Genomic DNA, 142,362 nt, shown 5'->3' with positions numbered 1-142,362 from the left:
GCTGAACAGCACCTGGCTTCTCGTATAAAACTTCCGGGTCACACACAGATGTGCAAGCCGTTTCCTGATGCGGCCTGCTGACTGTGGCCCTCTGTTACATACTGTGAAAACAAAGTTATGTATCTTTCTCACTGAACTGTGAGCCTCTGGGTCAGGAGTATGGTTGGAAGAATAACGTACGCCCAGCCCTCGTCCATACCCGGTTATGTCCCTGTGAGTTTGAGGTACCACAAGGCAAAAGGCAATTAATTGGCTTGCAGATGGAATTAAGGCTGCCTATCCACTGACCTTAAAATAGGCAAAGTGGGTTATCCAGTGTCGCCACCACATGAATCCTGAAAAGGTGAACAGGAGCGTCAAAGGGAAGTGTGACTATGGAGGAAGGCCCAAGTGATGTATGGGAAAAAACTCTGGCTTGCCATTACTGGATTTAGAGATGGAGGAAGGAGGCCATAAGCCGAGGAATACTAGAAACTGGAAAAGGCAAGGAAACAACTGATTCTCTCTTAGAACATTCAGAAGAAACACGGACCTGTCAATCTCTTGATTTTAGTCCAGTGAGAACCTTCCACACATCCAACCTACAAAACTGTCGAGGTAATCCGCGTATGTTGTTCAAACCACTAAATCGGAAGTCTTTTGTTTTGGTGGTGCTTGGGGATAGGAATCCAAGATACTGTGCGTCCATGTTGGGAAGTGCTCTACCACTGGGCTACCTCCCCAGCTCTAAAGGCAACTTGTTTACAAGAGCAGTCGGAGGGTAACATTGTCGTATAGGTCTCAGATGTATTTACAGCCAGGTGTAACCCGCTTCTGGCTATTGAAGGGCTGGCTCAGTCCACGCTTACTTCACGAAATTATACGTAGTCTCAACAGTCCTGCCAACAAACAAAAACCAAAGTCTAACATCAGCCCCTTGCTTGCAGCCCGGCACGCTCCAAGCTGCTTTGTTCCTGACAGCCTTTGCTCTGCTATATAAATAAAGCCAGAGGACGTGCCTCCCTTCTGCGCTTCAAGCAACTTGCTTATGCAAGTGGGATTCCTGGGTCAAGGATGCTGCGTGCTTTTTTACGGTTCTTCACTCACTTAGCCCAACTCACTTTGCATAGAGTCTGAGCCCATTTAATATGCTCACTCGTGATGCACGCAAGCAAGTCTCACCCCCTGACACGACTGGACCCATCCCTCAGGCACGGCCCCTCCCTGAGCCCTGAGCTTGTTCCTACTCCAGATAAATTCTGAAATTCTAACCCCTCCGCTTGAGGGAGGCATCCCTCCACGAGTAGAGGACCTGAGCCCCATGCTGGTGGGGCGAGACTAACTTCATGGCCACAAGGAAGATTCCTTAGGGATAATATGGCGGCAGAGGGAGGAACCTGACACACACACACACCCTAGTTAATTTTATCAGTGACTGCAGTAAGGGATTTTTTTTTAAGAGAGGCAAGAGATGGTTGGCCTGTGCTGAAGAAGGGCAGTGATTTTCCAGTGTTCCTAAGTAGCCTGGGAATTGCTGTGAGTGACCCGGAGGGGAAAGCAGACTTATTTAAAGAACTGATTTTCCCCCTTTCCTTTACAGCTGGAGCTTCTTTTTGTTTCTTTCTTTCTTTTTTAGTTGGAGTTTGGGTTTTTTGTTTGTTTTGGGGTTTTTTTTTTTTTGTTTTTAATGAGTCCCTTGTTGGCTGGGCTAATAAGAGCATTCCAGAAGTGAGAACAAGATGGCTGATTTTTTTTTTTTTCTTCACCTGCTTCTAATCCGCAGAGAAGAAACCAACGGAAGGCTTCACCCTCCCTGAGGACTGTCTTCCCAGTTCCAGGGAAAAATGAAACATATCCGTGTGACAACTCGGCTCCCTCTTTGTCTGTCAGGAGCCTCACCGTGCTGGGTGCTGGGAGGCAGTGTTCAAAAGCAGAGGGGTGGGTCAGTGGGAGCAGGAGAGCAGGGTCTGGAAGGGTCTGGAAGGGTCTGGAAGGGTCTGGAAGCAAAGGCGTCAGGGAGATTGGCCATCCCTGTGCCAGGATCTATCATGCATGAACTCTAATGACCTCCCCTGGATTTCTTCCTTCCTTCCTTCCTTCCTTCCTTCCTTCCTTCCTTCCTTCCTTCCTTCCTTCCTTCCTTCCTTCCTTCCTTCCCTTTCTACCCCTTCTCAGTTTGACCATATAAAACAGAGCTGAAGAAACAGCACTGTAGACAGAAGAACATCCCCGAACAGTCGGGGACCCCGGCGGGTCTGTCTCTCCCCAGGTTTTTGCTGGCGTGTGTCTGATCAGAAGAACGGGAAAAGTTTCTGGAATTCAGAGAACTTTACCAATGCTTGGCCCTAACCTCAGACTTCCCTTGTGACTTGGGGCCTTTGGTTCTGAGGGCCTCAAGTTTTCCCTCTGGGAAAATGCCCAAATATTCCTGCGGTTCCCCAGGAAGTGAGCACAGGGCCCGCCAAAGGAAGACAGAGCAACCAATATTCTAAACGACCCCTGAAGCGGCTGCCAAAACAGAGTGGAACGTGACCCAGTCAGAGCCCGGACCCTCGGCCAGCCTGAGAAGGGCTTCCTTCCCCTGCCTCCCACCTCCACCCTGACAGAGCCCCACAGGCCTCCTGCCTCCCTGTGAGGCCCCAGGCGACTTCACAGCCCATGAATTTCCTCTGGCACTTTGAGGACCCACCCCCTTCCCCAAGAGGATTCATGAGGCCACAGCAGGAAATGAAGAACATATTTTTAAATCAGAGGGGAAGCAGTGTCTTTGTGTCAGATAAGTGGCCTGGATCCAGGGCTGAGAGACTGTGGGGCTTTCTCCTTGCAGACAGCAGGTGCTCTTCGAGATGTGGTTATGGCAACAAAATAAATGATGGATAATTGCTTTTGTGACAACTTGCCAATTAAATTAGACTCAGCAGAATAACATAATGACAATTTGTTATGCTCCGGTGGGCACTAACATACCAATCATAATTAAATGCTATGACTGAAATAGAATACGGCTCGACGCAGGAATATATAACCCCAATTCCCTCTCCGTGAAACATTATAGGTTGAGGCTTGATTTTAATTTCGGGAAGATAATGGCATTAGCGCATATCTGAGTGGGTTTGTGGAGAGGCCTGTGGTGAGAGGAGACGGGTGTGAGTGAAGGCTGGCCCAGGGGAACGCCCTGGGGGCTGAACGGCAAGGTGGTGAGGAAGTGTTGGGGAGCCTGTGGTGAAGACAGGGCTTCCAGGCTTGAGTCTGGTCCTGCCTATGGAGCGTGGGAGGAAAGGAGAGAGCCATTGCCCACAGCCTCTGGAGTAACCGGGCCTCCACGGTGCAGCCCCAAAGCCCTCACTCTAGAATGTTCTACGGATGGTCTCACATCCTACTTAACAAGAGGAACTTAAAGTCAGCCCTAAGTGATGGGACATCTTTGTCACTCTGCACCAAGGTTCAGGAAGAAGAAACGTGTGTGTGTGTGTGTGTGTGTGTGTGTGTGTGTGTGTGTGTGTGTGCGTGTGCGTGTGTGTGGAGAGAGAGAGAGAGCAGAGGCAGGGCAGGGTGAGATCTGGAGGATGGGAAGGGCGCTGTGACATTGTCTTCTGGATAAACCACGGCTGCTGGACACACAAACTCACAGCAGCGCAAGCTCAAACCAGTCACATTCCAGCCCGGATCTCGGAGGGGCTCACGAGGCTTCATCAGCACTGAGGACCTATTGGTAGCTAACTGGCTGCTAGGGAAGGGAGTCAGTTTTTCTTTGGGAACGCCCCACCCCTGGGCAAACATGGGCATCACTGATTGCCATTTACATCAGCACAGGTCCTGCATCCGAGGCTCTGGGAACATCTCCAAAGAGAGGTCGAGAAGACTGTAACAGCCAGAGGACCAGGAAGTCTGCCGTGACATTGTACCTGCTAGCTATGACTGGGAAACCACATGCAGGAGATCTCAACAACATGGCTGCCTAAACATGGTCTAAACCATTCCAGCAACAGTTGACAGCCCTATGGAGGTGGGGGAAATCTCACGGCCCCACGCAATGAACAACTGCTGAGAGAGTGAGAATTAGTCTTCCCTGGGGATGAACCCCCACACTGATTATCCAATACCCAGTGGTCAGCTCTAGAAACATACTTGCAGACAACACTGTATGGACTCAGCGGGTTTCATATATGGACTCACATATTCATGTGTTTGCTCATTTATATGTATGGGTAACAACATATGGTTAGGAAAGAGGGGACCATAAACTTGGGGAGGGTATCAGACCGGAAAAAGTAGGAGGGAGAAGAATGAAGGAAGGAATTATGTAAGTATATGCAAGATTTTGTTTTTTCGGGACAGGGTTTCTCTGTGTAGTCCTGGCTGTCCTGGAACTAGCCAGGCTGGCCTCGAGCTCACAGAGATCCTCTGCCTCCTGAGTGCTGGGATTACAGGTGTGAGCCACCACCGCTCAACATATTTAATATTTTAAAAATATAAAAAGGAGGAGGAGGTTAGAGAGATGGCTCAGAATTTAGGAGAGCTGGATGCTCTTGTAGAGAATCCAGGTTCGGTTCCCAGCACCCACATGGCAGCACACGATCATCTGTTACTCCAGGTCCAGAGGATCTGATGCACTCTCCTGGCCTCCTCCTCAGACACCAGGCACACATGTGGCACACATATATACATGCAGACAAAATACTCACACACATAAAGCTAAATATTTTTTAAACATGTTTTTTTAATGATATAGAAACATAGGAAGACATCTAACAACTGCCTCTGCATATACCCACATGCACACATATCACACACACACTAGTGTTAGATTTGGGGCTGGAAAGATAGCCCAGGATTAAGAGCACTTGCTGCTCTTACAGAAGTCTAGAGTTCAACTCTCAGTAATCACATCTGACTCTCCTGTCACTCTGGCTTCAAGTGATCCAGCACCCTCTTCTGGCCTCTGCAGGTACCTACACTCCCATGCACATGCCCACACACATATACATAAATCAAAAGAAAGTAAATTTTTTTAAATTGTGTTCTGCCAAATATGCAAGCCCTTTTATTAAGGTCCTAAGCATTGAGTACTAACAGTATCTAATTTTTTCCTATTTTGGGCTTTTTGTTTTGTTTTGTTTGTTTTGAGACAGGATTTCTCTGTGTGACAGCCCTAACTGTCCTGGAACTTGATTTGTAAACAAGACTGACCTCGAACTCACAGAGATCCATCTGCCTCTGCCTCCCAAGTGCTGGGATCAAAGATGCACGCCATTATGCCTAGCAGTGTGTTTTGTTTTTGAGATAGGGTTTCTCTGTGTAGCCCTGGCTGTCCTGGAACTTGCTCTGTAGACCAGGCTGGTCTTGAACTCACAGAGATCCGCCTGCCTCTGCCTCCTGAGTACTGGGATTAATGGTAAGCACTACCACACCAGGCTCCAGTTTGTGATTATTTGGGTTGTATTCATTGTTGCTGAGATTGAATACCACTTGTTTTATTCGGTATCATAAATCTCTTCTCTGACTTGCTAATTCATCTGTGATTTTCTCTTTCCCTACTAGAGTGTAGCAGCTCTTTGCACATAAGTGTTCACCTTTTTAAATTTTTCATTTTATGTGTGGTATTTGCTTGCATGTAAGGCGGTGTACCATGTGCATGTAATGCCCATAGCAGCCAGAAGGGGGCATCAGAACCCCTGGAGCTGGAGTTGCAGAAAATTGTGGACTGCTTGTGGATGCTGGGAATCAAATGTTGGCCTCTGGAGGAGCAGCCAGTGCTCTTAACCACTGAACCTTCTCTCTAGCTCCAGGTGTTCACCTTCTGACACACACAGGTTTAAAGTGGTTTTTTTCTAAGCACGGTGTGTTGGTGTTTTCCACACTACAGAGCTGTCATTGTTGATCACATGTTTGTACCACAGTCCTCCAGAACTGTCATTCTGACTTCTGGGTTTCATGTCAAGCTTAGAAAGGCTTCTAACACTTTTGTAGTTGTAATTTTACTTTTACATCTTTAATTCACTTGTAATTTACTGAATTATGGTACTAGTTAGAAAACCAAGCTTAAAGATTCCCTGAAATTCCCAGGCGATTCCCAGCTAATGATCCATTCTTACCTTTCTAAAGTGTGATATTTTGCCATATATTTGACATCCGTACACCCAGGGCTGTTCTTCTAGACCAGTGGTTCTCAACCTGTGGGTCTTGACCCTTTGGGGGTCACATATCAGATATCTTGCATATCAGAGGTTTACATTATGGTTCACAACAGTGGCAAAATTATAATTATGAATTAGCAACGAAATAATTGTTTTTTGTTTATTTTCTGAGACAGGGTTTCTCTGGGTAGCCTCAGCTGTCCTGGAACTCACTCTGTAAACCAGGCTGGCCTCAAACTCAGAGATCTACCTGCTTCTGCCTCCTGAGTGTTAGAATTAAAGGTGTGTGTCACCACCACCCAACTAAAGCAAATTAATTGTTTAAAACTTTTTTTTTTTTTGCAATGAAATAATTTTCAGAGGGAGTCACCACAACGTGAGGAACTGTATTAAAGGGTGGAAGGTTGAGAACCTCTCACAGTTCTAGACTCTCTTCTGGACTCCCTGGCCTAACTGTCTACTTCTGCACCTGAACCACGTATTCTGGTGACTGTTATTGTATGCTGCTGGCTTTGTTTTTGAGACAGTGCCTCCTGATGTAACTCTAACCAGCCCAGCACCATCTGTGTAACCCAAGGCCTTCGTAGACGTGCAGTGAGTGACTGTTCCTCCGCTGCCTGAGTGCTGGCATTGCAGTGGCCACCACTGGCTGTAATACATTCAGTAGGTAGCAAATGATGTCACATATGTGTCTTTCAAAACTGTGACTGGCAGTTCTCCTGCACTTACATTCTCACTGAATTGTGTTATGAAGTTGTTAAACTGAAAATAAAAATTAGGCCCGGCGGTGGTGGTGCACGCCTTTAAGCCCAGCACTCGGGAGGCAGAGGCAGGCAGATCTCTGTGAGTTCGAGGCCAGCCTGGGCTACAGAGCGAGATTCAAGAAAGGCGCAAAGCTACACAGAGAAACCCTGTCTTGAAAAATCAAAAAAGAAAAAAGGAAAAGAAAAGAAAAATTAGGCCTAGCTTTGGTGGTACACTCTGGAGGCAGAGTGCTAGATCAAAGTGCTGGATCTCTCAGTTCAAGGCCAGCTTGGTCTATGGAGTGAGTTCCAAGACAGCCAGAACTATACAGAGAAATCCTGTCTCAAAAGAAATAAATAAAAATAAAAATTAGAATTATTTAAAACTTGAAATTTAAAAACTTGGAACTAAGTATGATGGCACCCAAATGCAATGCCAGGTCTTGAGACTCTAGGCCAGGAAGATTGTGAGTTTGAGTCCAGCCTAGGCCACACAGCAGACTCTGAAATGATAGATAGATAGATAGATAGATAGATAGATAGATAGATAGATAGATAGATAGATAGATAGATAGATGATAGATAGATAGATAGATGATAGATAGATAGGTAGATAGATACATAGATAGATAGATAGATAGATAGATAGATAGATAGATAGATGATAGATAGATGATAGATAGATAGATAGATAGATACATAGATAGATAGATACATAGATAGATAGATAGATAGATAGATAGATAGATAGATAGATAGATAGATAGATAGATAGGGCTGGGTGTAATGACACAAGCAGTTAATCCCAGCACTCAGGAGGTAGAGACAGAAGCATGTGGATCTCTGTGAGTTCAAAGCCAATCCAAGCTACATACTGAAATCCTGTCTCAATATCAATAAATAATAAAAACTGAGGCTAGGGAATATAGCTCAGAGGTAGGGTATATTCTAAAAACAGCGGGAAGGAGTCACGCCACACAGCAGGCCCATGAGGGAGGTTTATTGAAGGGAGGGGAGGGGAAGGGAGGGGAAAGAAGGGGGCAGAGACCAGTCCCTGGGGACAAGAGTGAAGGAAGAGAGGGAGAGAGGCAGAGAGGGAGAGAGAGAGGGAGAGAGGGAGAGGGAGAGGGAGAGGGAGAGGGAGAGAGGGGGGGCACAAAGCCTGCCTTTTATAAGGGAACATAGGGAATGCACAGGGGTGCTCTTAGTGGCTGCAGCTGAGGTCTATCCTGTCAGGACCCTAAGGGCAGGCCAGTACAGATGCCTGACTGCTAACACTCTCCCTTTTGTTCATCATAAAAAGGTGAGGAGTTAGAAAGGGGTAGCAGGTGAGGTGGGGATGGGGGCACTATGTTCTCGAGACTGCTTTCTGATGGCCTGGGGAGCATCGATCATCTTTGGGGGACCTGAGAAAACTAGGGTGCTGGCCATGTCCTGGGGTAGTATGCTCTGTGGTACCGTCTGGTACCTCTTAGACCTGGCAAGATGTTGTTCAAGGCGAATCCAAGTCCACTCCCTAGAGCTCACAAGAACTTTTGAGTTTACAAAGAGATAAGTTTTAGACACATTAGACACATTAGAAAGCAACCAAAGGGAATTTACAATCCTGAACTTGTGGCTAGGATACTACAGTGGTAGAAGACAGTGTTTAGTACTCCACCAGAGCTAGATGCATAGCTTATCAGAATTCCATCAATTAATATCAAGGTTGTGAACAGTAACAGAGAGAGAGAAAAATCTGGAACATGTTTCATTCTTTTATACATATCAAATCACTTTCTCCTTATCAGCACGTAAGCTTTCCTATCTTCACATAACAAACCTTGAAGCGTGTGTTCCTTCCCACCACAAAATCACCTTGACACCCTCTTTCTATCCTATTTACCAGGAGACACAGGCGGCTGATGACTGAGGGCGGTCAAAGTATTTGAGGCTTGCGGCTTTCCTAGTTTAAAAAGAGATACAATGAACAGAGGGCTCATTAGGACTAAGGAGTGTACTCTTTAACTTCAGTAAAAGATGGCTGCCGGCCATATAGCTGCTTATATCATGATGAGGTCACCAGCCAAGATGGAGAAAAGCCACACGGTTGCTGTTTAAAACATGTTTTCTAAACAATAATTACAAGTACATGAACACAGAGTTGAATCCAAGTTACATACACATATATGCAGAATTAAACCCAGTTTACATTTATACATATAGGGTTAAATCCAAATCTCACACACACACATATTTATATATATAAAACAGGAGTTGAATAAATTAAAAGAGGAAACCGGCGTGTGCTGAGCCGGATGAAGCTGGCTTCTCCATCTCTGACTCACCTCGCATGTTGCAGCAAACAGGACTCTGAGAGAAAGTAGACAGAAACAGAGACAGAGACAGACAGAGTGTAGACAGACGCAAGCAAATCTTGGAGCAAAGAAAAAAAAGGAAGTGGAGAATTCTTTCTCGGTTCCCCGAGAACAGTAAACTGGGTTGATGAGAGCTAGGAAGAACATAAAGAGAAACTAGTACCATTTTTGAAAAAAGTTGGCTTCCATCCCAAAAAGGACGTTCATTTTATGCCCTACTCAGGACTGGAGCGAAACTTGAAGAGCAGTCAGATTTCTGTCCTTGGTACGCTGGCTTACCATTTATTCCACATCTGGATAATTTGCCAAACTTCAATAGATCAGTTGAGGGACCAATCAGGCTGCCAATCGTCGGTAAGCACAAGGACATGGGGACTGTGGTCCTGGGGAGGCTGGAGTCTGGATCTATTTGTAAAGGCCAGCAGCTTGTAATGATGCCAAACAAGCACAAAGTGGAAGTTCTTGGGATACTTTCTGAGGATGTAGAAATGGATTCTGTAGCTCCAGGTGAAAACCTCAAAATCTGACTGAAAGGAACCGAAGAGGAGGAGGAGATTCTTCCAGGATTTATCCTTTGTCATTTTAATAATCTTTGGCATTCTGGACGCACATCTGATGCCCAGAGAGTGGTTATAGAGCACAAATCCATCATCTGCCCAGGCTATAATGCAATGCTGCACATTCACACTTGTATCGAGCAAGTCAGAAATAACAAAACCACCTTGCTGGTGCCCAGATTTCTTTTAGCTGTCTGCAGTTGGTGTTTTTAAAAGTAGGCTAAACAGCCGGGCGGTGGTGGCGCACGCCTTTAATCCCAGCACTCGGGAGGCAGACACAGGCGGATCTCTGTGAGTTCGAGGCCAGCCTGGGCTACCAAGTGAGTTCCAGGAAAGGCGCAAAGCTACACAGAGAAACCCTGTCTCGAAAAACCAAAAAAAAAAAAAAAAAAAAAAAAAAAAAGTAGGCTAAACAGACTTCTGATTTGAAAACCCAAGATAGCTGCCATTGTTCTGAGTTGCTGGGGTTTGCGTTGTTTATTGATCTTCTGCTTTTATTATCTATCAAAAGTAAATAAGATAGAGCTCAATTCCTAATAGAACTTGCTTTTTTTTAACAAATTATTTATTTTTATTTTATATGCATTAGTGTTTTTCCTTGTATGTATGTGTGTGTGTGAGGGTATTGGGTCCCCTGGAACTGGAGTTACAGACAGGTTTGAGCTGCCATGTGGTTGCTGGGAATTGAACCCAGGTCCTCTGGAAGAGCAGTCAGTGCTCTTAACCACTGAGCCATCTCTCCAGCCCCTGAACTTGCTTTTCTTAACCAGCACCTGTGGAGTCCTCTCAAGAACAGTCATTATTGTGTGAAGGTTCAAATTCAGCTGTTAGCATGGAACTTTCAGAACCTGTTGTAGAAAATGGAGAGACAGAAATGTCCCCAGAAGAGTCATGGGAGCACAAAGAAGAAATAAGTGAAGCAGAGCCAGGGGGCGGCTCCTCAGGAGATGGAAGGCCACCGGAGGAAAGTACCCAAGAAATGATGGAGGAGGAGGAAGAAATAGCAAAACCTAAGTCCGTGGTGGCACTGCCAGGTGTCCCTAAGAAAGAAAGTGGAGATTTTTTTCTGGGCTCCCCGACTGTCTGGTCCAAGAAAGACTGAGGCCAGTCTCACATCCAGGGGAATGGTCAGAGGCGGGTGGCCCCACCAGAGACCCAGTTGTTGGTACTGAATGGAAGGCAACGCTGTCAGTGAATGAGGGAGCAGATTTATTGCAGGTGGAAGAGAGTCAATCTGCTGCAGGCGGAGCAGGCGGGTAGAGTGCCAGCGTCAAGTGGGTATCCTTGGCGGGTCCTGGAAGGTGTGCCGCTCAACAATCATGCCACACACAACAAAGTTAGGACAAGGGGTGTGAGGGAGGGGGAGAGCAGAGTGAAAGGCTACGTCAGAGTATGGACTTGGTAAGAGAAAGCTTGAAATTAGGGTACCCCTTACACCTATGGGATCGCAGGCAGACGTTGCAAAGGTCCTGTGAAATACGGGGATGTGGGGTGCTGCTAAGCGGCCGTTTTGATTGGCATCTAAGGAGTATGGGACCAAGTCTGACTACAAAGGCAGATAAGCTAAGCCCTTACTTAAATCAGGGGCTTAAATATGGAGGCAGGAACGTTTTCCATGAGTGAGGTAGAGAAGGTCCAAGGGCTGGAATTTCTAGTGTCCCAGAGATTCATCAGGTACAGGCTGCTCAGTGGACTCTCGTCCAAAAAACAGGGGCCACGGGCTAAGAGCCCGAGTGAAACACAGTTGCCTGGTACCAGGACTTCGAGAAAAGCCAGAAGGTGAGGACTGTGCTCAAGAAATGAAGCCTCAGGCCGGGCGGTGGTGGCGCACGCCTTTAATCCCAGCACTCGGGAGGCAGAGCCAGGAGGATCTCAGTGAGTTCGAGGCCAGCCTGGGCTACAGAGTGAGTTCCAGGAAAAGCGCAAAGCTACACAGAGAAACCCTGTCTCGAAAAATCAAAAACAAATAAACAAACAAAAAACAACAACAACAACAAAAATGAAATGAAGCCTCATTCATGGGAAATGGCCAGAAGTGGGGGCTTACCAATCGACGGTGTTGGATGGAGAGTCCCAGCGATCTGTTAGGTGGGAAAGCAGGGCTGTTGGGGGGGGGGGGACCAGGTTCCGGGCACACCTCAGACTGCGAGGCGAGCCTACCGGAGTCACAACACCGAATGTTGTATCTTTAAAACGGCGGGAAGGAGTCACACCATACAACAGGCCCACGGGGGAGGTTTATTGAGGGGAAGGGAGAGGAGGGGAGAGAAGGGAGCAGAGACCAGTCCCTGGGGATGAGAGGGAGGGAGGAAGGGAGGGGTGAGGAGAAGAGAGGGGGAGAGAGGGGGAGAGGGGGAGAGGGGGAGAGAAGAGGAGAGAGGAGGGGGAGGGGGGAGAAGAGGAGGGGGGGTGCAAAGCCTGCCTTTTATAAGGGAACGTAGAGAATGCACACAGGGCATGCTCTTAGTGGCTGCAGCTGAGGACGTATCCAATCAGGACCCTACGGCGTGGTGGTAGGCCAGTACAGATGCCTAAATGCTAACAGGGCACTGTCTAACAAGTCCTGTTTTTGTTCCCCACTGAAAAAAATAAAATAAAATAAAAAATAGACATTTTATTAGGATGCTTAGGATTGCCTTAATTGTAAGCACTGACTCGGAAAGGATGAGTTAAGGCTGTGTGAGCTGGCATGCCTTTTATCCCAGCATTTCAGAGGCAGGTGGCAGGCAGATTTCTGTGAATTTGAGGCCAGCCGGTTTACACAGATTGACCCAAGGCTAGACAGAGCTGTATAGTGAGACCCTGTCTGAAAAAATAAATAAATAAAAAAGATTGTCATTTGGGTGAAAGGGAAGAACACAGCTGTGTGGCTGCCACGGCAGTACAGGAAGCTGTGGTCCAGCCCACTCGGGTCAGGATGATCACACAGGACTCTTAGGGGAAGACTCCTCCCTGCCCACACCCCAGTTCACTGTACTCAGCTTGCTGTCTGCTCAACTCCTGATTTGAATTCTTACTTGGCTCCAACTCTGATTCCTACTGGCCATGAGTTGTTTCTCTGGCCTTCCAATCACTTCTTGATCTCCCAAGATGGTGTGTGTGGCCTTCATTTTGTAACCTATTCATCTTTGCAGTGACTGACGCCTGCCACTTCCAGACTGCCCCTCACCCCCACTGTCCAGAGGGGGTCAGAATTGAGGCGTGTCTTTGATGCTGTAATAACAGTTTCTGTAGCTCAGACGCCTTCCTTTGGCTTAATTTCCATAGCACAAAACCCATCGGGAAGTGACCACAGGTTCAGGCTATCTTAGTGTAAGTGGTAGCCTGGGAAAGGTGTTCACTTGCGCCTCCAGATGTTGGTGACAACAGCAGATGTGGCATCCCGTCTTCCCCCTTGCTGCCCTGACCTATGTCAGGTTTGGTCCACTCCAGCTGGAGCCGTTGCCCTCCTAAGGCAGCTGCAGCAGGCTGGGTGAGGGAGCTTCTACCCCACCCCACGCTCTTGAGCGCCTGAGTCCTTCAGAACAGAGGAAACCTGCAGGCGAACCCACCCCAGCAAGCCAATACGAGCTGCCTCTCTGTTCAAGAGTATCCTGGCCCCTCTCCAGTTAATGCTGACCCCTTCTGCTCAGGAGTGAAGCCCCTTAAGGCCTGGCCTTGCTTGAACTCATGACCCTTCTGCCTCAGTTTCTCAAGTGCTAGATTGACAGTTGTGAACCACCACACCCAGCTTAGCATTGTTACTTCTCGGCCTGTAAGGGAAACTGAGGATCCTGGGTTTGAGAACTTATGATGATTCCTTAGAGTCCAGTTTCTTTGGAAAGAATGGCATTATTTTTATTTCTTTGTGAGCACATGGATGTCAGAGGAGGACCCACAGGAGTTGGTTCTCTCCATAGCGTGGATCCTACGCATGGGAGTTACGTCGTCATCACACCTGAAGGTGAGCTTGTGGTGATATTTTAATTGTCCTGAAATGTGATTTTATTTGTATGCTAATAAATAAAGTTTGCCTGGAGATCAGAGGTCATAGCGAGCCAGGAATAGAAATCAGGCCCACACCCTTAATCCGATCACTTGGCAGGCAGACTCTCTGTGTGGTCAGGGATACAGCCAAGCATGGTTAACAAGAGCCTTTAATCCCAATACCAACCATAAAGACCTGGAGGTCTGTATAGACAGGCAGTGACGAGGAAGTGATGTGGCTGGGCTTAGAGCCAATGAGAAGGCAGAACAAGAAAGCAATAAAATGGCAGGTTAGGCAGGAAGAAGCTCTCTCGTGTGGGAAACTACAGCTTGGTGGTAAGCTAAAGGGTGGTCAGTAGCTCTTCGCTGATTCTCTGATCTCTTCAGCTGTTACCACTGTGTTTGGCTCTGTGTTTCTTATTTACTGAGACTGTTTCGAATTTCGTCTACGTGAGCTCCCTTATCAGCCTAGAGCCCGGCTCCTTGGCCTGAATGTGGGTTGCAGGAAGTTCGGCAACAGCGAGAAGCCTTGCCCGTCTCCCTGCACACTTGACTTGGCCTCACTTCTACTGTTTCCGTGTCCAAAGACCACGAAGTCTCCAACCCTTCTCTGTGGACAGAATCCTATTTTAATTCAAATTTTAGAAAAGTGTGATCTTGGTAGGCTTTGGCAAGTTCTGTGGGTACCATGCTTTGGTATCCCACTGTAATCCACTCGCAAGGAGACTGCCAGCTTGCTCAGGCTCCGGGCAGGAAAGTGCTCCACGGTAGGTTGGGCCTGTGGCACAGCCAGCCCTGCCTCTCAGACTGTATGTCTCCAGAGGATCCACGGCACTAGAGCTGTGAAAGGGGACCCACGTGGAGCTTTCGCTGAGCCTAGTAGAAGAATATTACAGATGCCTAGGGCTCTAAACCAAGCATGCCATCTGCAGGCGAATCATCTACCAACTGAAACGCTACTACCAGAATGCAACTGGGCAGTGGGAGAGATGAAGCTTCTGAGTGGCGATGACAAATGACCAGCTGGAGCTGCCCATCATGGACTAAGCTCTGTCTGATCCTCTGAACCACAAGGGCAGCCGAGCCCAGGCAAAATTGGCCTTCAGACGGGCATGAAACAGTCAGGGTCAGCACAAGGAGGCTACAAGAAGAGTAGCCCTGCCGGGCGGCGGTGGTAGCACACACCTTTAATCCCAGCACTCGGGAGGCAGAGGCAGGCAGATATCTGTGAGTTCGAGGACAGCCTGGGCTACAGAGTGAGTTCCAGGAAAGGTGCAAAGCTCCACAGAGAAACCCTGTCTTGAAAAAAAAAAAAAAAAAAAAAAAAAAAGAGTAGCCCTGATTCCCAGTGGTGGTGCCTCTGGCCTTCCTCCCTCAGTTCACACTCGTGTGTAAATGAGGGGGTCCTCTGCACAGTTGGTAGAGGAGGAAAAAGGCCAAGCTAAGTACCTAGATCACGATGTGTGAGCCAGGGCTGCTGACACTTCTCGAAAGGTGGAGAAACACTCTGGTTCCCAGGTAGCTCAACTGGGCCATTTCTTGATTTCCTATTCCCAGTTTCAATGAACCACATCAAGGCCCGAAAAGAACTAGTACCAAATGTCCATACTGCCAGGAACGAGAGTGTGGGTCATCCTTCCTGACAAGCCAGCAGAGATGCCAGCTGGGACAGGACGGCCCTGGCACAGGCGACAGAAAGAACTATAATGAACATCAGTGGAGCTCTGATGTCAAACGTATCATCGGGGACTCTGGTTCCTCCCATTAATCCAGGAAACAAAATCAGTTACCACCCTAGAGGTACCATTAAAGATGGATCACACTCCCTATGAGAGTAAGAAAGTCTGGGCAGCTGGCAGGGTGGGCTGTCAGGATGCTGCCCATCCATCCTGTCTTCAAGGCATCCACACTCAGCCCTCCACTACTGGGGATCTGGGCTGTGATGGCTCAAAGCTTCATCCCTCCCTGGAAACTGCTTGACCTAAATTAAACCTCTTCCTACGGGATGAAGCAGCAGGTTGATAACCGCCTCGTGGGTCTAGGCAGGAGGGAGGCAAAGGTCCAGCACTTCTTCCCTCAGACAACGCTGCAGGGCCATCCCAGCTCCAGAGCTCCCTTCGGGGTCAGTGGAAGCCTCCAAGCACATCACAGGTAGCATCTCCTCTGCCAGATCCTGCCTTCCTGACCTCCCCTTCCATGTGTGTTTCCGGACAACGCTTCTACCTCATGTCCTGCCTGGAGCTCTCCAGCTCAGGGTCTGCTTCCAGGAAACTCAACTTCAGACATCTCCCCAGCTCAGGTCAATATGTTTGAAAACCCAAAGGAGGCTGATTCAGTCCCTCGAAACAAGGGACCCCTGCAGCTGCCCATTCACTTGTCAAACAGTGGAGCCTTGCACACTATTCCTAGCCTGTCCTTTCCCACTGAAGATGATGGAAGTCACCCAGCAGCAGGAATAGGCAGCCAGTCCCACACTTCATTGGTCAGAGATATTCTGTACCCGTCTCCCTCTCTCAAGACCAAATAACTGGGAAGAACCTTAGACAATTATAGTCCAGCCTTTGTAAGGCAAGGGCAAATCCAGGGACCTCTGCAAGGGAGCATAACCAAGCTTGTCCTTCCAAAGTGAAGGGGAAGGGCTGCCATCGTTCATGAGGTCCACGGGGGATTCAGGAGTATGCAAGAGTATTTTTAGCAAATGACAGAAAAATGGAGAAAACAGGTTGATTGATTGACAGACAACCCAATTTGTAATCTGGACATCTTTAATAAATTCTATAATGCAGGATTATCCATCTTATCTCATCCAGATTGCTGTCCTTCACAAGGAGATGGCCTTGATTTTAGAGGCCAGATTAAGTGGTTCTATCAGAAGACTCACTGCAGATGCCCACAGCATGCAGTGCCAGTCAGTCTCCAGGAGCCAAGTCTCACCAAGATTTGTTTGTTTGTTTGTTTGTTTGTTTGTTTGGGTGGTTGGTTAGTTGTTATTGTTGTTGTTTTTCCCCAGACAGGGTTTCTCTGTGTAGCTCTGGCTGTCCTGGAAATCACTCTGTAGACCAGGCTGTCCTTGAACTCACAGAGATTGCCTGCCTCTGCCTCCTGATGCTGGGATTAAAGGCCTGTGCCCCCACTGCCCAGCAGAGGGTTTTTTTTTAATTTATTACATATTTTTTAGCGTGTGTGGGGGTGTGAATATGTACATGTATGTGGGAGCTCACATGCCATGGCACACATGTGGAGGTCAGAGGACAACGTGTGGGAGTCAGTTCTGTCCCTCCAAAGCATGCAGGTCTCCAGGATCAAATTCAGTTTGTCACGTTTGGCAGCAAGCACCTCTGCCTACTAAGCCATCTTTCTGACCAACTACAAACAGGAAATGTCATTTTGCATAATCCTACATTTGAAAACCAGCAAAATACAAATGCCATTTCCACCTGGATGCAGTCATGCTGTCCCAAGAAACTGCAGTCACGGTGACTTGTCCGATGCATTGATAGAATGCTAAGTTCTTATCCTTTTGAAAATATTTCATTTGTCCTGTCTATGTATTTCCCCAACATGTATGTCTGTGCACTGCTTGTGTGCCTCTTGCCCGCCCAGGCTAGAAGAGGATGTCAAAGCCCCTGGAACTGGAGTTACAGACGGTTGTGAGCCATCAGGAGGGTACTGGGAACCGAACCTGGATCCACTGAGTCATCTCCACAGACCTTCTTCTCTAAAAACAAACAAGCAAACAAACCCTCTGTGTGTGTGCATGTGTGTGCATTCATGTATACGTGTGTGTGTGTGTGTGTGTGTGTGTGTGTGTGTGTGTGTGTGTGTGCGCGCGCGCACACGCGCGCGTACCTCAGCAAGCAGATGGAGGTCAAAGGACAAGGCTGGTAGAGGTCCTTGCTTGCCACCTCACTTGAGACACAGTCCCTTATCATTTGCACCTGCATGTGCCAGGCTAGCTGGCCCCGGCCCTTCCAGGAATTCTGTCTCCATCTCCCATTTCACCATGAGAGCATCGGGATCACCAGCAGGTGCTGGCACACCCAGCTCTGTACGGGTTCTAAAATCCTCATGTGGCTTTTTGCTTTGTTTTGTTTTTTGTGTATTTGCTTTTTGAGACAGGGTTTTTCTGGGTAACAGCCCTGGAACTCACTCTGTAGACCAGGCCTTGAACTCACAGAGATCCTCCTGCTTCTGCCTCCCAACTGCTGGGATTAAAGGCATGCACACACCTGGCTACTTTTTTTTCAAACAGGGTTTCATGTGTCCCAGGCTGGCTTTGAACTCCTGATCCTCCTACCTCCACCTTCTAATTGCTAGGATTACAGTTATGTGTTACCATGCCCATGCAAGGACAGGAGTCAGACCCAGGGTTTTCTGCATGCTGGACAAGCACTCTATCGACTGAGGCAGCCCCCACCCCAAAATGCTAGGTTAGTATTCAGGCTCTCTTGATCCTTACAGCCCCTCAAAGCAGGAGCAGTGCTGGACCACATCGGATGAGCAAATCGAAGCATGTAGAGGTTAGGTCGTCTCCCCATGATTACAAAATGTTGGAACCCCAATCCAACCTGTCCAATACAGTCTGTATCGTGGTGTGGTGAGGGGGTACATGCCTGTAACCCCAGCCCTGAGGAGACTGAAGCTGGAGGATCAATGTGACTTTGTGGCCAGCATGGGCTGTAGCCTGCAGTGAATTTCAGAAAAGCCCCAGTCACAGTGTCGGACCCTTTCTGAAAATAAAAAAACAAGTCATGCACAGCAGGTCAAGCCTATAATTCTAGCACTTGGGAGGTAAAGATAGGTGTTATCATGAGTTCAAGGTCAACCTCAGCTACATAGGGACTTCAAGGACAGTCTGAGCTATGTGAGACCTTGTCTCAAAAAATAAATGCAGGGGCTGGAGAGATGGATCAGCAGGTAAAGGTACTTGTTGTCCTTCCAGAGGATGGGAGTTTGCCATAACTCCAGCTCCAGGGAACACAATGCTCTTTTCTGTCTGCGGGCACCCACATGAACATATACACACAGAACTAAATCATAAGGAAAATGTTTAAATAATTAATGAAGACTGAGGTCTTACTCAACTATGAAGGCAGACTGTAAGAAGCACTGAGTGAAAACTAGGAGCCTCAGCAGGTCCTCAGGAGCACCTAGTGTTTGGCCAGTGTGTCTGGAAACAGATAAAGGTCCCAGGCTATCCTCATTCTCGTTTCTTTCTTGAAGAGCATGATGGTGACGTGATGGTGCACGTCTTTAATCCCAGCACTCGGGAGGCAGAGGCAGGAGGATCTCTGTGAGTTCAAGGCCAGCCTGGTCTACAGACTGAGCGATCCCGTTTCTAAAAAGCACCACTTTTTCAACTATTTTTGTTGTTGTTGAGACAGGTTCTCACGTAGCCTAAGCTATCCTCAGAACTCTCCACGTAGCCGAGGGTGAACCTGAACTCCCGATCCTCCTGCTTTCACTCCGAGTGTAGAATTACACATGTGTACCACCATTCCTGGTTTGTGCCATGCTGGGGGTGGCACCCAGGCTTTGAGCCTGCCAGGCAGGCACTCTACCAACTGAGCTACACAGCCCCGAAACACATCTTCTGGGCACATGCCAACGTCTGTGGGTCACCACGGAGCAGCTTTAGGGTCCTCAGAGAAAGTAGAACTTGGGATGGGAGAAGGCAGCTGAGACTCGCCCGCAGCATACAGTACTCAGACTCCAGCACCCAGCAGCTGTATGACTTTGGCCGTAAGGCCAGCTCTGGGCTGATTCTGTTGTCTGGCAACTGAGAGTAGCGGGGTGGGGGGGGGGGGGGGGGGGGGGGAATATCTGCCTCCCAGTGTGGTGTCAATTAAGTTAGACTCAACAATATCTGGAGGAAAGCTTTCAGCATAATGTTAGGTACCTGTGAACTGTCCCATAACAGTACCCTAAGACACGTACGTCCTCAGACATGCAGGGACGTCCCCCTCCCCTCATGAGCTCCCAGGGGGAGTTGACTGGCTGAGATGCACTGCCCCCGGTAGTGTTGATCTGGACGAGTCATTCAATTCCAATGGTCATTATTTTGAAGGCCTGGAAGGCAGACCTCCTGGATTTTATCTCCCCTAACTCATTCTGTGGCCTACAAATAGAAAGGACAATAATTCAGATATGGCGAGGGCCAAACACCCCACCCCCACCCCCAGATTCCCCTCCCTTCAATAGAAAGCACCCTGTAGCCAAATGGTGAGCTGTACTGTTGTGCTAAAGCAGAAGGCTGTTTGAAAATAATAATCAGAAGTTCTCTCGGGAAGCCCGATTATATTTTTACATAGAGAATCAAAACGCTGGCGGGGTGGACTTCAGCCTAGCCTTCACGAACCTTTTATCCTGTAATTAAGCCCGCTCTGCTGCTGGGTTAATTCTTCCCTGAATGACACCACCCTTTGAGCCAGCCCGTATGTCGGGAGAAGGCTTCAGTCTGATGATCTATTACACCAATACATCACTGCGGTGAGCTGCCGCCTTAATGATTTATCCATAACACATCATCAGAGTGAGGCACACTCATAATATATTGCTCAATAAGTCTGTGGTGGCCAAGGGAGGAAGTGACGGGCAGCAGCCCACTCCGTGTCCTGACATGGCTGGTGTCAGAGTGTGGGCCCACACTGGGCTCTCCCTTCCTAAACCAATGTTTATAGGGACAGGAGATCTCTGACGCCAATGGGCTTTCAAAACTTGAGAAATCATGAGCCAGGGCAAGAAGGTCCCTCCTGTCCAGTGGGGTTTATCTACGCCTGTCATCTCTAAACATCCTAAGTACTTATTACATAGGAGGCCAGGGCCATTGCATGCCCTGACCTAAGGGGTGCCATCCACTCTGTAGTCCATGCCAAGGGTCCCCACCACCACCCACACTGTGAAAACTACAACCTGGGCCACCCAACAGGAATTGCTTTGTTAAAATCATACCCTGCGGGGCCGGGAGAGCTGCCTCAGCCTGTTAGCTATGCAGGCATGAGGATCTGAGTTTGATCGTCCACACAACCAGGAAGAAGCTGAACACGGAGCACATGCTTCCCATCCGTCTCTAGGGAGGTGGAGACAGGAGGGTCCGTGGGCCTCACTGGCCAGCCAGCTTATCCCAATCAGTAAACCTCAGGCTAAGTGAGAAACCCGTCTCAAAAAACAAAGTGAGCAGCTCCTGAAGAATGATAGCCAAGGTTGACATTCACCCTGTACATGTATACACACACACACACACACACACACACACACACACACACACCAAAGACACACCCATATATATATACACACACACCAGACACACAAACACACACTACAGACACACACACACATACACCACAGACACACACACACACACCACAAACACACCAAAGACACACACACACACATACACACACACACACCAAAGACACACCCACATATATATATATACACACACACCAGACACACAAACACACACTACACACACACATATACACACACACACCACACACACACCAAAGACACACACACATACACACACACATACACACACACACCAGACACACACACACATATATATACACACACACCAGACACACAAACACACACTACACACACACATATACACACACATACCAGACACACAAACACACACTACACACACACATATACACACACACACCAGACACACAAACACACACTACACACACACGCACATATACACACACATACCAGACACACACATACACACACACACACCACAGACACACACATACACACACACACCACAGACACATACACTGCAGACACACAAACACACACACATACATACACACAAATAAATGCACATATACACACATCATACATACACATACACAATCATTTTTAATAATCATTTATTTATTATTTAGTGTGTGCATGTGGAGGTCAGAGAAAAACTTGCAGGAGTCGGTCCTCTCTTTCCACCTTGTGGGTCGTGGGGTCAAACTCAGACTGTCAGGCTTGGTGGCAAGCACCTTCACGCACTGGGTCATATCACCAGAACACCCTCCCTGCAAAATGGTTTTAAGCAGAGACTGTGGCATGAGACTGTCTCACCTGACAAGGTGCTGAATAACAATACTGTTCATGGATGTATTGTAAGCTTGAAGAAGACAGTGTGCACAGAGCTGAGGGTCCTATAGAAAACACTGGCATGCTCTGGCATAGCACAGTTGGGGAGAACATGAGCCTACCATACCAGAGGATCTGGGTTCAAGTCCCAGCACCACGCCAGAAGCAGAAGAAAGCATTCCACCAGGGTTAGTGCTCTAGTGACTATCTTAATTCTGAGGGCCCCAAAGTCTTCAGGCTTATCTAAATTGTATTCTTCATTCCATGGAGCCTCGTTGGATTTTCATTTATTTCTATGATGCTTTTGTTCAAAAGAATTAGAGCAGGAAGCGGAGAAAATGGGTGTTTACAGAAACACATAGTATGATGAAAACGGAGGCCTTGGGACATTGGAGTAAAAGGGGATGAAAGATTAAACAAGACTTAAGCAAACGTAGCATGTAAAGTGAGGAGGAATGGGTGCGGCCCCCAGGCCCTCACACCCTTGGCGACCATGCAGGAGAACTAATCACCTTGCTCAGAAAGCTAAGGACCAGCTGCCCTGCCCAGCAATCTCACTAAAGAGGTGAGCCCTGGCTCCGAGTTCTTTCTTGTAAACGCACAAAGAAACAGGTACAGTAACGGTCCTTGCAGCATCCTAGACAGCAACCTCAACACCAAGACAGGACTGAGTGTGTGAGAAGGGTACACACTTTTAAAAAGATCTATTTTATTTTGCTTTTAAGATTTATTTGGCTGGGCAGTGGTGGCGCACTCCTTTAATCCCAGCACTCAAGAGGCAGAGCCAGGTGGATCTCTGTGAGTTCGAGGGCAGCCTGGTCTACAGAGTGAGTTCCAGGAAAGGCGCAAAGCTACATAGAGAAACCCTGTCTCGGAACAAAACAAAACAAACAAACAAACAAAAAAACCCACAAAAAAGACTTCTTTATGTATTTTATGTCCATGGATGTTTCCTCTGCATGTACACCTACACACCAGAAGAGGGCACCAGAGCCCATGAGAATCACATGAGACAACAGTTAGAGATGGTTGTGAGCTTCCCTGTAGGTGCCAGGAATTGAACTCAGGGCCTCAGGAAGAACAGCCAGTGCTCTTAACCACTAAGCCATCTCTCCAGCCTCTATTTAATTACTTTTTGAGATCGGGTCTCTCTATGTAGCTCTGTCTGTCCTGGAACTTGCTGGGTAGACCAGGCTGGCCTCAGACTCACAGAGACCCACCCGCTCCAGCTTCCCACATTCTGGGAATAAAGGGGTGTGCCACCACACCAGGTTTAAGATTTATTTTTATTTCTATTTCTGTGTATGTGTCTGTGTGTATGAATGCCATGTCTGTGCCAGTGCCAGGGGAGGTCAGAAGAGGACCTCAGCTCCCCTAAGATGGAGTTATAGACAGTTATGAGAGGTCCAGCATGGGTGATAGGGACTGAACTTGAGCCCTAGGAGAGCTGCATGTGCTTTTAAACACTGAGCTATCCATCAGGTCCCCGGGAAGAAAAATTCATGGAAAGGATAATTGCCAAGCCCAAGAAGACAGCACAAGGTACAAAATCAAGAATTTACATAGAAACACTTTGCTTGGATTTTATAACTTCAGTCATTTCAAACTTGGAGCGGCATGCAGCCAGGGCTAATGTTTGTATGTATGTGGTTGTATTTTATATGTTCTTTGCTCTTTTTGTATGCTTGAGGATACTATCCCAGAGCTATGCCCGAATAGAGATTTAACTGAATTTAACTGTCAAGGCTAACTCGGAAACTAAGACACCAGATTTACCAAAACCATAAAAGATCAATCTTCCCCCTTGTTCAGAAGCAGCACCAGTTTTCCTTGAACTAAGATGTGACAGAGCATTCTCTCATGGGTCTCTGTGAAAGAAAAGATGGATAGTGACATTTCCTCGGGATACAGAAATAGTCTGTAGAGCCGGAGCATGCCCTGGCATTATGAGATGCTGGCCACAGGCTCAGCATCAACAGAGGAGTCAGGAGCAGCATCTCCCACATCCCCAGAGCCAATGGGCCTTCCTGAGGCAGCTGGGAGGCAGGCAGACCCCGATGAGTTGCTAGGGATGAGACAAGCTAACCCTGGGTAAGACTCTCCTCAAACTCCTGGCCCTGGTGGACACTCCACCAAGTCCCTGGGACTGGCACAGAACACAGAGGCCAGGCTGGCAGCTACAGCCCTGCCACTGAAGACATCTACTCCATGTGCATGAGTGGCATCCAGGCATCCGGGATGGAAAAGCTACCCACCTCACTCAGCAGAGCCCAGGGAGACTGGTGGTAAAGCCCCAGAGGTCTCCTAAGAAGGCAGTTAATATTCAAGAGAGAACACAGAAGCATCTTGTAGTTTAAACCAAGAACCCTGACAAGGTTGGAGCAGCCAGCTTCTTCCTCAGAGTTCTTCAGCAGCCTGGATGTTCCCACTCATCAGCCCTGGGTGCATGCTGCTCTCTTAGGCTCTGCACCCTCTCAGTGTGGGGTGGTTTCTTTATGAAGTTGCAGAAAGCTTGGGTGTCTCCAAAGTTTGACTGAAGACAGCATCTAGTTCCACTTTGGTACTTGAACATGAACTTGGCGTTGACCTTGTCATCTCCGTGGTCGGGGTGGGGAGTCATTCATTGGTACATTCACTTGACATACGTACTTTCAAGGGTCTGTTAGGTTCCAAATTCTATGCTGGGGTTGGATGTGGCTCACGGTTAAGTGACATTCTCCCAGCCATGAGCATCAGGACTGGAGCTCAGCTCTTTCCATTAGACAGTAGAGGAAGGAGGTGATCGCTCCCGTCACCTCTCCTGAGTGTACGCCGCAGGAGGGGAGAATGAGGAGCCCTGGCACAGAGGAGAGCCACGGGCACTCATGCAAGCCAGCATAACAGCTCAGGAGGTGGAAGCGGGAGTCGGGAGTTCAAGGTCATCCTCAGCTACATAGTGAGTTCAAGGCCAACCTGGCCTGGTCTATTGCTCTCTCTCTCTCTCTCTCTCTCTCTCACTCACCCTTTTATTCCCTCTCCCTCTTCTCCCTGCTCCATCAGAAGTAACTAAATCAAAATAAATTTCTTGTTTCTTTGCTTGTTTTTAATGAAGCCTACTACCACTGGGTACATTCCAGGAGTAGGTACTCTCCTAAAACATGTTTTTGCTTCCTTTTTCACTCTTCACTTAAAAATGCGTGTTTATTTGTTCATGAATATGGTGCTGGAAGGAGATGGTAACAGCCAAGTATGGGAGCCAGGACTACAGAGTGAGACCCTTTTTTTTTGTTTTGTTTTGTTTTGTTTTTGTTTTCTGAGACAGGGTTTCTCTGTGTAGCCCTGGCTGTCCTGAAACTCACTCTGTAGACCAGGCTGGCTTCGAACTCAGAGATCCGCCTGCCTCTGCCTCTCAAGTGCTGGGATTAAAGATGTGTGCCATCATGCCCGGCTGAGACCCTTGTCTTAAAAAACCAAACAACAAACAAAAGAAGTGGTAACTTTGGGAGGTCCAGGGTTGAGAGAGCCAAGGGCTTAAACACGTGACGGGTGGGGCAGCACAGTGCCATGTTGTGTCTGTCTGCGTTCACATAACGCACACTCCCCCCAACCCGTCTACACAGAGGGCAAAGACTACAGCCAAGACCCCAGCTTCTGCTGCCCTCTGATCCACAACCCAGTGAGGCGGATGCTGTGAGTGCTCTCTCACAGATCAGGAAATCGAGTCCCCTCACTGCACAAGACAGCCATAGGTTAGACTTCTGGTTCCTCTCGGGGAGGGGGTTCCGGTTGCCCCTCACTGCCTCCCTTCCTATATCGTCCCTCCCTCTTCCTCTCCATGAAATCTGCAGATGTGACATTGAGAAGAGACGGTTAGGAAACACTGCTCTGGGCAGTCTCCAGGGGCCCAGCACAGTGAGCTCCTTCCTCTCTGGCTCTTATTATAGTGCAAAGAGCTGCACACCCCGTCCCCTAAACACATACAGCCGTAGGCCTCTGTCATCTGTCCCGTGGCCTGTCCCCTCCCATCCCCACTCCATCCCAATAGCACCCTAGGACCTCCGCTTCCTCAACCTCAGCCAGAACATCATTTCACAAGGACACTTACCAACCTTGAAAGACAAGGTACCCGGAGGCAAGGGAATAAAGCTGTCTTTCTAGTGGAACAGCGTGAGAGCGCAGCGCCATCTAGTGGTGACGCCGCCAACTGCTCCAGGGCGGTGACATTTTCAGACAATCAATACCTCATTATTAACCATAATCACAACCTGATGTTTACTTTTGGAGACGTGTGCTGGCAAGGGACGCACATGCACTTTTCCGCATGATTCCGAGGCCTGCGATCCTAAATGCCACAGTGACTGTTAAACAGTGTCCTGCCAGTAAGCAAACAGGAGGGAGCCGGGATTGACGGTCTATCTTTTTCATCTAAGCTGCTCACCAAAAACAAAGCACCCGTTGAAGCCAGTGACCTTTCACTAACTGCTGGAAGGCAAATGCTTGATAAATAATAGATGGCCCCCTACTCGTTGTGGCTTGGAACCATCTTTTAATTAAAAGAACTGAGCAGTGAGGAGGTCGGGTGACTGATGTTGAAGTTAAGTCCCAGAAAAGCGTCAATCAAGGGGAAAATTAAGCTTGAAATGCAATGTGATTGTCAGCGTTAGCAACTCAACAACAGCAAAACCTCCCTCTGCAGTCGCTGGCGGAAGGAAGCAATGGCAGTTGGTGCTGGCGTGTTCCGGGGACAGGGCCCTTGACTCTCGGGCTCCTTTGTCCTCCCCTAGCAACCTTCTCACTGAGCCTCAGCGATAGCCACTCATCTGGCCCACCATCTCCACAGAAACTGGCCTGGAGCCAGGCTCATCCAATCCAGGGCCAACATGCCACACTGAGCGCTACCTTAGGGGTGACATAGAAACCATTTCTTTTCCACAGAAGGGCAACTGCCCTTCCTGTGCCGGCCAAGGTGACCTCCACCAAACGGCTCACAAAAATGCCCCAGCAGTCCACAGCTCACCCAACGGCGGTGCTGGGGCCCGACCGCCTCTGGAATAGTCCTCAAGAGCACAGAGCAGGCCAGCAGTGAGAACCCCCACTTCCCCGCCCCGCCCCCACTGACTCCCTCTAGCTGAGGCCGTGCAGCTGGCCTCTACGCTCAGGGCCATATTGTCAGATGCCCTCACTCCAAGACAGACTCGGGAAGACTGCCAACCCAATCCAGTTTCCTGTCAGGCTTGGTCACAGCCAGATCGGAAGAGAATGGACGAGGCCCAGGGCCTTCAGGTGGGCCACATCTGGATCCTCCGGAGCTTGGCGGGTACCAGTGGTAGCTCAGGGAAAACTTTATCGACCTACTTTCATGGCTGTGTCTTTAAAAAAGACCAGGCTGGCTCAAGCTTGCAGCAATCCTCCTGCCTCAGACTCCTAAGTGATGGGATTAGAGATGCACTACCATACCTGGCTTCGATTTCTTGCATGTTCCCTGTGTTCAGGTGCAGGTACGGGTGTGCAGATGTGTGAGGAGGGGAGGACATTCACTGACTTGGCTACCTCCTCGGCCCCTGGCTTCACTTTTATTGCCTTTCTCCCTGGCCAGACCCCACACTGTTGTACCCTGCCGCTGCCACCGCCATGGCGGCCACCACCGCCACCGCCATGGCCACCACCGGCAGCTATTCATTCTCCTAGCTCCGAACCTTATTCCTTTACTAGAGACTTCGTCCATTTCCTAAGTGCCTGGGCCCTCTATCCCCGCCCCCTGGGCACTGAACCTCCACCCAAGCAGAATTAAAGCCCTGTTCCCTGAGTGCCCGTTCCTTCCCCCAGGCACCCCCCCCCTCAACACTGCCAGTCTCCTGGTCATTCACGTCTGTGACTGGGACTAGCTGGCTCCTCTCCCCTCCCTCCCTCTCCCAAATCCTGAGCAAGCCTTCTATTGACCTGACGCTGCTTTCACGACGTAGCTTGCGGGCTCGCTTTCCTACCCAACCAAAGTCCTCCCCGTGGCTGCCAAGGCCGTCACGGTCTGAGTCCACCCTGTCTGTCCAAACCCGTTTCCCATCACTCCTCACAATACCCACCCAAACCCACGGCAAAACCAGCAAGCTGTGCATTCACCACCTCCCCTCACAACACCACCCCCGTCCAGGCCAGGCTCGCCCTCATTCTGTCGGCCGGTGACTGTGACGGGCACGGGGTGACAGCAGCGCACACGGACGTCCAGGAGGACCCAGCTCTTCAGGCTCGTCTTCCGCAGACTTCACTGAAGCCTGGACACCCACCTCCGGCTTCGGCCCCTCTGCTGCCCCGAGCTCTTGGGAGGGCCTGCTCCTGAAATGCTGTTCAGTGCTCCAGTGGCCACAAAGTGAAAATGTCTGTCCTTGTTTGCTCTTAGTAGGGAAGAAACGCCTGTAGCTGAATGCAGGCCACGGGAAGTTCGGTGGAGGGTGGGCAGCAGACTGAGCGTACAAACCACAGTGAAGGGCCCGAGTGTGGTCCCTATGCGGGTTCAGCAGGAGGTCAAGTCTCAATCTGAACCATAAAATTTCCAAACTGAGCCACCATCTGATCTAGACCCTGATCGCTAAAGGCTGAGGGGGGTCCAGCACAGAACCTTCCAGATTCCCTCAGGCAGAATTCCAAGACTAACCCAAAGAGGATCACACACCCCCACCCCCACCCCCACCCCCACCCCCCGCCACACACACACACACACACACACACACACACACACACACACACACACACACACACACACCTCTACCATGCTTTGTTTTGTGTGAGCATGGGCGTACATGTGGAGGCCAGGTCAACCTCGGGTGTCCTTCCTCAGGTACCACCACCCCGTCCTTGAGTCACATCTGTAATTTGGCCGGAGTTCAGCAAGGCAGCTAGCTGGCTGCCTCGCTGGACCTGGGACCCACCGACATGTCTCCTGGCATTAGGACTGCATGTGTGCGCTGGCTTCTACTTTTCACTTGGATGTTGGGGATCAAACTCAAGTCCTCTGAGCCCCTTCCCGAGCCCCCTACCACAGGTTTCTGCAGTAAGTCAGAAGGGCTCCTGTCCTCCTCATTGCTTCTCAAGTCACTGTCTTCTCAACCTGATTCTAGACTTTTCTGTGGCAAGAAGGGACCCCATCCTCTCCAAACACCAGAGCGGCCTGAGGGAGGCCTCTGCAGAAAGCGGGACTTGGTCCTTAACCTCCCAGTCCCTGTGGCAGCCCTCCACCCCCTCCACAGGGCTAGCCTGAGTCCCCTCCCTTCCACAGGCTGACTCTCAGTATCAGAACATGTGGAGAAAGACATTCTCACATCCTGATGGCGAAGCAGAATCTAAAAACTAAAAGCCCAGAAATGTAAGGCCTGGAGGGCGCTAAGCCAGCTCCTGGGCCGCCCTCCTAAGAACAACATCTGCAGCACCGCTGTCCGGTGCCCCCCCAAAGTCCACCCCTCCTGAGAACATCTGTGGCACTGCTGTCCGATGCCCTCCCCACAGTCCACGCGGGTATTTGGGACCCAATCGGTGTCTGAAGTCTTCGAATGGATGGGATTTGATTTGCCTCTCCATGAGAAAGTGAGAGCCCCCATGGTGAGGAATCATAACGCAGCATCAACACTGGGCAACAGAGAGGCCCTTCGGCCGGGGGCTGCATCACCTTCACCGAGCTCTCCCATACAATTAGGTGGACAGACGAGACCTGGACTCTGTCCTTCAGTCCAGACAGAGAAGGTCTGCACTCAGACAACTGCGTGGAAAAGCCACAGAGGCTTTAAGGTAAGGACCGTCTGAAGCTGCTTTTGACTTCAGGATGAAAACTACCACCCACAAATACAGAGCTGCATCACAACGGGCATCTCGTTTACTAGTAAAACACGGTCTGGTGAAGCTGCCAGGAGGAGGGTGTTCATGGAGAAGACCATCTGAATCAGTTGCCCCAAGCCCTGCCATCTTGGAAATCCAGTTACTAATAAAAACACCAGTCTTTAGCTAAGTGTGATCATTTATTCATTCAACAAACAGTTCTAAGCCGCTGATGAGCTGCAAGCCCATGTTAATCACCTCCAACACACTTAGCCCATGACACTCAAGTCATGGTTTTGGTCTTCGTCCACATCAGACAGGTCCTCAGTCTTACTGCAGCTGCCTGGGCCTCTCCTGGGCCTTTCGAGCTGCAGTCAATAGCATTACAGCAAAAGGAACAGACGCCACCTGCAGACAGAAACACTCGGCCGAGGGCCACACTGGGCCACACTGGGCCACACTGGGCCACACTACGTGGTCAAGTAGAATTCCGTGGGATCCAGACGAGAACAAAGGCGAGGTTCAATGCGGCGGCCCCAGCCAGCACAAGGCACCTTTGGAAGTTTCCAGGTGTTATCGACTTTGAAAGCATTAGAAAACCCTTTATATAACCATGTCATAAGTAAAAGTTCACAAAAGTGGTGCTTTCAAACCACGGTACTGAGGTTTCTGACAACCCAGAAGCGGGAACAGAGAAGGAGACGTGCCTGAGAGATGGAGGCCAACAGAGTCCGCAGCTCAGCCGAGCCTGTCCCGGGTGGTGGGCACGCTCGGTACACAGAAGGGCCTCACGGAGAGGGGGCGTCCATCTTTGGCTCCTGGGCATCTTCCGGAGGCTGCTTTCCTTCCGGCGAAGCCTGGGGTCTGACACCGACCTGTCAGGGTTTAGGGAGTGTGACTACTGTCGTGCTGCTTACAAGACCAGGCACAGGCACGTGTCTCAGACGCCGCCAGCGCACACAGCTGGCTGCAGCTGTGTGACCAGGCGCACCCTGGCGTCAGGGAAATGCTCAGCAGTGACCTCTCATGTCAATTGTCTGCTGACAAACAGCAAGTGCACAAAAATGTCTCCTGAACCCCATTCTCAAGGGCTTGACAGCAACATGCTGTGAGCAGTGGTCACAGAACCCGGGATATCCAATGCAGCAGCATTTGACCTGGGGTTAAAGGCATGAGCCAAGGTTTCAAGCAAACCCCCCCCTTTCACTGCCAGAGAGACAACGCCAACTGAAATTACTGTGTGTGTGTGTGTGTGTGTGTGTGTGTGTGTATGTATGTGTGTGCGCACTCACACACATGCACAGCTGAGCACACACGCTCCTGCTGAGCCCCACCCTGGAGGCCCACCAGAACAGCTCTGACAAGGAGGTACTCACATTCCTTGCCTCTCTCACTCGTCGTAAAACGACCCCCTCCGCCAGCAGAGCCTTCCCTGTCTCCGTAAACAACTTTTCTTCATCTGCCTCTCCCAGGTCCTGCAGCTCCATGTACTTCTCCACAAACCTGCAATTCCAAGCAGCCACCCCAGGCCTGGGTTGGGGCTACGGCGAGGTCTGCTGCACAGTAGCAAGCCAGCCCCAGAGAGAGCTGCCTAGAGGAGCACCCCTCCCGAGGGAGACCTCCACACAACTCCTCAGAATGACAGCTGAGCCGGGCGGTGGTGGAGCATGCCTTTAATCCCAGCACTCGGGAGGCAGAGGCAGGTGATGTCTGTGAGTTCAAGGCCAGCCTGGTCTACAGAGCGAGATCCAGAACAGTCAGGGTACACAGAGGAACCCTGTCTCAAACCCTTTCCCCGAAAAAAAACAGCTGAATCCTCGGGGAGCTTGATTTACTCAGGCCTGGGGAATACTTACCGTTGACAGGTAGACTTGAAGTTTGGGTTGAGCAGATCAAAAGCTTTGTGACCAGATCCATAGACGGAAAAGAATTTCCTAGAAAATACAAAAACAACATGAATCTCCACGATAGGCTATGGAATGGGGCAGAGGACTGTGGAGCAATGCTAGACCTGAGAAGTTCAGGGCCTAACCCAAAGAACAGTCATAATCAAGGGGACAGAGGAGCTCGGTGAGAACCAACACTCCCTCTCCGTGCTGCCCCAACTTCCCTGTTCCCCTCTCAGAGAGCAACAGGTTCAGCGGGCACCACATTCCGAAATGCCCCACCACAAATAACACTACAGACGTATCACTCCGTGTGTGTGTGTGTGTGTGTGTGTGTGTGTGTGTGTGTGTGTGTGTGTGCTACATGCACACTGAGTGTTGGGGGCACGTGGAGGACAGAGCAGGACATCATGTGTCTTCCTCCACCACTCTCCACTTCGTGCTTTGAATCCAGGTCTCTTACTGGCCTGGAAGCTCACCGTTTTGGCTAGGCTGGCCGGCGGCATACTGTCAAGATCTGCTTTCCCTCTGCCCCGCATGACTGAGGTTTACAGGCACATGTACCCAGGCTTTCCCTCTGCCCCCCAAGGCTGAGGTTTACAGGCACATGTACCCAGGCTTTCCCTCTGCCCCCAAGGCTGAGGTTTACAGGCACATGTACCCAGGCTTTCCCTCTGCCCCCAAGGCTGAGGTTTACAGGCACATGTACCCAGGCCCAGCTTCTCACACGGGTGCTGGAGATTCACACTCGGGTTTCATAGTTTCACAGGAAGTGCTCTCACACAGTGAATTGTCGTCACATCTCCCAGCCACATCCTTTAACCAAAAGGGTACCCATTTTCCTTTTTTTTTTTTTTTTTTTTTTAAACTGGGGAAAAATTAGTCCTTGTTGGGCCTTTGAGTGGCTCAGCAGGCAAAGGCACTTGCCACCAAACCTAACCTAACGACCTGCGTTTGATCCCTAGAACCCACATGGTAGGAGAGGACTCCTGTGAAGTTGTCCTCTGACTTCTACATGGATGCTGTAGCATGTACTCAAGCATGTCCACACATGTACATCTCCACTTTAATAAAATACAATGAAAATTTAACAACCCTTCTTAACTGTACCAGTGGCATTAATGCAATCAATCCTACAACCATCACCTCGATAGTTCCAGAACACTTTATCTATTTGTTTACTTAAGTGTGTGTAGGTGGCGCATGTCACAACACGAGTGGAGGTCAGAGGACAACTTGATGGAGCAGATTTTCTCCTTCCACCATGTGGATCCTGGGGCTTGAACTCAGGTCCTCAGGCTTGGCAGCAAGCGCCTTTACCCACTGAGCCATCTCGCTGGCCCTCCAAAACATTTCGATCACCCCCACAGAGGCCAGTACCACTAAGCACACACACCCCTCACCCCATATCTTGTGTTTTCAGAGTTTGTCTCAAACCAGTGCAGAGACTGTTTCTAATCCTTTGCCATCAAGACTGCTGCAAGAACACCTGGCTGCCTGTGTGCTGTACAGGTGAGTCCATGAATAAATCCACAGACATGGTAGAGCGAGATCAAGCTATGTGCTTATGTATCTGTTAAAACAAAACAAAAACCAACCTCTCAAACTGCTCACGTGCCTCTCAGAGCAGCAGTGCCAAACTTACACTCGGGTAGTTTCCACAATATACAAGCGCCTGTCTTCCTGTTTCACGACCCCTGCCAAACTGATAGGCTGGAAACTGTAATTCTAGTTTCAGCACCATCAACTACACGCACGCACACACATGCACACACACACACACACACACACACACACACACACACACACAACAAGAGAAAAAGAATGGCATTGGACATTTTCTCAAGTTTGAAAGCAAACTGGATTCCTTTCCTGTAAACTATTCATCTTCTCTGCCCATTTTCCTATGTAGTGGTTGCTATCAACTTCAGATTCCTTTGTGGAAACTCCAGGGTGTGAAAGTAGAGACGGGAGCTTTGGGAGTTCATCAGGTCACGCACACAGCCCTTAAACAAAACAGCAATGGTGTCCTTCCGAAAAGACAGAAGGCATGCTTCCTTTCTGTCCTCTCCCAAGGAAGGCACAGCGAGAAGACAGCACTCTCACAGGTGGGGGATGTCTCCAAGTTCAAAGCCAGCTTGATCTACACAACAAGTCCCACCCAGGAATCACAATGAGCCTCAAAACCAAACCAAACCACCAAAATGTCTGTGGTGTCTCAGAGGCTGAGTACTCCCTGTGTGGACAAGAACCTGAGCTGTCTGTGGTGTCTCACAGGCTGAGTGCTCCCTGTGTGGACAAGAACCTGAGCTGTCTGTGGTGTCTCACAGGCTGAGTGCTCCCAGCATGGATCAGAACCTGTGTCCAACTTCAGCACAGTAAAGCACAAAGAGGCAAAAACATACATGTGGCAAACCCGAGCAGAAATGTCTGAAAGTCTCAGAGAGCAAGAACATGCTTGTCCTGTGGGTCAGGAAGTGCTATGGAGAGCAGAGGGTGAGAGCTCATGTCTGTAATCCCAGCACCTTGGAGGCTGAGGTAAGAAGCTGCAGAAAACTGACATCAGCTTGGCCTCCACTGGAGTCAGCCCCTGTCTCAAAAGACACTAGTTTTTAATAAACTAGTTAAGACTTAACCCCCCATCTCCTTTTTCACTGTCTTCTCCCGCCAGCCTGGTGCTTTCCTCCAATCATCTCACCACTAACGGTTCATCAACAGACGGTTATGAACCACAGGCCATGAGCTGCACTAGCCACTGAGAAGATGACAGTACCTGGTCCATGGCAGGTCTTTTTCTAAGGGTGGAGTTGTCAGAGAGACAGAACTAGAGACTGAAGAACCGAGGCCTCACACATGCCAGGTGAGCCCGATCGCTGAGATATGGCCCCTGGTTATCGGGAGCAGTTTCACTATGCAGCGCCGGCTGACCTCAAACTCTTGATCCACCTGCCTCACCTGCCAGGTGCTGGGATTACACGTGTGAGCCACCATGTCCAGCTAGGGTGACATCTGAATTTTTCTTCATCATTTAAAAGAAAGAGAAGTTTAAGGACATCTTCTAATGTTACTTTCCAACATTACTTAGCTTAGAAGGAGTAGAGAGCAAATTAAAGAACACGTACTTTCATTTGTTCCAACACCTGACTAGTATTTTAAAAGTAACTCAAGAAAGGTAGGCCTGGGACCAGCAAGATGGCTCAGTGAGAAAGAAGTGCTTGCCCCCAAGCCTTACGACAAGGGTTCGATCCTCGGGACTCAGATGGTAAAAGGAGAAAACCATCCACCACAAGTTGGCCTCTGACCCCACACACATGCAAACACACACATACTAAATAGAGAAGTAAATGTAGTAAATTATATTTAAAAAAAAAAAAAAGTGCCGGGCGGTGGCGGCGGCGGCGGCGGCGGACGCCTTTAATCCCAGCACTCAGGAGGCAGAGCCAGGTGGATCTCTGTGAGTTCGAGGCCAGCCTGGGCTACCAAGTGAGTTCCAGGAAAGGCGCAAAGCTACACAGAGAAACCCTGTCTCGAAAAACAAAAAACAAACAAACAAACAAACAAACAAAAAGCAACAGCAATAACAACATAAAAACTCGGATGTGATATCACATACTTGGAATCCCAGAAGTTGGGAGGTAGAGGCAGAAAGACTACAAGTTCAAGATCACCCTGGGTTGAAACTAAATAAGATAGTTGAGCTTCCTGAAAAAGACCTTCCCAAACACAAAGGTGCAGAGGCCAACAAAAACGAAAACTGGTGGGTGTGAATAGACTGTCTATCTTAGTGCCTAACACGTGTAGAACCGCGTCTGACAGGAGGCATGGCAGAAAACTTGTAAAATGAAATCAGCAGCTTCCACACACGAAGAGAGGCATTGTGGAGCTAGAGAGATGGTTCAACAGTTAAGATGACAGACTATGCTCTTCCAGAGGACCGGGTGCCCACCGTTCCCAGTACCCAGGACAGGAGCTTCACAACTGACGCTAACTCCAACTCCAGGGTATCTGACCCCTTCCAGCCTCCTCCAGCAGTGAACACACAGGCACACAGACAAACATACAGGCAAAACTCCATACACATAAAATAAAAATAATCTTTATTTTAAAAAAAAAAACTGCTGCCAGGCAGTGGTGGCACACGCCTTTAATCACAGCACTTGGGAGGCAGAGGCAGGTGATCTCTGCGAGTTCAAGGCCAGCCTGGTCTACAGAGTGAGTTCTAGGAAAGGCACCAAAACTACACAAAAAAAAAAAAACCCTGTCTCAAAAAAAAAAAAAAAAAAGCAAGACCTCTGGCTCTGAGGGGCACCTGCACTCACATGCACATAGAGATGTGTAATTAAAAATAAAAATGAAAAGAAAAAAGAAAAAATAAATAAATAAAAATGAATCTTAAAAACAACAAAATACCAGGAGGCAGAGGCAGGTGGATCTCTGAGTTTGAGGCCAGCCTGGTCTACAGAGCACATTCCAGAACAGCCAGGGATACACAGAGAAATCCTGTCTCAAGCAAACAAACCAACAGCCAAACAAACACTTCTGTTTCCTCTTACCACAGGGAAGAGTGAGATGTCATTATTTGACTTGCTATACAAGACCAACTCCACAGAGCAAGCCCCTGTCAGCTCCTTAGCAGACTTCTACATAAACCTTCCTTTCTGAAGGTCTGGTGCATCTGTGTTCACTACAGGGGACCAGCCACTCACGCTCGAATCCGATCCTCGTGGTAAAAGATGTCCTGGATGGCAGCTTTGGCTTTACCATATCTCAAACGGGGTCTTCGGAAGACAGGCTCTCTCAGCGGCGGAAAGGCCTTATATATGTCAAACCACAGCGGCTTCTCCTTCAACACTCCAGCACGCATCAGATCCCTCGTCCTTAGAGAGGGAACAGAGCCACGGTCAGTCCATTACAACAGCCTGTCAAAGTCCCTGAACCAACTTAAGGCAGGCCAGAGCAGCGCAGTTCAGGTGAGCTGAGCAGGGCTTCCCACCTAGAGGAGACATGGCCACATTCCACAGCAACCTAGCACGGCCAGTGTTAAGTCCTGTTGTTGTTTAGGTCTCACGTAGCCTAGGATAGCCTTAAACTCAGTATGTAGTCGAGGATAACCTTGAATTTAGTGCCTCTCTGAACTTCTCCGGTGCTAGGATTACAGCGTGTCCACGCCAGGCTGTCTTTCTGTTTTGACAAAAAGTCCTCCAGTAGCCTGACTGTCCTGAACTTCGCTACGTAGCCCAGGTTGGCCTCGGTCTGGTGGCGATCGTCCTGCCTCGCCTCCCAAGTGCTCAGATTATGGGCATGAGCCATCACGTTCAACTTTAGGCCACTCTTATCTCCTCGCATGCATCCCAACCCCCAGCCCGGCCACCGTTCCACGGTGGAAACGCCAAGACCGTCCGGTCAAGCCCTTCAGCCCCTTCTTTATTCTAGCGGTCTCCCCCGAAGTGGGGTGGCGAATCTGTAAAGTGACAGATCAGAACTCCACGGGGACGTCGACAAACACTGCGAGCCAGGAGCGAGCACGAGGGCCTCTCCGGGCTCGGACACCCGCAACCGCGTCCCGCTCCGGCCACGCCAGGAGCGGCGTGACCCTCTGGGAACCCTGCTCACGCCCGACTCTGAGCACGCACCGGGAAAACACGCTCCCAATCGTCTCCAGCCGGCTCCCCGCCATGGTCACCTAGGGCAGACAGCCGCTAGCTGCTGCCGGAAGCGGAAGCGGCAGCAAGCAAGTGAAGGGGGGGACAAGCTGCTGGCCGAGCCGTGGATCCCAGTCCCGCCTCAGCGCCGTCCGGAGGGCGGAGTCAGGCAGAAGCAAATGATGGGCTGAGCGGGCGCGCTCCGCTACTCCTGCGGGGACCGGGGGGGGGGTGTGCCAGACAGGAACAATCGATGGCCGATCCGGAAAGGGCAGGCGTGCGCCAAAGCTACGCCGGAGTCGTAATTGACTGGTCCAGGGCAAAGATTGAATGTGGCACTTGGTTTCTTGCTGACTTTCGGAAGCCTCCTCCTCTCCCGCAGGTCGGGCAGTGTGGAGGGAATACCGTGGGGCTCGCGGAGATGAGGCACATCCTACAGTCAGCCAGCCACTCTTGACGTTTGAAGCCACCGGCTCCAGGCTCAATTATTCCTAATCTTGGCCAGTTAGGCGACGCAGAAGGAAGCTGAGACCCAAAGAGGGGCGAAGTCACTTTCCCAGGTGACATGAGCGTCCAGGCCTCCTTCCTTAAACCGGTCGCTGGAGCAATCTGCTTTCGCGCTCAGTGGAAGGCTGCCTGCAAGTAGCGTTCCCTCCTCTGGAGGCGGCACTCGCCCGCCCGATAGCTCTGGAGTTTAAAGCGTGAAAAGCGTTCATAACTAACTCGTTCGGGGAGGAAGCTGAAAATCTGGGGGAAAGTAGCCTGTCAGTGGTCAGCTTCTCAAAGTGTGGGTTTGGAGAGATGGATGCCTTAGATCAGGAGAAGGACTCCGTAGAAATTAAGACGTTTCATCAGGGTATTTGTGCAGGGGTCATCATTGTTGATTGTCATGACAAGATTAAAAAGAAAAAAATCCATCGGGCTGGAGAGAGAGCTCAACAGTTCAGAGCACTGGTTGCTCTTCCAGAGGACCCAGATTCGAGTTCCATCGCTCACATAATCGCCTGTAACTCCAGTTCCGGGGAATTCGATGTCCTCTTCTGACCTCTGCAGGCACCAGGCACAGACATGCATGCAGGCAAAATATCCATACACATATAGTTAATTAATTAAAATTCGTCAAATGGCCGTGTCATGATGGCTTACACCTTTAATCCCAGCACTCGAGATGCAGAGGATCTCTTTGAGTTCGAGGTCAGCCTGGTCTACATAGTGAGTTCCAGGACAGCCAGGGCTATGTAGAGAGACCTTATCTCAGAACAAACAAACAAAAAAGTGGCTGGAAAATTAGAGTTCGTTGGTTCTACTAAACTTTATGCAGCTATTAAAATCAGCAAACTTAGTTCATCTGTATTTACCTAGATTAGTGCCCATGGCTTGTGGTCAAATGAAAACAGAAACAAACAAACAAACAAAAAACTGCATCACTTGAGGATCCCAGCCTGTAAGAGGGAAAAAGAAACCATCCATCCACAGGTGCCAGTGTTTGTATGAGGATAAAATCTGTGCCAAAGCATATGGGACTGTGGACTTCAGTTATCCCTAGGACAAAAATGCAAGGGTAAATTCAGAGGTGGTTTTTTTCTCTTTATTTTGCCTTGTAAAGAGTTTGTATTCATATGTAAACTTTTTGACCCAATGAATGTTTTGAATCACACACTAGGTCTCCAAGGAGCCGGTTATCTTTGTCCCTAGGAAAAAGCATGAAGTCATCTCAAAATCCTCCTCCCACTCTAAGGGAGGTCCCAGAAGGGAAGCAGGGAATGTTTTTAGGGCAGTTGCCGCTTGTTTGTGTTATCTCAGAGATAACTCCGCCTACCCACAGCGTAGCCATTATCATCCTCATTATGGGTGAGAAAGCAAAGCCGCAGGAACTTAAGTACCTTTGTCTGATATGCAACTGATTGAACCGGGATCCAGCCCAGCCTGGGCACTCTCCTGTTCCCTGCCTGCTACCTTAACTAGCCAGACGCTGGAGACAGGAGCTGAAAGGCTTTAACAAAGCTGGCCTTAGCAGCAGGAGATACAGTGACCTGAGGCCTGAGCTGAGAGGCGGCATCACTCCTGCCTCCACGCTCTAGAACAGGGGCTGGAGGGGTGGCAGATCAGTTAAGTGCATATACTGCTCTTGCAGAGGACCCGAGTTCAGTTCCCAGCATCACAAGAGCCTGTAACTCCAACTCCAGGGAGACCTGATGGCTCTGGAGGTCGTGGGCACCAGCCTGTAGCTGTCCTTCACACACACACACACACACACACACACACACACACACGGTAGTTTTAAAAACAAAATCTTAAAAAGAAGAAGGAAAAGGAGGAGGAGGAGAGATGTGTGTCTGCAAGTCCACTGCCTATAAACTAGGACATTATACCATATGTTTAATCTAAAAAGAAAAAGAAAGAAAGAAGAGAAAAGGACTCTGGCCCCTGGGCCAACTGGCTCCCAGGTCCCTGAGATCTAAGGGGGTCAGCTCTGGGGAGTAAACACGCTCCTGGCTAAATATAACCTTCCCAGTCTTCAACAACTTTCTAATCTGTGTCCGAGCTATCTGCGGCCCTAGTCTCCAGGCATACTTCCCCTTCCCTCCAAGGCCTGCCCCTGTAAGCTAGCACAGACTATGCTGCAAAAGAATTGGAAAGGTTTGTTCCACCAGGCGGTGGCGGCGGCGGCGGCGGCGGCGGCGGCAGCAGCAGCAGCAGCAGCAACAGCAGCAGCAGCAGCAGTGCACGCCTTTAATCCCAGCACTCGGGAGGCAGAGGCAGGCGGATCTCTGTGAGTTCAAGGCCAGCCTGGGTTACATAGCGAGTCCCAGGAAAGGCACAAAGCTACACAGAGAAACCCTGTCTTGAAAAGGAAAGAAAGAAAGAAGGAAGGAAGGAAGGAAGGAAGGAAGGAAGGAAGGAAGGAAGGAAGGAAAGAAAGAAAGAAAGAAAGAAAGAAAGAAAGAAAGAAAGAAAGAAAGAAAGAAAGAAAGAAGAAAGGTTTATTCCAAGTTCATGGAGGAAAGCAGAAGACATAAATTCTCGAGTCAGAAGAAATTACTAAGTGGGAGATTTTTCTAAGTTATCCTGGAGTGATCCACCTTGAACCTTTGAAATTCCCCTTTCCATTGTCACATTTGATCCTTCTGCAACAGAAAGAACAGAGTATTGGTGGACAAAAAGGAATACTTGGGAGTGTGGAGACATGGCTGATCAGAAGCCCACACTCAAGACATGTTTGCTCATAACACAGGATGACATTGTTGGGTAGCTGGGAACAGAAAGAACGGACAGTTGAGGCTTTGTGTCTTCTAGAGTAGGCTGAATGGGACAGGCTAGGGTACACAGTAAGTGCTGGTCAGCAACTGTCCCGTGATGGTCACAGTGTCACTGTTGTGATGGCCACCTGGGAGTACGGCCTTTGATGGCGTCCCGCAGATCGCCTTATGGGAGAGGGAGGCACCTAGTGTCTCACATACAAGTACTCTACCACTCAGTTATACAGACACCCAAAACAGTGTTCTGCCTGCATGTATGCCTGCAGGCCAGAAGAGGGCACCAGATCTCATTATAGATGGTGGTGAGGCACCATGTGGTTGCTGGGCATTGAACTCAGGACCTCTGGAAGAGCAGCCAGTGCTCTTAACCACTGAGCCACCTCTCTAGCCCTCTCCACTAGCCCTTAAACACAAGCTCTCGCCTGACCCTACAAGAGCAGTATGTGTTTGAGTGAACCATCACTTCAGCCCCTTGCTTCTTGTTGTTGTTTGTTTGTTTGTTTGTTTGTTTGTTTATAGACAGGGTACCACTAAGTACCCTGGCTGGCCTGAAACTTATGTAGACAAAGCTGACCTTGAACTACAGAAATCTACTGCATCTGCCTCCAAAGTGCTGGCATTAAAGGCATGTGCCCCCATGGCCAGATGGTGGTGGTGGTTTATTGTGATGAGCTGTCAGTCTAGGGCTACAGTTCAGTTCATAGAGTGCTTTTGTAGTACGCACAAAACCCAGCATTAAATAAACAGGATATGATGATGCACACGCGTCATCCCAGGTCTCCAGAGGCAGAAGCAAGAGAATCAGAAGTTGAAGGTCATCCTCAGCGACAAAGCTTTGAAGGCAAGCTAGGGCTACCTAAGTCCTTGTCTTGCGGCTGGGAGGGGACAATCTCACTATAAAGCCTTATGCACAGAGTAAACTCATTCTGTAGGCCAGGCTGGCCTCAAACTCTGCAATTCTCTGGCCTTGACCTCGTCAGTAGCGGTATTACAGGCACATGCCAGCACGTTGGTTGGTTTCTATAGTGCGGTTCTTTACCTTGTAGATGTCTGCTTTCTCTCTTCGTCTTCATGTGGTCTTTTCTCTGTGAGCAAAGCTATGTGTGTTTTAATCTCATACTGGATAGGGTCTACCTTTATACAGTAGAAAGACTGTCTCCAAATGCAGTCACATTCTCATGGACTTAGTACTCTAAGTACTCAGTATATGAAATGAAGGAGAGGTAGGCCCGCCTGCAACATTGGACAGTAAGAGCTGAACACTCCCGCTTGCCAGCTGATCCATATCCACCCTCTGCCACTCTCCACCTTCACCTACACTGCAGGAACCCCACCTCAGTGGACTGCACTGGTGGCTGCACGCACCAGCCCCTTGCCCTCTGCTTCCAGCTAGATCCTAGTTGATTCTGAAGTTGGAGGCACTGGCAGGGAGTCGAAGCAAGGAGGAGAGTGGAACTGGGCTTTGTTCTATCTCCTACTCCCTCTCTCACACTTCAAGAACACAGGTCACAGCCTACCCTGAGCCACTCTACACAATTGTCCCTCAGACCTGGTTCGCCTTGTTGAATTGTGCTCTCGTCATTGGCTTTGGGTCCCATCTACATACCTACCCTACATGGTTTCCCTATATTCTACCAACATCTTTGTAAATAGCACCCTTGTTTAAGAGGTGCACCGGGGCCAGGCGGTGGTGGCGCATGCCTTTAATCCCAGCACTCGGGAGGCAGAGCCAGGCAGATCTCTGTGAGTTCGAGGCCAACCTGGTCTACAGAGCAAGATCCAGGACAGGCACCAAAACTACACAGAGAAACCTTGTCTCAAAAGAGAGAGAGAGAGAGAGAGAGAGAGAGAGAGAGAGACAGAGAGAGAGAGACAGAGAGAGAGAGAGAGAGAGAGAGAGAGAGAGAGACAGAGAGAGAGACAGAGAGAGACAGAGAGAGACAGAGAGAGAGAGAGAGATGCAGGAATTTGTCATACAGAAAGGACATTGAAGAAATCATGAGAACGGCTAGCTTCATGTGCTGGAGATCTGGGATCAAGGAATGAATAAACAATTGCGTCATTTAAACATTTAAAAATTATGAGGGGTGCACATGCCAGAAGACAACTGTGGCAGTTGTTTCTCTACTTTCACCGTGTAGACGCCAAAGATTAAACTCAGGTGCCCCAGCTTGGCATCAAGGGCCCTTACCTGCTGAGCCATCTCCTTGGGCCCAGCAATTGCTTTAAATGAGAGGAAAGAAATAGTGTGTGTTCATACACAGCATAAGAATTATATGCCAGGAGGTGGTGGCGGCGCACGCCTTTGATCCCAGCATTCAGGAGGCAGAGGTAGGCGGGTCTCTGAGAGTTCGAGGTCAACTGTCTACAGAGTGAGTTTTAGGACCATCAGGGCTACACAGAGAAACCCTGTCTCAAAAACAAACACACCACCAAAATTTATAGGGCTGCACAGCCTGGACTACATAGTGTGTTCCAGACCAGCTTAGACTACATAAAGAGACCCTGACTACTCAAACACACACACACACACACACACACACACACACACACACACACACACACACACACACACACACACCTACTGAGTAGGTTCAGGGCAAGGAGGGTGCAGACCTGGGAAGGGAGGGTACAATGCCTTTGCTCCTCTCCAGGCTGGCAGGCTCTACTTGCCTTTCTAGCTGAGCATGCACCTTAGGATGCCCACACCTGCAGCCCCCACCATCCCCAGCCACATGGGCTGAGTGCCCCAACCTAGTCCTTCCCTCACAGCTCTGGTTGTCTACTTGTCTGTCTCACTGGGCTTCTTTCAGGGCAGGAACTGGGCCTGTCTCTGCCCACACCCAGCCTGGTGCAGGGCCCTCCATTAGTTCTTAGTGAGTTTTCTAGTGAACAGCATGGATGAATAAAGCCAAGTCAGAACAAATGATGCTATAGTGACCACGGGCCACTTATGACTGCCTGCACACATCTGATCCTGCCACCCGAGTCTAGCTTCCCTTTGAGGCCTTTGCAAGACATACTGTGTGAACATGTCATCCGAGCCCACCGTGCATTGAGTGTGTACTGTCATTTTTACTGACCTCTGGCTGTCCCCTGCCTCAGTGGGGCTTTTTATAATCCTCTGGGGCTTCAACTGTCTTCCGTAAAATGGAGCTAACCATAAGACCCAACAGAAAGTCTTTTCTGGAAGGGGTGGCGCACACATGTAATCTCAGCACTTGGGAGGTGGAGGCAGGAGGGGCCTCAAGTTCAGGCTAGTCTGGGCTACTCAGTGAGACTCTGTCTCAGGGGTGTGGGGTGGGGCGGAAGGAGCCTTGTTGTGAAGCGTCGGGTGTGTTAGGACGGTGTGTTAGGACTGCAGAGCCCTTGTGCGGTAAACATAACTGACGATGATTTCCGAGGACTCCACCGTTAAATCACATCTAACAATTCACAAGACATTGTTACAAGCTGCCCAGCTTCCCTGCGATAACAGGTGGCTGCCCTGAAGGAGGCGCCAGTGCAGACAAAGGAGAGATCAACACTTTGTGCCCATACCTGCCCTGGAGGTCTGTGGGACTTGGCTCCTTTCCACAGCCAAGGAAACGAGAGTGAACGGAGCCTGAGCAGCTAGCTGCCTGTTGGAGTTTATGCTGATTAGAATAATTCTGAGGGGTTGCATGGATCACGGAGGATGAGACCCCTTCAGGGCAGGTATTTCAGGGTTTGTGAACCTGGGGGCGAGTTCCTAGGGAGTTCGAGCAAGGCAGATTCTGATTAGGTTGGTTTGGAGTGGGGCCCTGAACTGTGTTTCTAACAAGCTTCTGGGCTGATTGACAGCCAGGCTGCGGGTCTGCAAATAGGGTAAACAACTTTCTCAAGTTGACATCGCAAGTTTGAGTGGATGTTCTTGGTTCTAGCTTTGTGAGTTCTGCACCCAGGCCACACTTTATTTGCATTTTATGTATGAGTGCTCTGCATGTATTACCTGCACGCCAGAAGAGGGCATCATATCCTATCATAGATGGTTGTGAGTCACCATGTGGTTGCTGGGAATTGAACGCAAGACCTCTGGAAGAGCAGCCAGTGCCCTTAACCACTGAGCCATCGCTCCAGCGCCCCAGGCGACACGTTGGAGGACAAGACAGGCTTCCCAGTGTTTAGGTGACGCTTCACAGCTGTTCACACTGGAGTCCCTGGAGCAATCCTCCCGACATGATTGTTTTTCCCCTTTAATTAGTGATCCCGAGAGCTGGGGTCTAGTACAGTGGCAAAGCACTTGCCTGTATATACGTGAGGCCCCGAGTTTCATCCCCAACTATAACAGTAAGATAAATAAACAGAGTTTTCAAATAAAAAGAATAGTGACTCTTCGTTTTCTACAAATGACACCTTCTAGGTCTTTAATCCAAACACTGGGAGGCAGAGACAGGCAGATCTCTGTGAGTTTGAGGCCAACCTGGTCTACAGAGTGAATTTCAGGCCAGCCAGGGCTACATAGTGAGATGCTCTCTCACACAAAATAAAACAAACAAACAAAAAAATTTAGAAGTGACACCTGTAGGCAGTCCTCCCAGGCAGGGCAGCCTTGTTTTATGGGTCCTGAAGCTTATATAGCTTTAGTGACATTTTAAATTAAAAACGATCTTTGTTTTACAAATTTCTCCAAATGTGGCTATAGAAACAAACTCCCTGTAATCTGTATGGCTTGAGGCCAAAGGCCTCCTGCAAAAAATGATAGTTCATCTTTCTGTGGTCAGTGACTGTCACTTCTGCAAATGACCACCTGGGGGCAGTAGGTCTACACAGACCCTTTTCATCTACCCCAGCTCCAGAAAGTTCCAGCTTCCCCCTTGCTGGCCCAGACCACTAATCCAACAAATGAATCTATGCTGTGATGATGGGCATAAGGCCTCTGCGTGCTTCTCTCTCAATAGCCGGCTTCCTGTTTGCTGCATACGCTAGGAGACTGTTTTTAAATCCAGATAAAGAATGTTAATAGGGAGTTCCGGACACAATGCTGGGTCACAGATCCCTGGGAGGTGTTTCTGAGCAGGTAGGCCTTTTTCTGTTCTTCACAAGTTGTGTCCATGTGGGGATCCTGGATCCTATCACCTGTCCTCCACCTGCTCCCAACAGGTAGCTTAGAGCTTAGGCATCAACTCTGGAATTCTACTGCCGCCTTGTTCAAATCCAGGGACTAGCGTTTACTAAGGATGGCTATCAACTTCATCTCTGTACCTCCCTGTGCCTCCATTTCCCAGTGGGTAAAAATGCGAGTAATGGGACTGATTTCATGTCATCGTTCCTGGGTTAGGTACAACACAACATAGGAAGCACCCCAGAAGAGTGACCCGCACACAGTGAACCCCTAATAAATGCTATCACCATTGTCACCCCACACCTCACCTGCCCCTCTTGGTCTTCAGGACAGATTCTCTGACTCCCAAGCAGGTGCTTCCAGAGAACTAGGAGACAGAAGTTGAGACTCCAGCATAATAACCACGCCTGTTCTTCTGTGCACAATGTCTATCAAGCCCTATGGTCTTCCTGCAAGTTAGAGCCAATGCCCAGGGATGCCAAAATGTATGAAGGGCCAGGGGCACCGGCAGGGTCAGACTCCAGAGAGCCTGGCTGCATTTTTACAGAAATCTTTAAACATTACCGTGTGGCTTCCAGGAGCTTCCCATGTGCAGATGAGTGTGGTGTAAAGGGTTGCTGGTCACTTCTGGGTCTGTTCTTCACACTCTTTAACCCGGTTATGGCTCTCCCACCCGCGCCCTCCCGCTGTGGGGTAGTTACAAGTTACACTGAAAGTGTTCGTTTGCAGCTTACAGTACTAGACAAAATGGTGCATGGCTCTAAGAACTTTGTATATCAGAATCACCCGAGATTTTACAGTTGCATTTCCAGGCTCAACTGCAAACCAAGTACCAGAGGACACGTGCATTCTAAAAGTGCAAATCTCAGACCTGACCTGATGTTCTAGAGTTTCTTAAGCTACAGTGTTCATACAAGTCACTTGTTAAAAACATGTTATATAATTCTGAAGCTTTGGGAGCTGTCTTCTTTTTTTAGTTATGTTTATTTATTATAATCGTGTGCGTGTGCGCATGCACACGGAGGTCAGAAGAGAACTTTCAGAAGTTGGTTCTCTTCTTCCACGGTGCGTTCTGGGGATCACACTCAGAGTGTCAGACTTGGCAGCCAGTACCTTTACTTACTGAGCCATCTTGCTGGTCCAGAACTGTGGTCCTCAAACTTGAGTATGGATTAGAGTTATCTTCAGGGCTTGTTACAACGCCTTCCGGTTGTAACTTTGGTAGCATTCCTAACAAGCTCCCGGGTGGTAGCTGCTGGGAGCACATTTTGAGCAAAGGGGTAGCAGAAGCAGCAAGGTGCTTGCTTTCAGGCAAGGCAGCCTGGGGCGCCTTTGCTAGACTACCTCATCCCCAATTCTGTGATCCTGGCATGTCACTTAAATTTATGTCATTTCCTTATCTGTAAAGTGCTTATTGGGCAAGATCAACTCCACTCATGAAACACCTGACAGCCTGGAGCCCTGGTTCTGACCTGGTTGCAAAATTGAACCTCCTTGGGCAACTTTGAAAACAAAACCCACAGTTGTTGATTTCATTGGTCTAGAGTACTAAGCATGGGGATTTTGAAAAAGCATCTGGGGAGTAGTGGAGTAGTAGCCTTACACTATGGCTCCCAAACTCCAGTGTGTGTAGGGACCACAGATTGCTTGGTTACACCCTTCATTTTTGATGCAGGAGGTCTGGAATGGAGCATTTCATTGTTTAAGCTTTAATTTTAAAATACGCACATATGTGTATGTGTGTGAGAGAGAGATGTCAGAAGTGAGCATCAGATCCACCGGCACGAGAGTTACAGGCGGCTGGGGGTTGCCTGGTGGAGGTGCTGGGAATTGAACTTGGTTCCTATACAGGAGCAGTGAGTGTGTGCTTAGCCACTTGGCCAGCTGTCTAGCCCTGAGAACAAGCATTTCTATAAGCTCATCGATGGCTCTACAGCTTTCCTTCAGTACGCATAGCCCTAGGATATTGCTGAATGACCGGCCTAAGGCTGGAAGAGAATCTTAGTTTACCTAGTGCAGCATGCCAGCTGTCTCAGGGATGCCATACCAGCCTACCTGTATCTGCCAGGGCCAAGGGGGGGCCCTAATGGAACGGCCCGGGGGGACAGCTGTTTTATCCTAGCGTGAAAAAGTGAAATTGAGGGGAAGAGGCACACCCTTGGCGGGGTGACCCTGAGCCCAGCACAGGAAAGATGAGCTGTTAAATGCCACAAGGAAGCCTTGGGCTCCACCCAAGGAAGAATTTTAACCTTGAGAATGGCCTGTTCTGAAGAGGGCATCCGTTTCCTCTTTCAGTACAGCCTGCCTGTGTAAGGTGAAGGGGAGTCCAGCTGAGTTGCGGGCACAGGTTGAGGTACTTCTAGAGGAAGATGGTTACAGTCCCTCTCAAGTGTGAGGTGCACCTCCCTGGGATGCACACCTCGAACCTCTGGTCGGCTCGACGCCGCTGACGCCGTCACCGTTAATCCAGAAGCTTTGTGTTTAAGGTAGGAAGGCATGGTGTGGCACTTTCGCCACAGGCTGGGTTTCTCAACCCTGTTTTCTCGCTTATCAGCAAGTGGTTTTTTTGCAGGGCAAAGAGGAAGAAAGGAGCAGTGTTACACACAGCCAGCAGGTCGCAAGGGCCGCTGGTGTCACCTCCTGAGGCGGTGTGTAGGATGCCTGGGTCCTATGGACTCTAGAAACAACCCTGAGGGTTAACCCGAGCGGGGGTGGGGAGGGGGTGGAAGTGGGGGGGGGGGAGCAAGGCAGGTGGCCCAAGGATTTGGCACTTCTCCAGAGGCCAAACTCTATCCCCTGCGGAGGGAAAAAGGAGGGAGGGCCCAGCCCACGCCGCTGGCCACATCAGTGCACCAAGAGAACACCAAGTCTTTATTACCGGAATTCCTATGAAACGGCTCCAAGTTAAAAACCACACACAGGAGGAAATAAAAACAACGCAGTGACACACAGAGACCTAGAGCTTTCCCTTCCTGTGCCTGACCCCGGAGCAGGGAAGGTCCAGACCCGTCAGGAGCACAGTCTAGCCGCCCCGGGCTCGTGGTGGGTGGGGAAGTGTCCTTCTCTCCGGGGGTCACAGGACTGGCTGGGTGCCAGCGTGGTCCCCCACCCCCATCCTGCACCGCGCACGCACGTTTCCAAACTTGGTCACGATGTGTGCACGGCACTCCCGAGCCCGGGGAAGCTCCGCCGGCCGGAGTGGAGGTGATGGCGGTCCCATTTCCACCACGCTCCCATTTCCTACCAGTCCCTAGCAGCCCCGCCGCCGCCGCCGCCGCCACCCAAGCATCGGATCCCACTTTCAACCAGGGCCCCACGCCTGCCCAGGCTTCCCAGCTCTCTCTAAAGGTCGATGAGTTCCCAGATCATGGAACGAGCGGGGCACAATTGCGGCCTCCAGCCCCTTGGTGCCGGCTAAGCGTTCCTAGAATCACCTCTGTTCTTCAGATCACCTCTGGGTCTCCACTTGAGGCACCCGGTAAGTTCCTGTCCCAGGTGCTCCCCCATCCCCCACCCCTGCCCCAGGCTGGTAGCCTCGGCAACTTGCACTTCAGCCCTGCACCCTTCTCAGTTGGGGTCACCCTCACCCCGAAACTCCAGTACCTCCCTGCCTTATAAAACAGCAGGACCAGTCCGGCCCCTGAGGAGCCCCACTGTGATGTAAATCAAGAACCAACTTAGGTCTTCAGCCAAACTAAAGACCAGGCTTAGATAGAATCCTCCAGCTCCGGGGTCACCCTCCCCATCCCTGCTGGGTCAAGAGGAGGCTGCCGGAGCTAACAGCCAGCCCTTAATAGAAGCAGCCCTATGAGCTGGACCCGGCAAGACCAGAGTGTCCAGAGTTCTGTGCGGGTCGGGGCCAAGAGTCAGCAGTTCCGGCCAGGGCTGAGATGGAGGAGGCCTTTAGAAAGAGAGGCCACAGGGGACGGGGGATGCCAGGAGCGACAGGAAAGGAGAAGCAGGAAAGCCCTCTTCAGGCCCAAAGAGGCTCCGGATGGATCATTTTGCCAGTTCTTTAACTGCAACCTTGGTGCTTTCTGGGATCTTTCTTCTTTTCCTTTCCTCTTTCTTTCCTTTTCTTTTCTTTCTTTTTTTAAAGGGAGGGGTGGTTCCTGAATTTCTGCTCATCCGCGGTAGAGGAGACAGACTACAGACCAGGTTGTGGCTGGCTGCTGTCTCAAAGGCTCCAGGTTCTTCCTCCAATCACAAGCAACTCTGAAAGTTCTAAGTCCCGTGGAAAGTGGCAGTGGCTGGGCTGGACTGTGGCCGAAGAAGCCTGGGCCGTGGTCTGCAAGCACCGTCTGTCTCGGCTGCAGCTGGAGGGCACCGGTGTTCCTCTCTGGTTACCTCCACCCGGTCAGAACAGCTCTGGCAAGGCGAAGCTGCTGGCACCTGGGGAGTAGGGAAACCGTGTGATGTTTTCATCAAAGGGGTTCCCTGGTCTTTCCCTGCCTGGTTCCTGGAGAATATGAGGGAGGCACCGCCTCCTTTCTCCAGCGGTTCTAGATCATCCTGGAACTCTGCTTCGGACACATGACACCCACTGCCCAACCACAGGATCCTAGCAGCAAGACATGGAGGGGGAGAATGGGGTGGGGAGGAAGCTCTGCCTGTGAAGGCCTTACAGGTGGGAGGCTGCTCCACCCGTTCTGTGTCCCGTTAGTAGGTGGGCGCGCGGGGGTGGGGCAGGGGAGGCTACACTAAGTAAGAGAGCCTGAAGGGGCAGAAAAGTGATCCCAGGCTAGAATGTGGCGGGCCTCAGACACCAGGCTGCGTTCATAAGACTTGTGCTCGGAAGACCCACGAGAAAAGCACGGGAGAGGTAGGACCACAGTGATGCTTGGTGATGGGATTAACAGGTAGGGCCATGAAGACATGAGTGATGGGGAAAGCGAGGAGGAAGGAGGCGGGGAGGAGAGAACAGCTTGCAGTGAACTGAAGAGGAGTCCTGAGAGAGAAGAGTGTGTTGCCTGCACTTGCTGGCTCTACCCTCTGTGGCCTGGGCTATCTCACTGCCACTACTACCATTAAGAGGGGCATCTGTTCCTCCATGGTTGGAAACAGGACCAGACCCACCACACAACGGCTCAAGAAAACCTAGTCGATGCTGAGCACTGGGACCAGGACAGCAGGTGGGCAAGCAAAGCAGGTGGGTGGGCAGGCAGCTCCTCACGGGGGGCCGGGCACCTGAGCGTCAGGCATGCCTAGTTTCTGCAGGAGATGCTGGCGTTTCCTATGTACACCCCCTCCCCCAGGAGAGTACACAGGGAGAGAATAGAAAGGCAGGCCAGCCCCGAGGCTCCAGACAGAAGCAGCCACTCCAGGGGCTATTTCCAGAACCCTGACCATCCAACCTAAGCAGGGGACCGAACACAGTTCTGCGTGTGCATGACCACAATGCTTCTTACACTATCCTCTTAACATTCACTGTGTGTCTCAGAATGTCTTTTCAATGGGGCTACAAACTATTCGAGGTCAAAAGCCGATTTGGTTTTCCTGTTCAAGGCATCTGTGATGACGATGATTCAGGCAGATGTGATTGTTTGTCAAATGAATAAATAACCAAATTCTTAAAAGTACAAAAGCCAGAATTGATACAGCAAGTCTGTAATCCCAGCACTTGGGAAGTAGAAACAGGAAACAGGAAGAAGTGAAGTTCAAAGCCAGCCTCATCTATATAGCCAGTACATTCAAGGGTAGTGGGGTTACATAAAACTAAACTATAAATGTATATGTGTGTATGTGTATATATATATGTGTGTGTGTGTGTCTGTGTATATATATGTGTCTATGTGTGTGTATTATATGTGTGTGTGTGTGTGTGTATTGGTTTGCGGGGGGAACCATGTGCAATACCACAAGAAAAGTAAGCCAGGATCAGCGTTACTGTGATGTCACAGCCCAGCACCTCTGGATCCTTGGGAGGACACATGGTGGGTGGTGTCCAAGCTGCTGCTAGAAGCTGTGGCCCCAAGCCTTACCTCTTACTGTCCTTCTCTTAGGGCCTCTTCCACCTTAGGCACCTCCTGCCGCCTTCCCCGGAAGTCTTCATCTGAAAGGCAAAGGGAAGCCACCTCATCTTCCACCCTGCAGAACCTCACTTGGGCCTGTCCCCAGACTGGGCAGGGGAGCTGCCTCAACTGTCCCTTAGCTTGGATCCTGATGCCAGGGTAGCAGTATGTGGGCGTGATGAGAGAGGCAAAAGGCACCGGGTGCTGTCTTGGCTCTACCACTGAGCTCAGCCTTGGACAAGTCTTACCCTTTGTTTGGGCCTCAGTTTTCTCATCTATCAAGTGGGATAGGGATGATGGACTATCCAGAAGACCCCTAAGGCATTCTAGTCTTTGTATCTGGTGTCTGCTAACCACCACCACCCCTTTTTTTCTTTTTTCATTTTCTTTTCCTTTCTTTTTTTTTTTTTTTTTTTTTAATCTTTGGTTTTCTCTAGGCAGTGTTTCTCTGTGTAGCCCTGGCTGTCCTGGAACTCACTCTGTAGACCAGGCTGGCCTCGAACTCAGAGATGCACCTGCCTCTGCCTCCCAAGTGCTAGGATTAAAGGCATGTGCCATCTCTTGACCCTTTAAGAGCCTGATGATGAAGGTTCATCCATGGGTGGCCTCGCTGGGTCTTTTGACCCCTGTGGCCTTTAGAAGGGACTGGGTAAAAAGTTCAAGGCCCGCAGACTGAAAATTTCTTTCTTTCTTTTTCTTTTCTTACTTTGTTTTTTTTTTAATAATTTATTTATTTGTATTTTCTGTACATCGGTGTTTTGCCTGCATATATGTTTGTAGGAGCATCCCCTGGAACAGGAGTTACAGACAGCTGTGAGCTGCCATGTGGGTGCTGGGAATTGAACCTGGGTCTCAGGAAGTGCAGCCAGTACTCTTAACCACTGAGCCATTCTCCAGCCCCATTACTTTGTTTTTTGAGATAGGGTTTCTCTGTGTAGCCCTGGCTGTCCTGGAACTCGCTCTGTAGACCAGGATGCCACTGAACTGGCAGAAATCTGCCTGCCTCTGCCTCCCAAGTGCAGGGACTAAAGGCGTGTGCCACCACCGCCCAGCTAAACTGAAGCTTTCTAACTCATGGTTGTCCATGTATGAGGCCTGCCTGCCTATCCCTCATTCCCTAGAGAACATTCTCTAGGAACAGTACCTGCTTGCTGGGTACCCCTTTAGGGACAACAGGAATGGAGTGGCATTGTGTGCACCACATTTCTGTGGCCTACCAACGCTTGACACGTCCCCTAGACTGCGTGTCCCCTTGCTGAACATGAAGCACTAAGGACCTCCTCTTGAAGGGTCACCCATCACCAGCCAGTTGGAGCGCCACGTCCCCCGCCCTGCCTCACCATAAGCATGACCCTCCACATCATCCAGGAGGTTGGCTGTGGATGCAGCAGCTCCCAGCCTGCCAGCCTGCTCAGGAAAACTATCCCAGAGACGAACGGGAACTGTCACGGCTTATCCAGTCTGCCTGTGCTCTGTCCTGCCAACCCCCCAACCTCTATCATCCCCCCTGTTCTCTAACTGCCTAACACTGCCCCCCCAGGTCCCTCCCCTGGGATCAACCCAGCAGCTAGCCAGGCCCTAACCACCCCCCCTACTCTGCCTCCATCTCTAGGGACAGAGAAGTGACTTTCTCCCTGTTCCCCGTTGGCTATTCAGCTTTCAGTATCCTGGCCCCGTTGGCCAGGCATGGACGGGAGCTTGGGGGTACGAAGACAGGGAAACATCTTTTCACTTGAAGAACCAAAAGCGAGAAAGCAGGCCTCCAGAGGCAAGGCTGCAGGGGACCTGGGAACCAGTTCACCTAGCAAACTTAGGGAAAGATTTGCTGGTTTCAATGGGGGGGACCACGTGTTTTCTCCCAAAATGCAGATGGCTCAAGGTCAAAAGCAAAGAAGTCACAGGAAGCATAAGAAGGACGGTGTCCAAGGAACTGATGACAGGTGTCCTGGTTTGCGAAGCAAGGAAGGGAAGCCACAGAGCCAGATCCCACTGCTGAGGAAGGTCCAGTTTCAGGGGCTCCAGCCGGGATCTCCATCACCGTTCCTAACGCCCACCCCCAAACCCAGCGCCAAGCAGAAGGATACGACTGAAGCTTCGGCAAGTGTCTCCTCTTTGACTTCCTCATTTTGGTCTTCTCAGAGAAGGCTCGGGCGAGTTCAAACAGCTTCCTACGCGTGGCTAGGGCAGAGAGACTAATGAGCCCTTCACGCTCCAGACAGCCAGAGCATCAGATGGCTTCCCTCCAGGTTTGGGGGCAGCCAGGGCAGCACCAGGCCCCTGGGGTGGGGACCGGGAAGAGGAAAGTGACAGGAACTGCGGATACCAGTGCCACCTAGGGAGCAAGTGTGCCATCCCGGGTCGGCCTCCAGGGGCAGTACAGGCCACCGCTAGCCAAGTACGCAGCCTGCCTCCCGTCCAAGATCCGGGTATTCCTTCCCGAGAGGCGAGAGCCACAGATCTTGGCTTTCTTTCCTGCCGGCTGCCAAGGCCGTCTTCCCGCCCTCCCCAGCCACCTCCACAGTTGGTCCTAGATTTCCATGACTCATCGGAAATTTTCCCTGAAATAAAACCTTGAAAGTATCCCAGCCTCATTCCCACTGGTTATGAGTCTGTGAGATTGGAAAGGGCAGGATGATATGAAGAGGTCCCCTGTCCCCTACCCCCAAATGCCTCCCATCCCCACAGAAAGCAGACTCAGCCTGTGCCTCCTGTCTCGGCTGAGCCCTCACACCACAGAGAACGTGAACACTGGCATGCATTACTTTTCTGCAGACAGCTGGCTCAAGAGGATTTAAACTTAATTTGTCTCCAGACTCAGCTGCAGAATCAAGTAAGGTAGGAAGGCCGATTGAGCTAGCCTGTGATTAAAATGTCACCTGAGTTCACCAAGAGTCAATAGCATTAAAAATCCTCACGGGTGGGGGCTCCTTCCTTCTCATGAGGCCCCGGGGCCTGCCTCAAGAGAGCTGGGACAGGGAGGGGACAGGCGCAGGACTCACATTTTCCCATGTGTTTCAACTTGTCCCTGAATAAGGCATCTTCTGACACAGTGGGGTTGGTGTCACTGGTTCCTGGAAGGAGGAGACACCTGCTGAGGGACCAGGCCCATTGGGTCTCTGAGGTCCCACTAAGAGAGAGACCGAGCAGCCGCCAGGGCCCCGGGAAAGTAAACGAGATGGTGCCGCTCCATGGCTGTTTAGGTCTGTCCTTTCGTTACAGCGGAAGTTCGGGCTTCTCCCCTAACCACGGGAGTGTAAAGCAAGTTGCAAGAGTACTTTCTTCTTGCAAGATGCATTTTCCTCTTCTGAGCCAGTGGGGGCAGTCTTAAGAGTGGCTGCGAGTGTGGGAAGCTGGCTGGCACAGGGTTTCTGTGAACAATCCTGTATCCTCAGAGCCACGATGGTAGTTTGAAATGAGTTGGATGGGGAAGAGTTATGTGATGAAAACCCCAAGGGATGGCAAGCCAGGCTTCTGCACCCAGAACAGAGCAGAGTGTTAGCCATTTGCCAACACATCACGGCCCTCCGTGCATCCTACCTCCAGTGAACTGAGGCAGAAAGGACACAGAGGCAAGAATGCCGGGGAGATCTTGTCCTCCTTCTGGGTTCAGCCCCTCCGTTATTCCCTCCCAGAAGTTGAACAGGAATAAGAGCAGGGCTCAGCCAAGAGTCAGAACTCGGTGAGCCACCTGGAGGGAGTCTCCTAACCCACTCCTCACAGTGTGTCTCACTGCCCTCCATCCGCCGCTCACCATGCTCTAACTTGGCTGGTCCTGAGTCACCTTGCCTGCTAGGTTCCCTTCCAGTCACTCTGATCCAGCTCAGCAGCCCCGGTGTCCCTTAGTAATTTGGGATCAAGGACAAGAAGCTCCATGAAAACTCCCAGATGAACATCTGCTGGGGGCCTAAGCTCCTGGCCTCTTGCTTAGGAATCAGTTCTGCAGGATTTTCTCTCTCTGAGCTGGGATTAGCGGGGCGCCTGACCCTTCTGCTCCTGCCTTCCTGGCCGGCTCAGCTCTAGGATGGCGGTTCTGCTCCTGGAAAAAACTGCTGAGCCTTTTTGGATATGTACATGGGGTGAGGGCAGTAACTGGCCAGGGATCCAGAGTCCAGGGGCCAGGTGTGGAAGCAGGATCTCTGTTCACACTGCCAGCCTCAGCTCCCCTGTAGTCTGTGAGTCCTTAAAACGCTGTCCCTCACCCTCTGGCCTTGCAGCCTCCATGCTGCTGGGGCACTCACTGGAGGGGAAGGCATGCAGTAGTTTGAAATGAGTTGGGGCGGGAGCAGTTATATTAGGGACTGTAAACTGCCTGGGCTTCTCTGGCCCTCCTGAGGCCGTGCTGAACCACCTAGAATTCAAGGCTCAGAATTTATTTTCCTCACCTACGGGAGGGCGTGGCTCTGAGCGGGTAGTCCTCAGCTACTTAAGCGAATGAATGAGCCCTTCCCAGATTAATTTCACCCTCTCCACGCCCTGGATACAGTCAACCTGTGGGTCTCACCTTTGCTGGTTTGCTATTAGGCATTAAGCCTCATTAGGCCAAGCCTCACCAGACTCTGAGGCCTTTCTACTCCCAGTTGCTATTAAGGGACATTACATGGTTCAGTGTGTCCTCTGCTAGGCCAAGATCCAGAAAGAGTTGGGAGGTCAGCCAGCCTGTGGTAACTTCCAGCTCCCAGGACCGCAAGAGTCGAGGGCCACTCACTGAATGGATATCTCACCCCACAGAAGGCCTCCCTTCTAGGCCGCTGAGGGGTCTCAGATCTCACCCTTGGTCGGTTTCCTCATCCTACCCCCAAACTCTCAAAATTGAAGGTAAAGTTGGGGTGTGGGCCCACTGAGCCCATCAGGTCCTCTCTCAGGAGAGCAAGCTTACCTGGGACAGAGGAGGGGAGGCCAAAGTCGTTTCCGACAGCCACATTGCTGGATTTGGATTTCTGGGATTCATACTTCAATCGGTCTGGAAAAGGAGAAGGTTTCTATCAGAGAAGTGAGATTCAGGGCACCCGGGGTGGGCACACAGAGGCTGCTGGAGGCTGAACCCCCTGAAACACACATAAGTACACACACACACACACACACACACACACACACACACACACACACACACACACACACACAGACAGAGAGAGAGAGAGAGAGAGTAGGCAGGCATGGTGTCTACCAGCTCTTGAAGAACTTGTGATAATAGAAACGATTGCCTAAAAGCATCCGCAATGTTGGGATGTGAGAACCAGCAGCTTTCCCCAGAGTCCAAACCTATTTTGTCCTATTATTTTACGGGTTTGATACGGAGCCTAGGCTCTCTTGGAAGCCATGGTTCTCCTGCCTCAGCCTCCTCAGTGCTGGGGCTGTAGGTTGGATGCCCAGCCAAGACTCCTTTGTGCCGCCTGTGGGTCCGCTCCCTCCAGCCCAATACCCTGGCAGTACAATTTGCTCTGTCCTCCCCGAACACATCAGACTCCCTCTCTTCCTCCCTCCTTCCCTCTGTGACCTTTACAAGACCACCTCTGCAGCCTTGTCTCCAAATCCTACCTCAAAAGGAAAGGTAGCCAGACTGGGAGCAGGGTAACCCATCCACAGACCATGCAAATACCCTGCTCTAACCTCTTCCATCCAGGAAGCCTCCCATTCTAGAGGAGGAGCCAGTTAACCCTGTTCCCTAGGGCTCAAGACATGGTACTTCCATCCTGTGGATAGAGGTTAGTGGGAAAGACAGCATTCCTTCCTGGCATCCAAGCCAAAGCCAATGCAGGGCAGAGGAGAAGGCCCCAGTGGTCACATCCCTCTCCCTCTGAGTTCCCAGGTGTTCCCAAACCCCTACTGGCTGAATCCTGGGGCTCCTGCACAACCCAGGGAAGGCTATGCTTATGTAGGTTAGAAAATGCCCAGCAAGTTGGCCCCCAACATAGCCCCCTCCTGGGCCCGAGGCCACTGCCCATATCATTGTCTTCTTTGGTGGTGAGGCTGGGTGCCCACCTCTCTCCAGGGCAAGAAGGAAGTCACGGTTACGCTGCAGCTCCTTCATGAACTCCTCGTTCTGCAGGAAGAGGGCAATTCTCTCGTCCTCCAGGTACTGTTTCCAGCGGCTGTCCTGGTCACAGGCCGCAGGTCCTGGCCCTGGAGGTGGTCCTCCCTCTCCACCCCTAGGCTTGGAGCTCCTCCCAGGGTGACTCTGAGGAAGAGTGAGCATACAGATCACCAACTTAAATCCATGTATACCAGTCTATGCGTGTGTGCTTTCCCAGAATCCTCCAGCCCCCTCCCTGTAGTCCCCTCCTCCCAACAGGACCCAGTCATTGGCCAAAATTGACTGCAACAACTCAGAACTCTGTAGCAAAAGCAGGGATGACATCAAAAGGACTTTTCCTCCCAACCTAGGGCCACCTCACTCCCTCTTCTGGAACCTAAATCGTCCCGGAAGCGATTTACAAACAGCTCAGCCACCTGTCCATGGACTCCCAGTCCCACACCGCCTTCTGCCTTCAGCAGCTGCGGGCCCCACCAGCAGGGCCACCTTGGAGTACACCACCATGTGAAAGAAGCTTCCCAGGAGAGGAAGGAGCAGCCCTGGACCCCACTATGAGTTGCCCCATTTCCCTCCCTCCAGCCTGAGGTGATGGCTGCAGCCAGAGATCCTCCCCAGGCGCCACCTTCCCTGGGCCCAACGGGAACCATGGGCCCGGTCGAGAAGCAAGGCCATGGGTTCATCTCTCTTTCCTTATAAACTCTATTCAACAGAAGCAGCTCAGCCTGGCCTTGGAAACCAGGAAGCAAACCTGGCTGGCACTGGGTGCAGAGCCCAGATGAGACGCTGGACAGGCAGGCAGGCAGGCAGGTCTGAGGGCCGCTGGTTACCTGAATGCTGTCCATCTGCTGGGGCAGGATTCGGAGGAAGTCATCAGGAAGGTTACCGAGCAGCGGTGGGTTCCAGTTTCTGTAGCGACTCTGGCTCGCAGGTTGTCCAGAGCCCAGGACATCAATCCTAGGGGATGGGAGAGAAGGGGAGCAGGGGGCAGCAGTCAGGCCTAGCCACAGCTCTGTTGGCCTGTCACGGGTCCTCAGGGAGATGGAGGCCTTACTCAGAGCATCCCATGCCCCGACTGCCTTCAGGACAAAGGTACTGGTGTGTACTCCGTTGAATGGGGGGAATGGCACACCAAGCAGGCAGGCAGCCAGGCCCGGAGCACTGGGGACCTCTTCCTCTCCTCAGTCAGCTCTGCTTTCCAACTCCTCAGCCTTGGCCTTGGCCTTGGGCTGCTTTCCTGTCACTCAGTACCTCTGGTGCAAATGTCCATGTTGTGGATTTAGATACAGATTTTATGAGTGTGCCCTACAGACTGGGGGTGGGGGTGGGTCATATGCTTCTGAGCTTGCTTATATCCCTAGCAGCTGGTTCAGTGCTGGACTGTCAGGTAGCAGATATCCACCCCACCCCCACCCCACCCAACAGCAGACAAGTGGCTGGCCAACAGCCCATCCTGTCCTTGGTTTGTTGGGAAAGGGAGCTCCCATGATTCCTGGACAATAAAGCAGACCTGAGTTCCCGTTCTGGCTCAACTACAACCAGCAAAGGGTGGGGACCATTGGGAAGACCCTGCTGACCTCCTTCCAAGGTATTGGCTGTCCCCCCCCCCCCCGCCCCCCCAGGAGCTGTAGTCTGAACTGCCAGAAGCCAGGGTTAGAGTCTTGTTTCTCAGGGGTCTATGGGGACTCTTCTCAGGCAAGGTGTGCCTGTGCCAGGTGGCCAGGACAGGAGAGGAAGAAGGGCCTGCCTGCCCTGACCCCAGGGCTCCATCTCTAAGCCCAGGCCTGAAGGAAGCCTGGAGCTGGGCCAGCAGCTCCACCGCTCCTCGGCAGCCTGCTGCGTGGCAGCCGCAGGACACGTGTCCTGCTGAATCAGGGAAATGACACATGGAGAAGGCAGGCGGCCCAGGGTGGTGGGGGCCATGCTGGGCTCAGCCTGGCTTTGATTTGGCCTCCAGCTTCAGGAATCCCTCCGCCCCCTCACTGGAGGGGGGCTTTTCCGTCTGCTGCTAACTTGTGGAAATAACTTCCTTTCCTTTTCTATTTTGGGCTGGTGGCCTGGTGGGTACGAGGGGAGGGCGGGGGCAGCAGCAGACGAATAACCAGCTGCCGAGAGCTAGGGGGAGCTCGATTCGCAGCCTGGAGACATACAGGGATCCCCAGCGAGGCGCCTGCAGGGGAACCCAGGACACACATTCCTAGGCCAGGTTTCCTCCACAATGCTCTGCCACTTACGTCCCTGTCCCAAGTTCTGTTTTCCTGTCCGCCCCACAGACACCAGTTCCAGCCATAATGGGAGAAGGCTTATCTAGGCTTCATCTGGGGTGCGGTCGACACCCCAACTCAGTCACACCTGGAAGCCATCCATGATGGCTGCAGAGGGAGAGTCCAAACTCTGACCGAGACCCTCCGGCCATTGTGTTTCTGGGATGCCCATGGGGTGGGAGCTGACATGGGGAGACCTCCTTTTCTCCTGAGGCTTCCCTGGCTTCTGGGCAGGGGTCCTGGAGAGAGGACCTGCTTAGCCTTCGCCAAGCCCTGGGATGAAGTCACCCTCAGCTGCAGGGGGGCTGGCCCAGCCGAGGCAGCCCGGCAACTCCGTTGTGGTTGGAAAGGAATGTCAGAAATGAGCTTTGAGGCAAAACTTCCAAGGCTGCAATTTCAAAACAAAAACAGCAGGCGGCCTGTGCGGAGGGGTCTCCTGGGGACTCGGACAGATGAAGAAAAGGAATGGGGGAAGGAGACAGAGGCCAAGAAGATCTTCAGGTACTGAGCCCCTGGAGCCCCCAAAAAGAATTTCAAGTACGGTGGGGGGACTCCCCGACACTTATCCACAGGATGTTGGACCTGGTTGGGAAGGATTTCAGAGATGAACCTTTCCAGAAGGTTTTTTTTTTGTTGGTGGTGGTTTGTTTTTTGAGACAGGGTTTGTCTGTGTAGCCCTGGCTGTCCTGAAACTCGCTCTGTAGACCAGGCTGGCCTCGAACTCACAGAGATCCGCTTGCCTCTGCCTCCCAAGTGCTGGGATTAAAGGTGTGTGCCACCACCGCCAGGCTCCAGAAGGGGATTTAAGTGGAGTCTGGACATGCCATCCATGTGTGCCAGACCCCGTTACAAGTCACATGACTGGGTCATTCAGGCAAAACCTGGGCAAAGGATCCTAGCACTCCAGGTTTGTTTCTCTGGGATGGTCCTGTCTCTTTGGACCCATTAAGACAGTATCTGAGCTCTGAAACTGCCCTATCACAGGCTCATCTCAGAGACATAGTGACAGAAAGGGACCAGACCAGTACCCCCTCTCAAATCTAACCCTCAGCAGCCAAAGATTATTAGCATACCAGCCTACCCGCACCCTGCTGTATACAGCCTCAGTCTCCTGCAGTCGCGGGTAAGGTGTGTGCTCTTGGAAGTTCCACAGAGCCCACGACCTGTGTGCCGCTCCACTCACTCTGATGCTCTACACTTTCAGGAGCTTCCCCAGGATGGTCCCCTCTCCCCACTTCCAGGCCTTTTCGCATGCCATTTCCTCTGCCTGGAACTATTCCTGTTCTCAGTTTCACTAGCCTAATGCTAAGATGTGTGGACTTAAGGCCACGTCTTGGACAGCAGCTTTCTGGGCCCCCCTGTGTGTAGCTCCCCTAAATTCTGATCTAAAGGGGAGGGGTCCAGGGGACAAGCAGTGTGCATGTGTGTGTGTACATGCACACACCACACACACACCCCATACAAACACACACACACACACGCACGCACGCACGCACGCATAAATAAATAAATAAATGTAATTGAAAGTATTTAAGTCCTTTGGAATAAATGCTATGGCTTGGGTCTGTCATGTCCCCCACAGGCTGTATGTCTGAACACCCCCTCTCCAGCTGGTGGCGCTGCTTTGGGAAGTTATGGACTTTGCAGGTGGGATCTAGATGGCGGAAGTAGGTCACTAGGAGCAGGCTCGGAAGATCATACCTGCCTCTGGCTCTGGACCAATCTCTCTGCTTCCTATTGCATGGTGATGCGAAGACTCACCGCCCTGCCCTCTTGCTGACAGGGTGGCTCTACCACACCTTCCCTGCCGTAACGGGCTAAAATCCCTCTCAAACCACGAGCCAGAATCGATCTCTCCTCTCTCGACTCCCTTCCTTCAAGAGTTTTGTCACAAAAACAACAAAGGAAAGTCATTTACCCCTGAGCTCCGTAGGCCGCCAGAGTTGTGACCTCCGGCTCAGCCTCACCCAGGCATCCAACTCCCACCTCCCAGCCTGCATCCCCTGCGCCACTGTGAGGTTCCAGCTCTCTGCTGTCCCTGACTTGATGGACGGATGACCTCTGTCCTCCCCAGCTCACCTTCCAGACTCTCAGCTCCCTAAGCTACAGCCTGATTTCTCAGCAGGGGGGTGACGGCGATGAAGAGTGATAGCCTGGAGGTCAGATAGATGACCTGGGTTCACACACCCCAGCTCTTAGCCTTGGGGACAGCAGGGGACCTCTCTGAGGCTCAGCATATTCATCTGTGAAATGGGTAACAGCAGTGCTGACCACATAAGTCACTGCGTGGAGAACCATGGCAGCACCTGTCATTGGAAGGGTACTTGGCAAATGGCAGCTATTCTTACTAGCTCTCCAAGTTCCCCACTATCAATGTTCTGGGGTTCCTAAGATGCCTAGAATGGGGGGATCAGTACAGCAGGCTCCCATTGTGTCACTCCCTCCCACTCAGTCTGTCACTCTAAGGACAAAGTGACCACACCTAGGCTCCGGCAGCCACCGAACACAGCGCCCAGAAAAGCAAGCACCTCATGTCCAGTGGACACTGCTGGCGGCCGCTTTTCAAGCTTCCAGTAACAAGAGGCTCAGAGCTGAAACAAGTCTCTGGGGACCTTGCTGTCCCCTCTCCTGTCTCCAATCATCAAACTAGCCCAGAAAAAGACACATCTTCACACTGCTTAAAAATCCTCTCCACATCACTAGCCCAGGGGAGACAGAGTCATCCACTGGTGACCGATGGCTACCTGGGGGTGCTGGGCTGAGAGGGATCCTGGGGTTCATCTTGCCTCAGCAAGAGACGGCACGATGATTAATTTCTAACGTGTCCATGGGCTGGGGAAGGGAAGGGCCAGTACCATATTTCATGAGCTCAGCTTCCTACTCTGCCTCTCCCTTGATGACACGTTCCAAGAAGCTGGAGGCTGTACCACATTTAATTAACTGTGTCCCACAGGCAGGTGCTGCTATGTCCAGCTTCTTATGTGGAATCCATACTCAGGTCCCCGTGCTTGCTCTGCAGGTGGGTACTTGACGACAGCCATGTCCCTACACTTTATTTTGGGGATGGTTTCTCACTGAACCCGGAACCTACTGGTAGGCTAAATCAGCTGGCCCCTGAACTCCAGGGATCTGCCTGTCTCCGCCACTCCAGCTTTGGTGTTACAGATGTGTGCTGCTACGCTCAACTTTTATATGCAGAGGGCTAGGGATTCGAACCCAGGCTTCTGTGCCTGCCCAACAAGCACTCTGCCTAAGCCATTTCCCCAGCCCCACAGTGCTGAAGTTCTGAGAGTTCTCCTTGGTGTCTGGAAAAAAATGTACCTTGTCACAGTAGAAGCTGGCAGTTGGCAGAATCACCTTTTGCGGGAGAAGCCAATTTCCCACTGTGTTTTATTCACACCCAACTCCTGTCTCCATCTCTCCCTACTGTCCCTGAGACAAAGTGGATTCTCACCGGGGAGGTGGCGTTGGGGGAGCCATCGGGTAAGGCCTGTCGAACACGTGCATGTGGTAAGCTGGCGGTGAGTATACAGGCGGAGGTTCTTCTTCAGAGCTATCCGGCTCCAGTGTCCTTTCCAAGATCTGAATCAGAGACGACAAAGAGATACAGAGCAATACTTATTGACGATATTAGGAATCCATCCTTGAAGCTCAGTGGCATTCAGATGAGATCGGTACGGGCGAGGACCTGTCTTAGAGAGTGGTGTGCGTTGCTCTGGAAGCCGCTCCTTGGCAAAGCCAGCCTCGTGCACTAACACTAACATGTGGCCCCCATGACCCCTCAATTATACTCAGCAAAGAGGTCAACACACGGCCCCAAAGGACTGTTCACGGCGGCAGCATCTACCCAGGCAATGCTCCAGTGCAGCCAAGTGAACACAGGGTGGAGGAAAGAGACAGTGAGCGGGAGGCTGCGGACTCCGGGCCGTGGGAGGTTTCTCAAGCTTGGTGCCTATCACGTGGGCTGCACACTCGAGACCAGGGTCCTCTGTATGCCTGTGCTCTTCTCTGATGATGACATCACCCATACCCTCCCTCTGTGTATTTCCCTCTCTGTTATCTTAGCCCTTCCAGTCTGGCAAGTGAAATCCCATTTTACGCATGAGGAAATCCAGGCCTGAGTGTGTTTTATTTGCTTTGTGGTTCCTGGGATTGAACCCAGAGCCTCACACATGTGGGGCAAATGTAGCTCTACCACTGAGCTACAACCCAATTTTTTTTTTTAATTTATTTACTTTTATTTTATGTGCATTGGTGTTTTGCTTGCAGGTAAGACAGGGTCAGATCTTGGAGTTACAGACAGTTGTGAGCTACCATGTGGGTGCTGGGATTTGAACCTGGGTCCTTTAGGAACGCAGTCAGTGCCCTTAACCGCTGAGCCACCTCTCCAGCCACCAGCCCAACTCTTTTTACCTAGAATTTTGAAATAGGGTCTCGCTAAGTTGCCCTGGCTGGCCTCGAATCTGTTTCATTACTTCTCCTGGGGGGATGTGAACAAGAGAGGACACCAACAACAGACCAAAGAAGTGATCTCACCCTAGAAGTTACTTAGAGGGAGTGACACCCCACCCCCACCCCCACCAGTTGGATCACCAAAAGGCCCAGCCCAGCGTGGGCAACAACCTCCTGAAAGTCCCTGATTCTGGTTACCCTCTTGTGTATTCCAGCATCTCCGTCCACCTGAGCTGGAGCAGAAGTGCATACAGCTGGTGTGGGAGGGAGTGGCCAACACCGCAGAGGATGTTCCCTAATGACCCTCGCTGCCTGCTGTGAGGGAACAGGCCCAAGCTTGCTGAAGGGCTGGTGTGAGCTGCTCTGAGATGCTAACGGCCATGTCACCTCAGAGGACAGCAGTCCACAACACTTCTGATCCTCCTGCCCCAGCCTGCTGAGCGGCTCAGATTACAGGCCCCGGGAGGCAGCGTCTGGTTAAGTAACAAGGCAAAACCACTCGCTGGTTTTAGATTGGAATCTTCAGCACGGACCATGATCTCCACAGTCATGGCCTTCCCTCAGGCAAACCTGCACACCCAGGTGAGATGCCCACTGTCCCTCTAGACCTTTCTCTTCAGCAGGAGGCAGGAAGCAGGGCAGAGAAAGGTCCAGGGTAGGGCGAAGGCTGAGTTCCTATTATCGGTGGATATGAATCTGCCCCCAGAGGCATCTGGGCAGATCCCTGTCACACACCTCGCCCCACCCTGTCCTCACAGCTCTGTTCCCACTTTCTCAGAGACCGAAGAACCTGGGAAGGGCTCAGAGGCCCTAACTGCCTCAGCCCCCGACTCCCCCAGCCCCACTTGAACTCTGAGTTTACAGATGTCAACCCTAACACTGGGCCTCGTGCGCCTGTCAGTCCAGGTTCCACCGACACACCTGAGCCCCTGGCCAGCCGGGCCCAGCACAGGGCGCTGGCAGGGATGCCCTTGGCAGTGAGCATGCGCACCACGCCAGCCTGACCCAAGGAGGCCCCCGCCCTGGAATGCGTGTTCTTTCCTGTGAGGCGGAAAGTATTTAAACAGATGCTTCTGCAGAAAAAGAAGAATGAGGCGGCCTGGCTGGCCAGACCACTGTACTGCTCACCCCACATTCCACCAGGAAAGAGAGAGAGACGCCAGGGAAAGGGGATGGGGCAAAGAAGGGGTCCTGGTCCCTGGGGACTCCCTGTTGCCTAGCGCAGGAGATGCTCAGCAAGATCCTAGGGTGCCCCGAAGACTCGCTGCTGCCTCCCCCAGCCTGCATACTCCCAATTCCCACAGCCCTTGGCTCTGAGGGACAGACAGGGTCCAGGATAAGCTTGGTTGGGTGCAGGGAAGAGGAGAGTCCCATGGGTTTCCTCTGATCTGTGGCATGCGCCCAGACTCAAGGAGCACAGAGATGCGGGCAGGCCCTTGTAGACTACAGTGCAGCTTCCCGGAGCAGCAAACTAGAGAGCAGCAGCCTCTAGAGAGGAACAGTGGGGAGGAGGCAGGGGGTGGGCAGGCCAGCTCTAGAAAGGAAGATCTGTAGTCCCAGAGAGGGAGCCCCAGCATCTTCCTGCCCCACCCCCACCCCGGCTCCATCTTTCCAGCTACAAGGAGCTTGTTCTGCCTCTAAGGGTGCTGGAGGTTCTGTGGCCTCCGGGCCTCTAACTCACTGTGGGTGATGAACGCCTGCCAGGTGTTCCGGAGGCTGGGAGGGAGGCAGGGTCTGGGCCGTTCATCTGACAGGAGCTGTTTCTCTGTGACAGGAATACCCCGTGGGCCAGCCCACCATCCATCAGCCTCTAGAGAGGGGGCCTTTCCCAGTCAGCAGGTACAGTCATTCTTACTGCTGTTCATAAATTTCCTGCGGCACTTCGCGCTGCTTCCGGGGCTGCCTGCTGATGGGCCCAGGCAGGGCTCCAAAGGTGGGGGCTGGGGGGAGCCAAGGAGAGCTGAGAAGGGGTTCCACCGGGACTGCGTGCAAACAGGAGTGCAGTCCAGGGGGGATGCCTGGGGCTGAGGACGCCCTGCAGAGGCTTGTGATGCCATGGGCACCGCGGGGGGGGGGGGGGGGGGAGCAGGAAACGCCCCGAAGCCTGCCAGACCGTCAGACCCAACAGGACCATAGACAGTCAAAGCATGCAGGGAACTTCCAGCTCACACTGAAAGAATGCACCTACACGTGCACACATGCACACACACACTCACACCTCCTTTTAACAGGAAGGGTCTGGGTTTTCCAGCGTCCTCTCCACTGACTGATCCAGCAGGTCAAAGGGGTGTGTGAGAGAGGAAAAGGGGACGGTGGGGAGCTGTGCAAAGACAGCAGGCATCCACAGGGCCGGGGACGGCTCAGTCGGCAAAGCGCTTGCCACGCGAGCTTGAGGACCCGAGTTCAACACACAGCACCTGGGTAAGAAGCGGGGCTGGTGGCCCACACAAGCAATGCCGGTGCAGGGGGTGTGGGGACAGTGGTCGTTATCCCTGGAGCTCCCTAGCCAGCCAGCCTTGCCTAATTAGAGGGAGACTCTGTCCCCCCAAAAATAAGGTAGCTGGTTCCTAAGGAATAACACCCCAAATTGATCTCTGGCTTACACACAAACATGTACACCCATGTACAAGTGTGTACACCCACACACACACACTCACACACTCATGTATACACACACATGAGTAACATCTACTCACTGCAAACCTTCCCCTATATGCCTGGGGAAACACGTCACACCAGCACAAGTCATTGTTATCCTCAGGCTTCTCCTCCCTGGAGCAAGAATCCTAGAAGCACTCACTAAGGAAGGCAGGGAAGGAGGGGGAGGAAGAAGGCCGGCCAGGCCCTGAGGTCAAATCTGGTCCAGAGTTCTCATGTAAACAAGGGTGACTGTTCTCATCAAGTTTGAGAAACAGAATAGACGGATTTCTGAAGCAACTGAGATACCCAGCACCGTCCGGATTCTGGAAAGAGTGGAGTTCAGCTGGGCCTGGTGGAGCATGCTTGTCACCCCAGCTCCTGGAGAAGTCGAGGCAGGAGGATGGAAAGTTCAAGGTCTGCCTGGACTAGAGTAAGTACAAGACTCACTTGGGCTGCACAGGGAGATCCTATGTAAAAAGAGGGCCGGGTGTGGCTGGGTGACAGAGTGCCCCTGTGGCATGTAGAGGCCCTGGGTTCGGGGCTGGGGTGTGGCTTGGTGACAGGGTGCCCCTATGGCATGTAGAGGCCCTGGGTTTGGGGCCAGGGTGTGGCTTGGTGACAGAGTGCCCCTATGGCATGTAGAGGCCCTGGGTTCGGGGCCGGGGTGTGACTCTGTGACAGAGTGCCCCTATGGCATGTAGAGGCCCTGGGTTCGGCCCTCAGTACTGGAAGAACAGAGTGCAGTTCCTTCTTATCTTCCGGTCCTTGTCTCATGCATGGCTCTTATACTAACTGCATGCCTCACCTCAGCCTGAGAACTGCATGCCCTTTTAGGCTGGGGGTTGGCTGGGCACAGAACTCCTGAAAGGGGCCGTAGAAAACCAGCCACCCCCACCGGCGGGCCTTGATTCTCTGTGGCTGGCCGTGCCCTCCACCCTGGGAATGGCTCTCTGCTTATGTGGACCTGAGGGCTGGAGCTGAAATACTCCTCCCAGGTCCCCCCACTCTGCATTCATCTCCAGCTCCCTGTCTGTAGGGGTCTCCCCACTCTTCTGCGAGGAGGGTATGGCCAGCCTGACTGGTCTCTCACCCTCTCTGGTCCTGGGGCCAGTTCGCCTTCTTGGCATGAGTCTCTCCCCTGCTCACGGCTCTCCCACTCGGGTTCAACTCCGGCCTCCAACCCACACTAGCCTGTGAGCGCCACAGACATCGTCTGATTGCACTGGCTAAGGAGATACTCTGCGGTCCAAGAGCCTTTCTTGAAAAATATATGCCAGAGACTTCAGTCTTGAAACTGAGGGGTCAGATGTTGGAGTGGGGCCTAGGCACCTACATTTTAAACAAGTACCTTACTTAGTCCGGGGTCTTGTCCTATCCCTAGCATACCAATGAGTGGGTGCTTGCTTTGCTGGGTGTTTGTTGAATGACTGCATGATTGCTATCCATAATATAGGTCACTGCCTGATCAAAAGTTTCTCAAAGGAAAAGAGAGATACCTGGTTAGAAGCCAGCCACCCCGCAGGGCGGGGAAGGGGTGGAAGTGGGGGGCAACCCAGAGCCGCTAAGAGAGACTGGACCACGACCGAAGGTGGATTGCCCGACCCTGACTCTACCTCTGGCGGGATGCTGTCCTCCGAGTCCGAGCTGTCTTCATAGGTGCTGCCACCACCGGCCTCCAGGTTCATCTGCAAGAGCTGGTCGATGGTGGCGTCCACCGCACCGCTGTTGGCCCGCAGCACGCACTCAATGATGTCGTAGTCCATGTTGGGGAACATGGTCTTGAAGTCGTCCATGGCCTGGTTGAACTCCAGGCGGCGCACCTGGCGGGCCGGCCGGCTGTTGTTGAGCTCCTGAGGGGCTGCGCTGCCATCCCCGGCCCCGGCCCCGGCCCCCGCCCCCGCCCCGGCCCCGCGAGCCCCGGTGGTCCCGCCGCCGCCGCCGCCGCCGCCGCCGCTGCCGCTGCTGCTCCTACGAAACAGGCTGGTCATCTTGCAGAGTCGCTGAGGAAGAATGTTTCTGACAAGCCAAGGAGCCGCCGGCCAGGGGTCCCTCCGTCAGCCACTTGCTTGCTCCGCGGGCTCAGAAGACTCACTCCCGTGCTTCCTGCGTCCACAGGGATGCCTGGCGGGAATGCACGGCCCGGGCTGGGGGACAGGGTCCGGGGTGGTGGCGGCATGCGGACCTTGGCCAGGCTGTGGCTGTACCGCAGATCATCCGCATCCTGGAGTCATCCTGCCACAGGGGGCTGCAACGGACTGATGGTGTCACCTGAAAGGAGAGACAGGGTCAGAAGCAGAAGCAAACAAACTCTTCGGTGGTGGGTTGTTAGGAAACGAGGTGACACCCACCCAGCCTGGGGAGACCTGCTTCTCTCTGTTCTCTCTCCAGCTGTCATATCTAGCCTAGTTTGGGTGCTGGGGAAGAACCAGGGCTTTGTGCATACTAAACGTGTTAATAGGTAAATAAATAAGCCTAGGAAAAATATGTATGTCTATTCTTTGCTATTCATTTCTTTTGTTTTGTTTTCATTTTTTGTTGTTGTTTGAAGATAGGGTCTCATCTAGCCCATATTGGCTTCAAACACAAGTGTAGCTGAGGCTGGTCTTGAACTCTTAACCCCCACCCATCTCCTTCCAATGCCCTGCCTCAGCCTTCTGAGGGCTAGGATTACAGCCATATACCATCATGCTCAGCTTCCCAAAACTGTCCTGAAGAACCCTATGCATTTAAGTCTAGTTCATAGTCCATCTCTGTTCCCTGCCGCAGTCAGCCTAGCTGGTACCCAAGGCTAGCGCACAAGGATACACAGACAGGAATGAAAGGCATGATTAGGGACTGAAATCCACAACAGAATACCACCCAGCACTCTCAGCCAGGCACTGAAATGGTCACCAAGGCGCTGGTGACATCGGCGCTGCTAGACCAAGGAGAGAGGACAATGTCTAAAGGCACTCGGTAAGGGGCTGGGGATGCAGCCCACCGGGTGGGGTGCTTGCCTAAGCCTGTGTGAAGCCCCCCAGTTCTGTCTCCACCACTGAACAGAACCTGGCCTGGTGGAGCATGTATGTAATCCCAGCATTTGGGAGGCAGAGACCAGAGGATTAGGAGTTTTTGGCTAGCCTGAACTAGAGAACGTGTCTCCAAAAACCAAAACCTGGAGCCAGTGAGATATCTCAGTGGGTAAAGGTGGTTGCCAAAGAGCCTGACCTGAGTTCAGTCCCTGGGCCTGCCATGGTAGGAGACAACTGACTCCCACAAATTGTCCTCTGACCTGCGCGCGCGCGCGCGCGCACACACACACACACACACACACACACACACACACACACACACAAATAAAAACAAACCCAATAAACCCAAAATCTGGCTCTGACTTTCTCCACCTTATCCCAAGATTTAGTCATTCTGGCAGCTTGTAGAAAGTGGCAGGGTCTCACTCTGTAGCCTGCTGACCTCAAGCGCACGGTTCCTTCTGCCTCCGCTCCCTAGTATAGTGGTACCACATGCAGCTCATGCAGGGTATTCTTAAGCTTGATGAGTCAGATGCAAACCTAGTCTCTGTTTTCTAGGATGGGAGCCATGGCCTTAACTGCGGATGGAGAAACTGCCATGTGAGCAAATCCTTGTCACATTCAGAGTGGCCACACACTGGCTGTTATGATGGGAAAGACAAGATCCGAGGAAAGGCGTGGCAGTGGGGGCCACCCCACTTGGGATGGGAAGACCCATCAGTGCCATTAATGCTATGACTTAAGGTCAGCTCTCATACTCCGGAAGTGGCTTCGAGTACCAAACACACTGAGTTCCAAACATCTCACTCCCTCCCTTTCTACAAAAGGACAGGAGCATCTTCAAGGAGCCCTAGTCTGGGTGCCTGCCTATTGCCAGGAAAGGGGGTTAGATTGGATTTTCAGAACTTTTTAAAAATTACATTGATTTTTGTGGTGGGAGTGGCACCCATGTGCTAGAGCACACATGTGGAGGTCAGAGGACCGACTTGTGGGGGTTAGTTAGTCCTCTCCTTCCATCATGTGGGCCCTGGGGATCAAACTCAAGTCATCAATCTTGTCTGTAAGTGCCTTTACCTGCTGAACCATGTTGCTAGTTTTGTCTGGTTGGTTGGTTGGTTGGTTGGTTGGTTGGTTGGTTGGTTGGTTGGTTGGTTTTTTGAGACAGGGTTTCTCTGTGTAGTCCTAGCTATCCTGGAACTCTCTCTGTAGACCAGGCTGGCCTGGAACTCATAGAGATTTGCCTACCTCTGCCTCCCGAGTGCTGGGATTAAAGGCATGTGCTGCCACCGTCCAGCTCTGTTTATTTTTAAAGACAGGGTCATGTAAGTCCAGGCTAGCCTTGAACTCACTCTGTAGTTAAGGATGGTCTTGAACTCCTAATCTGCCTGCCTTCACCATCCAAGTGCTGGAATTACAGCCATGTACCACCATGCCCAGCTAGTGGATTGGATGTGAAAGTGGAAAATTACAGGCACACAGGTTCTGAATAGCTAGCGGACACCGAGGTCCCTTCCTGCCCTGAGAGAACTTACTTAATGAGATCATGTGCCCACACCATGTACAGGTATTTGATCCTTGCACATGCTCCCATGTGTGTGAGCTTATTTTACCAGGTGATTAAAACATAAATTCCACTATGCCATTACTTTTATCTAATTAAGGGCACACTGTGGGCATCTTCCCACATCAGGACATAGAGACCCACCTCATCGTGTTACATGCTTGAGCAGTGGCCGGTCAACAGAGTGAACCATTATTTACCGCCCCACTCCCTTGATTTCCTGCCTGCCCAGAGGAGGCTATCACAGCCGGGGAAGGAGAGCCATGTCACAAGGAGAAAGAAGGGTGACTTCAGGTGATCAGCCCAGGGATTTGGTTATGAGAATGAACCCAAAGAAGGTTGCCATGGATGTGTGGCTGCAACACCCAATCCCCTTCTCCCCTCCTGCCCTCCCCTCCCGCCCACCCCTACAGTAGGAGGTCTGAGGCAGCTCAGTGGTTCCGTTAGGAGTGCTCCACTCTGGAGGCCTGCACTGAGGTCTCTAACCTCTGGGCCACCAGGCCCCAGAAGCCAAGACCTCCATGTTGTTACACATAGGGTCAGAGGCTCTGGCGGAGGCCCTTGAGAGCACAGTCATCGACTCCCTGCCCCTGGCGTAATTCAGCCAGAAAGATCAGAGGCCGGGCTTGTCACTCTGCCAAGGGCGACTCCATGAAGGAAGAAGCCAAGACCTGGTCCACAAAGACAAAGAAGAAAGAAGATGGGCTTCCATTCATGCCATGAACTTCTTCTCACAGGTCCCCTGGGTGCTTGCTGGGCCTCTGAGTGTTCAGACGGCCCTGAAAGGCATTCTGGAATCAACTGCTGGCTCTCCTGTGGGAATTCCTGTCCCTCTGTTGCCCAGAGCCTTCCTCTTAGGGGCTCCTTACCCCGTTTCCATGCCAAGGAACCGAAGTGGCTCTCAGCCTGTGTCAGGTGTGGCAGGCTGCCCCACAAGGCTGTAGGGGTGCATGGCTGCACTGCCCTTGGGAGGGGTGTCGGGTATGGGGGCGCTTTCCCAGCCCCCGGCTACCAACCCAGGAATCCCTCCAGATCACTGAAGGATGTGTGAACTCTCCCAGCACAGGCCAGGCCCTGAGGCCTCGGCAGCAGGACACCCCAGTTCAGGTGACCACCCAAACCTGCCCGCCCCCCAAACAGTTGACGAGGAGCTCAAGAACATGGCGTGAGCAATGGAAAACCCTAGATCTTTCCACCAAGGCAGCTCTGTGGGTTTGGAGAAAGTGATTCAGAAACAGGAAGCCAGGGAAACAGGATTTGACAGACGGACGGACGGACGGACGGACGGCCAAGACTCAGAGACTCCCGACAGTCATGCTGTTGTAACTGGCACCACGTAGGGGCTAGGTTCTCAGAGTATCGTCCTCTCTGCTCCTTGTTAAACTTAAGCCAGCCTGAGGCCAGGGCTGAGACAGGCTAGCAGGAAGGGAAAGGATCAGCAAGTCCGGCTGCCTTTGTAGAAAACCCTGCTCAAATGAACAGCGTTTTAAAACTCACGGAAGAATGGGGGCACCCCGACCACCCAGGATCACGAACTTGTGCAGGGCACTTTCGCTCATCATCTTTATCAAAGCTCCTTTTATCTTTATTATAATTCTCCAGCCCACCTTCATTTTTACACCGGCAGGAATGAGTTCGGAGAAGTCAAGTAACTTGTCCAAAACCAGGTAGGACGAAAAACCAGAATTAGCATCCCACCTCCCAAGAGCTAAAATGCCAAGTAAGGCTTGCAGGGCTAAGAGCCAAGGAGCCTGAGAAATGCAGCCACGTGTGCCTCAGCTTAGGACATTCCATCAAAGGAAACATGACCCAGACAGCACAGGGGAGGTCTGCTGGAACTGCCCCAGACCTGGCTATGTGACCTTGGAGAGAGCAGGACACCTCTTTGAACCCACTGCTAGTGTGGGCACGAAAACAGGAAGGTGATTCCTGATGAGCTTGTGGTAGAGGAAGTGAATCAAACTTGCCAGGCCCGTTAGACCTCTCCCTGAGCGAATGGGTGTGGGTAACCTCAGGACCTGGAAGCAGAAACTCCATACCTGTCCTCCCCCCAGGGCCCAGGGAGCCAGGCCCAGAGCGGCCTGCTGCCAACCTCCGATTGGAGTGTGAGAAGTCGCAGGGCCTGAGTCACTTGGAGCCCGGCCCAGGGAGGTGGGCAGGCTGCCCCAGTGTGGCTCACCCAGCCTTGTCCAAGGTCAACCCAGCCAGCCTCCTGCCTTAAGAGGGCCTGTTCATGAAGGCTATGGCCTGCTCTGCCCCAGGGGTGAGGCAGTCTGAGGACCAGAGGGCTGGGCTCACAGCGGACCCCGGGAAGGCTGTGTGACTTGGGAAAATGATTTCAGGCTTCCGAACCTCAGCTCCCTTGCTGGCAGAAGCAGTGTGTATGTGGGAGGGATGCTGGGGTGGAACTTATGTGGGTTCGTGGGATGGAGGAAGTCCCTGCTGGGACAGGCCGGGATGAGCTGGTCACAGGCCTTGGGTACACCACGCTACACTTGCTTCCTGAGTAAATCCTGTGGCTTTAAGTACCCTTTTCCAGTAGCCTGCTGGCTTTCGCTCTTGGATTTCCTACAGACATTCCCTCCACCCCACACCTATCCAGTCTACTATGGCCTCCACCCAGGTGCCCACCAGCGGCTCTGACAGAGTGGGTCAGTCCAATCCAGCCTGTGCCTCCTGTCTGTATGCCAGCTCTGCCCAATCAGCTTCACAGCTGAGGTCAAAGCTTTGGGAACATCTTTAAGAACATATCCCTTACACACTCGATTCAATCTACAGTCCCAACCTTCCTTGCCTTTAAATGGTCCCTCGGACATGGTGGCTTCTCACCCCTTGCCACCTCTCTGCCTCCCTGGGGACTGCACGTTATGGTGGCATGTCTTTCCTTACCTCCCAAGCCCCTGGTGGCTAGTCAGACCACCTCCCAGAGCTTCCCTGTGGCCTGGCATGGCCCCTGGGCTCCTGCCATCAGATGCGTATGTATGGAGCTGAGCATGTAGTTCAGTTGGTAGGGTGCTTGTCTGCCATGCAGGAGGCCCTGGGTTCGATCCATAGCACTGTACTAGGCAGGTGTGGTGGTGCACACCTGTAATCCCAGCACTCAGGATGGACATAGGGACAAGAGGACCAAAACTTCAAGGTCATCCTCGGTTACACAAGTTCAAAGCCGTCATGGGATACAAGAGCCCCTGTCTCAAGAAAGAAAAAAAAAAGTAGACACCTATGCCCACAGGTATACCCACAGGGAGACACACGTAGACACAGACCCAGACGGCTGCCTTGAGCAACCCATGCGCTTATCACGCCACCAACAAGCCTACACTCTCCCTCAGGGCCTCGGGCTCTAGGAAGCCACTGTGTTGCCATCCCACAAATCCCATAGCTCCTCTCTCCCTCCTTCTGGTCCCTGCTGCGGCACTCTGGGGGGGGGGGGGGCGGCTCTGCAGACCCAGTCTGCCTCCCAGCATCCCTTGACCTCTGCTCCGCTTTGTCATCCTCTGTCACAAACATGATAGATGGTACGCTTGTCGGTGGCCATCTTCTACCCCAGACCGGAGTTCTCCAGGGTAGATTTGCTGTACCCAGTGTCGCAGCGGCACCCGGCACAGTCAGTCCGTACCGGCCAGGCGGGCATGCAGAGCAGCAACCCGCGGGGGAACACAGGATCAAACGGTGGGCGTCTAAATTAGCCCTCTCTTCTCCTCTGCTGTCTTACTGCCCCCTGCCACCTACAAGGCCCAGAGAGGGGCTCTAGGACCCCATTTCCCAGACAGAGTGACTGAGGCTAAGTTGGTTCAGCTCCTGTCCCACAAGCTGTCTCTGCCTGTCTTCAGGGCCTTCTCCTTGGCACCCAATTCTGATGGCTACACCCATGTCTGCTCCAGGGATCAGGGGACAGTCCCACTCCCATAACTGACTTGATTTGCATTTTTTCCCCAAGCAGGCACAGGGTCAACCTAGAAATGTGGGGGGTTAGAACTTGAGACCCCAGGAGGAGGTTTGAGGTATGAGGCTTCCTCTCTAGCCGTGAGGAACCTGGATAGTCTTTAAGGGGCTCCTTTCTTGCTTAGGAACCAGGCTCAGCCCAGTGACTCCACCAGGCCAGGCCACTAGGTGGTGTCCCAGGGCCCAGGCCACAGCGGCTCCAGGGAATGGGCTAACCGCAGCTGCCCTCCCAGAACCTTGTTGTGCCCTGCCCCCACCTCGGGACCGCCTGGAGGACAGCAGAGCCACCCGATAGCACAGGCATCTTAGAAACGAGGGGGGCAATGCGTGGCAGGCGGGACACCACTTTCTATGCTCTGTCCTCGGCAGACAGAATTAATCCACCCAAGCATTTTGTCTTCCAGTGCCCACCCGGACTAGGGACCCTGTGCAGCCAGGTGCCGTGGCAGGGGCCTCAGGGCAAGACATCTGAAGGGTGACATCTGCACTCTGCCCACCCGGGAGGGGAAGCAGGGCCCAGGCTGACTGCATCAGCAAGACTCCAGATACCAGGGCCAGAGGGGTCAGAATGAGGTCATGTGTAAACGTGGCTAAGTCCCGGCGAAACCTCAAGTGGGTGAAGCGGTGCGAGCCGGAGAAGCGGCTGGGCCCCCGGCAGCTGCATCCTCATCCAATTATCACCTCGGACACCGTGGGGGTGGGTGCAGGGCCGAGTCTGCCGAGCTCCGAGGCTTCTGAACTGAAGAGGCCCCAAACGGGAGGAGCGGGCGGTGGGCAAGCAGGAGGCAGAAGCTACGGTGGGTGTGTGAGTGTGCGCCCGGCGGGAGGGCAGGCGTGTGCGCCGCCAAGCGCCCTGGGGAGGAGGGGCCGCGCTGACAGAGGCGCCTTGTCCTCCGGCCCCTGCACAGGCTTGTTTTCTTCCCAAGCTATTAATGTCGCTGTAGCTTCAAAAGCCGGGTGACCTTTAAATGCCGAGCCTTCTGCTCCAGCCCAAGGCTCGGAAACGGCTTAATGGATACTCAGCCCCAACGGGTCACAGCTGCTGCGATGACAACAAAGCCCGCCTCATTCCCGGAGCTCCCAGGATGCAGCCACACCTGTGCCCATTCTTTAACCCGGGCACAGCGACGGGAGCAAGAGGCCAGGTCGGACGTGGGAGGAGGAGGGAGCCCCGGGGGTGGGGGGGCAACACTGTTGCCACGCCCGCTGTGTGACCAGCTTTGGCCCCTCGTCTCTCTAGTCACCCCCTTTTCACCTGTTAAACATAAGGCGTTTTGAAAGAGGGCAGCAGAGGGTAGGAGAGGTAAGAGTGGGAAGTGAGAGGGTGATGTGGGTCCTGCAGAGTCGGCCCAGCAGACCAGAGGACCAGAGTTCGGTTCCCAGCACCTACTCACTGGCTGGCTCACAACCCCTTGGAACTCCGGTTCCAAGGGATCCAAAATCCTCCGCTGGCCTCTGTGGGTACCTGCATACATATGGTATACACAGGGGCATGCACACATATACACATAAATAAAAATAAATTTAAAGAATAAATAAAATGGAGGAAAAAAGGCAACTTCCAAACTCTCTGCTACAAACAGACATGATTTCCAGGCTAGACAGCCAGCAGGGGTGAGGGGCTAGAGGGCCATATCTGCCTTCCCGGGGCTACCACGTGGCACAACTCCTCTACACCCCCACCTTCTACTTCAGTGGATCTGGAAGGCTAGGGCACTGAAAATACGCTTTTTTGTTGTTTTGTTTTATGTTGAACTCTTTAAAACATATGAAGAAGAAAAGTGGGGGAGAAAAAACGTGTGGGGGGGGACTTTTCCTTTCCACTCACACTTCTCTCTCCTTGTCAACATGAGTAGCCAAATGGACATGAGGATGAGGCACCAGGGCAAAAGGATCCCAGGGAGGTGAATGCCCCTCCCCCGTGGACAGATTTGGCCCTAGATCCTCAGGCCTTAGGACACCATCCTTCATCCCTGACCTGACACTTAGTGGCCATAAAAGGCGCCCCGCGGAGTCCAGCTCTGCCTCCAGCTGCTATGATTGTAGATGAAGCTCCTCAGGCATTCACAACATCCAGTTCCCATGCTAAGCTCATGGGAGGCTCACACCTGGAATCCCAGGAAAACGCTAAATGTTCAAAGCCAGCGTGTGCTACACTGGGAGAACCCAGTACCAAAGCATAAAGCAGGACTCTGTGAGTGTGTGTGTGTGTGTGTGTGTGTGTGTGTGTGTGTGTGTGTGGCGTGCGCGGGAGGGGCGTGGGGAGCTTTAATCCTAGCACTTCGGGGACAGAGGCAGGAGGATCTCTGTGAGTTCAAGGCCAGCCTGGTCTACATTGTGAAACCCTGCCCCAGAAATAAAGAAAGAATCAAGAAACAGGGCCAGTGGGGTAGCTCAGGGAGGACCCGCACTTGCTACCACTCCTGATATCCTGAGTTCTAGCCCAGGGATCCACCTGGAGAAGTGGGCTGATTTCTGCAGGTTGTCCTCTGACCTCCACAGGTGTGTTTTGGTGACCTTAAGCACACACACAAACAAGTGTAAAAAATAGTATGTTTTTAAAGCTAGTCATCCTAGGTCACACCTGCAATCCCAACACTAAGGTTGAATCAGGCAGACCTCTGTGGATTCAAGGCCAACCTGGTCTAGATAGTGAGTGAGAGGGCAGCCAGGGCCGCACAGTGAGACCCGGCCTCACATGAATGGTGGCGGCGGCACAGCCACCCTGACTAGCTCCTGCTGCCGGGGCCTCTTTCCTCACCAGGCAAGGGCCTCGTGTGTGTGTGTGTGTGTGTGTGTGTGTGTGTGTGTGTGTGTGTGTGTGGTGTGTGTGTGTGTGTGTGTGTGTGTGTGTGTATGTGTGAATGCTCTTCATGTTCCCTGTAGCCCTAAGCGGTCGGTGTTCTCCTGCCCTCTCCGATGGTACAGACGGGAAAGTGAGCTACAGAGAGTGTGAAACACTTGTTCAAGGTCACACGGCTAAGTGGCCAGGCTGAAATCTGAAGCCAAGCTGTCTGATTCCAGATTCAACACAACATCCGTCAGGCTGGAGAGCAAGCCTGTGTTCCTGGCACGGAGCACAGAATGGGCACACAGGACATAGTCCGGAACTGGGGGTGGCACTGAATCCTAGGGGGCAAACTAACCCCGGAGGGGCTGAGGGACGCTGGACGGGGGTCTGCCAGCTATGAAATGGTGCTCAGGTCCAGGGAACAGGGGAGCAGGAGGTCTGCAGGTCAGGTTTCACCCAGAAGGACAGAAAGCTTGCGTAGTCCCATTCCACCAGAGTTGTCAAGTTGCCTGAGTAACAGGCTGTTTAGCACCAAACCCTGGGCGGGTTATGGAATATTTCCACAACAATTTTTCCTTCTATCAACAAACCCCACCAGCTCAGCCAGCGGTTCGACTTTGGGCCGGGGAGATGGAACCTCATTGGGTAGAGAGGGGCTGCTCCCACTCCACCCAAGGAACTGGCAGCAACATGTACGTGCCTGGCATCAAGTGAAATGGTCCAGATCCAGACCCGGAGAACGAGCCACCAGCAGCTCAGGTGCAGGGCCAGGAAGCTGGGCCAGCTCCAGGAGTGAGCTCATGCTGGCTTTGGCCCAACCGCTTGGAGAGAGGAACCAGATGCCGGCCGGGGTCCTCCCCTGCAGGCTTTTCCACTGGTGGGACCTGCAAGGTCTGGCAGATGAGCCCCAGAGTCTGGACAGCAGCAGGAGCCATCTCCACAGTTCAGCATGGGAACATGCCTAGAAAATCTAGGCCAAGTCATGTACGATCAGGTGGGGTGCTCAGCTCAGGATGACAGAGGAAATCCTAAGGAATGACAATCTCAGCCCCTGCCTCTAACGGGCACACTGACGCACACTGTGCTGCTACACACTGATTTATGAGTCCCACCTCTGTGGAGTGTTCCCGTACTTCAGTTTGTAACTATGCCGAATATGGACTGAAAGGTGAGCCTGGCAGTCACCGGGTAACAGATGACTGGAGCTACTGGACGTGTCTTCCGGTAGAAGGCTGGTGAAATGAGGGTATGTTATCACCAACCATATACACATAATGAGATCCTATTCAACCATAAGCAGAAACAAGGCCTTTGGATGGGTCTCTTTTTGCTGAAGACTTAAAGGCACAGTGAAAAGCACCCATGAGTTTAGTGGAAACACTAGAGTGTGCTGTGGGAGGGTTTGGGAGGTCGAATGTGTGCACATGTGTATGGAGAGGGACGGAGAGCTGTGAGTTTTTATATACTTTCAAATGTTTGTTCACGTTCATTTACTAGCTTGAAAATAAGCAAACAGTCCAAAGAACATCAAAAGACAGCAGCACCAGTGATTTTTCAGGTGCACTGTGTGCATGTATACTATCTACAATGGCCAGCAGCTGTTTATTTTCATGCTGGGCATGGACCCAGGACCTCAGGCCTGATAGGCATGTGCTCTGTCAGTGAGCCATAATCCTGGCCCCTTGAGTTGCTTTTTGATGGTTATGATACAAGTATCCATAACTACCTGCTCCGGACTTGCTAAGCACCTGCCATGCATTATCTCATCCAGTCATGGCAACCATCACTCTGCCCATTTTATAGGTAAGGAAACTGATGCACAGAGAGGCTGACTGACGTACATAGGCTCACACAGTGGCAGAATCAGAATCTGAATCAACAGTGTGGTACTGAAGTCCATGTTCTGCTGTCTCCAACCTGCTACTTAAACTGAGGACGGCGACCTTAAACTTCCCATTATCCTGCCTTGGACTTTTAAATTTGGGGATTATGGGCGTGTGCTGCCACACCCATTTTCACAGGGTTGAAGATGAATGAATTTAGGACTTCCTGCATGGTAGACAAGCATTTACAAACTGACCTATTATACAATCTCTCTAATTAAAAAAACAAAACAAAAACAAAACAAAGCAACAACAAAAAAAACCCTCGGTGAAAACCTTTAATCCAGCACTCAGGAGGCAGAAACAGGTGGATTTCTGAGTTGGAGGCCAGCCTGGTCTACAGAGTGGGTTCCAGGACAGTCAGAGCTACACAGAAAAACCCTGTCTCAAAAAAAAAAAAAAAAAATTAAAAAAGGAAAGAAAGAGAGAACCAAAACCAAACCAAACAAACAAACAAAAAACCAAAAGCCAGCCAGCCTAGAGCTTGTCCGGCTTTAAGAACACCAGGCTTTGGACTCCCCACCAGCTCTACCTGCTGGATTGCTTGGGCAGATTTTCTCCAGGAACAGCTTGAGCTTCCCACTCCCATCATGCATTTCCCCTCTGCCCCAACCATGGTTAGGGACCTGCTCATTCCTAGCAGAGGACAGGAAGGGAAAAATGAAGGCCCCGGTGGGCAATGGGGTGTCAGGGTCCCCAGCACTGAGGGGGCAGGACCTTGGCTTGAGAGCCTGCTGTGGTTGGCGGTTACTGAGCTGAGCTGGAATAGGAGACCAAGGAACAGAGACAGTAAATGTGTGGCTCCTGTGTGGGCGCAGCAGACCCGATTCTGCAGCAGACCCCATTCTGCAGGTGTCTGGGTGACTTGCGTCTCTCAGCAAGTCTGTAAAACAAGGAGACCTATGCCTCTCGGGCGGGCCTTCTGAGGGGGACTCTTGGTGGACTGCGCAGGTGTAGGGCTGGCATAAGCCTTGCATACTTCAAAGCTACCCAGGAGGGAGGGGGCAGGGACAGCTTGTGATCTTGGGTCCAGTCCGGCCCTGCAGTGGAACTGTGTGTGTAGCACAAAGGCCTGGGGGATCCTACAACCCTCGGGGGAGCTGGGCCCACAGTCCCTCTGCCCTGACCTGGACCCGAGAAGTTTGTAAAGGCAGAGTAACTGGAATATTACCCCAGCCTGGGTGGCCCAACCTTTCTGCCTAAGACAGGAGGTTGGCTCCCAGGAGCCTGCCCTCTGGTGCGGGGGTGGGTGGGTGGGGGATGAGGGGGTGGGGGGTGTTCAGGCTCTGGGAGGCAGCCCACAGGCTGCAGGGCACACTCAGACACACAGCTTAGGTAGCCCAGGAATGACAGGCCAGGCTAAGGAACTGAAGCTGAGAGAGCGGTGGCTGGCCTGTGGCTGAACTTCAAAGGATCGGGCAGCAGCTGCAGCAGAGAGGAACGGACACACACACACACACACACACACACACACACACACACACACCAGCCGGGACACTGTCAGAAATTCCACCCAGAGAGGCCCAGCACAGATGGCTGATGGGATTGTTAGAGCAGGAGCCAGCTTCTTTCCCAGCCACTGGCTGCTCCCTGCTCTCCTTGGCCCCCCCTCTCCCCACCCCACCCGCTTCCTTCCCTCCATCGCCCCGTAGTTGTAGGACTCCTGTTCCACAGTTAGGGGAACCCAGCATGCCTCCCCACCAGATATCCCCAGTCACCCCCATCACACACACACACTCTGAAGTCCCTCTCTCCGGTCACAAAGAGAGTGGCAGCCCCACGTGATCACTTTTAGAAGGTACAAGTGGCTGAAGGTCAGAGCGTACTAACTGAAGAGATGGGACTCGGGTCCAGGCTCTCCCTGGACGCACTCCGTCTCCCTCCAGCACACAGCCCCTGGGCCTGCGTGTGCTAACAGGCTCTTGCTCGCTGCCACACTCACCAGGGCACTTCAGCTGAGTCACATGCTTATTCCAGGCCAACAGTCACAGACAGACCCCTCTTCACTTTTTAGACCCCTTCTCACCCCACCCAGCTACTCAGTCTGCTTCTCTTCTCCCCAGCTCTGAAGCCGATTTGAAATGATACCCTTTGGGGACCACTAGTCCTAGTACTCCCTGGTGGCCTGCAAGGCTTTCCCTTCAGCAGATTGGGGCCACCTGAGGCCCCAGGATCCCCCCAGCACCCCTCCCCCAGCCGCCATCTGTGCCTGTCATGTTTATAGCATTGGTGGGGTCAGGCTGACCTGACTCGGGCTAGAACTGGCAGAACCAGGCAGTGGCGTGCCCAGCCAAGGCTCCACTTTCAGCCTGCAAGCCCAGCTCCTGGCAGGACTGTGGGGGAAGGCCTCAGGCCAGCTGGGCTGGTAGGTCCGTCTCTCAATGTTAATGGTGTCAGGGAAGGGGCGGAACCTCCCAGGAGTCCCTCAACTAGCCTCCTTCACTCCCCAAGGGTCTTGATCTCTTCAACTGCCAGAAAATGAAGAGCACTGAACAGACCACCGAAACCCACTGGGATGCACGGGTTGCGGATGGGGCTGGGGAATGGATCAGGGCCAGGGAAAGACACCATGTGCTGGGGATAGACCACAGAGATACCTCTGCAGAAGGTCACTGCATCCTGGCCCCTCAGAGCCAGAAGAACCGGATACTTTTCATCCCAGAACTAAGGCCCCCTTTCCTCCACAGAAGCAGTCGGCAGGACCTCATTGGTGTTAGGAGAAGTCTGCCCTCACACACACTCAGCAATTACTCATGTTCTAGAAGCTGTCGGTGGAGGCCTGCTTGGCAGACCTTCCCGACGCGTCCTGTCACCTGCCCCTCCTGCCAGTCTGTCCCAGAGAGCAGGACCCTGCACTTCACTCTAGACACTTCACAGGTGTGAACAGAGTCAGGTGTGCGCTACAAGTTGTCCAGAACCGGGCCACATCTAACCAGCCTAGTCTCAGAGCGCAGAGAAGAGACGGCCAGGCCTCCTAAGACTCTGGTCACCTGCATTATGCTTTAAAGCCAGGCATGGGGCTTTCAGTCGGCAGAGTGCTTACTTAGCTTGCACGGAGCCCCAAGCTTAAGTCTCAGTACTTCATAGAACAGGCAGGGTGATGCATACCTGTCTTACCAATACTACAGAAGTAGAAGCAGGAGGATTAAAAGTTCAAAGTCATCCTTAGCTCCGTAGCCGTTCAAGGCCTGGCCTACATGAGACCTTGTCTCAAAACAAGCTAAATAACTAAATAGCTTGGCTCAACCTCTCCTGCTCTCACCTCCAGAGCTGACTGTATCTCTGGCTTCAGGGAATGCCCATGTGCCTTCCTACAGGCCTGGGAAGCAAATGCTTTCGTATTCTAGCAGCATCAGCAGATAGTATGACACTCACTGTCATCAGATGTCCCTAGAGGTCTGCTAGGAACACATTCTCCACCCTGCTGTTAAATCAGAACTGCTGGGGAGGCGGGGGGTGTCCAGGGAAGCTACATTCGCACAGGCTCCCGGTCATTCGGACCCACAGTCAGGTGGAACCACGGTCTTAAAGGGTGATGCAGTTTGGAGACGTAGATGCTAGTTTTAACTCCATTGCTATGTAGCAAGGGGTCTCAGGTTGGACTTCCTTTTGGACCTCCAGGTTAGTGTGAAAATGGACGGGAAGGCCATATGAGGCCGAGAGTCCTTCCATCCTTGTGCATCTCTGTGGGCTCTGGGGGTCCAGATGGTTGGCATGTGTAGGGATGTGAGTGTGGAGGACTATTAGGTCACCATACATTGACGGCTCATTACAGAGTTCCTGTCTGGTTGATTTAGGAAAATCTGCAGAAGCAGCTTATCTCTGGCTCCAAGCCCTAAACAAATGGCTTTTGGATTATCCACACCCTCTCCCTCCTCCCCTGAACATCTATTTTCTTCATTCCAGCTCCAGCCCAGAGCCAACCAGGATTCTGTAAACACTGGGTCCGCACACCTGGGCTAAGCCAACAGTCATCAAACAAAAGCATTGCCAATTCCCTTCCCAAGCCCAAACTTGCACAGGCTGTCTCTCATGGGAAGCAGCAGCCTGGGGTGTGTGGACATGAGCTTCCCCCTAGCTCAGGCCAAAACCAAGGTGCCAAGAATACAAACGGGTTGCAAGGTTATCCAGACATCACAGAGATGGTATGAGGAGCAGCCAGCAGCTGTTAGAACCTTCCAGAAGCAGCAAACCATTTCTCAGTCCTTGAAACCTTTCATCATCACCATTAAAACAGGATGTAGGAAGCCAGGAGGCAGAGGAAGGGAGACCTCCATGAGTTCGAGGCCAGCCTCATCTAAATGGAGAGTTCTAGGCCAGCCATGGCTACACAGTGAGTCTCTGTGTCAAACGAACAACAGTGGCAGAACGCCCACCAGGTGGAGGCTGGGAAGACAGCTCTGCTGCTAAACAGTGCCTCTGCAAGCCTGAGGGATGACTCTGATTCCCAGAGCCCAATTTTTATAACCAGGCCCAATGGCTCACACCTTTAATCCCAGCACTTGGGAGGCAGAGGCAGGCAGATCGCTGAGTTTGAGGCCAGCCTGGGAGCTGAGATCCAGAAGAGCCAGGGATATACAGAGAAACCCTGTCTCAAAAAAACAAAACAAAACAAAAAACAAACAAACAAAGCCCAGTGCTGTGGAATGTGGTTGTAATCCTAGTACTGGGCTAGTGTAGAGATAGGTAGATCCCCAGACTGGCTAGGCTAGCATGTTTAGTGAGTTCCAGGCTAGTGGAAGACCTTATAAAAAAGAAAGAGAGAAAGAAAGAAAGAAAGAAAGAAAGAAAGAAAGAAAGAAAGAAAGGAAGGAAGGAAGGAAGGAAGGAAGGAAGGAAGGAAGGAAGGAAGGAAGGAAGGAAGGGAAAGAAAGAAAGAAAGAAAGAAAGAAAGAAAGAAAGAAAGAAAGAAAGAAAGAAAGAAAGAAAGAAAGAAAGAAAACAAAAATGGACACCTGACTTTGTCCCCTGGCCTCCATACACAGACGCACGCACACACACAAAGGAGAGAGAGAGAGAGAACACTCTATATTCAGCTGGTGAGCAAACATGGCTTGCAGATGTCCACTTTTCCATGAATCCTCAGCAGAGTAGCTGTGGGGATTCCTAGAGCTGTGTGGGGAGCAGAGGAAGGCCCTGAGTGTGTGAAGTTGTAAGTGGATGTGAGCTGTTGACATGAGTCAGCCATGTCAAGGACCAGAGCCTCAAACTCATGGGAAACTGGCAAAGCCTCCCTGTCCCCTGAGGCTCAGAGGGATGGAAAAGCTGTCCTCTGGTCCAAGTGGGAATGTTGATAGTGTATGGAAAAAAAAAGTCTATCATCGTTTTCTTCCCCACGCTGCCTACTTATGGCCTGAAGATTGCTCCCCTATAGAGACTGCTCCTACCAAGATGAGCTAACCCTGCCTCCCCGATTCAGCTGTAAGCACTAACCCTGCCTCCCTGTTCAACTGTATATAATAAACACGCTGAGCTTCCCGGGTGCCGGGCTTCTCCATCAGGGAGCGCACAGTTCACCAGGGCTGACTTCAGACCCCTACTGCTTTCACTGTGGTAAACCTGTGCGAACAAAATAACTAGGGTGGGGGTGAGATGTGAAGAGCAGACTGCTCTCCCAGAGGACCGGAGTTCAGTTCCCAGCACCCCTCTCAGGTGGATCACAACAGCCTGTAACTCCAACCACAGGTGACCCAACACCTCTGGCTTCAGGCCCCTGAAATCCTGTGCACATACCCCCCCACACACATACACATACTAATTTTTAAAAATAAAACAAATAAATAAATATTTTAAAAGATATCTAAAGGGAAGAACAAATGGGAATGAAGAGAATGAAATGGGAACCGAACTTCCACAGTGAGAAACATCTGGATTATACCAAGATCTGCTGATCCTCGTCATTTAAGAAGTCCAGTGTCAATCACTTCCATTCTGGCCACGCTGACTGCTCCGAACGACTGTGCTTTACATGTGCACTGCACTTAACAGTTTGCAACATTAGAAGAAAGTTTCCATCAGCCAGGCTCTGGGCTAGCCACGTGAACTCTTTACAATAACCCTAGGAATTAGGAACTGTTATTTGCACATGGGGAAACTGAGGCACATGGTAATTCAACAGTTTGGCCTAAGGTCTCACAGCCAGGGAGTGACCAAGTCAGGATTCTGCCCCACATCTCACATTCCAACTTAAAACAATGACACTCTGTATTTCTGTCTGGGGCACAGGGGGACACTGGCCCAGGAGGGCTGGACACATGCAGTAACCTGGCAACAGTGTCCCTCCAGTCTTCCTGGAGCAGAAGATGAGAGACCAGACATTAAGAGCGTAGCTGTAGTGAGAGGGCAGGAGACAGAGGGTGGGTGAGAAATGGAGTGTCCCAGCTCATAAAGCTAGTAGGCTATTTCTGCCACTGTGGTCCCAGGCTCTAGTACTATCCAAAGCAGGGCCCTCCCCACGCTGGTCTGGGCTCTCTCCACACATTACTATGGCAGTCACATCCCCACCCCTGGCAGTGCCAGTCAGGGTAGGCAAGAGGAAGTGGCCACACTTGAAAATCATTAACATGCAGGGCTAAGCTGAGGGCCTTTGTTCTTGGGCAAGGACTGTACAGCATTTTCCTTTCAGAAGGGATCTGGGAGGGTGTGGCGGCTCAGAGTTGCACAACCCAAACACAGGTCTCCTGTGGAAGTTGGCAGAGACAGGCCACCTTTAAAACACAGGCAAGCCTGGCACGGTGGCATACAGCGCTAACCCAGAGAGAGAGAGGAATGAGGATCACAAGGCTAAGGCCAGCCTGGGCTATATTGTGAAATCCCATCTCAGAAAAGCCAAGGAGTGTAGCTGTGTGTGGAAAGCTTGTCCAGCATGTACACGGTACACGGTTCTGGCTTTGATCCCCAGCACTGACAAAGGAACAAAAAAAAAAGCACAAACAAGCCGTGGGTCCTAGCACACACAAAGCAGGTGCAGAGACAGAGCAAGCGTGTACGGATCAGGCCACCTCTAAAGCTTCTTGAATCAGAGAGGCCTCAGTAAAGGGTAGGAGCAGGTCTTCCATGACAGGAAGGTCAAGCCAGCATTAGAAAGAAGGGTCTCAAGCCAGTAGCGTGAAGGAGGTGGCATCTGAGAGTTGTCGGGTACCCCCCACACCCCCGACCTCCCGGTCTGTGTCCTGGTATCCCTAAAGAAGGCGGTCCTCTTCCAAAGGTGCAGGTGTCACACTCCCCCATCCTGTTCTCAGATGAGAGAAAAACACCCCCAAGTCCTCACAGGCATCAGCAGCCCTGGAACCGCAAAGGGCCCGGCTTGTTAGGGCTAGGGCCGTAGCTGTCCTCCAGAGTCACACCTCTACTGGGTGTGACAGTGAATGCCCGAGATGGATGCCGGCAGGAGGATCAGGAGTTCAAGGTCACTCTCCACCACAAATCAAGTTCCAGGCTAGCCTCGGCTACTTACCACCTTGACAAGGAGGAGGAAGAGGAGAGGAAAAATAGCAAAAGGCACCTGCCACCAAGCCTGGCCACCTGAGTTCAATCCTTGAGACCCGAGTGGCGAAAAGAAAGCCAACTCCCAACACCCAAAAGTCGTCCTCTGACCACACATGTGCCCAGGGCACATCCCTACCCTTGCTTCTCGAAGCCACTGAGCACACAGTAAATAAATAGATACAATAATCATCCAATTCTTTAAAAAACCAACAAGCGAGCAACACCACAAACCACAGAGTCCCATCTCAGCCACCAGCCCTGGCAGGAAAGGCATGAGGTGCAGTTAATTCTGCGGAGGGAGAAAGGGAGGGAAGGAATGCAGTTACCAGGAAGACAAGACAGTGAAGGGGGGTGGGGTGGGGAGCTGTTCTTAAAGACACAATGTAAACACTAAGAAGCCGGCTTCATTTGGGCTTGGTGGTGCATGCTGGTAATCACAGCTACACAGTGAGTTCCAGGCTAGCCTGGAGTACATGAAATCCTGTTTCAGACAAACTTTCAGCCAGTCCCATAGACCCTGGAACCACAACAGCCCACAGGCCCTAGGGAATGGCCACCCCCACCCCCCACCCCCCACTCCACCTCGCAGGGTCCCGCATCGAGGGTTCACTCTGCTTCTGCCTACCCCGCATCAGAGCTTGATTGACCCTGAGGCCCTTGCTTTGGCAATGACAAGATTTAAAAAGCTCGGCAGGGCACTGCCTTCCTGTGAGGGTCGCCTCACTCTCAGACGCCACCCTCCTTCTCACCACCCCCGCCCTTCCACCCTGCTCCCTGGAATCTGCTGGGGGGGCAACAGAGAGAGAACAATCAGTAAGCTTGTTTAGGGACACTACTCCCCGGGCACTCTGGACACCCAGCGTGAGCAGGCCACCCACCAGGTCCCACTCACCCCGCCCCCCCCCAACGCGGCTGTGTTTGTAAAGGGCTTCCCGGGGCAGGAAGCAATAAACAGAGTCAAAGGGCCGAGATGCAGGGGCTGATTACTCCGTTTATGGATTTTCCAGGCCTCCGTGTCCTCGCTCCCAGCAGCTGCCCCGGGCTCTGCAGAGGAAGGTACTGGCAAAGGATTGGCTGGGCCTTTGCTTCCTAGGTGGCCCTTTGCCAGGCCTAACTAGGTCTTGCTGAGCATGTGAAGAGACTCTGTCTGTGCCTTGCTCCCCCCCCCCCCCCCAGCCACCATAGTGAATGCCCTTCCCCCAATACTACTAGAGCCTAGAGCGCTAACAGCTACAGCTTCACACACACTTGTGTGTGTGTGCACTCCAACACATACACACCCACACACACCCCAGCCTGCTGCTCACCTACCTCCCCATTCAGTCTGAGTTCCTTGCTGAAGGGAAAGCTGGTATTCCCAGAGGGGAGAGTGGCCTGACCTGTCTGCCAACTTCCTAAGGCCAGGTGGGTGGCCCTCCTGCGCAAGGGAGCTCACAGCTCTGCTTACTTGATTAGCACTGGGAGCAGTTTGGGAAAAGCTGAGACTATGGGAAGGAGGCCCTGGGAGCCTGGCTTCCAATGCAAGGCTCAACCAACGCTGCATTCCCCACACAGGCTGCAGTCTGGTAGAAAGCATGTGTAAACAGAGACATTAGCTTTCTTCTTCTTCTTCTTCTTCTTCTTCTTCTTCTTCTTCTTCTTCTTCTTCTTCTTCTTCTTCTTCTTCTTCTTCTTCTTCTTCCTCCTCCTCCTCCTCCTCCTCCTCCTCCTCCTCCTCCTCCTCCTCCTCCTCCTCTCCTCCTCCTCCTCTCCTCCTCCTCCTCTTCCTCTCCCCCCCCCTCCTTCTTTTCGAGACAGGGTTTCTCTGTGTAGCCTTGGCTGTCCTGAAACTCACTCTGTAGACCAGACTGACCTCAAATTAACAGAGATCCACTTGCCTCATGGTTTTTCTGTATAAAAGCCCTGGCTGTCCCAGAACTTGCTTTGTAGACCAGGCTGGCCTCAAACTCACAGAAACCCACATGCTTCTCTGCCTCCCAAGTGCTGGGATTAAAGGTGTGCACCATGATTTTTTAGTTTTTTAGTACAGATCCTCAAGTAGCCCAGGCTGGCTTCAAATCTGCTATGTAGCTGAAGGTAACCTGAACTGATCCTCCTCCTTCCATCAATGGAAAGCTGGGATCACAGGTGTGCACCATCACACCATGCTCCTTGCACTATTTCTGCAGTTTAAAAAGATTTTAAAATATTAAACGCAGTATTAGTAGGAATATAAAATGGTTTAGCACAATGAAAAAATTGGGTATAGCCTCAAAAAGTGGAAAATGGAATTCTCACATGATCCAGTCATTCTGCTCAGGGGTGTCTACACAAGAGAGTTGAAACAGGGAATAAACAGGTCATTATACCTATATTGATATCAGCATTGTTCATGATAGCCCACAGGTGGAAACAACTCAAGTGTCCATCAAACAAATAAACAAAGGGTAGTACACACACACACACACACACACACACACACACAGAGAGAGAGAGAGAGAGAGAGAGAGAGAGAGAGAGAGAGAGAGAGAGAGAGAGAGAGAGACTTGGAACAATGGAACATTACTCAAATAGAGAGCGATTTTGATATATGCTATACTATAGATGAACCTTGAAAATAAGCCAGACCTGAAGGACAATGGTATATGGTTTGTCTCCTATGAAATGCCCAGAACAGGCAAAATCAGTGGTTTCTGGGTCTCAGGGCCTGGGAGTTATCTACTGAGCACAGAGTTGCTCTCTGCATAATAAGGTTCTAGAATGGACAGTGGTGGTGACGTCACAACTGAGGGACACACTAAATGCCACAGAGCTGTGCCTCAGAAAATGGTTAATGGGCTGCGCATGGTGGCGCACGCCTTTAATCCTAGCACTCGGGAGGCAGAGGCAGGTGGATCTCTGTGAGTTCGAGGCCAGCCTGGGCTACCAAGTGAGTTCCAGGACAGATTCCAAAACTACAGAGAAAAACCCTGTCTCGAAAAACCAAGAAAAGGAGGAGGAGGAGGAGGAGGAGGAGGAGGAGGAGGAGGAGGAGGAGGAGGAGGAGGAGGAAATGGTTAATAGGGCTGGGGGTGGGGTGTAGCTTAGTGGGCAAAGTGCTTGCCTAGCATGCATGAAGCCCTGGGTTCAATCCCCAGCATGTGTGTGTAATGATACACACCTGTAATCTCAGTACACAGGAAGTGAAAGCTGGAGGATAAGAAGATGGAGGTCATCCTCAGCTACACTGCATGTCTGAGGCCAGCCTAGACTATAGGAGACCTAACTCAGCACAGAAACAAAAAGGGGCCAGAGAGATGGCTCGGTGGATAAAGTCACCTGTTGCCAAGCCTGACTATCTGAGTTTGATCGTGGGATCCACAGCATGGAAGGAAAGATCGGACTCTTGCAAGTTCTTCTCTGACACACACACACACACACACACACACACAAAAGTGAATCCTACACACTCAGGTAGAATGAGACGATAAAGTTGTAGAGTTCAGCCGGGCGGTGGTGGCACACGCCTTTAATCCCAGCACTCCGGAGGCAGAGGCAGGTGGATCTCTGTGAGTTCGAGGCCAGCCTGGGCTACCAAGTGAGTTCCAGGAAAGGTGCAAAGCTACACAGAGAAACCCTGTCTCGAAAAACAAAAACAAAAAACAAAAAACAAAAAAAAAGTTGTAGAGTTCAGGGAACCAGGAGCAGAAGGGGGCCCTCCTTGGGCGATTCAGAAAGAGCAATCAGCACACAGGAAATCCTGGCTAACAGAGGGGCTCTGTCCCCATCTGCATAGAGTGGGCTGGGATACAATGGCATTCCTGTTGACGAGGACTCTTCACATGGCCTACAGAGTCCCACATGCCACCAGGCTGGGGGAGACAGAAGTGAAGGGGTACTTCCTGGACATTGACGATTGTTGGGATGTTACATACTGGGAGATTGAAAATGTGCGTGTGCAGGAAAAGGAAGCCTGTGTCTGAGAGCCTTGGGCAGAGGGAGAATCTGACATTGGAAGAGAAGGGCAACAGCCTGGCCTGAGAAGCAGGGGGGTTCACCCAGAGGTGGCGGCACACACTACTCGCTCAGAGGAAGGATGGCAGAATGCTTCTAGGCTCTAGGTGTGGGAAAGTGGGGGTGCAGAATAAGAGGAAGGAGCCATCTGGTAAATACAGACGTTCCCCACTGCTGGAGCGGCATCCTGAGAAGCCCATGGTGGATTGGAAATATCGTAAGTCACAAACACATTTCATACATCTACCTTTCAGACACCATAGCGCTATATGCCTTAAATGAGCTCAGAACAATTATGTTAGCCTACAGCTGGGCGAAGGGATCTGACACAAAGCCCGCTTTATAATGAGTGTTGACAGCCTCACGGAACTTGGTAAATGCCACCCTGAAGTTGAGGCATGGACCTACTGTAATTTCACCCATCTTGAACTTGAAAAGTCCAAAGTGGAAGCATCGTACGTAAGTGGGCTGTTCTGTACTCAGTGTCTCCAGCCACCTGCCCTGTACCTTGTGGTGATGGCGCACGTGTTTAATCCTAGCACTCAGGAGACAGAGGCAGGTGGATCTCTGTGAGTTTGAGGCTAGCCTGGGCTACAGAGCAAGCTCCAGGACAGGTCGGAAAGCTATACAGAGAAACCCTGTCTCAAAAAACAAACAAACAACAACAGCAACAACAAAAACAAATCTATAAAACAGAGGGTTGGACTGCCCTCTCACCTCCCAGTCTTGAAGAAGACCAAAATTTTTCTTACTTGAGACCAAAACATTGGGTCCACAATAAAAAATGGCAGCAAACTTCCAGCCAGGCTGAGCACGCTCATGGTTGGCCTCACACAAGCGTCCTGTCACCAATCATGGACTGACACTGGCTCCTCTTTCCTAGAGGGGCTGTGTCAGGGAGCCTGGGCTTGCCTGAATGGGATGCCGCACTCTGAGGCTGGGATCCAGGCAGACTTGCTGGAGCATGGTTTCCCGATTGCTTATCTCCATCACACAAGGACAAGGAAAAGTATGTGGTGGGGGCGTCTGTGGCCAGTGGCGGCTCTGCTTCACTTGAGATAAGATTTCAACAGTGAACATTTCCTTTTGTGACAGCGTTTCTCTGTGTAGCCCTGGCCGTCCAGTATCTCGCTCTGTAGACCAGGCTGGCCTCCAACTCAGAGATCCTCCTGCCTCTGCCTCTCAAGTGCTGGGATTAAAGGCATATGCCACCACTGTCCAGCCTTTTTTAAAAAATTTATTTATTCATTCATTCATTTATTATTTATTTATTTATGTGTGCAATGGTGTTTTGCCTGCATGTCTGTCTGTGTGAGGGTGTTGGATCCCCTGGAACTGGAGTTACAGACAGTTGTGAGCTGCCATGTGATTGCTAGGAATTGAACCTGGGTCCTCTGGAAGAGCAATGTTCCTAACCACTGAGCCATCTCTCCAGCTCTCAACAGTGAACTTTCATAAAAAACAAAACAAAACAAAACAAAACAAAACAAAAAAACAGCATCTAGAACATCCTATTGCCAGGTAACATTTGTTCACGTGTGTGTGTGTGTGTGTGTGTGTGTGTGTGTGATGTATACATGTGTGTGCAAGCACACATAAGGGGAGAACAAGCAGTTCTGGGAGATTGCTGGCATGACCTACGGCCTCCTAAGAAACCTACTTCTAGAACTTTCCTAACCAAAAAGGTAGTCACTAGTCACATGTGGCAATAAACATTTAAATTTAAATTTAAATTTAATGAGCTGAAACTTGCACTTCCTCAATGCATAACCCAGTTCTTTCAGTTTTTTACTTGTGTGTGTGTGTGTGTGTGTGTGTGTGTGTGTGTGTGTGTGTGTGTGCTCACATATGTGCACACGCCTAGGGGGGCCCAAGGCTGATGTTCTCTCGCTTGACCCCTGAGCTTGCTGGATCAGCTTAGTCTACCAAGGCAGATAGATACTCCATGTCTCTGCCTCCCAAGCTCTGGGATTTACCCACCCAGCATTCATGTGGGTGCTGGAGATCTGAGCTCTGATTCTCAGATCTTGTGCCGACATCCCTGTGGTTAACGGCCATCATGCTGAACAACACATATGTTTAGGGTTAGGGCATTTCCGAAGGGTGTTCTAGAACCCAGAGGAAAACCCAACTCATGAACGAAGCCGTGATTTATTCTACCTGCAAGTAATCTACCCCAGTTATCAGGGCAGGTAGAGGACTGTGGGTAGCTGTTCCCAAGAGAGGAGCCATCCTGTCCTCTGTACCCTTTCCTCACTGGTGACCCTAGCCTCATCCTGGCTCCTAGGAAACTTGACACCTAGGCAGAGGGAAGCAGAAGCCCAGAGCAAGTTTGAGATTCAGAAAAAGTCTTCCAGCCTTTTCCTGCCTCCACTGAAAGAAGTAGGTTATGCATTGGGGAGGTGTCTTAGTGCCGTCAAGACTCCCCCACTGTCCCTTTCCTGAGAGTACCTGGGCATGGCCCTGCCTTCTCCAGTGTTTGTTTTTAAGTCCATTTTCATTTCCTCTTCCCCTCCATCTCTTCTTATCCTTTTGTCTGTGGAGGAGCCAGGCTGCTGAGCCATGCCCCAACCCTCCTCCAGCCCGAAGTCCATGAGACCATCCTGGATTTGATCCCCATCCCCACCACAAAAATAACTAGCCAAATAAATGTGGTAAAAAAATAATAAAGTAACAAGTAAATAACATTTAAAATGCATTAGAAAAAAAATCCCTTTCTTCCCAGAGACCAAGCATTACAGAACATGAGTTATGGCAGAAGCCTACAGAAAACATCCTGTGAAAAACCTTCCCAACTGTAGCCACCCTCAGTCCTTGAGACTGACACACACACACACACACACACACACACACACACACACACACACACACACACACCGGCCTGAGACGCAGGTGTAGGTACCCATCAACAGGTACACACGTTGCGGTCATACGGTCACGTAACCATAGTGAGGGTTAGCGGCTGGTTATGGACTCCACGGTCTCCAGCTAAGCCACCCTGCACTAGGGGACAGGATTTATGAGCAAACATTATCAGGAGAACAGATGTCCAGGCAAGCAGGCAGCAAATGGGAACAATGGCTGGGAAGACACAGGCCTGGGTCTAACTAGACGGAGGAAAGAAACCCGAGACTCCTAATCAAAAGGCAGTAGACATCCAAGCAGACCGGCCACAATCCTTCACACAACTGGGGCTTCAGACCCTTGGGCCTTCTACAGTGAGATTTTAAGCAGGCTGATGAGACTAGGTTCCAGAAGATGGGCTGGTTTCTCTTAGACTGTGGACAACTTTCAATTCTTGTGACTGAGTTTCAGTATCTGTTAGTATTTATTACTAAGAAAAAAAAAATAGTAAAGCCAAAGCATGGAGTGACGACGATCTCCTTTGGTAGAAAAAAAGGAGAGATTAAAACACAAACAGGCATGGTGGTGGATCCGAGTGCCAGCACTTAGCGGACTGAGACAAGAAGAGCAAGGTTGAGGCTGGAGAGTGCTCAGTGGTTACGAGCACATATTGTTCCTGCCGAGAGAATCCAGTTTCGCTTCCTAACATCCGCATGGTGACGCATAACTATGTGTAACTCCAGTTCCAGGGGATCCAGTGCCTATTCTGACCTCTGTGGGCACCAGACACACACTTGATGCATACATATGCACTCAGGTGCACACAGAGAGAGAGAGACAGAGACAGAGAGAGAGACAGACAGACAGAATAAACAATAAGAGCATAAGCTTGAGGCTTGCTTAGGCTTCATAGTAAAACTCTGTCTCAAAACAAAACAGAAGTACAAGGCCAGCCTGGTCTACAGGCTGAGTTCTAGGACAGCCAGGGCTACAAAGAGAGACCCTGTCTAGAAAAAACCCTAAACAAACAAACAAATAAAGTTGAGGCTAGAGAAATGGCCTAGTCTCTCTAGCAGTTAAGAGAACTTGTTCTTTCAGAGGACCCAGGTTAGATTCTCAGCACCCACATGGTGGCTCACGACTGTCTATAACTCCAGTGCCAGGAGATCTACCGCCCTCTTCTGACCTCCACAAGCACCAGGCACACACATGTGTACAGACATACATGCAAGCAAAACACTCATACACTACACTACACACACACACACACACACACACACACACACACACACACCCCAACATCTACAACAATAGCTAAGGTAGGCATCCTGACAAGTTCAAAATCAACCTAGGCTATATGGTGAGTTGCAGGCCAGCTTGGGCTATCGACTGAGACCCTACCTCAAAACAAACAAAAAAATAACAATGTCCAAAAAGCAAAAAAAAAAAAACTCCAGGGGACTTGGACAGGAAGCCTTATCAGTGCATCCAAGACAAACCCTAACCACGGTCCTCTCCCAGCTAGAAAGGGACTCAGAACCTCCTAGTTCACCCATCCCTGCCCTGAGGGTCCCAAGTAAGTCAAAGGGACTTGGGGGTATACCATACTAGCTAAGAGATGCTAGCAGCAAAGGATTGAGGTCCCGCCTGGCCTTTCTAGGTGCCTGAAGATGTCCTGAAGCCCAAGAGGCTTTACTCAGGAGCGGATGGAAGAAAAAAAAAAAAAAAGCAGGAGGTCTCAGTGGCATGAAAGGAAGGAAATAAAATCTACTCAAACTCCGATGGCGTAATTGAAAACGGACCATATGCCAGGCACTTGGCAAGGTGCATCTCACAGCCTTTATTTGATTTTCACAACAACCCGATGAGGCAGCTACTGTTCCCCGTGTTTAACCAACAGGAAACGCAGACACCGGAAGGAGGGATGCCAGGGAGGGAACCCCCAAACGCTGGGTGCGTTTGGCAAAGGCTAAGGAGAGACTCCCCGGTCTTTGAGGGAAGCGTGAAGGAGTCTCACTCTTTATTAGCTCCCTTTCTTAAGGACGGAACAAAACAAACAGGGTTTCGGCTAGACTCCAGAAGAGATGTTAGAGGGCTGAGCTTACTCCCCAGGATAGACCTGGAAAGCTGCTGCTTCCCGTGGCCATTCTGCAGGCAGCCGATGACTTGATTTTTACTAACTACCCCATTTAGAGGTCTCCTCAGGCAACGGGGCCCCACCTCCAATCTCAGGGGAGGTTTTTGAACAATGCAAAATCTGAGGTCACATGCATCCTTTGCTCAACTTAACAAGCAGATGGTCCTAGAGGTTAGATATTAAAATGCAGTCTTTTTTAAAAATAATAAGGCAGGGTTTGCCGATGTAATCACTGAGGTTAGTGACTGAGGCTGCATTAAAATTAGTGCCTGAGTTCCTACTAAAAGCGACCAGACCATTGTACCTGTTGGATGGTGATGTGCACCACCCAGACACAGAGGACAGACAGGCAGGCAAGCAGCTCAGGCAGAAAGCTGGAAGCTCCCCTTGGGACCCCCTGCCTGCCTGCTGCCTGCCCCTGCCTGAAACCCTGGGGGATCCTCAGGACACAAAGCAGACCCTGGCTACCCAGTAGCACTTGAGCTTTGGCCTGGAACAGAAGGTCCCTTGACAGGTTGTCATCAGCAGGGAAGACAGAAGACCCTGGGTGGGCGGTGATGGGGCACTCACGGTGGGGGTGGGGGGTGGGGCGAGCAGCGGCTGTATTTTAACCTCCATGCTCCTTTGGAGAGGAGCTCCCGTTTTGAATGTCACTGGTTTGAACCAAACATGGAATTTACTATTGATCCTAGAACAGAAGACAAAAACCGCAGTTACCCAGATGTGGGTTTTCCTTCGGGTAAATGCAGTTCTGCTGCCAAAAGCCCCTACTTTCTCCCCAGTTCTAAGCTTCCCCAATGTCTTAGAAGGCAAGGCCTAGAAAGGTCAAAGGCCTTGCCCTCAAGGTCACACCAAAGAAGCAGAGCTGGGCTAGCAGGCTGACCCCTACTCAGGAACCCGCCCCAGGTGGCTAGCAGCTGCCTCTGAGGATAAGGAGCGCTGGGGGTGGGGGCGGGGCGAGGGCATTTATGAGTCACTGTATACCCTGTGTGGACAGGGCAGCGGCCACACTGTGGGGCTGCTGGGCTAGAAGCCTGGTCCCTGCCCCCCAGGCCACCACAAGGCCCCCTGTCAGTCCCTGTGATGAGCCCACCTCCCGCTTTGATCCCAAAGAGGGGAGGAGGTGGGGAGCATTGATTCACCCAGAGCAAAAGCAACACAAAAGGCTGCACCTGTTTCCATGGAGACGCGATTGATTGACTAAGCCAAGGAACAAAACACAGAGCAAGAAACACAAGCCCGTCACCACCTTCCGGGCCAGCGTGATCGATGTTGGCGGGCCAGTGCCCCGACAGGAAGGCAGCGGAAGGATAAAAGGTGATCGGCAGATCTAGAAACACATGGGGAGCGCTTTCAGTTGGCCCTCCGAGGGCCCCCAGGCAAACAAACTGTCTGCCCGGCCCCGACTCCTGAGAAAAACCTGAACCGAAATCCCAAGTGAGAGATTCTTCGCTTCACAAAGGGATTCTTTGCTCGACAAAGGAATTCCTGGAAACGACACGGCAGGGGTGGGAGGCTGAAGCTTTTTTTCTGCCTCATTACTTACTTCTGAGGAGCCGGGAGGGACTGAGGGAGTAACTTCCAGTAGCGAGTTTATAAGAAGAGAGGGCGAAATACCCGAGGGGAGGGGACGGAAGGAGGGCCCAGGACTCTGCTTATAAAACATCTGCTGGGAGAGGCCCGCGTAGCACCAGAGGGCCCGACAGAAAGGCACAGGGAACAAAGAACAGGGAAGCAGCAGGTGTCTGAGGACCATGGGGGTGCAAGCCACTAGCTGGAGGGGAAATGTGGGGAACAGGCCCCATCTCCCCACAGACAAGGACAATAAGCTTGAAATGCCCTCAACATGTGGAGGTTGGAAGAAGCCAACAGTATGTTTAGCGGATGCCAGAGGCTCTGATGTGGTGTGTGTGTGTGTGTGTGTGTGTGTGTGTGTGTGTGTGTGTGTGTGTGTGTGTGTGTGGTGTGCATGTGGAGCCCACAGGCTGCTCTCCACCATACTTTCTGAGGCAGGATCTCTCACTGAACCTGGAGCTGGCTCGAGTGGCTGACCACCCAGCACAGGAATTACAGGTGCACACTATGCCCAGATGTTCCGGTAGGTGCTGGGGAGCTGAACCCAGGTCCTCATGCTTGTTTGGCGAAGCCCTCTTCCCAGCCCTTCGGCTTGATGTTCCTCAGGTGATACACGCTAAGCACCCACTTCTCACATGTCATGTTGGGAAGAAGACAAGGCTAGATGCCAACCTGTCCTTGGAGATTTCCCTAGGACTTCACAGAGCTGGGCCTTTTCCTGTCTATCATCCCTACAGGGAACAAAACCTAAGGATAGCAACAAAAACATCCCCTGAGCATGCTGTGTGGGCCAGACACTAAGGAACCATGGACTCCCTCATCCTCTCCGTTTATTAACAGGGAAACAGGCAGAGGGAGGAGAGAAAGGTGTCACGTGCCTGGCAAGAGGCAAAGCCCATCTTCAAACACAGCTCTGCCCAGCTGCAGAGCCTGTGAACAATTACCTGCCACACACCTGCCACACCAGCCCCTTTCAACGGAGACCAAGGGTGAGCGCTGGCCGAGGCAGAAGATGGACTCAGAAGTCAGGCTCTTTAGCCCTGCCCCCAAGGCACTGTCCACGCTCCTGCTCTGGGCTTTAGTCTATCACTCCACAGCCTGGACACAGCATTATAGGGGGAGGAGATGGACTGAACGTGTGACACGTGCCCCAGGTGTCAACCAGGCAGTGAGGAGAAGAGAGGAGTGAGTCCCAGCTCCCTCAGCAAACCTTCCCAGAGAATGGACAGAGCAGTGCTCACAGAGCAAACACCTAAGTGGCATCTCTGGGACTCAGGTTGAATGGTCTTCCCACTGGGAATATTTGAGGAACTCATGGGGGGAACCCGGTGACTCCCAAGGATGCTCAGATATGCGTGGCTTCTAGGGTATCAATTTCTACCTATCTTTCCTGCTGTACACCATCAAAGCTTGCAGCTTCTGTTCTCATGATGCCCCCCCCACTTACCTCATCCCCTGTCTAAAGAGACAACAAGCAGAAAGTCTGTCATACAGGGGAGTCCCAGGGAGACAGAATGTCCTTAGGACCCAGAGAAGCTTGCTGGCTGTATTTTCTTTGTATCATATCTAACCACCTTATTTTAGGTAGACTTGGGAAGCAAGGACTCTGACCCAAGGACACTTGACTAACAAAATTCCTTGAATAAAGACATCGAGGGGCTGGGGAAATGGCTCAGTCAGTAAAATGCTTGCCTTGAGAGCATGATGACCCAAGTTCAATCTCCGACTTCTCTCTCTCTCTCTCTCTCTCTCTCTCTCTCTCTCTCTCTCTCTCTCTCTCTCTCCCCTCGATTCATTTGACAGGTGTGGGATTGACCACGGTTTGGAATCTACTGATCTTCTCCGAAGCCACGCTGGAGGATGCTAGCTCCTTGTGACAGACCCACTGGCTGCAGGCACAGCTGTCTGGAGAAGGCAGCTGCAAACACCTGCCCTGGGCCTGGGTATATGTTTGCTTCCAGGCTTCTTAGGATGTGGCTGTGGCTGTCACTCAACATGTCCAGGCCACAGTTCCCCCATTAGAGCATGAATATGATGCCCTACAAAGTATATTCAACCTTCTAATGGTGACGATGGTAATACCTTAAAGGAATAATGGAGGGGTGTATCATTCCAAACAGTAGCTAACCAGCAAGCATTTTCTGCTTAGCTTGGACCACTTTGTGCTATGTGTCTCTAGACAATATTAATAACTAATATTTATTGAGCCAGGCACTGGGCTAAGGGCTTCACAGGCCTTGGCTCATTTTTGTTTTAAGTGACTCACAAGGCAGGTGTCACTCTTGTTTCCGATTCAGAGGCACAGAAAGCGTGTGTGCTTGCACAGCCCACTCCGATAGCTAGCCCTGTGGGTCTGTCTGAGCCCACAGCCCAAGCGGTCAAAACCTCCCTACTCACACTGCAGCCCTCAGCCAGCAGCATCTGTATCAACTCTCCAGCAAAGCAGGATCCCAGGACTGAATCCAAGCCTACGGGGCTTGAGAAAACTGAGGGGTGAGGACTCACTGCTAGGAGTCCAGCTGGTTAACCATCCCGGCTTTATCTTGTTGAAGGTAGCACTAGAATATTTGCTTTTCTCTACACACACACACACACACACACACACACACACACACACACACACACACACACACACACAGAGCTGGCAATAAAATCAAGGGAGATGGCTAGGAATTATAACTTTAAAAGATCCACCAGTAGCACATTTGAAATGCAAAAAAAGGGTTAGGAAGGAAGACCCCGACTGTCATCAGTGGTTCCCTCTGAGGAGTGGGATGGGATGGGGAGTGAGCGTCAGAGGGGCGTATACTTGTCTTTTCTCTCTTTCTTTATTTCCTTCCTTCCTTCCTTCCTTCCTCCCTCCCTCCCTCCCTCCCTCTTTCTTTCTTTCTTTCTTTCTTTCTTTCTTTCTTTCTTTCTTTCTTTCTTTCTTTCTTTCTTTCTTTCTTTCTTTCTTTCTTTCTTTCTTTCTTTCTTTCTTTCTTTTTTCTTCCTTTTTCCCCCCAACAGGGTCTCACTATCTAGCCTGGGCTGCCCTGGAATCCACTGTGAATTCACTATGCTGGCTGAACTCAGAGAGATCCACCTGCCTCTGCTACTCAAGCCCTGGGATTAAAGTATGTGCCACCACACCTGGTATATTTGCGTTTAAATGAAAATTATACAGTTGTGTCTCGATAGGATCAAAAAGAAAGTACATTGTTTGTTTATTTACTTATTGCTTATTTTCTGAGATAGGGTCTCACTATGTAGCCCTGGTGGGCCTTGAATTCTCAATCTCTCTGCCTTCGATTCTTGAGTTTTGGATTATAGACATGTCCCATGACCAACAGAAATCATGACTTTGTTGTTGTTTTTGAGACAGAGTCTCTCAATGAAGCCCTGGCTGTCCTGGAACATGCTATGTAGACCAGGCTGGCCTCAAACTCTCAGAGATCTGCCTGCCTCTGCCTCCAGAGTGCTGGGATTGAAGGCGTGTGCCACCATGCCAGGCAGAAAGCATGTTTTAAAATGCAAGTTCAGGACAGAGTCTATCAGCTGGAGAGATGGCTCAGCAGTTGAGAGCACTCGTTGGCTGCTCCTCCAGGGGAACTAGGTTCTATTCCCAACACCCACACAGCAACTCAGAACCACCTGTAACTCAGTTTCTGGCCTTCTAGGTCATCAGATACACACATGGTACACAGGCATACATGCTGGAAAAACACCCATGCATGTATGTGATGGTGGTGTGGGGTGCATGACATGGCCCATATGTCGAGGTCGGAGGACAGTTTCAGGAGTTGGTCCTCTCTTTCCACCAGGTGGATCCTTGAGGTTACATTTAAGTTGTCAAGCTTGGTGGCAGGTGCCTTTACCCATTAAGCTACCTCACCGACCCTGGCCTTGACCTCCTTGACTCACCTGCCTCTGTTTCCCAAGTGCTGGGATTTTAAGCATGCGTACCACATCTGACTTCTTTCTCTCTTGAATACCAATGCCCAGACCTGATCCTTTTTCAGGGGGTGAGTGTGGGTCCTAGGAAATCAGTACACCTTTGAAAAGCAATCTGGGTGATTCTGATTTGCACCCATGGCTGAGAACTGTGGTCTACACCAGCTTTTCAGTTTTTAACATCTACCCGAATCTTCTCAGTGTCTTCCCAGAAGGCAGGTTCTGAGTCTGTACATTTGGTATGAAACCCAGGATTCGGCATTTCCAATCATTGTCAAGGTGATGCTAATGCAGCTGGTCTGTGGCCCCAGAAGAATGGTTCTCCAAACTCCAGGCCATTGCTAGATGGCTAGAAAGCTTATAAAGCATTTGTCTCCTCTGCAACCTCGATGGCCCATTCTACCCAGCTAGGCAGGAAACATATTACCTCCCAGAAGCAGTCAACTACATGACCTCAGACTGGGACACAAAGAACCAAAGCCTGTCCCCAGATGACTCTGCCTTTGGCTTCCTGTTGGCTTTTTGGCCACAAGTGTGGTCACAAAGACACACCAGTAAGTGAGTAGTGACTCTCTACCCTGTGTTCACAGTCCCCTTTCTCAAGATAGCAAGGGAGCAGTCAGCAGGAAAGGGCCTTGGTTACTTACACTCGGATGAGTTGGGTGGAGACCATGGCCTGACCTGGCAGGGCGTCCCAGCCACAAGAAGCTGGAATAATACCGCCAGACAGACAGACCCTCCTACCAGCCAAGCAAGAAAGCTGCCTGCCTGGAGCTGGTCCGTTGAAGACACACTGAGAAGTTGTTCTGAGCTAGGTGTGGTGGCGCACACCTTTACTGCCGCCACACTGGGGAGGCAGAGGCAGGCGGGTCTCTGGGGCCAGCCTGGTCTACAGAGCGAGATCCAGGACAACCAGAGCTGCACAGTGAGACCCTGTCTCGAAAAAAGCCAGAGGGGGGGAGGGAGGGGGGGGAGGGAGGGAGGGAGGGAGGGAGAGAGGGAGGGCGAGGGCGAGAGAGAGAGAGAGAGAGAGAGAGAGAGAGAGAGAGAGAGAGAGAGAGAGAGAGAGAGAGAGAGAGAGAGTGTTGTTGCTCTGGGGAAACATGAACCACAAACACCACTGAATGCTGGAAACCCGGGACAGGGCAGGCAGCTTCACAGAAATACTCGCATTTGATCTTCACATCAACTGTGCCAGCTGGGACCTCTGCTTCCGTGGACACATGAGGAAACTGAGGCTCCAGCAGTAAGTGACAAGGGTCTTACCCAGGACAGAACCAAGATGGAACCTAACCCCGTTCAATTCCTCCTACACCAATACATTATTGCTATTCAAAACTTTCAAATCTCTCTATGGCTGAATCCACTGCTTCACTGGAGTAGAGAAGAAAAGAGAAAAGTATAGGGGACTCAACAAATGGAAGGGGCCTATCATAATTATTATCCAACGCCATCGCCCTCAAGTGTAATGAAGAGAAAAGGTAGGCATCTATTTATTGTTGAAGACCCCCACTCTGGGCGTTTCCAGTAGCCCACTTCCTCTAGAACAGTGGCTCTCACCCTTCCTAATGCTGTGACCCTTTAATATGGTGACCCCAACCATAAAATTATTTCCATTGTTACTTGATAACTGCAATTTTGCTACAATTATGAACTATAATGTAAATATCTGATATGTGACCCCTTTGGGGTCTCAACCCCCTGATCTAGAAAGATGAGCAACACCTTGTGACTCCAGGGTGGATACACAAGTGTCTTTGGAAGAAGAGCCAAGGTACCAAGAGCTCAAGCAAGGCTATGGAGCAAGACAGAGCACCACGTTCCTGGTACCTAGGCACCATGCCAGGCTCATGGCTGAAAATGAGGCTCAATCCATGAGCTGATGAACCTCACAGCCAGCCTGAACTTGTGCCCATCACCTCCTCTGCCGCGCCCCCAGCCCTCAGGCCATGAGAAGCTTCCACAGGCCAATGTGTGTCTGAGTGTATAGACTACAGAGCTGAGGGTTGGAACCAGAAATTCCTGTCCCAGCCCTGACCTTAGCAGGCCTCTCTTCCTAGAACTTTGGCAAAGAGCTGGGTCCTACATTAATATTACACCCATAGAACCCAAAAACTGGTTCCCAACTTTCGCTCTGTGAAACTCTGAGGCTTAAAGATGAGTTAGGGGCCAATAGTAAACAATGGTCTAGTCATAGGATAAAAGATTTTCCAGCCATTAGAATAACGTTTTAAAAACTATTCCAGGGCCAGCAAGATGGCTCAGTGGGTAAAGGCACTTGCCACCGAAGTTGATGACCTGAGTTTGATCCCTGGAGCCCACACAGTGAAGGAGAGAAGCCACTACGACTGCCAGGTTGTCCTCTGCTTCTACACTAACCCCGTGGCATGCACACACACAAATAAATGAATGGGTAAGAGTCAAAACACTTTAGCTATTCCATTTCATTTGTTTGTTTGTTTTTTCGAGACAGGGTTTCTCTGTGTAGCTTTGCGCCTTTCCTGGAACTCGCTTTGTAGATCAGGCTGGCCTCGAACTCACGGACACCCACCTGCCTCTGCCTCCGAGTGCTGGGATTAAAGGCGTGTGCCACCACCGCCCAGCTCCATTTCATTTTTTAGTCTGGCTTTAATCCATATATGAGCATCTCCTGGGCTGGGAATGCAGTATTTTTTGGCTTTTCTTTAACGAGCCCAGGAACTACACAGGGCGAAGCAGCACTCTAACTAACTCAGCTAAGCCCTGCTGGGATACCACCAACCTCCAGGCAGCTGTCCACAGCAGGGGGCTGGGCAGGCCTGGGCGCCCTAAAGCCTGTTGAGATACCCTCCTCCCGAGGCACTGAAATTCCCCAGGGAACAGCACAAGTGCTGTCCCTTCTCAGATGCTCTAAAGGAGTTTGGTGAAAGACTTGACACCCAGCAATGCAGTCAGGGGCGCCACTCACCCCAGGCAGAGGTGAGTGCATAGGGACATAAAAGAGACACGTTTCACCATATGGGGCTTAAAGGTCTCCTGGGGACACACCCATGTGAGGGAGGTCCCTAAGCCATCTGCAAATGTGAGGAAGAAACCAGGTCGAAAGACGGGGAAATCCAGCAGCTGTTTCCCATGAGGTCTAACCGTGGGGGCTGGGCCTCCTGAGAGAGGCCTGATATTGCCAGCAAAGAGGATCCTGGGCGCCATGCTCTTGGGTGCCTGCCTGCTGTGCCTGTACCTGCCTCAGGAACTCTGGCCGGCCTATATGGAGCTGAGGGACTTGCAGTTCCTCCAACTGGTCCAGCTTCATGTCTTCATGAAGCACCAGGAGTCGGTGCTAGGGGCCAGATTAGGCATCTTTGGATCATGGGGAGGCTAGAGAATTTCTTTTCTGAGATTTTAAAGACCTGAGTGGCTGGTCTAGGTAGTCCCTGGAGTGAGAAAAAAAAGTAATGTCTTGGTCCCTTGAAGCTGGGGAGAAACCAAGAGAAATTCTTGCCAGCTAGTGCACACCTCTAATCCTAATACTAGAAAAGTAGAGGGAGGAATAAGAGGGTTGGGCAGTCAAGGCCAGGCTGGGTTACAAAGTGAGAAGACCCTCTATGCCGAGGGAGGAGGGCAAATAACATTTAGGACGTTCACTAAAGCGTCAAGGAATCGTGTTTCATATTTACCTCAGAGTATCTGTCATACCTGTAAGTCTGTCATATACATGTGCACATAGCTTAATTGAAGTTATGCCACCTGGGCTGACGATGCTCCCCACAAGAGCCAACTACCTAACAAAAGCTGAAGTGCCAGGCATGAGGAACCCCCAACTCAAACTGTTGGTCAGGGTAGTCCAAGTGACCCCCAAAACAATGAAGGCTATTTATACCGTCCTTGGCTGCCCCTCAAAGGTTGATGATAAGTCCCTACTGCTGAACACACCACACACAGACCCAGGATTCAGGCTGGATCTACCCTGAAAGTCTCTCTTCTGTAGTCTGGCTTTCATAGGACCAGAAGGGTGCTATGCAAGCCGCCAAGGGAGAGAAGCAATCAAGAGTCTTATCCAGCTGTGATGCCCACGAACCACAACAATGACCAGCATGGCAAGATAGCCCTACACATGCAATAGTGGCACTCATACGTGGGCAGCAACCAACAGCTGTCTAGTCGGACCAAAGCCTCCTCCATAGGGGGGAAGTCATGTCTGGTACTAGAAACCTAGCAACTACCCCAAGCTAATGACGTCATGGATCTTAGAGGAGAACCTATTATCACCACTTTACTGGACCAGAATAATTCCTAACTACGCTCTACAACCTCCCTTATACCCACAGAAAAGTATAGCTCTCACTCTGCATCAAAGAAGCCTCTCTTTACAGTGAGAACTATACACAAAACCACAACTAGTCATAATGCAGAGATCAACCCATCATGGGGATCCTAATTCTAACAGATACACCTGCAACACTACCCCTGCACCTCAGGCTCAGGGACCATCACGGAAGAGACAGTGGAAAGACTGTATGAGCCAGAGGACCAGGAAGTCTGCTGTGAGATTGTGTCTCTTAGAATCAACAGCCAAGCTACACCCTTTATACCTCACCAATACGACTGCCAAAACAAGACCCAAACAATGCCAATACCGATATACATGCTAACTCAGATGGGGGAAATTTCACAGGGGCCCATCCCTAGACAAAGGACTGAAGGCCACTGATAACTGCTGAGAGAAAGATAATTAGTCCCTTCCCAGGGATGAGCCCCCTGATTGGTTACCTAATACCAAGTGATCAACGTTGAAATCATATACACACAAGCAACACCAAAGAGATGCAGCAGGTTGCACGCGCACGTGTGTGTGTGTGTGCGTGTGAGTGTATTTGTATGTGTGTGCACAACAATAATAATCAAATAAGAAGCCATTCATTTGAGAGGGTTGGATGTGAGGCATAAGAAGAGTTGGAGGGAAGAAAGAAAAGTGGGAAAATGATGGGGAAAAAAACTGATGATAAAAGCAAGTTCTCTAGAAGGTCCTTCATGACGACGAGATACTGGGAAGGACTGGGAAGGCCCCCCTCGCAAAGCCAAGGTCCTGTCTCAGCCCCCACCCCTCTCACACACACACTGGCCTGGGAGGTGGACCCACAAGTCCCTGCCCTCCCCCCCCCCCCCGAAAAAAATGTCTAGACTGCACTTATAAAAACTAGTAAATTATAAACAAACTGAAGGTGCTACGGATTGTGGGGTGTCATTATAAAGTAGGGCTGCAGCACAGTGGTGGTGCACGCCTTTAATCCCAGCACTCTGGAGACAGAGGCAGGCAGATTTCTGAGTTCAAGCCCAGCCTGGTCTACAGAGTGAATTCCAGGGCAGCCAGGGCTACACTGAGAAACTTTGCCTTGAAAACAAACAAACAGACAGACAGACAGATAAAGAAACAAACAAACAAATAAATAAAGTGAGGACCTTCTGCTTCCCCTTCAGGACCAGATACAAATGAGAAGCTAAACCACCTGACTTTGCAAAGCTCTTGGCAGAAATAGAGCTGGATGCGGCTGCAGGAATTGAAGAAATGGGCCAACAGGCTACTGTGCCCAGAGCCCCCAGGGTGAGGAAAGACAGAAAAGCAATGAGATCAGGGAAGAAGCGAGGAAGCTGGAGTCCCACGTCCCCGGGAATGAGGCCGAGATGAGGAGAGGCACAGCTGGGAGAGACGGACCGTGAGAACAGACCCACAATTGTTCCTGGGACAGCCGGCCAGGATCCACCCGGCGCTGGCACTGCCACTTTATGCCTTAATGTAATTAAGGGGGGGGGGGAGGCAATGTTTGGAATTCTTTACCTCTGAGCAGTCTCACAGCACAGCTGAGAGAGTGCAGGGCTGGGAGGAGGGTGGCAATAGATTTCCATAGCCCAGCTACAAGGGACAGAGGCTCGGGCAGCAGGGGTTCAAGTCCTTAGTCTGGGGCACCTGAGAGGTACTTCCTCCTTTCCTGCCCTGTCCCCTCAAGCCCCCTACAGCCTTGCCACTGCCCCACCACAGTTGACGCCCTACTTGAAACTGCGGAGAGCTGAGAGTCTTGGAGCAAAGGAACCAGAGTCAGTTAAGGAGAGCAATGGCGTCTCCTCGGGGCCACACTGAGGTCTCCCTCCTCCTCACCCCTCTGTGTTGGGCATCTAGTCTTGGGGAAGCTCCAGAGGCAAGGATGTCCAGATCTAGAGAAAGAAAGAATAGTAGTGCGCTACCTGAGCAGGAGCAGGGTGTCTAGAGGACACAGCTACCTGATTCCCCCTCCCAATTTCTCAGAGCAAGGGTTCTGCTCCCCACCCATCCAAAGGAGATGTTCACTATGGTCCAATTACTTGTTGCTCTGCACCGACTGAACAAGCCCCTGCTAAGACAGTGGGCTTCCTTCAGAATAAGGAGTCACTCAGTAGCTAAATAGGAAGTCTCACAGTGCAAGCAATTAAAATTTTATTTTATTTTACTTTCATGTGTATGGGTATTTTGCCTGCATGTGTGTCTGTATACCATGTGTGTGTCTGGTCCCATGGAGGCCAGAAGAGGGCACTGGATTCTCTGGAACGAGTTACAGACATTGTGAGCTACCATGTGTGTTCTGGGAATCGAATCCAGGTCCTTTGGAAAAGCAGCCAATGCCAAAGTTAACTGATGAGCTATCTCTCCAGCCACAAGGAAGGTTAGCCTTACAGATGGGGGATCATGGAGCTTAGATAGCATAGGCAACTATACCCAAGATCAACAAGCCAGCAAGTCCCATTCAGCTGGGAATCTGCCCAATATGACCTGAACAAAGTGTTCATTAGCACGGGGAGAAAAGGAGCCAGCAAGCGGCAGAAGAAGGATACGGACCCTAGCAGCTGGCTCCTGGGCCTGAGCACTTCACCCTACTGCCTCCCAAGAGCCCCTCAGATGCATACTGGATAGTTGTGGTGCTTATAACACTCTATGAAGGGCTAGGGAAGTTTCTGTTAGGTCTACCAGTCTCCTGTGAAATTGGATGCACAGGTCAACATATTAGTGTGTACACAGACTTTTCAGCATGTCGAGGGGTAACCAAAGTTCTCTTTAGATTACCAAAAGAGGCACTGGAGATGTAGCTTTGTGAGACGATGCTTACAAAGCTTGCATGCAGCTCTGAGTTCAAACCCCAGCACTGTAAAATCAAATAAAGCAAGCAAAATAACAGCACTGAAATTATCAAAGGTGTCTGGGACCAGAAACAACACGGAGAACTAAGAGTCTAGACTGGTGGGACAGCTCAGTGGTTAAAGACACTCACCACAGCCAGGCATGGTGGCACATGCCTTAATCCCAGCACTGAGACAGGCAGATCCCTGAGTTCAAGGCCAGCCTGGTACACAGAGTGAGTTCCAGGACAGTCCGCTGGCTTGGCTGCAACGGACTTGGCTACCTGAGTTTGATACCAAGATTCCATGGGGAAAGGAGAGAACAAACTCTTGAAAGTTGTCCTCAGACAACACACGTGCACACACATATATGCACACACACAATAATAATAAATTAGTAAATAAATGAAAGTTAAGAACCAAAGGTCGCCGGGCGGTGGTGGCGCACGCCTTTAATCCCAGCACTCGGGAGGCAGAGCCAGGCGGATCTTTGTGAGTTCGAGGCCAGCCTGGGCTACCAAGTGAGTTCCAGGAAAGGCGCAAAGCTACACAGAGAAGCCCTGTCTCGAAAAAACCAAAAAAAAAAAAAAAAAAAAAAAAAAAAAAGAACCAAAGGTCAATGAGGGAACACTCCAGAACACAGATCTGACTGACTGAGTTAAATTCTCTACCTTTTCACTGCATCATCTCCTTGCTCAAGAAATAACCAAGAAGGCAGTCTGAATTTTTCCAGAAAGGGAGGGCATGCTGGCAGTTTGAGAACCACAGGCAACTCACTGAGAAGCCAGTCTGCTTGGGAGGTGGTATCTAGGATGCACTGTGGATGGAGAAGGGAACGGGTTAACAGCTGGTCCTGTGGGATAAAGGATTTCCTACACCACGTTTATTACTTCTTCCCAACGCTTAAACATGTCCTAACAGTGTCTGCATTCTGCTCTCAGGCTTTGCTCGGATCTTCACAGTGACGGTGCATTTCCAACCAGCCCCAAGCTGTCAGGAATGAGCATTTGATGCCCAAGATTATCAAGTGTGAATCCCGTGTGCTTTTTTCTTTTAAATGGCACCCAAGCCTTTGAGACGGGGGCATTGTTAGCACCAATTTAAGGAGGAGAAAAGTGAAGCTCAGACAAGGTAGCCCAAGAATACACAGCAAGCAGCACACGGCAGCGCCAGACTCAACCCTGCATCTAAGAACCGAGAAGGAAGCAGGGGAGGATTCAACCCTTTCCAGCAGGTTCACATTCCACCGCATCCGAGCACACGCCTCTCAGAACAGCGTACAGTCCAGGCTGGGTGCCGTCAGACTTGCACAGACTGCTCATGCGCATTGGTCTCTGAACCAACGAACAAAGGAGAAACAAGTTGTCCTTCAACCGAGACAATCAGAGATCTGGGTTTTAACAGTCTACAAAGCCAGGGGTGTAAAAAAAATAACGCACAGAAAAGGCCCTGGTCCCTCAGTGTCTCAGACCTGTGCAAATGAACCATCTTCTTAAAATGTGACTCCAATGTCCAAGGTGTGCCTGGCGCCCCGTTTCTAAGCAGGTGCTGTCCAGGGCTGCACATCTGACCCTGACTTCCAGCATCAAGGCTCTACCTGCAGCTGGACTGTGTGGCGCACGCCTTTGATCCCAGCACTCAGGAAGCAGAGACAGGCAGATCTGTGAGTTCGAGGCCAGCCTGGTCTACAGAGTTTCAGGATAGCCAGGGCTACATAGAGAGAAACCCTTTCTTAAAGAAAAAGAAAAGGCTCTGTCCGCAGCTGTGTACCAGGGCCCCAGAGGCCGGTGCTGGGTATTCTACCTGACAGTGAGCTGCTGTGGTAAAGGATCACACCAGCCTCGTCACTCACCTTGGCTTCTTCAGAGCAGGCCTTGGCACTGGGTGTGGCTTCTCGGGCAGTTCTTACAAAACACCCCCTCCAACTCCAGGCTGAGCCTGGGACACCCAGGGACCCCCTTTCCCCCTAATGGCAGAAACCACAGCCTTTCTGTCCTAAGGACTTGAGGAAAAAGAAAGAAACGTGGAATACATTTAGAGGACCATTAGTGCAAGCCATACCTATTGGGGTGAGGGTGGGGAGCAGGGGTGGGAGGGGAGGGGGGTGTGGGCGCTTATGAGACACCATGCCTGCTTCCTAGGTTCCAGACTGTAGCTAAGTCTCAGACAGTCATGCCCATGAGAATAACTGCTCACACACATTTAGGCAGCACTTTTTACTTAAAAAGGGGGTGGGGATTCACATTTCACATCTACTATGAGACCTAAAAAACCTAATTAAGCACTGGAAGCCTCAGAGGAAGGGTATGCTGTGGTCAAAGCAGGAAGGCAGAAATCATTCCTCTGTGGCCATTCCTGCCACCAGAAAGAGCCATGAGCAGCCAAGTAACTACAAACAGGGTGCCCCCCAGGTGGCCCCCCCTTCCCAGGTGGCCCTCCCGGCACCTGCCGTACCCCCTGGAGATTCCTGACAGAAGAGGCCCGTCTCAGAGCTGCCATCAGTCTAGGGCATGAGAGCTGAACCTGACGGTGCAGGCTGTAATCTCAGCTACTTGGGAGGCCGAGGCAGCAGGAGGGACCACAAGTTCAAAACCAGCCCGGGACAGCTTAATGAGAGTCTGCCTCAGATAAGAAGGAAGAGACTGGGCTACGGAGGCTGATCAGTGGCAGAGCACCTGCCTAGCATGCGAGAAGCCCGAGATTCAACCTCGTTAACTTACAGCAACCGAGCAAAGGATTTATTAAACGGGGAATAGGCAGTTCAAGGGTCTCCCATTCACTCAAGAGGATTCACTCGACACTTATTCAAAACTCAGATGGAGCACTGGCAGGTGCCAGGGGATGGCAAGGCAGTTCCAAAACACCAATGGCACAAGAGGGGGTAAATGACAGGAGGGCCACATCGTCTTCAACTAAAACAAGGTCCCCGGAGCCAGAACAGTGAGTTTCTGGGCAGTAACTCTCACAAAGGCATGGGCCAGAAGAGACTGTACCTTTGGTGACGGCAGTGACCAACGAGGGCCCCTCAACTACACTCACAAAGGGTGAGGAAAGCCTGCAATTACAGACACACAGAGCCAACACAGCAGAGGGGCTCAGCGTTCTCAACTCCAGGTGCCTCAAGGAGACACAGATCCAGGTCCGGGGGCACCAGGCTGGAAACCTCCTCCGGATCTCAGGTGACTCCTGGGGAGCTATGTGCCTCTTCCCTCTGAGAAACCAATCACATTGCCCCACCTCCAAACCCAGCTCTGTGCGGCATCCCTACACAGTGCCCCTCCCCCACTCCTTTCCACATCTTTTCCTCTCTCTCCAAATTCTCCTCGAAACATCTCCAGAAGGTCTGATGCAGTCACCACAGCAGTGCTCAATCTCGGGCACCCTGCTGTAGGAGGCCGTCTTCTATAGTGGAAGACATTTAACAGCAACCCTACCTAGCCTCTAGCCACAAATCCCAGTAGCCACCCCTTCTGCAAACTGGGACAACCCAAACGGACTCCAAACACTAACAGTGTTTCCTGGGAGGCAAAACTGTCCCCATTTGTGACCCACTGCACTAGAGGAAAGGTCCGCAGTCCTGGGTGCCCATGAGAGATACCTCAAAGCCAGGCATGGTGGCTGGTGCCTAACCTCCCAGCGTCGAGGAGGCTGAGGCAGGAGGGCAGCTGCAAGCCAATGCCAGCACAGGCGACAAAGTGAAAACACGGGCCAGCAAGAGGGCTCAGTGGGTAAAGGCGCTTGCCGCCAGGCCTGAAGGATTGAGTTCAGTCCTCAGAACTCACATGTTAGAAAGACAGAACCGACTCCCAAAGTTGTCTTCTCTGACTTCCACATGTGCTTGAGCCTGTGTGTGTGTGTGTGTGTGTGTGTGTGTGTACGCACATACGTATGTACGCATGCACGAACGCACACACAATCTTAAAAAAAAAAAATCCCACCTAAGCCCCTGCCTGTACCAGCAGAATCCAATGTTCTAATGGGTAGCAAGATGGTAGGGATGGGGGAGGGGGTGGCGCTGCTGAGGGAAGACACTCTCTGATGGCTTAGGCTTCTCAGCTGATAAACAATTCCACAACCATCAGGAGAATCTGTCACTTCCTATCCCCAATGCTCTTCTAGTGTGTTTGCTAATTCCTCCATCAGGCCAAGTCCCTCCTGATAAAGAACGGCATCAACCTTCCCCCTCTCCCCATAAAGCTTCAGGCCACTGTTCTAGTGCTCGATCTATGGGTCATGACCCCTTTGGGGGTCACATATCAGATATCTATATTACTGTTCATAACAGTAGCAGAATTGCAGAATTGCAGTGATGAAGTATCAACGAATCCCTACAACATGAGGAATTGTATTAAAGGGCCCTAGCATTAGGAAGGTTGGGAATCACAGCTTTAGGCAGTACCTCTTAGTTTATGCTCATCAAAAATGTTTGGAAAGTTCATGAGTGCCTTCCATCCTAACCCCAGCTGAGGAAGCCCTCCCCCCCTTTTTTTCTTTATGTGTTTTTGCTTTTTCGGTGTAGCTTTGGAGCCTGTCGGGGATCTCACTTTGTAGCCCAGGCTGGCCTTGAACTCACAGAGATCCGCCTGGCTCTGCCTCCCGAGTGCTGGGATTAAAGGCGTGCGCCTCCACTGCCCGGCTGAGGAAGTCCCTTTAGATGGCACCAATTCACCCAATTCAGCAACACAACAAGCAAGAATCACAAAGGGGGAGGAGACAGAAGAGGTGGAGGAGCAGAACCCAGCCACCTGATCCTGGTCCCAATGTCTGACCCCGAGTGTGAAGGGCCAGAGTCCCTATTTATGGGTCTCATGTTCCTGGATCGCCACCACACCCGGACCAGACCTGGAAGGCGGGCACTCGGCTCTTGAGTAGTGAGCTCTGGTAGGCTGCTGCTTCCTCTGGCGGACAGTGACCGAAAACAAGTGACACAGTCCCAATCATCATCTTTCTGAGCTTGCTTTCGGGCTAGCATCTTTTCCTACACCTTCTTCAAGGAAGCCCTGGAGTCCCTGATGACCAGACAGAGTGGCCAGCACAGCTGTCCTGGAAATAGCCGAGTCCCACCCTTTACACACACACCTGAGCTATCCCTTGCCCACCAGGACAGGATAAGGAGGGATGCTGAATCGAGGGGGTATTAGATATGGACCTCGGCTTCCATAATGGTGTCAGTGTGTTCACATTGTTCACCACCAGATAATTTTTTAAAGCCCCATACAACCTGTGTGGCTATAGGACAGACATGACAGCCTTCTTGATTTTTATATATGAGGAGCGTACTGTCAAAACATGGAAGGGGAGAATTCTGGAACTGAGCCCCCACTTCAAAGCCCACAAAGTCCCCTGATCAATTTTCCCACTAAATCCACTCACCAATACACAGGACTGCAAACCGTGTCACTTTACATTTGATGACGACTTTAGTGCCTCTCTCTTTCTCCCTCCCCTCCCCTCTCCTCTCCTTCCCTTTCTCTCCAAGCCCTTTGCAGCCTAAGTTTGTTTTGCTTCTGACCCCCTAAGTAGCCAGTGATGATCCTGAACTCCTGAGCCTCCTGCCTTTACCTCCCCAGGTCTGGTAGAACTCGTGTGCACCACCACACCCAGTTTTTTATGCCGTGTGGGGACTCAAACCCAGGGCTTTGTGTATGCTAGGCAACCAGCCTGCCTACCAGTTGCGCTACCTCCCCAGCTCCAGTGTTCTGAAATGTTACACCTTTGATGCTCAGCGAAGAATCTGCTTAGGTGGCCCTGGCCAGCTTGATGAAATCAGTGTAGGACTTTCCACACCAAGGCGCCCAGTGTGACAGCGACTTTCCTCTCTCCCCTCAACTGCACAGACAGCCGTTGCCTGGAGACCGGGCACACTCCTCTGCTCACTCTTCCTTTCTTTCTCCAGAAGCAGGTCTGGAAACTGTGGCCTCCAGGAAATATGCCTGGGGCCAGGGCAAAGGGGGAGGGGGGAGGGGCAGGAGTGTCCTCTCCTCACACGCAGGCTAGCCTGTCCCCTCTGTCTCCCCTTTCCTCCCTAGGTCTGAAAGGCCCAGAAATCCAAAAGGCTCCCACAGTGAACAAGGCCCCCTTTGAAAGCCTGTGTTTGCCTGGGGCTGCCTGCAGACAAGGGTTGCCATGGCCACTGTGCACCTTTGCCAGCCAAGCCCAGGCAGGCCCAAAAGAGCAGCCTGAGCTACCAGGCGCCCCACCTCTAACCCCTTCTAGGCCCAGCTATCCTAAAACACACCTACCCGGGGCCCCTATGGCCACTAGAAGTAGATATCTGGGGAACCTCTAGAGCAGTGGTTCTCAACATCCCTAAAGTGCTGTGACCCTTTAATACAGTTCCTCACGTTGTGGTGACCCCCCCCCCCAACTGTAAGATGATTTTCGTTGCTACTTCATAACTGTAAATTTGCTACTGTTATGAGTCCCAATGTAAATATCTGATGTGCAGGACATCTGATATGGGACCTCTGGGAAAGGCTTGTTCGACCCACAGGTTGAGAACTGCTGTTCCTGACTGAAAATCGAACACTGGAAGAGGTTTGAGGCCCCTCCCTAAGACACCAAGTAGAAACATCAGGGGCTTGGAGCCACCTCGCCGCTGAGGAGCCGCTTGCCAGGGCCAGCCACACCGCCTCAGGAACTGTCCTGCCTCCTGGGCCAGCGGCCGGCTGGGCTGCTAATGGAAATGACTTATTTATGTAATTCATTATCACTGGGGCCTGGATCCAAGTGAGATGGGTGGAGGCAAGGCCTCGGCGGCTGAGGGAGGAAAGGGAGGGGCAGGCCGTCCTAGGCCTCAGTCTGGACCTGGCAGCCAGAGAGCTGCTGGAAACTGCAGGGACCTGAGGACAAAGGCGAGGAGGAAAGGGGACAAGGCTGGACATTGGAGGCTCTGTGGGGTGAGAGTAGCTGGAGGCTAGGTCTGCCCCCAGAGAAGGCAGCGGGAGCAGGGCCTAGAGTGCTTTTGCCTTTTACCTGCTATGTGGGCCAAGGGACTTCTTCATCTTTAAACAAAGAAACAAAAACCAAACAAAAACCTCTCAGCTCTGCAGCTTCAAGACAGAAAGGCCTCATGTCCAACAGGAGGCCTGAGCTCGAGGTAGCATCCCTCATGCACCCAACCCAGGATGGAAGGGAAGAGCCTAGAAACTTCCAGAATTCTGTGGAGTCATCTCTAAGATCCATCCTGTAGGCCCCAGTGGAGCAGCAGGGAAGTGGATGAGGTGTGGAAGGCCGGGTGGCTAGAGCTGGCTCCTGACTGGGGCAGGGTCTCCACCCAGCACTAACACCCCAGGCAGGGCTGGATGAATAGGAAGACTTCCATCCACAGCCTCTGAGGGGCCCAGGCTGCCTCTGTCACAGTCTCTCCAATCCTCTGCTCCTCCCCCCAGCTCCCACCCTCTCAGGGGTTCGCCCCACTGCTTCCCCCCCAAACAGACCACTACATTCACTCAAGGCTTTGAGCACTCTATCGCTACGCCTGGCCACAGTCCCTGGAACTGGTCCTGGTCTTCCTTCCTCCCTGCCCCGCTTCCTCTCCCTGCTCTCTCCGTCTCTCTCCAGGATCTCTGTGTAACAGGCTGGAACTCCTCACATAGAAGAGGATGTATGACCTCGAACTCCTAACCCTCTGGCCTCCACCTCCCCAGTGCTGGGATTGCAAGTGGGTGGGTTTGATTTGGTGCTGGGGATCAAACTCAGGGACTAGTGCATGTTAGACAAGCACTCTCCTCGCCAAGCTACATCCCTAGCCCTGTGGCCTTGGTTTCTAATAATAATATTCATATTTCACTGAGCGCCCATTTCCTGTGATCATCACAATACCCCTGTGATGGAGGAAACGCTGGCGGTTAGGAAGTCTGCCCAGGTCACATCACCAGCGAGTGGAGAACAAGGGTCCAAACCCAGCTGTCCGGTTCGGATTTCACCCCCTTGCTCTACAAATACTCACACACACCGTCTTCAAAGAGCAGAGCAGAGCAAGCCCCAGAGGGGTGAGACGGTTTGCTTCTAGGTCCACAGCCAGTCGGGGTAGTGTAGGGACACGGACCAAAGTGCTAAATCCGGACCGACATCTTCTCCCCGTTACACCATTTCAACCCCAGAAGCAGCTGTGTTTATGTAGGGGGAGAGGTACACGTTTGCTTTCTGTTTTACCAGGTTATGATCCAGGAGCCTGTAAACCTGGCTTACCTCCAGCAATGGCTTGGCTGGCCCTGGTCACCTGCCCCGCCCCCCCCAATCCTGTTCCATGACCTTCCAACAAACAGCTCCCATGCCTTGACCAAGACTTCCCAGTTCTACCTTACAGCATTAGAAACCCACCCATGCCCTGTTACAGTAATATAATCTCCCAAGGATCTCAGCGAGGTCCCACCACCCCAGCTCACAGGTAAGTGGTCCCTTACAGTTCTCAGCCCTCTCTTCCAGATATCATCCCACCAACCCTATCCAATCCGGTCCAAGGAGGTAAGTCTGGCATGTTCCTCAAGTATGCTCCCAGCTCATGTCCCTACTGTGAGGATGCCTCTACCTCCATTCATAAGGTAGAGGCCTTATGGGGGTACCATATGACCATGTCCACGAACCACAGCTGATCGGACCACCTAAGTCAGTTAGATTCTTCCCACAGGAGTTTATTTGATTCAGGGTTCAGATACTATTTGCTCTCTGATTACCAGGAAGAGGATGGGTATATATGAGGACCAAGAGACTATGATAGCAAATTCACATTCACAAAAGCAGGGACACCCAGCAGGGGTACCAGGCAGGGACACCGGGGAGGCCAGCTGTGTCTCCTGCTCTCAATTCCTCAATTCTCCCATGACTTCAGAGAGCCCTGCTCCTTGCCCTCAGTGGAGTCTGAACCAAGACAGGCCGGTCTTACTGTCCCCCTGCATAGATAAGAAAAAGGGTTCCAGATGTGGCATTCGATGTCACAAGACCAACATGTCACTGTGGAGTTGGTAAAAGCCCTCCTGGGTGACTCTCCTCCCCTGCTGCCTCCCACCTCCTTTCTGGGCCTGAGGAGCAGGTGCTCTCTTTTTTGTCGGAGTGAAAACACAGTGACTGGGAAAGCACTTCAGTCAGAGGCACGGCGACAGACCGTGATCAGGGACAGGGATGTAAAAGCCTGTCCTTTGGAAGATGAAGACAGTCCTTTGTCCTGCTCCCTTTCCAGCTTCCCATGCTACATTCCTACCCGACCAACTCTGGTCAGTGAAATGAGAACAGAAGTAACAGGTCAGGTGTCCTGGTGCACACCACTAACCCAGCACTTCAGAGACTGAAGCGGGAGGGTCGAGGGTTCCAGGCCAGCCTGGGCTCCACAGCAGGGCCACGGTTCAAAACCAAAACAAAGGCCCGAGACAGCTTAGCAGGCAAAAGTGCTCTAGCTTGCTCACACACATACATACACAATGAAGACTTGTTAAAAAAAAAAAAAATCTTGGTGTGGTGCAGTGGCGGTGCACGCCTTTAGTCTCAGCACTCAGGAGGCAGAGGCAGGCGGATCTCTGTGAGTTCGAGGCCAGCCTGGTCTACAAAGCGAGTTCCAGGAAAGGCGCAAAGCTACACAGAGAAACCCTGTCTCGAAAAACAAAAAACAAACAAACAAACAAAAATCCACACCTCAACTGTGTGAAGCCACTGGCTGTCAGGGTTTGGTTATCTCTGTGATGTAGTCTGAAGCGCCAGCCTGGGCCCTCTGGCACATTTCTCTCTTCCCTGGGATACCGTGTAATCAACTGTATAACATACATTTGTCTAACAGTACTGGCACACCAATCCCAGGCACTGTGCTGGGCATAGCCACGGCAGTTAAAAACAAAGCAAACACATACACAGCTCCCCAGAAGGAGCCCCCTATCTGACGACCTACAGGCCCTGCTTGGGACTCAGAGAAACAGCTCTCCAGGTACAAAAGCAGAGCTCCCACCCAGGCCCTGGCTACACAGAGCCTCAGACAAGCTAGCCACCTGAGGCAGAGAGTGTCCCAGTGAGGAACTCCTGAGCAGGAGCACGGCTACCAAGCAACAGTTCACACAGGGGTTTCACACCCTGGGCTCCACCTACTTCCCTCTGCCAGCCCAGGGCTGTGGCCACAGACAAGCACCTCCCTTGTCTCCCTCCCAACCCCTCAGCACAGAAGGGAAAGGGGGAGGCATCAGGGAGGAGGCATCCGGGAGAGAGCAGGAGGCTACAGGAAACGGGAGAAACAAGACATAGCTCATCTGTCTCCACCCTCCACTGCATAGAAGCAGTTTCCTCTGGAATCGCGTCCTAGCTTCATGTGAAGAGGAAAAGTCCCCAGCATATGAGCTTTTCTCCCCGTCCCGGCTAACCGAGTACTGAGTATCTCACTCATCACCCCGTCAGGTGTCTGGTTGGTGGTGCTTTTCGCTCCCACAAAAGCACGTTGAGAAGAAAGACACCGAGGCAGGGTTGTCATATACAGTTACCCAGGCTGTTCTCAGCACAGAGTGCCCAGCCAGAGGGGCAGAGAGGGCTGGAATCCAGCCCACTGTCTGCTTACCAAGCTGCAGACCCTGGAAGGAAGGCACCTTCTTAACTGACCCAAAGGAATCTGCCAGGGCTTGGTGATGGGTCCGAGAGAATTCACTGTATTGACACTCGGTGTGCGTCTGACATTTATCACCATAAAACTTTAAACCAAAGGGCAGGGGTGTAGCTCAGATTGGTAGCATGCCATGTAGCTCAGATTGATAGCATGCTCCTATGGCATACTCAAGTCCTGGGTTCGATTCCCATTAGTGCATAAACCAGGCCTGGTGGCACAAGCCTTAATCCCAAAGATTCTTGACACTGTTAGAAGTTCAGTGCCATCCTGGGCTACATAATGAGTTTGAGATCAGCCTGGACCACCTAAGACCCTGTCTCAAAATATCAAATAAAGCCAAAACCAGGCATGGTGGTACATGTCTTCAATCCCAGCACTCAGGGGGCAGAGGAAGGTGGATCTCTGTGAGTTGACTTGGCCTGGTCTACACAGCGAGTTCTAGGATAGCCAGGGCTACATAGAGACCTCATTTCAAGAAACAAACAAACAAAAACCAAATAAATAAGTAATTAAACCAAAAACTCAAACAAAATTCCACCCAGAAAGCAGGTGTGTTACTAGGAAAGTTACTTCCTCTCTGCCTCAGTTCCCACATCCAAAAGGACAGCAACCCCTGGCCAGAGGTTGGCATAAGGACGACATCAAATTATCTAAGTAGAAATGTCCGAGCAGAGCAGGCCTTCACAGTAGCTACTGCTGCTGGCTTCGGACAGGAAGGAAGCAGAGGCAAATGGCACCCAGAGGCACGGTCAAGACAAGCCAGCACTTTGGGAAGTGTGTGACCAGAAGCCCGAGTCTGCAGACGCAACCCCCTGCTAGTGTTCCTAAACAGCTGAGAGTTGTCACGCACCTGCACCCTCCTTCTCCTGGGCCCGCTCCCTAGCCCCTAAGGGCCCTCCGCTCAGAGTCTGAGGTAAGGTCACAGGTCACAGTTCCACAGAAAGGAAAAGAGTGGCTCAGAACAGGATGTGCCCCCCAGCCTCCCACAGCCAGGTCACAGGCTGGGAAGGACACACGTGAAAGGCTGGCAGCTGGTGTCTGAGAGAGAACAGCATGTTCCCACGACAGTCCAGGGAATCAGGCAGGAGAACAGAAGGGGTCTGCTGCCTTCAGAGGCAGGGGGATGAGGGTCATTCATATCTCAGAAGGTCAAAACTATTTTTCCATTGTCTAGTTTTAGGGAATGGCTTTTTTTTTTTTTCCTAGTTCTGAGGACTGAACGTTGGGCTTTGCTTGCAGGCATGATTTATAGGATTTGTATGCTAATATCTTCAAAACGACCATGATTGTGAAGTTCACCGGTGCTTTATTTTTGTGTGGATGTGTACAGGCATCTGGAGGCCAGAAAACAACCTTGGGTGTTGCTCCTCAGAGGATGTCTACTTTTGTTGTTGTTTTCGAGACAGGGTTTCTCTGTGTAGCCCTAGCTGTCCTGGAACTCACTCTGTAGTCCAGGTTGGCCTCGAACTTACAGAGATCCACTTGCCTCTGCCTCCCAAGTGCTGGGATCAAAGGTGCGCACCACCACTTCCAGCTTACTTGTTCCCCCCCCAGACAGGGTCCCTCACTGACCTGGAACTTACCTAACAGTGGAGGCTGGCTTGCCGACAAGCCTAGGGATGCTCTGGTCTCTCCCTCCCCAGGTCTGAGATTATAAATACTTACCACGTGCTCGGCTTGTTCAGAGACAGGTTCTTCCTACACAGCCTGGGATGACCTGGAACTTACTTTGTAGAACAGGCTAGCCTGGAACTCACAGAGATAGGTCTGTCTCGGCCTCCCAAGGGTTGGGATAAATGTGCCATCATTCCTGGCTCGGTTTTTGTTCTTGTTGCATTGTATTTTATTTTATGCACATGAGTGTTCCGCTTGCATGTATACGTGTGTACCGTATGTGTGCCTGCTGCCTGCGCAAGTCAGAAGGAGGTAGAGAACTCCAGTTGTGGATGCTGAGTACTGGACACAGGTCCTTTGCAAGAGTAGCAAATCCTCTTAACCGATGAGCCATCTCTCCAGCTCTTATTTTGGTTTTTTGAGGCCTAATTTTTTAATATGTGGGTTCTGGGGGGCAAACCTAGATCCTCTGGCTGAACCATCTCTCCAGCCCCAGTCTTTCACTTTGAATGACAACTCCTCTTTCTCTCTAAGGCCTTAGGGTCTCAGAACCCCACCAGGATGTCGGGCGCCAAGAGCGGTAGCAGCAGGAAGCTGAGAGCCCTTCCAAAGCCTCTGGAAGAACATCATCCTGGGCAGGGGCCATCAAGGTCCAGGCATCTGTCTAGGGTCAGGGACAGATGGTTCCTGGCTTCAGTCAAATGCCATGTCACTGGGACTCTATCTTCTCCAGGACAAAAACTAACAAGATGATTTGTTCCCTTATTCAATCAACTCATAAGAAAAGGAAGTCATTTATGTCCCCAGCCCTCCATCCACTGGACACAGGCTGCTCCATGACTCAGCACCTAAGTGCACTGGCCACTCCTGACTCCCCTCTCCTTCCCTGTCTCAAGAATCCACTGTCCCTGGCAGTTTGCTAAATCCCTACAACCAGGCAGCTGGGCTGACTCTGTTTAAAGACAGGCTTCCAAATCAGAGCCATAGAGGGGGAGGGAGACATGTGGATCTTAAACCTATAGGGGTGCAAACCCTCTCCACAGAGTAAAAAGCTACCCAAAAATGGCCCTCTGTGTCCCTGCAGAATTGCCTCAGCTCTGTCCCATACTTAGAAACAGCTGTTTCCCCAGAACTCCAAAAACAGCTCGAGCTGAGCACTTAATCTGCTCCTAGGTTCAGTTTATCCCTCCCTCAACTCAAGGAAGAATCCCAGCACTGTTCTGACACAGAGCACCCTGGGGAGTCATGTACAGACCCAGCAGCCGCTTTTTTGAGTTCAAATCCCACCTCCTTGACTACCTAGGTGATGACCTTCTATGCCTCAGTTTCTCCTTATGTAAACCGGAAATAATCAGATCTCCTGGGGCTAGAGACATGGCTCAGCAAGGTAACAGTGCTTGCCACACAAGACTGACAACAGGAGTTAGATCCCTGGAACCAAGGTTTTAGAAAACCAGACAGATGCCTTGGGTTGGTAATCTTACATTCTGAGACCCTACCTCAAAATAAAACAACAAAAAGCCACCAAGGTGAAAGGAGAGAACCAACTCCTGGAGAAGCTGTCCCCTGGCCTCCACATTCATGCCATGGTGTGCCGTGTGTGCGCGCGAGCACACACACACACACACACACACACACACACACACACACACACACAAAATGAAAAAGTGAAGCGACCCACAGAGAACGGCACTGTCCTTACACAGCAGGACTGTGACAGGATAATGATTTGCACACTCAAAAATCTCATGCCTTAACATGCTCCTTCTTCCCAGTAGGGGAAATCTGAGAGGTCCCAGGGATCAGCATCAAAAGCCAGTTTCCACTCTGTAGGCCCAAGGCAGTGAGTGTCTCAAGGGAGTGATGTGGGATTTGCCAAACAAAATTAATTTCTGTTCTTTTTCATATTCCAGGAAAAACACTCCAAAGCATCCTTAGGGAGAGAGTGCCACCTACCAAACGTGACAAAGATGACTCAAGGCTAGGGACCACACCGGCTCCTAACTATGTTTCAGACTCCCTTGGGAGGTTCCTAGGCTGTCAGCAATTTTGTAAAAGGTCAGCACAAACCACTTGGGAAGCATTTGCGTGGGTATGGTCTCACACACACGCACGTCTGCCAAACCCATATATTTCTAAAAACATCTGCACTGTCTTCACCCTTGGTGCAGGCAAGCTACAGGGCATCTCCCCGACACTCAACACGCTGCACAGCCTCTTCTGCTTATGGATGCTCGCAGTTTAAGAAGAACTCAAGGATGATCTACACACACACACACACACACACACACACACACACACACACACACGCCCAACTTCCCAGCAGAGGCAAGGAATCTGGTGAATCCTCTAAATGCCAGGCAATGGCGTGTGTGTGTGTGGAGAGAGAAATGATCTAAACACAAGCATGTCCTCACGTCCCAGGTCTGACCGTAGCTAGCAAGAGTTCAAGCCAGGTCTCCCAGCTCCGCTGTCAACACAGAAGTTGACAGACCGCTTCTGCACACACTCTGCCATAAACGTTTCTTGCATCTCGTGACTGAGTTGGCTCACAATGAGTGGCTGGAACGGGAGTCATTCTCTTCAGGGGCACAGGCACTGGTTAGCTGCCCAGGCTCTGATAAATACTCCCCCACCACACACACACACCCAAGCGCTTGCTAGCAATCCCGCTTAAATGTGGTGAGTCATTAAAAAAAAAAAAGACATGAAACTAGAAGGAGCATTTGTTGGTAAGAAGAGAGTCAGAGGGTAGATGGGGGAGTGGGAGTGGACGGTAGAATGGGGTAGGAATATGATCTAAATACATTCTATGTATGTATAAAATTGCTGACAAATAAATTTTTTTTTGGTTTTTGTTTTTTTTGGGAGTGTTTGTTTGTTTGTTTGTTTGAAGACAGGGCTTCTCTGTGTAGCCCTGTCTGTCCTGGATCTTGCTCTATAGACCAGGCTGGACTTGAACTCAGAGATCGACCTGCCTCTGCCTCCCCAGTGCTGGGATTAAAGGCATGAACCATCGCACCTGACTGATGAATAAATTTAAAAAAAAATTTTTTTGGCTCCAGAGAAATTGGGTTTGGTTCCCAGCACCCACGTCAGGCAGCTTTACAAAGCAGGCTGAGATGAAAAGAGGCAGGACTGAAAACAGTTGAGTACTGGAGACCTGGCTACTACTAACAGCTACGTGACTTCACAGAGTAAAACAACAGTAAGAGCAGCCGGTGCTGATGGAGAACATCCACTGTAGTAACACCATGCTAAGGGCTTACCACGTATTTGATTCCCATCAACAATCATTAAAAATATTATTACTCTCAGCTGGGCAGTGGTGGCACACGCCTTTAGTCCCAGCATTTGGGAGACAGAGGCAGGTGGATCTCTGAGTTCGAGGCCAGCCTGGTCTATGCACCACATACATGTCTGGTGCCCATGGAGCCCAGGAGAGGGTATCAGGTCCCCTGGAACTGTTACAGAGTTATAGATGGTCGTGAACCACTATGTGGGTACTGGGAATCAAACCTGGGTCCTCTGGAAGAGCAGACAGTGCTCTTAACCACTGAGCCATCTCTCTAGCCCCAACCACCACTGAAGATGGGAACCCAAGGCTTCACAAATGCTACCAAAAGACTCTTACCAGCTGAGTTATATCCAGGTCTTAACCAATATCATTCAACTTTTCAATGCATGTAATGGCCTGAGACCACAGATTCCTCTAGGAGCAGACAGTAATCTTCAAGATCCTCTCTGCCTTTAAAGTTTGGTTTTCTCATTTAGAAATAAAACAAATGTTGGGCCAGTTTACCTTTAATCCCAGCACTCAAGAGGCAGAGACAGGAGGATCTCTGAGCTCAAGGCTGGCCTGGTCTACAGAGAGAATTCCAGGACAGCCAAGGCTACCAGAGAAACCCTGTCTCAAAAGACCAAAAAAGAAAAAGAAAACTAAATAAAAAAAAAAAAAAAGGAAAATGAATGCATGACTTTGAAAAATCAAATGCAGCTGGGTGGTGGTGCCTTTAATATCAGCAAAGGCAGATGGATCTGAGTTCGAGAACAGCCTCGACTACAGAGGCAGTTCCGGGACAGCTAGGGCTACACAGAGAAACCCTGTCTCGAGGAAAAATAAGAAAAGAAAAAGAAAAACCAAACGCAGGATGTTGTAACTTGCTAAGAGGGCCAAAAACATCTGTGTATGCCTCCCCCCAGAATCAGTCTGGAGGAAACCTCTGACTTCCTAGGGTAATGATGCACTGGGAAACCACCCGCTGGCCCCAAACTGTCTCGGGAAAATTGACAGCTTGAGGTCTCAGAGGATTGCCAGCATGCAAAGGTCTGCAAATCTGCAACAATTAGTTCTTCAACTTGCATTTGCCATTTTTTTTTTTTTAAATCCAGTCAAATGAGAGCGTCGGGGGCAGGACGGTGCTAGCATGCTACATGTGTGTCCTCAGAGGCCAGAAGAATGAGTCAGATTCCCTTAGAGCTGCAGTTACAGGTGGTTGCGAGCAACCTGACAGAGGTGTTGGGAATCAGGTTCTCGGGAAGAATAGAGAGCACTCTTAGCTGCCGACCCGTCTCTGCAGGCCTGAAGGGACTAGTCTTAAGGAAGCCAGCACATGATGCACGCTTAGTAGGCTTTCTCCATCTTGTGGGAGAGCTACCTCACCCAGGTAATCTATGGGTAAGACTTCGCTATGGCCTACGTCTGTGACTTTCTTGTCTTGTCATGTACTATGGGGTTCTGACCCGCATAGACATCTTCACACACCCTCTCCACCCCCACATCAATCCCCCCAGCTGAGCCTCCCGTCACTCAACAGCTGCTTTCTAACTCCACCTCAGATTCACCTCTCTTCCCTGCTCAGCCCAGGAATCCCCCTTCCACCCACCCTGACACTCCTGAACACAGACAACAGTGAAACTCCCTCCCAGTGGGCCCCTCCCCTGCCTGCCTCTCACCAGCATCCAGTCCCTGGTACAGCCTGGAACTGAAACCAATCTCAGACGCAAACAAAGTGAAATCATTTCCTGAGCCTGGTCACCCTACACAACCACAAAGCGTCTTCGGCTGAGCGAAGCTCCAAATCCAGCTTCGGGAAAAGCAAAGCTCTTAACTTCTGAGCCATCTCTCCAGCCCTGTTTTTAAAATAAATTATTTAAATTGTACGTGTGCATGTACGCGCTCGCACGCGTCCATAAGTACAGATGCTCAGGGAGGCCACAGGCATCAGATCCCCCTGGAGTTGTAGTTTTTGGTGGTTATCAGTGGTCCAACATGGATGCAAAGCAGTAAGCGCTCTTAGCAGCTGAGCCACACCCTCTACCCCATTTTCTCTTTTAAGATAGGATCTCACTATATACTCCAGGCTGTCCTTGAACTCAAGATTTTTTTGGGTGCTGGGATTACAGGCTGTCCTGGCACTCACTATGTAGACCAGGCTGGCCTCAAACTCAGAGATATGCCCACCTCTGCCTCCCAAGTGCTGGGATTAAAGGTGTGCACCACTATGCCCAGCCTCATTTATTCTTAATTGAGTCTCTTTTGAGAGCAAGCCTGTTTTCTTCTGAGACTTCTGTAGCCATCTCGTTAAATGTATTGAGATTGTCGTAATACATGTTTTCCCTAAATGTTGAAGCCTTTTTTATTTGGAGCAGGGGGACAGGAAAAAGCCATGATAAATGAATATGTCGGCGCTTGACAATCTTTAGAAGAATTATGTATTTTGAGAAGGCTCCCCAGATGTATTTTGTTAACCTTGCTCTTGCCCTTCAGCCTACCAGGACCCTTTTTCTGTCAGTGGGAGGGATCGTGAACTAACGTGTATCATCTACTGCTTGCTCATTCATTCTACAGGGTTTACTGAGGCCTCTGGGTCTGCCTGGTGCTCAGTTGGGAGCTGAAGTTGATAACTCAGGAACTCCACAGGCAACCCAACCATCTTCTGAATAGAGCGCATGCTCTCTGAGGCCGGGATCTGACAGATGTTGCTACTTCAGGGTTTCTGGCCACTTTGCCCAAGGCTTCCGGTCATCCCCAGGGAGCATCCTTAGGGCGGGGAGCCAGGCATGAGTCCCAGCCGCTGAGCAGGTAGGAATTACATCTTGGCTCTACATTCACGGACAGGCTACCCTCTGTCACTCAGCATTCCTCAACAAGTCCACAGTACAAGGAGAGGTTAAGCCAGGGCTGAGCAACCTTCCACCTCAAAAATCCCAGTTTTCATCCTCCTATCGCCGAGCAGGCATGGACCTCTCGGGGCCTCCACTTCATCTTCCTGTCTGCAGATGAAACAGCTTAAACCACAAAGACAAATGAATCTTCTTCCCATTTCCAAAACTTTTTTTTTTTTTTTTTTTTGGGTGGGGGGGAGGCATCCTCCTCTGCTCCAATGAGTAACTTTTCTTGCTCATTAAAGCCTGTCTGGCAGCTGGGCAGTGGTGGCGCACGCCTTTAATCCCAGCACTTGGGAGGCAGAGACAGGTGGATCTTTGTGAGTTCGAGGCCAGCCTGGTCTACAGAGCGAGTTCCAGGAAAGGCGCAAAGCTACACAGAGAAATCCTGTCTCGAAAAACCAAAAAAAAAAAAAAAAAAAAAAAAAAAGATGAGAGCTTTATGCCGGGCGTTGGTGGCGCACGCCTTTAATCCCAGCACTCGGGAGGCAGAGCCAGGTGGATCTTTGTGAGTTCGAGGCCAGCCTGGGCTACCAAGTGAGTCCCAGGAAAGGCGCAAAGCTACACGGAGAAACCCTGTCTCGAAAAACCAAAAAAAAAAAAAAAAAAAAAAAAAAAAAAAAAAAAAAGCCTGTCTGGAACACCCCCCTGTCTCTTCCTTGAGTTCTTCCTCTGCAATGTAAATGCATTCCCCTCTGGTCCTCTGTCTAGTGAGCAGCTGTGTTCTGAGCAGCAATGCTTATATGACTTCTACCCCTTCAGTGTGTTTGCTGAAGACATTACAAGACGTAACTACTGCTTAGCTATTAAAAACCACAAAAGCGCTGGGTGGTGGTGGCGTACGCCTTTAATCCCAGCACTCGGGAGGCAGAGCCAGGCGGATCTCTGTGAGTTCAAGGTCAGCCTGGGCTATAGAGCGAGATCCAGGACAGGCACCAAAACTACAGAGAAACCCTGTCTCAACAAAACCAACACACACACACACACACACACACACACACACACACACACACACACACAAAGAGCCTAGCTGGAGAGATGGCTCAGAGGTTAAAACACTGGCTAGATTGATTCCCAGCACTCACATGGTGGCTAACAACCATCTGTAACTCTAGTTCCAAGGAATGTAAGAAAGACCCCCCTTTTGGCATCTGTGAGCAACAGGCAGGAATGTGGTGTACCAACATACATGCAGGCAAAACATCCATACACACAAAGTAATAAAAATTAAAAAACTATACACACAAAGGTAGCTAGGCATGGTAGCATATGTCTATAATCCCAACACTTTGGGTAGGGGGAAGAGGCAGAGGCAGAAAGATTACCATGAATTTGAGGCCCAGCCTAGCTACAGAGTGAGTTCCAGGCCAGCTTGGTATACAAAGTGAGACTATGTCTCAAAAAAACAAATTCAAGTTTGGCCTGGTAGCTCATGCCTATAATCCCAGCACTTGGGAAGCTGAGGCAGGAGGACTATAAGATTTTGAGGCCAGTCTGGGCCAATACAGTTAAGTTTCAAGTCAGCTTGGGCTAAAATGGGAAAGTGTCTCAAAAAATAACAACAACAATAGGGTTGGGGATTTGGCTCAGTGATAGAGCGCTTGCCTAGCAAGCATAAGGCCCTCAGCTCTAAATAAATAAATAAATAAATAAATAAATAAATAAATAAATAAATAAATAAATAAATAAATAAAAACAATAACAATAACAAAGCAAAACAAACAAACATCCCCCCCACACACACACAAACCAAACCTCAACAACAAAAAAACGAGCCCAAGGCGTCCAGGAAGCTAACCACACGTCACGGGATCCAAAAACCCTAACCCTTCTCACATGCCCACAGGCCAGCAGCAGGGCTGTGCTAACATCACAGAATAGGAACACGCTGTCTGCCGGGGCAAGATCAAGTACCTGGAAGACAGCTGCCCCCTATATCCTCACCCCACTCAGAAGTCCCCTCCCCCAAGACGCCCTGTCCGCTGGAGCGCGTCTTCTGACTGGCAATTACCCGATTCTTCAGTGTTTCTTCTTATTTCCGCTTTGTTGGGCATGGGCTCCCAGGGCTTCACATTCTACCCCTGAGCTCCACACCTGCCCAGTGTTTCATCTTGTCACAACCCCTTGTCACAGCCCCCGCCAGGGTGACCGGAATGCTAGACTGAAATGTTCATCTTCTTACTAGATATTAGACTCCAGGCCTCTTGAGGGCAGGGCCACGCCTTGGTGAGCTTGGTGCCCTAGGTCAGGCCTCAGCAGACTGCCTGGCCAGCAGTTCTTAGCAGACTGCATTAAACAGAACCTACCAGACACTGGCCACTGCGTAGGCAGACCCTGACTGCAACACAGTCCCTTTATTCCCCACCTCACCCAACTAAACAGGGAGCTACGGAGGACGTCTCCAAGGGTGTGAGCCCGCAACCAGGCGCCCTCAGCCCCCTTCCAGCTCTTCCATTTTGAGATACATGATCTCAGGCACGTTATTTATCCTCTTGCTACCTCTTAGGTCTGTTTCCTCACCTGAAAAATGAACGTCATCTCATAGGGTCTCCTGAGGAAACAAGGACTCCTAACTACTGAGCTAGCTTTCAAGCCTGAGAATTGAGAACACATACGATGGGGTGAAGGGGTGACTCAGTAGTTAAGAGCAATTGTTGCTCATGTAGAGGACCCAATTTCCGTTCCCAGCGCCCACATAACCCCAGTTCCAGAAACACATGTGGTGTACAAATATACACGTGGCTAAAACATTCAAACATGTAAAATAAATGAATCTTTTAAAAAATCAACACATCCCATCAAGCAAAGGCACGTGGACATCTTAAGTTCAAGGCCAGCCTGGTCTACCAAGCAAGTTCCAGGTTAGACAGAGCTAAACAGTGAAATTCTGTCTCAAACAAACAAAGAGAAACAAAACAAAAAGAACACATCTGACCACGGCAAGGAGTCGGCTGCTTGGCGGAGTGAATTACATTTTTTACGCGTGCGTGTGTGCGTAAAAGCACAAGCTTTTACCCATTACACCATATCTCTAACCCCTGTGCTTCTCCCTTCACAGGATGCTCTTTGCTACAGCCTCCCACTCCATTCCACTCACTCACTGGGTGCCTTGAGCCTCTGGAGCGACACTAACATTAAAAGAAAAGCCACTCAGCCCTACCCCTACCTCTACCCACAGCCTACAGGGCAAACTCTTTGAGAGAACAGGGAAGAGTTGATTCCACAGCAAGCCTACTAAAACTGAGTCATTGCCCCCTTCCTGTATCACCCCGATATTTCAGCAACCCCAGACCTCCATCTTTTGTCCCCTTCCCCACAATACCACATCTGTCCCAGCCGCAACCGTCATGACCAAAGATTCTTTCCTTAGTAACAAGTACCAGAACTTTCGAGCCCACATACAGAAATAATAGCAACAGCTTCTATGAAAGGAACAATCATTCTGTCTCCGCGCACAGGCGAGACCTCCTCCAACGCCTTCTAAGAATGAGACGCTGATGCCCTAACAAGGCTTCAGAGTAAGATCCAGAACCACCTGGGGATGCCTAAGACAGCACTCACTAAGCTAGGGTGCTAGAGGCGGAGCTCAGGGGTAGAACATGTGCTGTGTCAGCAGGGGCAAAGCTCTGGATTCGATTTCAGTACCACAAACCCAAACCCAATCACAAAGACACGTTGGTAGAAATGGGCATAAAAATGGCTTACCTGCTTCATAAAGTGCAGGTTAGACATCGGTATCCAACCAAGAACTCACTGAAGACACTTGACACAGTAGAAAAGCAGTGGTTATGTTTTAAAGAAGGGAGTTATGTTCCCAAGCAATTACTCCATCTACTGTTTATGAGCGGTTTTATTTTTTAATCTCTCTTTTTTTTTTGAGACAGGGTCTAACCTAACCCAGGCTTCTCTTAAACTCTCTATGTAGCTAAGGATGACCTTGAACTTCTGATCCCTTTGTCTCCACCTCTCTAGGGCTTGGATGACAGGCTTATGCCACCCTATCCAGTTTATATGGGCCTGAGGATTGAACCTTGGGGCTTTGTGAAATTAGACAAGTACACTAGCAGTCTCCCAACCGAGCGACATCCCAGCCCTGTGACTTCTGAAGATGACTTTAGCTGCTTTCTTAGGAAGGAATCTATTGCATTGCTCTGGCACATTAGAGGTATTTCTGGGTGGCTGGAGGCAGAGAAGATTAGACAGCGGCAGGACAGCCAGTGCAGCTAACATCTCGAGTCCGCCAACATCTGGAAGCCAGGGCTTCGGCAGAAAGACAAGTCCTGGCCACAAGGGAAGATGAACCCCACCACAAGAGCCTTGCATGCCACCAAGACATCCAACTCCCATATCAGGGACTGCTAGACCATAGTCATTTGGGGTCTCCAGACCCAACTTTGATTTGTCACAAGCACAGGTACCAGCTACCACCTTGCATGGTCAGAGGTGAGCCTTGTGCCCAAGGCTCTAGGAAATTCTCAGCTCTGTTGCTTAGTAACGGAGCAGAGTGACTTTAGGGAACTCTGAAGGAAAAAAACAAAACAGATGTGAGAGGTGCTGTATGCCAAACACTCTGCTCACTGGATGGCATAAGGTGGGGTGGGGAGCAAGTCAGATCCATGGAGTCAGAACTTCTTATCACACTCAGCACAACCTGAAGACCCATGCTGGCACAGCGAAAATGCCATCGTCCTATTTCATGAGGTGGGAGTTCCATTTCTGAGCATTGCTACTGCACTTATTGTTTGTGACTGGTTTTAAAGACAATGTTAGTGGCATCATTCAAAGGACATTCAATTGCTCTGGCCCATCAGAGGTGGTGTGAGCCTAAGAAAGACTTCTCAGTACTGAAGACCCCTGGCCTCTCCCAGATCCCAAGCAGGTACAGATGAAAAGACACCTGCACACCATGCACCCTGGCACCCAGGGAGTTATGGAGAAGAAAAGCAGGGCTGCCCTCTTCGGGGCTGCACAGGAGACGAACCCCAGTGGCCTGTCTGGCCTCCACTTGCGTTCTGAAGTCCCCAGATATGGAAGGAACTGCAAATACCCAGACTGTTTTCCTGGGCAAATCTGCTCCAAGGCTTCCTTAGAAGGTTCTTTCCACACTCAACACTCTCTATAAGGCCCTTCAACCTCATGTCCCTAAGATGAACAGGGGGTCCCGAAAGGCTTGCCTTCTGTACCCACCTGCACCTGTTTCTTTCTTTTCCTCTAATTCAATAGCCCTGTGGCCCCAACACAGTACCTCAGGTCTCCCCACCTCCCAGACAGCAAACTCTGTCCTGGAAGAACAGCCACCTCAATTGCCCCGTCCTCTAGCTAACTGCAGGGAGCTGGGAACTGGGCCAGAGCTTCCAGGTCTCCATGGCCACAAGTTCAAAGTGGCATGAGAAAGGACCTCACAAGAGTTCTGCTTTGGGCGCCTTGGGATTATTTACTAACTAGCCACAAAGGAGGAATCTGTTCCAAAAGGCCTGGACTAGACCACAAACTCTAGCACAGGGTCTTAATCCGAACCCTAGTTCCAAGGGGGTATATCAGCCCTCTGGCAGTGTGTATGGATGTTCCAGCACCTGCGCAAGTTTGGGAAGTGTGGTGGTTAGGGTATAGCTTTCACCAGATCCCAAAGAAGCCCTGGGTCTAACTCTCAGGCCTGGTCTTCCCTCACTGTCATATCACCAGTCCTGAGCTATCCTAACTGCCCAGACTCTCTCCAACACTGTACCCAGCAGTGTCCCCTTTCCTTTCCAGCAGCAGCAGAAGAGAGCAGACAGGGGATTTCAACCCCTCCAGGGGCCCAAGCCAGCCGCACAAAGGTGCCACCTTCCATTCAAATGGAAGTCCCCACTTCACACTTGATCCAGCAGGGACCAGACTTCATGAGATGAGATCCATAAAGACGATATCCATAAAGAGAGGAATGATATCCTCCATAAAGAGATGATATCCTCCATAAAAGGAAACGTATCCCTCACCTCCTTCGGGCAGCCTGGTTAACTTCATCAGCTGATAAAGAACGGCGTAAGGGGCCCCCAGAGCCCTTTCTCCTGGGCCAGGTGGCTTAGGGTGTTGCAAGATAAGCAAGACAAAAAGTGTATTTCCCGGGTTTCAGGCTGCCTAGGGAACAGGTGGAGATCAAGACACACGGTCTTCTACCTAACGTCATGTCTAGGGTGTCTCAACATTACAGTCTCAATTATCCCCTATTCCTACAATAAACAAATAAGGGAAATCTAAAATCTCTCTCCCTTAAAACACCCTCCCCAGGAATTTCATAGCAGTATAAATTTCTTGGAGCTAAAAACTTTATTTTTAAGGGGAGAAGATGGGCAAGCCCATGCTGGGGTGCAAAGCAACCACTCCGGGAGAAAACCAAGGAATAAAGGCAAGCCCCGGGCCCCTGGAGCTCAGCGCCCCAGGCACTTAGAGTCCGAGGGGCGGGGGAGCAGGGGCGGGGACAACGCATTCTGAACTTTCCCCAGCCGGGTCGCGGAGAGATGCAGCTCCCAGGGGACCGGGTGGGACCAGAAAAGGCTGAGCCGACCGGTGACCACAGTGGGAGCAGGAAGCGAGCCTCCCCTCCCCCTAAAAGGAGTTCAGCTCCCAGCCCGGGCCCCCGCCTGGCCATCGCCATTCAGCCTGCGCCCCCATGCCAGGGCGAAGCCGGGTGGGTGTCCACACAAAGCGGGGAACCGGGGAGCGGAGACCCCGGAGGAGCAGGCTCCCCAGGCCTCGCGTCCCTTCCCCGCGGCGCCAGCCGGTGACCACCCTTCGGATCGTGGCCCCGGGTGCCGCACGCCCCCTGCGCCCAGGGCCCGGGGACGGAGTGGGCAGCCGCGGAGAGAGGGCGGCCCGGCACCGGCGCGGAGGCGCGGGCTCCCGGGAAACCGTAGCCACGGCGCGAGGACTCAAACTCACGACGGCCCGGCCCTCGCGGCCGCGCCTCGCCGATGCTCCCGGGGAAGGTGGGGCCGCCGGGCCGGGGTGGAGCGCGGCGCCCACGAGCTCGCGGTAGGGGCGGCGAGAGCGAATCGGGGTCTTACCGAGCACCGCACTCGCGTCCGCTCCCGCGGGCCGCTGGGGCCGGGCGGCGGGGGAGGGGCGCGGTCCCGCGGTGGCGGCGGCGGCGGCGGCGGTGGCGGCGGCGGGCCCGGCTCGGTGGCGCGGCGGCGCGGCGGCGCGGCTGGGCGCCGGGAGGCGGAGAAAGCGAGGCGAGGCCGGCTTCCTAGCGGCGGGCTGCGAGAAATGCAGCTGTCCCTGCGCGGCTGCCGGCGAGGCCACAAGTGGGGCCGCGCGGGGAGGAGCGGGGCTGCGCGCGCGCCGGGGCCCAGGCTGCGGCACCCCCAGACCCTCGCTCCCCAGACCGAGAAGCAGAAATAGGGGTCAGGAGGCCCAGCGCGGTTGCGGGGGGTAAGGGGGAAAAGGGCATCTGGGGAACGTTAGGGGACAGGCTCCTCGGTGCATTCCCGCGCCATCTGCACTGACCGTTCGGCTAGAGGACCGGGAGGCTGAATGGGGAGTCTCAGATCTTCTTTTTATGGCCGGGTGTGGTGCGTCTGGACAATGCCGACTTGAGGAGCGCCGTTAGGAGTTGAGGTTAGGGGACTTGAGACTTGGGAGATTTGGGAAAGAGAGGCACCTAAACCCAAAGTTGGCCTGAGAGGTTGCAGACACATACCAGGAGCCCGGAGTGAGGGTGTCATAAAAAGCACGAACCTCTGGGCCTTGGGACACCAGGAGTGCGGGGAAGTGGAGCCTCCGTGGAGTTAGAGCTCGCAAGGAAATAAAATCTGATGTCGAGGCCAGAGGAGATGGTGGAGTGGGGGCGGGAAATCAAAGCCACGGCCCTTTTACCCTAGCAGTTACCACCCATCACCTCATTTCCACCCAGCATCCCCCATCACTTGAGGGGCTTCTGAGCCTGGATAAGGGTTTCCACTAACTGTTTAATCAATGGCCCATCAACTTTGGCTATTTTCTCACGTGGTTTGTTTTTGTGCACTAATTTGGAGATGAGAAGAGGGGACAGAGGGGATCCGACTACCAAGCCCTGCTTTGAAGTGTAGCTGCCTTGGCGGGGGCGGGGGGGGGTATCTAAAGACGATGAAGGTAGAATCATTAACATCTTAGGAAGAGTTAAACTCTGCTTCTGGAAAAGCTTGCTCATGTGTGTGTGGAGCCCTGGAAATAGCCCCTTTCCTCCTCTGCAGGCTTTGCAGTCCGCAAGCTTTGCTGAGAAGGCTCGACATGCTCACCCACAGAAACATCTGATGGTAAAAACCACAAACCCAGGCCCCAGACACGAATGTGTTTCCATCATTTGCATGTCAAGGGTGATTTCTTCAGCAGGGTGGAATCGGAGGATACCCTGAGAGAAACCTCACCTCTGAGGATCTCCTGGTCCCTTCTGCCCATGCTCCTTCACCTGATTTCAGGGAACCTTCAAACCGTCGGGAGCTGGTTCCTAGACGTCTACCCTGGCTAAAGATTCTGAATCTAGAGTGCCCTGCTGACTCTGGGTTGTCACTGAGAGCTCAGTACTCATCCTCTTGACCCATAAAGTCTGATGATGGTATTGAGTATGTCACCTCATACTACATACACTGTTAAGTTCATCTGTCACTTTTCTGCTTACTGGCTCAATCTTCCTCTAATTTGTCACTTGACATTTCAAGGGAGGGGGGCCCGCTACCAATCTGGAGATTTTCCTGTTTGCACAAGCCTCTGGATTGTTCATAAAATGTTTAAATGTATTTTCATTAAAGTCGTTAACAAACCCAGTCGGTGTGATGGACAGTCCTCCTTGAAGCGCCCTGTCAATGGGCTTTGCTAATGTCTTCCTCCCTCCTTGGGGTCAATCCTAGAACCTTCTTCTCAGCATCTCATACCCAAGGACAACCTCACTCACCCCCACCACTGACGGCCTCTAAGCACCCAGAGGCCCAGGCCAGGTCTTTTGCTTACAACCCAGCCCCTCATATCAGCTGCCTGCCGAGGGTCCCCAGCAGCCGGTCCCTTGGACACTTCACAGGGGCTAACAGCAAACTCACCTCTGGCCCAGAGGCAGACCACCTCGGCCCCTCCCCCCCTTTTCTTGGGCGTTCTGTTGACTTCCAGCTGTGGTCATGCCTCCTTTTCCACAGCTGCGGCCTGGCTCAGGCCTCTCAGCTGTGGAGGGACCCCTTTTGCTTTCTAGCCAAGCCTCCTGCCTGCTTCAGAAGACTCTAATAATTTTTTTTCTCTCCACCTCCCCACCCCACCCCACCCCCGCATCAAGCCTACCAGCGCTTCAAGATGTCCCCTTTAAACAAATCGTGTCCCCATCCTGCGCTACCCAGAAGTCATTGCCCTAGTAATGTCTTCCCATTCATGGTAGACTTCCTCTAGAACGAAGACACACGTCTCGTACTTTTTCCAGCCTCGCTCTAGCTTTGATTTCCTGTGGTCTGGCCTTCTTCCCCAGGCATCCCTGGAGCTACACTCAGTGGGAGGCCCTGGCAGGCACCTGGCCGTCTGAACCCATGAACCTCCTGCTCACCCCACTTCTTGGCTCCGATGCCGCCCCAGATGCTGTTCAGGCTCTTTGAAATGACTCCCACCCCACAGATTCCCAGTCTCACAGGGCTTTCCCACCTGCCCCCACATTTCTTCACAGCCTCCTCTAGCACCCAGTCCCTTCCCGCTCTTCCAACAAACTCCGCTTCCCAGGATGAGCTCACGGAGGTTAATAGCATGGAACAGCACCAACTCTCAGGGTTTCTTTGACATGCTACATGACTTTAGGCCAGGCACTTAACTTGTTCTGTGCCTCAGTTTCCTGACTTGCATTAGCTAAGGTCTACTTCATTTTATTTTACCATATGTATTTGGGTGTTTCGCCTCCGTGCTTGCATGTACACCACATGTGTGCCTAAAGAGGACATCAGATCCCCTGGAACTGGAGTTACAGATGGTTGTGGGCTACCACGTGGGTGCTGGGAACCAAACCCAGGTCCTCTGGAAGAACAGCCAGTTCTCCTAACCATTGAGCCATCTCTCCAGCCCGTCCGTCCCCCCCACCCCCCGCCCCGCATTTACTTCAAAGGACTGTGGTGAGAATGTAATCAGTTCACACATTCTGAGGTACACACAGAACAGCGCTTGGAATGCTACATGTTCAGTAACTGCTAGTGTCGTAATAAATACATTACTTCATCTGCTCTTAGGTGGATTGGGTGTGCTGGCAGTTTTATGTCAACTTGACACAAGCTAGAGTTATTAAGAAAATGTCTCCTTACCATCGGCCTCTAAGCAAAGACTGTAGGGCATTTTCTAAACTGGTGATTGATGTAGGAGGGACCAGCCCATAGCGAGTTGTTCCATCCCTGGGCTGGTGGTCCTGGATTCTAAAAGCAGCCTGAGAAGGCTTGAAGAGCAAGCCAATAAGCAGTATGCGTGCATGCGCGCGCGCGCGCACACACACACACACACACACACACACACACACACACACACTCACTATGGCCTTTGTTTGCATCAGATCCTGCCTCTAGGCTCTTGCCCTGTTTGACTTCCTGCCCTGACTTTAATGATGACCTACAATGTGGAAGGGTAAGCGAAATCAACCCTTTCCTCCCCAAGTTGCTTTGGTATTTCATCCCAGCCATAGTCACCCTGATGAAGACACTGTGCTAATGACCTGCCTGTCCCTGCATCTCTCTCTTCTTGAGTCTACTGTATGGAATACATGGCTGCTATTGGACAGGCTGTACCATGGCCACTTCCCCTTCAGATATAGTCAGCATCTCTACATTTTTCTTGGCCAAAGTTTCTGTCCGGGATAAAGGCATCTCATTCATGAACTGTGAATTCACAGGCAAACCCCACAGTAATCTCAGGGCTTGCTACTTTCAGAATTCGTTTGGCATATGCATGCTGGGCCCTGTTCAGACTCTGCCACAAGGGCCCTGCCCACCAACCATCCTCGCCCGAGCTAGCAACTGCTGCCCTGAAGACTTGAAAATGGCAAGTGACTTCCTCTTCCTCGGAGGGTAAAATTTAACTCTGCTCCAGTTCAGATTGGGGATGCTACCCAGACGCCTCTGCATGAAAACCTTGGTCCCTAGTGTTAGCCTGTTTAGTGAGTAGGCTATGGTGAAGTCTTCCCATGACTTCAAAGATAGTGGTACCTAGCCCCTCCCTCTTCTCTTTCATCTCCATCCAGGGGAGGAAGGGTAGTGGTACCTAGCTCCTCCCTCTTCTCTTTCATCTCCATCCAGGGAATGAAGGGTAGTGGTACCTAGCTCATCCCTCTTCTCTTCCACTCTCCATCCAGGGAATGAAGGGTAGTGGTACCTAGCTCATCCCTCTTCTCTTTCATCTCCACCCAGGGAGGAAGGGTAGTGGTACCTAGCTCATCCCTCTTCTCTTTCATCTCCATCCAGGGGAGGAAGGGTAGTGGTACCTAGCTCCTCCCTCTTCTCTTCCACTCTCCATCCAGGGGATGAGCAGTTTTGCCAACTCATGCCTCATCACAGGCCCTATAGCAATGGGGCACATTGATCATGGACTGTATATTAGTCAGGGCTCGCTAGAGCAAAACTTCTTAAACTCTTGACTCTTTGGAGCCCAGAACTTTGTGAGTTGCAGGACAGCCAGAGCTACACATAGAAAAACCCTGTCTTGCAGTTGATTGGCTTGATCAGTTTGGGAGGCATCTAGGCAGTGGGACCAAGTCCTGTGCTCATTGCATGAGTTGGCTGTTTGAAACCTGGAACTTATGCAGAGACACTTGGCTTAGTCTGGGAGGAAGGGACTGGACCTCCCTGGACTGAGTCTACCAAGTTGATCACAGTCCTCGGGGGAGAACTTGTCCTGGAGGAGGAGGGAATGGAGGGTGGGCTGGGGGTAAGGGGAGGGCGTGGAAGCGGGGAGAATAGGGGAACCCATGGCTGATATGTAGAACTGAATGGTATTGTAAAATAAAAAATATATATCACAAAAAAAAAAAAAGAAAAACCCTGTCTTGAAAAACCAAAACCAAACCAACCAACCAAACAAACAAACAAACAAACAAACAAAACCCCACAAATTTGTTTTGGTTCTATAAAATCAGAAAACTTTGCATATATATATTAAAAACACTGCAACTCATAACACATAATAACCTGGAGTTTGAGTCGATGTATTTCATAAAAGGGAATTTACAAGCTAGGCATGCAAGCTTTTAAACCCAGCACTCAGGAAGCAGATGGATCTTGGAGTTTGAGGCCAGCCTGGTCTACAGAGTGAGTTCCAGGACAGCCAGGGCTACAGAGAGAAACACTGTCTTGAAAAAACAAAAAATAAAAATAAAACAATAAAAAGGGGGATTTACTAGGTTGGCTTACATGATAGTCCAAAATTTTAGGTAGTCCCAAAATGGCCGTCTGCACACTGGAGAAGCCGAGAACCCAGTAGCTGCTCAGAGCCAGAAGTGGGGTAGCACAGCAGTCCTGACCTGCACTGAAATCTGTGGTGGGAGTTCACACTGAGTCCATGTTGAAAGACCTGATCAGGGCTGGTGCCTGAGCTCGGCATCACCAACAGACGCACTTGCTCAGAGAGAAGGGAAGGCTAGCATGCATTCTTTCCCCTCGTTTCTTCTTGAGCTGCACAGAGGCTGGGTCTTTCTCTCCACGTCACTACCCCACACATTCGTCCTCTCAGGGAGCATCCTGAGAGATACACAGGTATAGATGTCCCTTGACCCAAACCCACTACCACCAACTGAAATCTGGTAAACCGAGTCCAAAGTAATCTTCCCTTTGTAAGGTGACCGTGTTAGGCATTTGTTCCGAGAATAGAAAGCTGACTATGCCATAGAGAGGCTCTTTCCGGGGTGTCTTTATACTATTCCCCTTCCTGTCCTCATCCCACCCACCTGCCTGTGCTAGAATCAACACCCCCCCATGCTCGCTGCTCCCCAAAACAACGGGGAGGTGATGGGAGCCTTTTTCTAGACCCTGCCCATGCTAAGCTCAGGCCACTGGGATGTCTATCATTACTCACTGTGACGATGAGGCCAGTGAACAGCTGTTGCCCAACAGCTGGCCTCCAGGGAGTACAGTATGCTCTGCCTGTAGAATTTCTCCAGCTCAGGGCCAAGGCACTGAGAGGGCATAAAAGCAAGCAGCCGTGCGTGGCTTCAGAAGCGACCTTGTCCTCACCCCCAGGAGACCCACTGCTCCGAGCACCACCTAAGACATTAACAAGGCCTGTGGTAGGATGGGGCGGGGGGGGGGGGGGCCTGCAGGGGGCGGGTAACCCCATCTCCTTCTACAGCTTGGAGAAACTAAAGGAGACGTGTTAGGCGCCAGTGACATCACTTGAGGATTTGAATCATAGAAGCAGTATCTAGAGGAACAAAAAGGGGGGGGGGCGGGGGGAAGTATGCCTTTTAGGAAATAGTTACTAAGTGGATAACTGAACGGGTGCTAATATCGTGCCTAAGAAGTACCCCAAGAGCTTCATCCCCTCCCCACGTATGACACATTCCTCCCTGGTTGTCCTTGAACCCAGCCAGGCAGCCTAGAAGGCCAGCAGCTGTGTAGTTGGTTTCTGCAGAGCTTCTGGGTGGTGGAGGATGCGTCCATCACTATCTCTGTCCCCCCACCCCCACCTCCAGACCACCGGCCCGGCAAGTCCCCAAGAGAGAGTAACTGTTTGCCTAAGGACCAACATTTTGTTTTGTTTTGTTTTGCTTTGCTTTTTGAGACAGGGTTTTTTCGTGTAGCCCTGGCTGTCCTGGAACTCACTATGTAGACCAGGCTGGCCTCGAACTCACAGAGATTCTGCTGCTTCTGCCTCCTGAGTGCTGGGATTAAAGGCATGTGCCAGCACCGCCTGACCAGGGCCAGCTTTTTAAAAAGATTTATTTTATTATTTTTAATTATGTTTGTCTGTGGGTATGTGTCCAGAAATGCTGATGCCTCTGGAGGCCAAAGGCATTGGAGTTACAGGCAGTCATGAGTATGAGCTGTCTAGTATGGGTGCTAGAAATCAAACTCAGGTCCTCTATCTACATGAGCCACACTGACTCTTAACCACTGAGTCATCTCTGCAGTCCCAGGACAGCACAGAGAAACCTTGTCTTGAAAAACAAACTTTTTGTAACTTCAGTTCCAAGAGAACTGATACTCTTCTGTCCCCCGAGGACACTCATCGATTCCCATGTGGCATATTCTCACACAGGGACACAAAACTAAAAATAAAAAGATAAATCTTAGAAAAAATTTCCAAAACTAGCCGGGCGGTGGTGGCGCATGCCTTTAATCCCAGCACTCGGGAGGCAGAGACAGGCGGATCTCTGTGAGTTCAAGGCCAGCCTGGGCTACCAAGTGAGCTCCAGGAAAGGCACAAAGCTACACAGAGAAACCCTGTCTCGAAAAAAACAAAACAAAAAAAAAAAAAAAAAAAATTCCAAAACTAGTTATGTCTCATGCACTCATTAAGAAGTTATTCCTGCCGGGCAGTGGTGGCGCATGCCTTTAATCCCAGCACTTACGAGGCAGAGCCAGGCGGATCTCCATGAGTTCGAGGCCAGCCTGGTCTACAGAGCGAGATCCAGGAAAGGCACAAAGCTACACAGAGAAATCCTGTCTCAATGGTGTCAAGTGACTTTAATCCCAGCATTCAGGAAGCAGAGGCAATCAAACTCTGTGAGTTCGAAACCAGTCAAAGCTACATAGTAAGATCTGCCTCAAAACAAAAACAAAAACAAATAAACAAACAAACACAAAAACAAAATCAATTTGGACATGGTAACACACGCCTTGATCTCAGTGCTTGGAGGACAGAAGAGAGTCAGTTCTCTCGGAGCTGAAGTTACAAGA

At 51.2% G+C, this 142,362-nt stretch overlaps 2 protein-coding genes and 2 long non-coding RNA genes across 5 annotated transcripts; 2 read left to right on the top strand and 2 right to left on the bottom strand.

Annotated features, from left to right (window-relative positions):
- Positions 1-29,802: 29,802 nt before the first annotated feature.
- On the bottom strand, positions 29,803-37,299 carry Mrps23 (mitochondrial ribosomal protein S23). The gene is made up of 5 exons (XM_006972031.4): positions 37,141-37,299; positions 36,214-36,384; positions 31,478-31,555; positions 30,998-31,124; positions 29,803-30,496 (listed from the first exon to the last, which is right to left on the bottom strand). The coding sequence occupies exons 1-5, from the start codon at positions 37,182-37,184 to the stop codon at positions 30,410-30,412; spliced, it is 507 nt and encodes a 168-aa protein (XP_006972093.1). The 5' UTR covers positions 37,185-37,299; the 3' UTR covers positions 29,803-30,409.
- A 10,944-nt stretch (positions 37,300-48,243) lies between these two features.
- LOC143266980 (uncharacterized) lies at positions 48,244-51,076 on the top strand. The gene is made up of 2 exons (XR_013041834.1): positions 48,244-48,970; positions 49,592-51,076. It is a non-coding gene; the product is annotated as an uncharacterized LOC143266980 (long non-coding RNA).
- On the bottom strand, positions 48,341-134,675 carry Cuedc1 (CUE domain containing 1). 2 transcript variants are annotated; one of them, XM_076543093.1, is made up of 11 exons: positions 134,554-134,675; positions 68,501-69,155; positions 63,250-63,377; positions 58,362-58,488; positions 57,483-57,678; positions 56,380-56,463; positions 54,503-54,574; positions 53,588-53,681; positions 52,844-52,902; positions 51,474-51,544; positions 48,341-49,884 (listed from the first exon to the last, which is right to left on the bottom strand). In XM_076543093.1, the coding sequence occupies exons 2-10, from the start codon at positions 68,873-68,875 to the stop codon at positions 51,477-51,479; spliced, it is 1,203 nt and encodes a 400-aa protein (XP_076399208.1). In that variant the 5' UTR covers positions 68,876-69,155; positions 134,554-134,675; the 3' UTR covers positions 48,341-49,884; positions 51,474-51,476. The 2 variants fall into 2 exon arrangements, with proteins under 2 accessions (XP_076399208.1, XP_076399209.1); XM_076543094.1 differs by lacking the exon at positions 134,554-134,675 and adding an exon at positions 131,216-131,234.
- A 104-nt stretch (positions 134,676-134,779) lies between these two features.
- LOC143266981 (uncharacterized) lies at positions 134,780-136,290 on the top strand. The gene is made up of 2 exons (XR_013041836.1): positions 134,780-135,783; positions 135,946-136,290. It is a non-coding gene; the product is annotated as an uncharacterized LOC143266981 (long non-coding RNA).
- Positions 136,291-142,362: the final 6,072 nt, after the last annotated feature.

This window comes from Peromyscus maniculatus, chromosome 8, assembly GCF_049852395.1.
Source record: "Peromyscus maniculatus bairdii isolate BWxNUB_F1_BW_parent chromosome 8, HU_Pman_BW_mat_3.1, whole genome shotgun sequence".
Lineage (NCBI taxonomy): Eukaryota > Metazoa > Chordata > Mammalia > Rodentia > Cricetidae > Peromyscus > Peromyscus maniculatus.
The sequence above is the reverse complement of the archived record's forward strand: the minus strand, read 5'-3'. Positions and strand labels throughout refer to the sequence as shown.

Bases quoted from the DNA above. Each gene is read 5' to 3' on its own strand.
- Cuedc1 (XM_076543093.1), bottom strand. From the start codon at position 68,875: ATGACCAGCCTGTTTCGTAGGAGCAGCAGCGGCAGCGGCGGCGGCGGC. The intron at 63,378-68,500 runs GTAGAGTCAGGG...TCTCTGATTCAG, and splicing joins AGGACAGCATCCCGCCAGAG to ATCTTGGAAAGGACACTGGA. The intron at 51,545-52,843 runs GTGAGGCAGGGC...TTTGCCTTTCAG, and splicing joins TGTGGAGGGTCATGCTTATG to ATGAAGACTTCCGGGGAAGG.
- Mrps23 (XM_006972031.4), bottom strand. From the start codon at position 37,184: ATGGCGGGGAGCCGGCTGGAGACGATTGGGAGCGTGTTTTCCCG. The intron at 36,385-37,140 runs GTGCGTGCTCAG...TCCCTCTCTAAG, and splicing joins ATTGGGAGCGTGTTTTCCCG to GACGAGGGATCTGATGCGTG. The intron at 31,556-36,213 runs GTGAGTGGCTGG...TGTATTTTCTAG, and splicing joins CACGAGGATCGGATTCGAGC to GAAATTCTTTTCCGTCTATG.